This window comes from Scomber scombrus, chromosome 19 (genome assembly GCF_963691925.1).
Source record: "Scomber scombrus chromosome 19, fScoSco1.1, whole genome shotgun sequence".
In the NCBI taxonomy this organism is placed as follows: domain Eukaryota; kingdom Metazoa; phylum Chordata; class Actinopteri; order Scombriformes; family Scombridae; genus Scomber; species Scomber scombrus.
The window spans coordinates 21,528,572-21,652,099 of NC_084988.1; the positions used below are offsets into that span (position 1 = coordinate 21,528,572).

At 40.6% G+C, this 123,528-nt stretch overlaps 14 protein-coding genes across 16 annotated transcripts in view; 5 read left to right on the forward strand and 9 right to left on the reverse strand.

The window, feature by feature from the left end:
- Window positions 1-2,056, forward strand: part of nfkbiab (nuclear factor of kappa light polypeptide gene enhancer in B-cells inhibitor, alpha b) — a 3,759-nt gene extending 1,703 nt beyond the window's left edge. Inside the window, exons 2-6 of the mRNA XM_062439990.1 lie at window positions 206-311; window positions 426-636; window positions 1,222-1,310; window positions 1,433-1,693; window positions 1,790-2,056. Coding sequence (XP_062295974.1) covers window positions 206-311; window positions 426-636; window positions 1,222-1,310; window positions 1,433-1,693; window positions 1,790-1,825 — 703 coding nt within the window. The 3' untranslated portion in view covers window positions 1,826-2,056. The remainder of the gene's footprint in view (window positions 1-205; window positions 312-425; window positions 637-1,221; window positions 1,311-1,432; window positions 1,694-1,789) is intronic.
- A 2,100-nt stretch (window positions 2,057-4,156) lies between these two features.
- psma6a (proteasome 20S subunit alpha 6a) lies at window positions 4,157-9,319 on the reverse strand. The gene is made up of 7 exons (XM_062439989.1): window positions 9,151-9,319; window positions 8,316-8,410; window positions 8,058-8,139; window positions 7,351-7,506; window positions 6,941-7,119; window positions 5,521-5,615; window positions 4,157-4,984 (listed from the first exon to the last, which is right to left on the reverse strand). The coding sequence occupies exons 1-7, from the start codon at window positions 9,224-9,226 to the stop codon at window positions 4,927-4,929; spliced, it is 741 nt and encodes a 246-aa protein (XP_062295973.1). The 5' UTR covers window positions 9,227-9,319; the 3' UTR covers window positions 4,157-4,926.
- A 409-nt stretch (window positions 9,320-9,728) lies between these two features.
- Window positions 9,729-20,210, reverse strand: prorp (protein only RNase P catalytic subunit). Its single transcript, XM_062439729.1, has 10 exons — window positions 19,435-20,210; window positions 19,177-19,315; window positions 18,830-19,064; window positions 18,380-18,684; window positions 17,613-17,660; window positions 17,362-17,494; window positions 12,024-12,134; window positions 10,588-10,736; window positions 10,040-10,238; window positions 9,729-9,948 (listed from the first exon to the last, which is right to left on the reverse strand). The coding sequence occupies exons 1-10, from the start codon at window positions 19,853-19,855 to the stop codon at window positions 9,820-9,822; spliced, it is 1,869 nt and encodes a 622-aa protein (XP_062295713.1). The 5' UTR covers window positions 19,856-20,210; the 3' UTR covers window positions 9,729-9,819.
- Window positions 20,211-20,497: 287 nt separating this feature from the next.
- On the forward strand, window positions 20,498-26,117 carry ppp2r3c (protein phosphatase 2, regulatory subunit B'', gamma). The gene is made up of 13 exons (XM_062439730.1): window positions 20,498-20,693; window positions 20,853-20,977; window positions 22,053-22,157; window positions 22,260-22,372; window positions 22,825-22,922; window positions 23,181-23,251; window positions 23,375-23,507; window positions 23,628-23,683; window positions 24,006-24,081; window positions 24,543-24,679; window positions 24,998-25,135; window positions 25,313-25,372; window positions 25,520-26,117. The coding sequence occupies exons 1-13, from the start codon at window positions 20,627-20,629 to the stop codon at window positions 25,712-25,714; spliced, it is 1,374 nt and encodes a 457-aa protein (XP_062295714.1). The 5' UTR covers window positions 20,498-20,626; the 3' UTR covers window positions 25,715-26,117.
- Window positions 26,118-27,194: 1,077 nt separating this feature from the next.
- Window positions 27,195-30,106, reverse strand: fam177a1 (family with sequence similarity 177 member A1). Its single transcript, XM_062439732.1, has 5 exons — window positions 29,982-30,106; window positions 29,036-29,221; window positions 28,804-28,870; window positions 28,617-28,714; window positions 27,195-28,472 (listed from the first exon to the last, which is right to left on the reverse strand). The coding sequence occupies exons 1-5, from the start codon at window positions 30,048-30,050 to the stop codon at window positions 28,248-28,250; spliced, it is 645 nt and encodes a 214-aa protein (XP_062295716.1). The 5' UTR covers window positions 30,051-30,106; the 3' UTR covers window positions 27,195-28,247.
- A 1,111-nt stretch (window positions 30,107-31,217) lies between these two features.
- Window positions 31,218-54,345, forward strand: ttc7b (tetratricopeptide repeat domain 7B). 2 transcript variants are annotated; one of them, XM_062439734.1, is made up of 23 exons: window positions 31,218-31,356; window positions 33,682-33,836; window positions 34,035-34,110; window positions 34,257-34,349; window positions 34,951-35,114; window positions 35,819-35,940; window positions 36,760-36,838; window positions 37,199-37,374; window positions 37,556-37,619; window positions 38,296-38,433; window positions 38,677-38,865; window positions 39,099-39,216; window positions 39,515-39,572; window positions 40,114-40,186; window positions 40,385-40,545; window positions 40,655-40,771; window positions 41,893-41,990; window positions 42,540-42,869; window positions 45,283-45,330; window positions 48,654-48,794; window positions 50,880-51,082; window positions 51,717-51,790; window positions 52,157-54,345. In XM_062439734.1, exons 1-23 carry the CDS (start codon window positions 31,236-31,238, stop codon window positions 52,302-52,304), a joined length of 2,946 nt encoding a protein of 981 aa, XP_062295718.1. In that variant the 5' UTR covers window positions 31,218-31,235; the 3' UTR covers window positions 52,305-54,345. The 2 variants fall into 2 exon arrangements, with proteins under 2 accessions (XP_062295718.1, XP_062295717.1); XM_062439733.1 differs by lacking the exons at window positions 42,540-42,869; window positions 45,283-45,330.
- Window positions 54,346-57,589: 3,244 nt separating this feature from the next.
- Window positions 57,590-66,329, reverse strand: calm1a (calmodulin 1a). Its single transcript, XM_062439726.1, has 6 exons — window positions 66,217-66,329; window positions 60,537-60,567; window positions 60,263-60,406; window positions 60,058-60,164; window positions 59,725-59,860; window positions 57,590-58,812 (listed from the first exon to the last, which is right to left on the reverse strand). Exons 1-6 carry the CDS (start codon window positions 66,217-66,219, stop codon window positions 58,784-58,786), a joined length of 450 nt encoding a protein of 149 aa, XP_062295710.1. The 5' UTR covers window positions 66,220-66,329; the 3' UTR covers window positions 57,590-58,783.
- Window positions 66,330-69,053: 2,724 nt separating this feature from the next.
- Window positions 69,054-78,362, reverse strand: nrde2 (NRDE-2, necessary for RNA interference, domain containing). Its single transcript, XM_062440246.1, has 19 exons — window positions 78,299-78,362; window positions 76,984-77,083; window positions 76,578-76,757; window positions 76,329-76,469; window positions 75,849-76,117; window positions 75,140-75,366; window positions 74,651-74,875; window positions 74,370-74,559; window positions 74,039-74,172; window positions 73,645-73,765; window positions 73,275-73,447; window positions 73,005-73,170; window positions 72,676-72,896; window positions 72,068-72,557; window positions 70,951-71,357; window positions 70,691-70,830; window positions 70,351-70,492; window positions 69,761-69,832; window positions 69,054-69,639 (listed from the first exon to the last, which is right to left on the reverse strand). Exons 1-19 carry the CDS (start codon window positions 78,360-78,362, stop codon window positions 69,514-69,516), a joined length of 3,588 nt encoding a protein of 1,195 aa, XP_062296230.1. The 3' UTR covers window positions 69,054-69,513.
- A 1,040-nt stretch (window positions 78,363-79,402) lies between these two features.
- Window positions 79,403-83,389, forward strand: LOC134000374 (tubulin beta-4B chain). The gene is made up of 7 exons (XM_062439695.1): window positions 79,403-79,548; window positions 79,698-79,806; window positions 80,998-81,108; window positions 81,350-81,594; window positions 81,687-82,009; window positions 82,094-82,438; window positions 82,554-83,389. Exons 1-7 carry the CDS (start codon window positions 79,492-79,494, stop codon window positions 82,699-82,701), a joined length of 1,338 nt encoding a protein of 445 aa, XP_062295679.1. The 5' UTR covers window positions 79,403-79,491; the 3' UTR covers window positions 82,702-83,389.
- Window positions 83,390-85,053: 1,664 nt separating this feature from the next.
- On the reverse strand, window positions 85,054-85,692 carry LOC134000450 (heat shock protein 30-like). Its single transcript, XM_062439791.1, has one exon. It carries the CDS (start codon window positions 85,690-85,692, stop codon window positions 85,054-85,056), a length of 639 nt encoding a protein of 212 aa, XP_062295775.1.
- Window positions 85,693-86,993: 1,301 nt separating this feature from the next.
- Window positions 86,994-87,632, reverse strand: LOC134001096 (heat shock protein 30-like). Its single transcript, XM_062440652.1, has one exon. It carries the CDS (start codon window positions 87,630-87,632, stop codon window positions 86,994-86,996), a length of 639 nt encoding a protein of 212 aa, XP_062296636.1.
- Window positions 87,633-90,701: 3,069 nt separating this feature from the next.
- si:ch211-266o15.1 (zinc finger MYM-type protein 4) lies at window positions 90,702-109,247 on the reverse strand. 2 transcript variants are annotated; one of them, XM_062440519.1, is made up of 29 exons: window positions 109,162-109,247; window positions 106,550-107,165; window positions 105,892-105,944; window positions 105,420-105,569; window positions 105,202-105,265; window positions 104,846-105,045; window positions 104,546-104,670; window positions 103,771-104,005; window positions 103,442-103,654; window positions 103,090-103,240; window positions 102,806-102,921; window positions 102,328-102,690; window positions 102,098-102,248; window positions 101,741-101,916; window positions 101,448-101,595; window positions 101,100-101,213; window positions 100,586-100,629; window positions 100,300-100,438; window positions 94,953-95,095; window positions 94,734-94,851; window positions 94,351-94,596; window positions 94,127-94,203; window positions 93,715-93,844; window positions 93,463-93,614; window positions 93,249-93,363; window positions 92,518-92,775; window positions 92,146-92,257; window positions 91,974-92,042; window positions 90,702-91,255 (listed from the first exon to the last, which is right to left on the reverse strand). In XM_062440519.1, exons 1-29 carry the CDS (start codon window positions 109,198-109,200, stop codon window positions 91,108-91,110), a joined length of 4,665 nt encoding a protein of 1,554 aa, XP_062296503.1. In that variant the 5' UTR covers window positions 109,201-109,247; the 3' UTR covers window positions 90,702-91,107. The 2 variants fall into 2 exon arrangements, with proteins under 2 accessions (XP_062296503.1, XP_062296502.1); XM_062440518.1 differs by having other exon boundaries at window positions 101,418-101,595.
- Window positions 109,248-111,905: 2,658 nt separating this feature from the next.
- Window positions 111,906-115,689, forward strand: adprs (ADP-ribosylserine hydrolase). The gene is made up of 6 exons (XM_062440365.1): window positions 111,906-112,226; window positions 113,219-113,315; window positions 113,539-113,746; window positions 114,028-114,215; window positions 114,369-114,469; window positions 114,766-115,689. Exons 1-6 carry the CDS (start codon window positions 112,040-112,042, stop codon window positions 115,155-115,157), a joined length of 1,173 nt encoding a protein of 390 aa, XP_062296349.1. The 5' UTR covers window positions 111,906-112,039; the 3' UTR covers window positions 115,158-115,689.
- Window positions 115,690-116,427: 738 nt separating this feature from the next.
- Window positions 116,428-121,285, reverse strand: zmp:0000001267 (b(0,+)-type amino acid transporter 1). The gene is made up of 6 exons (XM_062440479.1): window positions 120,585-121,285; window positions 118,192-118,325; window positions 117,906-118,039; window positions 117,693-117,813; window positions 117,508-117,595; window positions 116,428-117,393 (listed from the first exon to the last, which is right to left on the reverse strand). Exons 1-6 carry the CDS (start codon window positions 121,281-121,283, stop codon window positions 117,163-117,165), a joined length of 1,407 nt encoding a protein of 468 aa, XP_062296463.1. The 5' UTR covers window positions 121,284-121,285; the 3' UTR covers window positions 116,428-117,162.
- Between the last annotated feature and the right edge of the window lie 2,243 nt (window positions 121,286-123,528).

Here is a 123,528-nt window from a genome sequence, read left to right on the forward strand (position 1 = left end):
AAACTTTAATTGATTTCATTGTAGACAGAACATTTATATCATTAAATAAACTTTTTTTTTTTTTTTTAATCTTCCCACACATAGGATTCTTTGAACTAATTGTACAGTTTCACTGATTTCTTGTAGAAATGTTACTACTTGGCTTCTAGATGTGGTTGTGTTTCATATGTATTAATGTAACATCTGTCTTCTTCTGTCTCTGCAGGCTGCTCCACCTGGCCATCATCCACGAGGCCAAGGACTATATCAGAAAAATGATAGAAGTGTCAAAGAACACAGACTTCCTCAACACACAGAATGATCAGAGACAGGTACATGAGATATTTCTGTTTACTTTACCCTAATTAACACAAATATACAATATATCTACCATCATATGCAGAATAATAACAACTCCTTCTCTTCTTCTGTTCGTCCCACTCTAGACTCCTCTTCATTTAGCAGTTATAACAAACCAGGCAGATGTGTGTCAGCGCCTCCTGGCTGGCGGCTGTGACCCCACGCTGGTGGACGACAATGGCGACACACCACTCCACATCGCCTGTCGCCACGGTAACCTACCCTGCTTCAGCGTCATCACACAGAACTGCCAGCTAGAGCATCTACACAGCGTGATGGCCTCCTACAACTATCATGGTAAGACTCACTGTGCACATAGTGAGATTGTTAGCGGTAGGCTAAATTATAATTTTCGAACATTATTAGCATATTACGGTCAATTCTGCAGAGCTGGTGGTGATTTCCATTCTGTGGTGGACCACCCCTGCTGCATGGAAACAGAGCAGACGCTGACCAGTCTCAGATAGTCTTATAACTACTATTTAAAGGAGGAATGATGTGCATGAAAAGAGTAATTTCTGCTGCACGTCATCCTTGAACACTATGGTTAGGAGGAAGGAAATATTTAAGTGAGCAAGGGGAATACCAGTGCCTGTCTTCACACCCATCTATTACATGGAACATAATGGTAGATGCTCAGCCTCCAAATAGAAAGGTGGGAGGTTCTATTTTCAGACACGTGCGTAGACTTTTTAAAACTTTTGCAGCCCATTTTTTCTGGAATAATCTTCATCTGTTTCTCAAAGAGCCTGTAGTCATTTTTTATTAACATGTGACCCACCTTGGGATACTGGACTCTTCCTTAGACTGTCAATTTGACAAATGTGACATGTGTTGCTCTGGTGCCAGTTGTTCAACTGTTTCTTTGGTTGTTTTGTGCAGGTCAGAACTGCCTCCACTTGGCCTCGGTGTATGGTTTCCTCTCGCTGGTGGAGAACCTGGTGGATCTAGGAGCTGACATTAACGCAAAGGTACACAACGGACATACGATCTGTTAAATTATTGAGACATTTTTACACCCGGCCCTTCTTGTTGTCTTTACTCTTCGCCCGCCTTTGCTGATGAAATCTTGTATCTTCTCCCCGTCCTCTAGGAGCAGCGTAACGGTCGCAGTGCGCTGCATCTGGCTGTTGACCAGCAGAACCTCCTGCTGGTCCAACTGCTGCTGAAGAAAGGAGCGGACCCCAACCAGCTCACATCCGGAGGCCACAGTCCCTTCCACCTCACCTACGGCCGCGACAACGGCGACATCAGAATGGAACTGTACTCTCTGACCGATCCCAGCCTGAGGGAGCTGCCCGACAGCGAATCAGAAGACAGCGAGGAGGAGGCGATTGAGGAATCCGATGATGAGGTGCGTGTTGAAAAACATCCAGGAATCTACAAAACTCTAGAAATAAGCTTCTTTGTCAGTGTGTAACCCTTGTTTCTACCCTCCGTGTGTTCGCAGGTTGGTTATGATGATATCCAGTGGAACGGGCATTAGTGGGAAGCGAGAGAGAGAAAGAGAGAGAGGAAGTCGCAGAGGCAGGAGGCTGTGACGAAGACGGTGAAGGAAAACAGAGAACGGCCTCGGCGCGTCTACCACTTCCTCGCGTTGTCCGTCACACGAGCCCGACCGCGTGTCACAGAAGACGCAGCGCAGGGGGGGTGCGGCCCGCCGACAAGAACGACAGACCGCTCACGAGAGGAACAGGCAGCTGCAAAAAAAACAAAACAGAGACTGATGGCCGAATTTTAAAAAGAGTTAGACCGCTCCAGGCTGCAGGAAAGAGAGGAGACATGATGAGATGTGAACACGTGACGCATTACGACGGGATGGGATCGCTTGTATGCTAAAAAAAAAAAAGTGGAATCGCTTTGTATTCTGTGGACGCTGCAAATCATTCTCACAAAAAAAACCATCCATCTGCAACACATGTACCTGCAACAGCTCTGTTGTATGATATTGTAAATGCTGTGTATACAAAGATGTATTTTTTATGGAAGCTGTGAATGTGTACAGTTGAGCAGGTTGTATATGTCAAGACAGCAAACAGTCCAGCACACTCCAGTTAAATTAAAACACTCATATTTAACAGTAAAAAGCTCCTGTGTGGATGTATTTGTGGAGATGGGTGACATGAAGGGGGGGAAACGGATGGTGCGTGATTGGAAAATGGTTCCGGTTGATGTTGTCTATTAGACACAAGGCGATCTTGGTAATATTACAATAAAAAAGATCACACAGAATCCAGCGTATAATAGACAGCGCCTGACAATATTACACAGGAAATTACTTTAACCATGTGGCCTTTCACCGCCGTCAGTCAGTCTATGCTTGTGTAAGCTCAGCTGAGTTTCAGCCACCTTTTTTCTTTTCAATACGATGCATTGTCATACAGGAAAGGACTGATAACCTAACAAATCCATTGCATTGAATGAGGAAGTCGCAGTTCAATTGAAACCTGCAAGGTGAGTTCCTCATGCTGGGTGTGTATAAAGAGATAAAAGGTTTAGGGTTTTTTTTTACGTGTGTGTGTGTGAGGAATGAGGTTCGGTCATTTAAATCAGGAAGTTTTTGAAAGGGTGGGGCTACGAGGGAAGCGACAGGAAATTCCCAGGAACAAGAACACTCAGCTGTTCTCGACATTCCTACTTTGCATCTGCCAAAGAGGGGAATCTCCGGCTGAATAACAGGATGCGTCAGTCAAACTCTGGGAGGTGGGGAGGAAGGGAGTTTTACTTAAATCAATAAATTACCAACGTCAATCTTAAACACACTTATGCAATTCTAGCATTGTGTTGCAGAGTCGTGCTCTAAATTAATTCGTTCACACTGCAAGTTACAACGGAGAATATCTGGATAATAAACATGCAATTTGTGCCTGAATACTCGTGCAGGCACCACAAATAATGTTTCCCCAATTAAACAAACTCTTTACCACAAAAGGTTTAATACTACCCATGGTCAACTATCTTGAGTAAATTAAAAATTTAAATTTAAAAGGCTGCTGATTGCCTTCTTACTAAGAAGTAGTTGGTGGTAAACAACTAAAGTAGATCATTTGGTCAGTTTTACATCACAATATGATACCAGCAGTGCTACCAGAATGATAATTTCAGCTTTGAATCATACTCATATCACACCAGGGTTATCTCACTTTACATACTGTACATACAAGTACAGATGTTAATAATCACTATTTTTATTGACAGAATTCCATAGAATAATATGAGAGATAAGAGTGTCGTGGCAGCCCTGAGTAGAGTTGGTGAGAAAGCACTGTGTTAATACAGTGACTCAAGATGCTACGGGACCACTGACACTGAGTAAGGGGGGATTACGAGGTATCGAGTGCTGTAGTTGTAGTGTGTAGTTAACACACCTCCACCTTCCTGTTTGCTCATGTCACACTCATCAGCTGAAGTGGGCGAAGTTATCAGACATATGTGTCATATCATGCACTGATCTGAATGTCCAGCATGTCTCTCTAGGGTCTGTGAAATGTCCAGGATGTCTCAATGTGATTAGTAAAAGTATGATACAAAACTGTCTTTTAATAATTAGAACATGAAGATAATCCACTATAAGAGAACTATTACCATGATAAATAGTCTAAGCCACTTTGACATTTTGAACTTTAGTTTCATAAACGTGACGGAAATTTCACATCACCCGAGTCACATAAACGATGGCGCTGATAAGTCAAACCGGCTAACATTTCTGTATTACTTCCTACATGGGCACTACCAGCATATATCTGTGTTGAATGCTGTCAGTTTACCGTAAAGGTGGCAATGCGTGCTGGGAAAAGGAAGCAGGGAAACTTCAGTGTTCAATAAAAAAACGTTTAATAGAAGTGCAGTGCAGTTCAGTGATAACAAGAGGATCAAAACCCAACAGGGAGAGGAGGACTCTATAACGAAATGATGGTGACTTCTCATTGACGATGACCTGAGTAGACTTAAACAGGGGTTGTCGCAATTGGGAAAAATCCCACAGCTGTTCCCTGGGTTATCACAGAGGATAAACATCCTGACATTAACGGTTGCCACGGAGAAAGAGAAGAGGACAGGATTTAAGCGGATGAATAATGTGAGATAAGAGTTGTGGTAGCCCTGAGTAGAGAAGGCGAGGAAACACTGTTTAAATACAGTGACTCAAGATGCTAAGGGACCACCGACACTGAGTAAAGGGGGATTACGAGGTATCGAGTGCTGTGGTTGTAGTGTTAACACACCTCCCCCTTCCTGTTGGGTTATGTCACACTCATCAGCTGAAGTGGGCGAAGTTATCAGACATATGTGTCATATCATGCACTGATCTGAATGTCCAGCGTGTCTCTCTTGGGTCTGGGACATGTCGAGGATGTCTCAATGTGATTAAAAGCAAGATGCGAGAAAGGGGTCAATGGAGGGGGAAGGGATTGGGTAACATATTCTCTCCAGCTTGTATGAAATGACCATCTTTTTCTTTGTCTCAGCTTCTTCGTGTTTTACATCTACGTCTCCGTCTTTTCGTGCGAGGGAGGCGGGGCTCCGTGGTGTTACTGTTACTGTTCTTCATCTGCTTGTGACAGCGGCCAACATGGCTGCCAGCTTTCTTCACTCTCGCTCAGACAAAGCCATCAGGTGAACATCGATCTCAGACTCTGACAGAATCCTGGAAGATAAACATAAAAGTTCGGGTTTTTTTGTTCTGGCGGCGTTCGTAGGCCATAGACACACACACACACACACATTCACGTTAACACACCCTTTAGTTACCCTATAACTACTTACTTTGATCTTAACCCCAAGGTTTTAGGGGACTTCCCTTACAAAACGGGTTTCTTTTTCTCATTTTTAATAACTGATGTATTTTCGAGTGCCGACAGATCAGCATGTTTTACTGCTTTAATCTTTTATTTTTTTCTCAGCACAAAAAAACAGCACTTCAAAGGCAGGAACAATCTGATCTGTTCAAGAGCTGCATGTGTTGTTGTGAATGCCAAAGACTTGTTTGCTTCAAAATATATCCGTGAGGTTTGGAGAAGCCTTTGTCATTTTTCAGCAGAAGCCTGCTTCATTTTAAATCTGTCAAAGCCATTTACAGCAGAGGAACCAGACTTCTGCCTGTGGCCAGGATCACATTTCTCACTCGAGGCCATCACAATAGTTTATCAGTTTCTTCCCTCTCCAGCTCAGGAAAATACTCACTTGAATTTCGGTTCTTGGGAAGTGATTACGCCCACCTCCAGTTCCGAGGGCTTGAAGTCGACAGACAGAACGGTCGACAGGCACGAGATGGCCGTCTGTATTGAAAAAGAGGGAGACGTTTAAAGAATTGTGACAGGAAGGAGAGGAAAATAAATTAAATATTGGATCTCTGAAATAGATGCATGTGAAGACAGTTTGGAACTTTATGTATAAATATGAGGGATACTTGAATTTGTTAATGGATTTTCAATTGATATATGAGTGAATGATAATCTGTGTTAATGCTATCAGGGAACAGTAAATCAGTGTGTATATGTGTGTGTGTGTGTGTGTGTGTGTGTGTGTGTGTGTGTGTGTGTGTGTGTGTGTGTGTGTGTGCACATAGTGGAACACATTTAACAATGAACACAATGTTCAAACTTTTAAAGAAAAACGTTTTAAAGAAAAACACTGCAAAATGTCGCTTGTAGCTTTAAATTTAGATCAGGTTACCCTATTCCAGTTGACTTCTAATTCTTTAGGGGAACCAGGTTTAATTTGAAACTGAAACTTAAAAAGGTGCAGTATGTAAGAATAAGAAATTCCTTCTCATTTTTAATATAAGTGGCCGTTACATGAGCTGCAGTTAACATCCTGTTACATGAGCTTGCACTCCGTTAGCATGAGCAACCAACTGTAAATAACAATATACATACACAATAAATAAATATCACACTATATTTGACGTGCTTTGCAGCAATGTTAGCTTACCTGTCCAATAGGAATGAATCCAGCTCTATGGCTCTTAGCTAGTGTTACACCCTGTTAGGGCTGTAGGGGGACGTTAGAGAGGCAAAGCACTTGGGAGCGAACATAAACATCACATCCTTTGGTTTTTCCCACAAAAACCGACCCAAGTCCTTTATATACACATCAGCACACAGGCTGTGACAGGAGAACTGGAAGGTCTGGAAGGTCTTATTTTATTATTTCTTTCACTTTCTGTTGATAATTTTAGTGAATTTTTTAAGGTTTTAAATATAAAATTCTTTCATATTGCACCTTTAATAAATAACATAACTTTACATCTGATCAATATTACGATTTTTAAATAACAAGTGAAACTATTTATGTGATATAAAGTATGAAGCGATAACCCAGGACAGTGACACAGTTGTAAAGCTCCCTGAATGCCCCGTCTAGAAAATACCAACAGAACTCCATGAAATCTCATTAGTAGTGGGAACCCTGCGACGAAACAATGTAATGCAACTTGCTTGACTGAAATACCTCAGTGGGGTTGTTTTAGGGCAAAATTCCAGCATGAGATTATGAATCTGATTACACCGGACTTCTATAATAATCACAGGAAGCTCGGAAATACTCTTGTAGGTTAGTTTTTTTTTTAGTTGTATATAAACAATGTGTGTATGTCCCAAACCTCTATAGTCTGCTTGTAGCTCCAGTCTAGTTTCTTTTTGACTTTCTTTTCCAGGAAGCTGTTGGCCTCAGTCTGCTTGACTCCAGCTGCTGTGGCCTTGAAACCGCAGTAGTATCCAGCTGGATCGCACTTATACAGCTGCATACCCAGCTCCTCATCAACTCCGACTAACATCATACCTGGAGGCAGAAAGCAAAGCGGCGGAACATGAGGGACGGATCAATATGAGTTATGAATATAGAAGATATTTTAATCTGCTATTCAATATCAGTATGATTTGACTATTTTGTGCCTTTGAAGTTTTTTAATGCAACAACATGTATACAATCATGGGATGCTAAACCTTTAAACAAACTTAATATGACATATATATATATATATATATACAAACACATGTTGACACTACTCACAGCATCCCAGCGGCCTCATCTCAGCGTTCTGCGTGTAGACTTGGGAGATGTCAGCCATGCGTTTGCACAGCATGTCCAGAGGGATTTCGTAGCCGTACTTATACTTGAAGTTGGCTGCTTCATACCGCGCCCTCTGCACCTGAGACCTGCCATCAGCTGGGGGGAAGAGGAGAGAGAAAATGTCCTTAACGCAAATTAATAAATGAACTTAAAACCACCAGGTCGACTTAAAATGAATCCATGAGGTGACAGGTGACAGCCACATAAGTCGTATCAGTTTAAATTAATGCTATAAAAAGGTAGATTCCTGGGGGTTTGGCCTTTAATGTTAAAAATGTATTTGACTGCCACCACAATTGCTGAGAAAGTATGAGCTACAGGCTAGTGTGGCTAAATGTAATACTTGGAAACATGACGTATTTGCAGCTCATAATGGGTCATATTTTATCCCTCAATACATCTCTTTCTTAAACTACACTTGTAAAGAAGGACGCATGTAAATTAAAACATGGCAACATGACTGCCTTCCCCATATGTGTGTGCGATTCCTTCTTAAAAACAATTATTGTTGAAAGAAGCTTTTGATATCATTTGATCCCTAATTGGCTCATTTTTGGGTAATTTATGAAACAAATCTCTGCACACCTGAGTAGTGTCAGGTGCAAAGGAGGAAAGTGCGCTGTCAGCTGGGAAAACAAACTGCTTACCGGTCATGCCGGTCATAACACAGCCGATGTCCTCTGTGATTGTGAACATATTGGTGACTGTCAAGGCGTCCAACAGCTTGTCCTGAGGAGAAGAAAAACACAAGACATTGCTAACAGCACACACATGCAACCCCGCAATCCACCAGTGTGACGTAACGACCATCATGACAGCTGGGGAATCTGATCACATGCTCGGTGAAGACACACAAACACACACACAAATGCCTGTGTGTTTATAATGTGTCCATTTATACTGACTGGGACTTTCTTCTGTGTGACGACCACGGCACAATCCTTCCCTCTGACTGCTACAGAGGTCAGTCCTCCCTGGTTGATGGCTTTGAAGGCGTACTCTGAGGACACAGACACAAGAATACAGGAACACACTGCTCATCAACTTGAACTCTTGTTTCTCCACTGGGGCAAACTTTATTGTTTACAAGAAAACAAAGGAGCCTGCTGTTTTAGGGTGTTATTCACTCACATATAAACAGTGGTTTTACATTCATTGTGTCAGTCAGTCTGAGGCTACATAATACTGCTCGGTTATGATAACTTGCGTAAGACCGTAAGAAACAGTATGTAATAAACTTTAAGTCGTTAAATTACTGGTTGCCATGTTTGGGTAAAATGACGACCTTCTGAAAACATTAGCATTGTTAGCACTTTTGTCCTCCTTTGAACAGAAACTACTCTGTTCAGGAGGTTCATATGTTGAATTCCTCGTCCACAAAACTCAGCTTTTTTAAATAAAAACTGTTAACATTAACTTATAGTTTTACTGTTAATATAACCTAATAAAGCTACATAGCAAGTGCAACTAGCGTTTGGTTAGCTAACATTTTAGCAACAATAACGTTAAATGGCTGTGTCCTATATTTAGCGTTTGTGTCGTTGAGTCAAAATGAATGAATCATATAACTGGTTATTCTACCCTGAAGTCATGCTGTTGTGTAATAATTACCTAAGCTTTCCTTTTCTTTTTTTTTTTACTAGCTACACTGAGTGATGAATGGTTGCTAACTTAGTATGACAGAGCAGGTTAAGCTTTCTTCGGGGTTTTTTTGTTGTTGTTTTTTTTCCCACCACTGACCGACTTGGTAGAGTCTTCCCTCCGGGGAGAAGATAGTGATGTGACGGTCAAACCCGGCGCTGGAGCCCCGGGACATGACTGCTGGAAGAAGCTGAGGGACACTGATGGAGACTAAAGCTGGACCTGGAGTGATGAATGAGGCAAAACATGGCAAACATCTGCTGCGGATGTGCTCTGTCCGAGGGAAGGCTTCAGTATCCGGGTCACTGATGACAGATGCCTGTATTATGGATGTATTATAACAACTTATTCTGATTCTCATTGCACACCCAGGGCCCTTACTGAAAGCAGTTAGTTCATCTTTTTTACAGTGAGATGTCAGAGTAAGTGTTTAGAGTGATCATTATTTATTTTAGTTTGTGTGTTTGTTTTTTTGGCCTGGTGTGGGGGGGGGGGGGGGGTGAAATGTTTGGACTGCATTGTTTTGAGCATATACAGTTTGATGAAATGATAAATAATACCAAAAATACTGATCGTTTAAAAAAATATATCATTATGAATGAAAGTCAAACCAAATTTCACTTTATCATAATTCAAAATGAAATAAAACGAAACAAAGTTTTTTATATGTGGTAAATGTTTTATTTACAAGTCCACAGCCATGATAAATGACTCAGAAATTATTCAACATCAAAAATACAATACTAGCACTAATCTACATGTGTGAGCTCAGGGTGTTTTGGTGAGGCAGAGCCATCTCTGAGGTACTTCATGAGTGCTCCTGTCCTCTGTGTCATCGTAGGGGACGTGCCACGAGTCTCCTGAAGTCTGTAGGATGGTGTCATAGCTGGGAATAATCTAAACACACAGACATACACAGTTAATTAATACGCTTCTCCACCCTTTCCTCTCATACCTTTCCTGCCCTTGTGTTTTCTTTCATCCTCACCTGAAATCGAACCCTCCTGCCTGCTGCGACAAATCCGTACACCACCAGCTGGTGCCCTCTCTGCCATTTGAAGAAGAGCCGTCTGGTGGCTCCGTCGGACAGGCAGGCCTTGTGGTCCCTCATCAGGTCCTTGCTCACAAACCGACAGTGGTTTCCAGAATGCAACGAGGCATAGAGCAGGAAGGGGTCGTCCTCCGAACTGATGAACACAATGACAGGCAGATGTGACGTAAACACTTTTAATATGACGTTCTAAATAAACAGAATAACAATGTGCTGAATGCCACATGTGATTTTATACTCCCTTATTCAACTTTATTCTATTAGCCAGCCACCCACGTGCTGCAGCATTGTCATGTGATTACTGCAACAAAACCCTTTGATTTTAATAACAGCTGTAAATAATGCACAATTAAAATTTATTGAATAAAACCATTTCCATGAGATAAGATTCCTTTCTCAGGAAATTTTACTTTAGCTGGCTAAATGTGTTTTATGTGTTTTCCGTGGAGCATTTATCCTTTTTTTTTGTTTTATCAGGTGCTCACATGTTTTCAGTAAAGAAGCAGTGAGCTTTCTGCTGGATAAGTTTCATGTCGTTTTTGTCCCAGGATCTGGAGGGCCGCAGCATGTGTTTCCTCCCCAACACCAGAACACTCAGGCCTTGACGCTCGAGCTCCGACACCACCGCCAACAACTGAAACACACACACACACAGCCCCACATTAAAACTTTTATATATTCTCACATTAAAAAAACAGATCATGAATATCATATGACACCATCGTGTCTGTATGCCGGCTCTATTAACTGTGAACAACCACACCTAACAATGCAAGCAGCAACAGCAGCTTCTACATGATTAATACAAGTCTGAAGTTTACTTGCAGCTACTACTATAACAATGGATGTAAAAATGTGTGTGTGTGTGTGTGTGCGTGCGTGCAGGATAATAAAACACGACTGTTTGTGTGCAAAAGATAAGCAGCAAAGATACAGTCACACAAGTTACAATGATTGTCAGGATTGGCATGACAAATACACACATCAATGTAACAGAGTTACAGACATATGAAACTCGTGTACACCTGCATTTACACACATTTCACACACTACCAGTCATGTTTTTCGATATGCCTCAGGACAGGAAGAACAGTGTTTGTATGTTAATTGACCTGGATGTGACTGGGACAACCCTGGGCTACTAAGACCTGTGAAATGCTACTAATTTCCACATCAAAAACTACTGCTTTTTCACTTTTGCAGCACTTCAGCAACAAATTGCCATAAAGGTATTAGTACTAAATGCTTGTTGCTTATAGTATTGTATTGTTTTCTGGCTTTAAAAGCATTTAAAAATCATAGATTCAGCAAGTGTCATTATAAGCTGTGTTTGTTGGCTTCTGGTTTAATTCATTTTGATCATTTTGACATTTGAATAAAAGTTTTTTTGGCAGTGGTCCTGATGTAAATTTCTAGGACTTTTGCATTCATTTTAATAATTTAATGAACTTTCCCGCAAACCAGATAGGGCGAGATAGGGAAATTGCTCGATCCATCTCTGCGTTTGAACTTTCCTTTGACTTGCAGCCGCAGAACATCTGAGAGGAGATGCGATACGTTTGAGGACACAGAGAGACAGACAGTTACGTTGACGCACGCACTCACATCCTGACAGATAGACAGATGTGGGCAGGCAGACAAGATAGCTAGGTGTTGTTCTAATCAGGTACTGGCCAGTTATAAAAGACACCTCCCACGCACATATGTTCACACACAAAAACACGTCGCGAGGTTAGTCATACCGCGACCGTCAGAAAAGCCCCTGGGTTGGTCCGACATATACGTAGGATGAAACTACTAAGAACTGAACTGTAAAACTGTGTGTGTGCATATGCAAGAGCTGTGAAAAAGTAGTGTTAACCTGGGAGAAGCTGTAAAATGTATAGCTTATCATTGTGCATGTGACTCTGAGTGCTCTCACCGTCTCCGACTGCCTGCATTTGTCCTTGTTGGTGTTTGCTACATTCAGTCCATCTATAACCACGTCAAAAGCCGGTTTCCTCTTCACAAATGCTTTGAACCTCTGCAACTCCTGAACAGAAACACACAGAGAAGACGAAGAAGGTTCACACACTGTTATAAATAGAAAAGGGCAGGTCAGTGGAAGGGAAGATTCTGATAAATGCATGAAGAGATGAATATTTTAACTGTGTACTTTGTCTTCATGTATGTATGATATTAAACTGTGTATATCATGGAGAAAGAAAGAAAACAATGGGTTCTACTTGTTGCCTTTATATTACATCTTCTGATGTCATTTAGGTGCTGCCAGCCAGGAGTTAAACTCCATTTAATTGACACATAAAAAGGAAAAGCACTGAATAATTTTCCACTAATATTTGTTGCTTTTATTGGCACTTAAAGACACTTTTAGGTTTTTATCTTTCTAATATGTTTTCTTTATTTATCCATCTAATAAGACAGTACATGATCTCAAATTTACTCATTTTCCCTTCACGACCATTGAGCCAAATCAGAAATGTGTTCATGTCCATATGTTTGGTTGACCTCATTTGACTGCCTGCTTCTCTGAGAAGTTTAGTGGCTCCCTAAACGGCTGATTAACAGTACTGAAAACTCTCTAATAACAAATTCAGGGGTTTGTTCCTCATTGCAGTCAGGCACAGAGGCTGAACTCAAGCTGTGAGGTGAATGGCCTGATGGTTGGCTGCTTCTCTGCACTGACTGATCAAAGGCCTGCCAGTAAAAATAAAAAAAAGTCTACCTGGCCCTTCCTTCTCGGTATTAACGTGGCAGAGTGCCAGCTAGTAGCCTGACAGGAGTAATCGAAAAAGTTAAAAGTTTATAACATTCATCTTCATGGGGCAAAATACAGCTTGGATACACACTAATATGACAAAATGTAAAGAAGGCAACTCTACATTTGGTCACACTTTATCTGCACAGTCCAGTATTCATACTTCCTATAAAGGGTCTGAGATAATCTGTAACAAAAAAGCTACTGTGGAGAGTCATCTGTAGATGTTCAAGCTTAATTTTAGCATTACCGCCTCGCCTAAAAATGCCACATATAGACATGTTTTGTCATCTGATAGTTGAATATGAACGACACAGTTTTTCTTTTGCACTGCAGGGAATGAGGAGGGTTTCATCAACGTAACACGGGTAGAAATGCTCACTCCAAGTTTCTCACCGTCTCAGACCCCCTTTTTTATTTTTTTTAAACATTCTCAGCCACCTGTGCGTCCCCTTCTAGTCAGTGAAAAAGGACTGTCTCACAACTTTGTACTATACCAGGAAAGTTGTGCAGCAGCTTAGTATAGGCCACCGGCACGGGAACATTGTTAGTACTTTCAATTTTAGATAGCGGCAGTATGGAAATAGGCTTCTGAGAATTCCCCTGGACTCGAAACTTGACTGCGCGCATACTGTCACGAACACTCGATCAAAATGTGACAGTAAAAAATATAAAAAAGGGTTGTAATGTTCCTCCTCTGAAGGAACTGGATTCTATAACTATATACTATATATATATATGTATATACCAATGGACTATATAAATTGCCTGCCAAGCCCTGTTGATGCTACTCTGTATACATTTTGATTGTGTTAGTGTACCTATGGCAAAAACACACTTACGACACTTAATCCACCACAATAATTAATCATCCAAAGAGTGTGCAGTTTCACATTGGATTGGTTGAGATGGGGGAGATGTGTGTGTGTTTGGGTGTGTGGAAAACGGAATGCGAGAAAAATAGCTGATGGATGAGAGACAGATGGAAGTCTGGAAGTGAGGAGAGAGAAAGGTGATGATAGAAGATGGGTGGAAAAAAGAAATAGTCAAAAAGTTGTTTTTTTTTTAAAGAGAGATTAAATTTGCAAAGAAAGAGAGAGTGAGGGCAGGAGAAAGAAGAGGAGAGATGGAGAGAAAGACGGAGAGAAAGTCCAGTATAATTATCCAGGGACTTTCCAGAGCTGATATGTGAAACCAGCTCTTTGTGCTGCTGTGGATAATATGACTGCTTAAAACACACACACACACACGCATGCACGCACACACGCACACACACACACAAAAACCTAGACACATTTGCACTTGCATACATAAGTCTACAGTGCCACTTATGCACCACTATGACACAAAGCGTGGTGGTATTCAGAAAAGCTAGCCCACAGCTGATGGGCTGTATGCATATGGATACTACAAGCTGCAAGCTGTAAGCTACATCTACATCTACATGTACAGTTTTAACCACGGTTTACTGGAAACTTCCTCTTTTCTAGTCCTTATATTGGTTTCACCTTTTTCGGAACCTTTATATGTTGATTTGGTTGTAATTCTATGTTTTCATTGCAAAAGTAGTACAGCTTTTATGATTGATAATGACATAAAAACTACACTGAGAATCCATATTACATATTAAACCTACTGTAGGTTGCATTATTTCACATTTTTGAGCTAATATTTCATCCAAATGGCATTTAATGGAAAATCATTTCTGATAATAGCAGAAACAGCAGATGGTTATATAGTAGCTAATCGTGTATGACTTTCATTTTCTTTTTCACTGCGTCTAACTGTTTTATATATTTATATTTGCCGCTGAAGTGAAACTGTGTCATGAACTGAAATGCCTTAAAGTAAAAAAAAAAAAAAAAACAGTAGTCTATGTCAGGAAAGACAGAGCTAAGAGTGTTTAAAAGTTCAAGTTTTCTGTTCCTGTTTAAATAAGTCTCGTCTTGTTTCGAAGGTTAATTTAGCTCTAAGAGCCTGAACAGAAAATTACAAACTCCCTCCACAATTGAAGCTAACTAGCTAGCTAAATTCTGCATCTTCAAATGTTAGCCATGTCTGTCACTCCCCAGACTAAAATATCTCAACAGCAATTTGACATTAAATTTTATATAGACCCAGACGGCGTATCCTAATAGATAGATAGATAAATACTTTATTAGTCCCTCATGTGCAGCCCCGGACTTTAGCTGTAGCGCCATCATGAGGTTCACATTTATGGTTTGGGGTGAAACGTTGCAACTGTTGAATTGCTATGAAATGAATACAGACATTTATGTTCCCCTCGGATGCATGGACTGTAATAATGTCTTTGTTTACTGTCAAGAATTCAATACTTTAGCAAAAAATAAATAAATCAACTTTCAAAACTAATGGCATTAGCCTCTGCTGTGCTTTGTGCTAAGTGTTAATTAGCAAACGTTAGCATGCTAACACCCTTAACTTAGATGGCATACAAGGTAAACCGGATACCTACAGTCTCAAAAAATGACTATTTTGTTAATTGAAACAAAAGTGAAACCAAGTGGGTTCCTCTAATTTATAATTGCTGTTTATGTCACACATAGCTTTCTGCTTTTCTGGTCACTCGATGCAGTGTGAAAAAAGCACGTCTCCTCTGCTTTGTCACCTTATCTGACTTGATCGCTGTCTACTTTATTCCGTGTCTGTGTATATCTAATATGTGCTTTAAAAATGCATCATGATTTCCTGCTGGCTGTGACTCTACTGATCACCAGACGCAGACAGACGTCAACTCCTTCCTTCTCTTCCTCCGTCTATCTCTGTCCCTCCCTGCATCTGTCGTCTCTCTGTTGTCTGAATAACTCTGTTTGCCCATAAAATGAATTGCCTTAAATGGCAAATTAATAAACTGGAGTGTAGCTACGTGTCTGTCTGCCTTCCTCTCTCTGTCTGCTTGGCGGGAGGTCGCTGTGGTCCAGATTCACATGGTGCTCCACATGGTGGAAATCCCCTCAATTTAACTAACTATTCCACTGACAAACTTCCCCTGACTACAGAAACACACAAAGGGAGACAGCAAATGTTGTCTCTGCTCATAAATTGAATATGACATGTTATTATTTACATATTATTGATGTTGCCAAGCTTCTTTCTGGCACTATTTCTGATAAAAAATTAAGTTTTTTGCCATTATGATACTGATAAATTACAACCAGGGCATTCCAGTCCAGTGAAAATAATTGCACCCTGCATACATACTGTACTCATGCAAGATAAAGTGAAGACCTCCTCCTCTTGGTTTTAAAAAAAAGGAGCATGCAATTTTAAAAATACAATCCTCATTTTGTGTATGCAGCCCTGCTTCAATATCCTGCTTTTCTGTGAGTTGAAATTGTGTCTGTTGAACAGGTGGTGAGAGCTCTGCTTCCTGGAGAGCATTTAACACATGACACATTCACCTTGATTCACTACCCTTGTTTACTGTAACAGCAGGAAAACATACTGAATTGAGTATAAAAGATTCAATCTTACACTTTTTTGGTTTGTGACCCCTTATAAAAAAAGCAGTGTCTGCTTGGCTCCACTTGACACCTTTTCAGATGTCTGAGTTGTTAGCAGTTACGCTCTTCACTTCTCTGACGGTTTCATTTGAATAACTGTCTGAGCCGCAAAGAATATTATACCACAAAAAAAAAAAAAGATCACAGAGGTCTCTCTTTCATTCTTCAGACCCATTTTCTCACCTCACGACCCCCCAGATTTAACTTGTGACCCTAAACCATAAATTGGAAAGCACTGGACTAAACCAGCTAACTGTATATAAGTTAAAATAGTCACACCTCAATCCGCTACAACAGTAAATGCTGCTTACACACTGGTGTATCAGTATTAATAATATCTCCCTACTACCTATCTCACTACTTTTTCTTTTGATACTATTTTGCTGATAACAGTACTTTCACACTGCTGTATTGTTAGTTTATGTAAAAACTGATTACTTCTTACATCACTGTCTGTGATTACATCACTGCTGGTAAACCTTACATTTAAATATGCGGATTAATGACTAAATATCAAACTCAGAGAAATGAATGAGTACAGTCTTGGAGCCAGATGGACAAGAAGTTTCAAATTTCTCTCTTAACTTCTCTTTTTAAAAGGAGGTCTGTTGTTAACCTGTTCTCTTCTCATTCATCTAGATAGTGAAAGCAGCAGTTTGAGCAGCTGCTAATCTGCTTAAACAAACCTCAACAGATCGGAGCTGCATGTGAACCAATGACGCCATCTAGCAGAGGTTAAGGAGCTAGAAAAACTACCGCACTATAATATTTGATAGATAAGCCTCAATAGATATCTGATCTTTGAATTTTTAACACATTTTTTGAAATATTGACTTTCTATTTAGGATTAAAAGTGTCAATTTACAAAGAGAAAAGCTGGCAAAACACCCCATTTCAAACTACTGAAGGTGAAAGTTCACAAACTTTTACTAATTAATAAAAGAAAGAAACCTGGTTAAAATGTAGATCAAACCCACCTCTGGTGTGGTCTTTTTGAAAACATCTCGCCCCTGAATGATGTCTGTCATGACTCTGTCTTTCAGCTGCTGGTACTCCTCCACAGTCAGCTGGATGGACTCCAACTGTGTCCCACAACACCTGCACACACCCCTAAACACACACAAATACACAGTACATACTTATATACTTAAATTACAGGATGTCAACAAAAAACGGAAAAAGCTGTTATTAAGTGTGTTAATGTTGAAGACGAAAGTGGTGTTATTACTTTGGGGTGGCCTTGGTCCAACTTCCAGTCCATTTCTGACCTGTGAGGCTGAAAACATGGAGGAAGATACAGAGAGTGAAGAGGTGGAGACAGAATATCACTTCCTGTTATGCTGTGGAGGTTTAAGGATCTGAGAGAGGGTTTCTTTATAATAATAAAAATATATAAATATATATCCTGAGTTCATCCATCTCCTTTATGTGGAGAGAAAAGTCAATGTTGATATGATTGTTGATATTTGCATATTGTATATGTATTGCTAATCATCTATTAATGTATACATTTTTTCTGTACTGCTTTCACAAAATAGCTTCTGATCTGTCATTCCAATAAACCTTATTTGAACTTATTTGAATTTGAATAGAGAAATGAGAGCGAGGAGTGACGTGAGGTTGTGTATAACAATAGAAGTGAAAGAGATCATGTGAAGTTCGTGCTGACTTTATGATCATCACTGTATTAAATTTGGAGGGAAAAAAAGAGGAAAAAGTTGGATCTGTGCATTCCTATGTGTTTTTAATGAGACCAATATTAATCTTATTTTAATTAATCATAAAAGAGAGGAGAGAAAATCATCTAATATTTATTTAGAAGTCATATCTTTGGAAAAAAAGTTTGAGTTGAGTATTTCTTCTCATGTTTATTTATAGGTAAATAAACATATTGACAGACTTTGACACAGTTCGGAGAAGTGATGCTTCTGAGTTTAGGAAATCTTGTAACCTGCCTCCCATCTAACCCTCATTATCTTCCTGGTTCTCTTGTACCTCTCAAACCAGGTCTTGATGGTGCTGGTGAGGCTTTGCTGGGGGTAGATCTGGTTATTCCTCATGTAGAGCAGAATCCCCAGCAGCCTCTCCTGGTGCTCGGTGTCAGACGTGACCTCTGCTCCCTGCTCCTCTTCCTCCTTACTATTCGTCACTCTCTTAAACAGAGCGTCCCAGGTTTCCTGGTGTGGGCTCAATCCGTTTTCCATTAACTCGTCATAAAGGGCCCAGGCGGTGGTCGCGTCACCGTTTAGCATCGCTGCCGTGATGATGTCACCGTAGTTACGAGGTGATGGGGTAAAGACCTGTTGGGATGCAAGTAAAAACAGCTGACGATAGAGCTCCACCTCCAGTATGACAGGGATGTGATAACAGGGGTGAAAAGCTGAATAATAACACTACTTTTTAAATGAGGCGTCACTTTAATGAACTTTTTAAAACAATAATCACCTTCTTAACTTCCTGCAGTATGCCGATAGCCTCCCTCCACCTCACTGTCTGGCTGAAGGACTTGATAAAAAGGCTGGAGGCCCCTGTGTCCAGAGAGGGGAAGCTTCCCCGCATGATGTCATAGACGTCAAAGACCTCTGCTTCGTGGCCGCCTCTTACACAAAGAGTCAAGTACCGTAGTAGCAGCTCATAGGATAGCGTTCCTGTTTCCATGGCTACAAAAGTCAGCAAGGACCTGTGGCGGAAGAGGTACATGTTGATTTATGACCTTTAAAGTGGATGCAAAACAATCTGCAAGAGTTTCAAACGTCAGAGACACACAAACACCCTCTTCCTCCTCCTCTTACTTGGCAGTATCCAGCTGGGCCCCAGAGGAGAACAGTGCATTCATCATCCTGATGTCAAAACGTTGCATATTTCCATGAGACTCCTTCAGCTTCCTCCACTCAGCAGGAGACAGCGGGCGCTCGGGAGGCTGCAACTTCCCTAATAAACCATCAAACAAAAATATGCAATTTGTTTCCTAAAATTTTGTTGTATTTGCACAAAAAGCTCTGACAGTAAAAGTGGATAAAAGCCTTGTTGCCAGTTGCAGTTTCCCCTACCTGCTTCTCTGCTCTCCCTCCTGACAGGCTCCTCATTCTCATCCTCATGGGCCATGGGTGCTTTCCTCTTCAGCATCTCTGCCGTCCTCTTCGCCGTCCCAGCAGCGAACACAGATTTAGGGAAGGACTGCTCCTTTTTACCTCTTCTCTCCACTGCACCATCCCACAATTCCTCCTCCACCCATCTGTTAGTGCCATGTTTCCCTCCAGCCTGTCTGTTGGTCTGTCTGTTGTTCCTGTCTGTCTCTCTGCTGCGGGCAGGGTTAAAGTTTGTGTTTCTGGTGCACAGAAAGCGTGCTGTGGGAGACACCACTAATGACACAGGAGTCTTTATGGTGAGAAAAGCTGAAGTTCCTTGGTGAAAGAAAGGCTGTAGTGGCTTCAGGCATATTCTGACTTTTAAAATCAAGGTGGAGCCCATGTTAGGATGTGTTATACTGTACCTCTGCGCTTGATAGAATTTAGTATAAATTATTTATTACTACTTCACATCAGTTATACATCCTGATCTTTCATATCATACACAAACTGTATTAACCAATTATCTCCCTGTTTGTTACATGAATGAATAACCTGAAGGTGAGACGAGCCAGCTAGTAGTTACTGAAACACATCTTTCACTCTCTCGTTGGTTCTGTATATACACCATTCAAACCCCTTTAAACGACATTCACTCTTTAACCTGAAAGACGTCTTCAGCTATTGATCAGCCTCTGAACTTCAGGGAGAAAAACACACATATGTACAGGCATGAGTCCGGTCGCACACTTTTAAACGTCATCAAAGTATGACAGCTCTCCGTTTTGTGAGCTGCGTCAAGTTTAGAACATAACAACAAAAACCATACACATACCGGAATCAGAGAACTGCTTTCAGAATAAAGGTTCAAAACGGGCGTAAAATGATCAGTTAAAAGAAATAGGAAAATATGTCATCGTCATGTCATGTATTTTGATGCTTCTTTGTGTACCTTCTGAAAAAGGGGTTGGAATTGTTTTAGTAACCCTAAACTCCCCCAAAAAGAGCAATTACTGTGACAATAACTCTGACCGGAAGCCCTATTCCTGTTTTGTGAGCTAACTTGACGTCAGTTTAGCGTCGCTTAGCTACTTTGCTCAACTTTACGCAGTTTTTGACTTTTGAGATAGAAAACCTTACACTCATGACAGTTTAGGGCTACTTCTTAGCAAGCATGGCTAAAGAGAAAGAGCCTCACTGGTCGGACGTTTTGAAAAGGAGGTTAGCAAACTCCCAGAAAGGTGAGAAATACTGTAAAGTGACGTTTGCTAACGTGAGCTAACTCACTGAGAATTGAACGTACCGAGTTAAAGATGAGTGAACATGAACAGTAATGTGTGTTGTTTGGTTTGTTTACTGACCCCGAGTGTTTTCCTGCAATGTCTGTGTTTCTGTAAAAGAAGAAAGAAGCGAAGAAGAAAATAAAGCAGAAGAAACTGAGCTGTTCACCAAATATTACACAGAGTGGAGGGGAGGAGGCGACAGAGACAAGTCCTACAAGAACATCCCTCGGTTCTACTACAGGGTAACATAAACATACCTTACATTTATAAGCCCAGTGAAAACTGCTGTCACTCACAAGTTAACTGTATTATGGTACAAGACAGTGCTAAACTCCCCAGCATTTGCCAATTAAACGTGTTTCTGTTTACAAGAATTGTTCAACTTTGTATTAGCAAGAATAGAAACAAGATATGTCATATAGGTCTCTGTATGCTAATAATAATACAACTACAAGATTATATTACAGGTGTTATGCCACTGTATGGCAGGACACCCTGACAGGTGTTTACTGCTGGTATGATGAGCTGAAGGAGTCCACGATATTGTCAGGATCACATCATTTAGCTTTACTATTAAACAATGATAATGTTAAATCATATTCATACATTATATAATGACTGTGTGTTGTTGTTGTTTTTGTTTTAAACCCTTGAAACACTTTTAACCCTTGAAATGATGAAGGCACTTGAAAATGACAGGATAATACAAAATGTAAACCATACTCTGGTGTTTCATTTGACTTCTGTAAAGTGTGTCCAGTGTGTAGGATTTAGTGGCATCTAGTGGCGAGGTTGCAGATTACAACAAACTCAATATCCCTGCCCTTTAAAACATATAGGAAAACTACAGCGGGTGTGAAACTCACAAAAAACACCAAAGATCCTCTTTAGACCCAGTGTTTAGTCTGTTCTGGGTTACTGTAGAAACATTGTGTTACAATACGATGGCCTCAATGGAAGAGGACCCCCTATGTAGTTACGGTTCTTATTTTCAGGTGATTATACACTAATGAAAACATGCTTAAGCATAAAATGTTCAGTTTCCACCAAGTTCATTCCACTTGATGCCATTAATTGCACACACTGCACCTTTAAGATTTCATTAAAGTCTTATAACCTTTAACTGAAATCAGGTTTGGATTCAAATAAAATACTGTCACTAAGTTTGTTTACTAAATATTCAGTCAATCCTGATCGATATAAGGAACCATAAAGTAATCTTTGGATGGATGGGAAAAACAACACTGAATGTAAATGTTATTAACTCATGTATCGAGGTGAAGAAGGGAAAATTAGTCTGATGATGTTGTTTTGCAGCTACCAGCAGAGGATGAAGTTTTACTCCAGAAGCTGAGAGAGGAATCCAGAGCAGTCTTCCTCCAGAGGAAGAGCAGAGAACTGCTGGATAATGAAGAACTCCAGGTATAAAACTTAAAAATAGTCAGTCATAGAACTTACTACTGCAGTAATGACTACATTATTTTTTATTATTTTATTCTATATTCTTTGCCTGTGTGTCTGTAGAATCTGTGGTTTCTGCTCGATAAGCACCAGGTGCCTCCTGTGAGTGGAGAGGAGGCCATGATCAGCTATGAAGCCTACCTGCAGGTGGGGGGAAAGGCTGGACCCAAGTGCGCGTAAGTTAAAGGAAGTTTAACGGCAACAGTGGGTAAACCCCCTGTGCGTACTTTGTTGTTTCCTTCACGGATCAAAGGTTGACTGTGGGAAATACCCATGTTACCTTAAACTCTACATCCTCCTGTCCTGGCGTCTGGGATCTGATCACCTGAGCTAACCCATGAAGGTGGAGGCGGTGATAAAAAATGAACTTTAGTGCACACATTGAACCAGGAAAAGGACATGAATTACGCAGATGGTGTTCACTGCAAGTTGAACATGGTTTAAGTTTCCCAAAAGGAAGTAATGTGTTGACTTGTGGCAATAGAAAGATATATTTGTCTTTACAGTCTGTAACAGAAACTACTTGGAAAAATAAAACCCAATTAAAAAGACTTATTTTCTAGAAGACATGGGGTGTGTTTTAATGAAAAGTAACAATCACTCCTCTTCTCTCCTCTTTTTCCTTCAGAAAATTCTTCACAGCCAGAGTGTATGCCAAGCTGCTCCACAATGACCCTTACGGCAGGATCTCTATCATGCAGTTCTTTAACTACGTCATGAGGAAAGGTCAGCACCTTCATCTGGCTTTCTCCTCTACTATGACTCCCACAGTTTGAGCAGCTAAAATCTGTAAAGATAAACAAATGTATCTTGAACTGAGCAGGTAGAAGAAAAGCAAACAGATGCAGGTCTTAAAGGCTTCCTGCTGTCAACCAATACAACAAATGTACCATATCATATATATATATCATCATATTTGGTTTTGTCGGTATCTCCCAGCCTTGTTCACCTGTTTCTTTTTTTCTTTTCTCTCTGTGGATCCAGTGTGGCTGCATCAGACCCGGATAGGTCTGAGTCTGTATGATGTGGCAGGACAGGGTTACCTCAGGGAGTCGGTAAGCGTTTCCATCTGATTCTATCACTGATTTCATGTGGCGTACAAAGTTTTCACTCTTCATAGTAATGAGCCAGACAGTAACAGATTAGTAGACATTTCAAATGCTTGTTATTCTTTACAGGATCTGGAGAACTACATCCTGGAGCTGATCCCCACTCTGCCTCAGCTGGACGGATTGGAGAAGTCCTTCTACTCCTTTTACGTCTGCACTGCCGTCCGCAAGTTTTTCTTCTTCCTCGACCCCCTCCGTACCGGTGAGACTGAACCCTGCATTACTAAACACCATGAATATAAACCAATAAACAAGAATAATTTTCAAAGTCAGCAACAACTTTTTCTTTACTGAAGATGTTTGTATGTCTCCTTTTTTTCAGGAAAGATTAAAATCCAGGATATCCTGGCCTGCAGTTTTCTGGATGACTTACTGGAGGTAGGCTGTGTTTTCTTTGCAGTTGATTGTGTCGATGAATGTTCAGACCAAAGTTTCACAATGAGAAGTAACCCCTTAAAAACACTGTAGGGAAAAGCTACAGCGGTGTGAACGGGCCCTCCTCAACACCTCCAACACCTCTTTTAACAGCCAATCAGCTTGTAGCGATATCAGCTGGTTTCACCAATACTAGAAATGCAATTGTAGCAAATAACTCACTATCACTATCCTCATTCATATTTTAAGATGCTACAAATTATGCCTTACTTATTTATTACCTCTCTTATACACTCTCTCTCTCTTTCCCTCTCTGTGTTTCCAGTTAAGAGACGAGGAGCTGTCTAAAGAGAGCCAGGAGTCCAACTGGTTCTCGGCCCCCTCGGCTCTGCGAGTCTACGGTGAGAGGACACCTGTGTGTGTGTGTGTGTGTGAACTGCTCAGTTTCACAGTCTCACATCTAATGTTCATGTTGCTGAATGATCAGGAATAAAGCAGGTGTCAGGCACTCAGGCAGTACTGTTTTTTAGCATTCTTTAGTGTCAATACTGCACAATATGTTATCATATCGTCCAGTTTAATTAGAAGACTTTGGTGGAAATATTGGAGTTTTGCTATGAGACAGTTTTCAGCCTTTTTCTTGTGCTGCTAAGGAACTCCAATTCAGTGATTGTCAAATTTTCAAACCTAGAAGCCAAAACTTTGGTACGTAGCTGAAATATTTAAATTATGGAATTATAAATGACAGTGTATCTATTTAGTATGGGTATTATTAGCTATTAATATCTATATCAATTCTTGCTTCTGTTTTTGCAGCTTTCTGATTTATTTATTTTTCATTTTCATCTCTTTCTCTCTACAGGCCAGTACCTCAACCTGGACAAGGACCACAACGGCATGTTGAGCAAAGAGGAGCTGTCACGCTACGGCACAGCCACCCTCACCTCAGTCTTCCTGGACAGAGTGTTCCAGGAGTGCCTCACCTACGATGGAGAAATGGTACGACAGAGAGCAAGGACCAGGAGGGGCGCTGACACCATATTAAACAACAGCTTTGAAGCCTCTTAACATAGATTCTCATGTCCTTTGTGGAAGCATTCATTAAGTTTCTTCACTCATTTATTCAGGCTTTTGTCTGTAGTTTGTCACCTGTGTGTATGTTAATGTTCAACTTCAAACAACCCTCTCCCATGCCGTTAATCTTCAGCTGTACAGTGTGTTCTCTCTGGCAGGAAAATGACAGGGTATTGGTGTTAAGTGGTTTGTTCTATTCAAATAACACATAACACATTTGCTTTTCTGTTTATTTTCTTCCAGGATTATAAGACGTACTTAGACTTTGTGTTGGCCTTGGAGAACAGGAAGGAGCCGGCAGCGCTGCAGTATATTTTTAAACTTTTAGACATGGAGAATCAGGGATACCTCAACGTCTTCTCCCTCAACTACTTCTTCAGGGTATCAACTACACACCCCTCACACAAGCACACTAAACAAGGCATTGAGTCAAACAAGGTGTCATCCAAGCACTTTAGTCATTAGTCACAACATTTTCACCTTAACTGCTGACTCTAATTTACATTCACACTCACTTTGTTGTTACGTGTTTCATGATGTTCTCTTGATGTTTTTCAGGCCATTCAAGAACAGATGAAACTCCACAGTCAAGAGCTTGTCTCCTTCCAGGATGTCAAAGTAAACACACACACACACACACACACACACTCACTCACACACACATTTGTTTCTCTGTATTTGTTAGAACCCTCATACAAAAAAATAAAATGGACCAAAATGTCCTCCCTGTGGTTTAAAACTGAAAGTGGTCCTCTCTCTCCTCAGGATGAGATCTTTGACATGGTGAAGCCTAAAGATCCCTACAAGATCACACTCCAGGATTTGGTCAACAGTTGCCAGGGCGACACGGTCACCAGCATCCTGATCGACCTCAACGGCTTCTGGACCTACGAGAACAGAGAAGTGCTGGTCGCCAACGACAACGACGGCAGCAACACAGCCGACCTCGACGACACCTAAAGACAATTACCAACAAACAAAATCACGTCTGTTAATGTTTCATTCAGCAGGACACTGAACCCTGACCTGCTGACTCATGTTAAGTTTCAGCAGAACAGGAAAGAAATGAATGAGCTGGATGGAAGGAAGAAAATCAGGCATGGTGCTTTGTGTAAATATCGTTCTGTTATTTATATTGTAAAGAAGACCTAATATACATGTTGTCATTGACCTTTTTAAAATAAATGTTTCATTTTCTGACCATGCCTGTATGTTTATGTTTCCATCTGCCTCAGCTTTCATGTTTTATGCAGGCACCTCATCATTCACATCCACTGGAATTAAACAGCCCACACACATGATAAACAATATATAGATACTGTATGAATCAGTGTTTACTGAAGGGAATCAACTTGTGGAAAAACTGCATTGGACTGTTTTTGTAAAGTTAAAATATATTACATAATCGCCTTAATGATGTTTTATTAAATGTAAGTAATATAAAAGATTTGTTATTATATAATGAACAACTGAGCTTCACTTGTTGAAATGTAAGTTTTTGGCATTATTATGTGCGACAACTCAAGATTCACTTACTGTTTAGTTTTTTTCTTTAGTTTTAACCATATCTCACAGTTTGTCAGTGATTTGACATAATTTTTTACTTTGTGAAGATGATAATGTTAAAACATCACAATTATATCAACAGAAATTCTTTCAGAAAATGTTTTAATCATAAGTGGTGATATACAGAACATACCCACAGATTGATCAGCCTTGAGTTTTAAATGTTATTTTGATGTTGAGGGTAAACAGGCACCATATTTCGACATTGCATGATTTATAAATGGATAAATCAGAATGAGAGAAGTTTATGGAATAAGAGGGATGGGATTATTTAACATTACATACTATGAATGAAGCAGTTTTCTAGGCAGAAGAAATGGTAGTATAAAATACTCAATACCTCTATAACAGTGGAATACTGTCATTAACAACTTTACATATACAATAAAACAACAAAAGTCAACTCTTTAAACTTATCAAGGTTTTTATTAATGCATTGAAAATATAAATATGTATATACAGAGTCATTACAATTTAAGATGCCAGTTAAAAGAACATTTTTTGCATATGCTGGCCCTTCATTTTACTAAAGCGAGTCACCGAGCAACTAACTTTAAAATCTCTTCTTGAAATGGATCATTCTGAAAGGAGGTGTGTGTCATTTTTTAGTCATTTCTGTGTTAGCAAGAGAAACCTCAAGGCCACAGCGTCTGTGTATCTTCTACTCCTGACTAAACCCTTGTGCTCTGCTCTCTAAGGACGTCTGTAATTACACCCCGCAGCCACATCAGTGGATTGAAATAATGAATAAGAAGCTTATAACAGTTTAGCCACAGCAGCTCCCCTGCGCTGCAGCTGAACAACCAGGAAACATTTCCACAAGGACACTTAAAGAAAGAACATTCGACGCACACATGAAAGTCGAAGATCATCAGACTTTTTAAAGATTTAAACCAGACTAGTTTTATTATTTAAAATTGAAAAAATGAAAATTTGCACTTCGTACAAAAAATAAATCAGTAACAACCTTCATGTGACTTGTTTTGTTTTAACCAGCCCTTATTCTGACCCTGCAACAGTAATATAAGGTAGATGCCTCTGCATGTATTGGACCTATTCATACATCAGCATGGAGGTGATGAGTATTGGAAACCAGAGATAGCAGAGTTTTCATATTTGATGAAGCTGAAACTCAAAACTGATCTGTCATGTGTTGTTTCTCTAAGTAGATGTTTTAGACACCTGATCTTATCAACTTAGAAAATGGTTAAAAACAAAAAAATACATACAGTTTATTCCCCTTTCCAATGTTTAAAACTTTAAGGCCTTATTTTATATTTCTTAATGACAGAGATGACTGTATGGCAATGAGAGGCTGAGCTGCAGAGGAGAATACAATCCCAGTGTAAACTATCAATACACTAGCTCTGACTACTGAGTCAATCACTTCCTGCTAACTATCTTTTATACCTTACAAATGCACACACCAGGTCTGGACAACAGTATCAGAGACAAGAAGCACAGAAAGAGACTGAGAGCAGAAATGATGAGGCAGCGCCATTATCAAATCTGGTTAAATTAATGACACTACTTACTTTGCATAAATATGTATATATATTTATAGATTAGGAGGATCAACAGCGTTTGTGCTTAGCTTATGAATTCAGCCAACTGACTCAACAGATGTCAGTTTAAAGTGAGTTGAGTCCAGTTATTGTTGTCCTCGTCCTACAATTAGTTAAATGATATGCGTCAGTCTTGCATATAATTATACGCTATAAACAAATGTACATTCAGGTAAAGGTAAGGCCAATGCAGCCACATGCACAGCCCTTATCAGTTTTCCCTGCGCTGAATACTAAGACCTCTTTTGACAAAATAAAAATATAGAAAAATAACAATATTGTTAATCTATACAACTAAGTTAATTAAGGTTTTGTCAACGGATAGAAATGTGTGAATGTTGAGAGGGTTTGTGTCTGAGATTTCAGGAAGGGAGTGGAGAAGGGACTTTGTTGCCGTCTGGAGTGTTGAGAGGAGATTCTGGTTGGAGCTCAAAGCTAATGTTTACAAAGGAGGCTCCGACTGCTTCTGGCTGCTCCACGGTAGCAGGGTGAGGAGCAGAGGGATCGTCCTGCTCGCCCCTCCGCTGCTCCACAAACCGACGCTCCGCCTCCTCGGCCAGACGGTCCTCCTCCTCTTCCTCCTCCTCCTGCAGGAAGACGACAGCATGAGCACACTTGTTAACAGTTAAGGTTTGTGCTCTTGCTCCTGCCTTTGTGTAAACAGATTTTTTTAGGCGTGACTTTGTTCAGGTTAACATGGGAGATTCATTTATACAGCTGGATGTATGTACCTCTTTCTTCATGCGGTAGTACTCATCAATGGCGTACTGGTATTTAGGAGTGGTGATGCCGAACAAAGAGGCCAGTCTCTCTCCCATGTAGTCACACACTGCAGGACACACATACACACAGTAAATTAAGGTAACTTCTAAAACTTGACATAAAAAACAACTTTAACTGTATACAGTAGTATTTTACCTGTGATAGTGGAGGTGGCCATTCTCCACATGTGGAACCACAAATACGGCCCCCAGGTCAGTTTGGACTGGAACACATAAAAAGAGAGACAAGACATGTTAACCACACGTCCATTGTTGAAAAATGAAAATTAATAATTAATAATGTAATATGACATCTCGAATGACTTTTTTCTTGTAAGTCCTATTCAGTAATAAGGAACAGTCCTTCAAATTTTCTGATATCAGCCTACCGAATCTACTTGAATGATGTCTTTTTTCACGTGTTCCTCTTCTTCCTCCTCTTCATCAGTGCTGTACTCCTCCATGGTCTCTCCACTGGCAAAGTAGACGATCTTACGCGGAACTTTCACCCCCTCCTTCCTGCCTGCAGAGTCACCCATCTCCACTGTCTCAAAGTCTGTCCCCCCTCCTGGACTCTGACAAAATTAAAGAATCAAATCAATATATTTAACAAACATTAAGCTTTATGTTGTTAAATTTTTCTTAAATGATCTTCAAATGTGCTGGGTATCGCCCCACTGCAAATGAGGCTGAAGTCAACTTCTGATTTGAGGACATTTAGGGGAAAAGTTAAAGCATATAACACATAAATATGACACTTACAAAACTAATATACTTACATGGGTCAAATCTGGATTCTAGAGACTTGTTAAAACACATTTTCAGATTTTTAAAACCTTTAATATATTTGTAAAAACTGAAATAACCTGGCCTAATGTGGTTTGCATGGAGAAATATAAATTGAATAAAGGTTTCAAAAATCAGAAACTGTACTAAAATGAAAGTCTGGAGTCCAGATTTGACAAGTCTGTATATAATAGTACAGAAGTTTTTGACCCAAACCTGGTTTTATGTGGATGGCCAAAAAGCAATGATATCGCTTTTTCTGTTTTCAAAAGCAAAACAAAGGTTTGTTAAACCTGACAGTGGGTTTAAACAGCGTTAAGGCTTTTGTTACGATGCCTAACACTTTTTCACAAGTGTAAGTGGTTCAAAAGCGGAGAGTCAGCCTCTAAATGATATATCATTGGTTCCCAAGTTAGCTCACTGTAGCTACTTTGTGTCTGTTGACTGATAGCTCGTCAGCTAAGGAAGTCATTCGCTATAAATCTAACAAGTCTTTGTTTTATCATTCACGTACACGAAAATACACAGAGTTGTTTCGCACGGACTAACCTTTTCAGTTTCCATAGTTTGCCCCAAGGAAACGTTGACATTAGTTAAATACAGCGACAAATCTGACATCTTAGTCGCTCCTTCTCTCTAACGACCAGCTTGTTGTTCTGACGACGCTTCCTGTCTGAGTTTTTCAGAATAAAAGCTTTTTGTAGTTTAATATTATAATATGCAGTGTGTGTGTGTGTGTGTGTGTGTGTGTGTGTGTGTGTGTGTGTGTGTGTGTGTGTGTGTGTGTGTGTGTGTGTGTGTGTGTGTGTGTTTGTGTGTGTGTGTGTGTGTGTGTGTGTGTTTGTGTGTGGTCACTGCACCTCATAATATAAATTCACGTCTGTTATAATATTCAGTTGCGTGGTCAATGCATTGCATATTAATAAAAACTCAGTTCTATCATGATATATGGGGTGCAGTCACTGCACTGCATTGGTTTACCCTGATATTTTTTACCTTGCCCTCAACCTATCTCAGCCCTCATGCCTAAACCTAACTAACCCAACCAACACAAGGCGATACCAGTTAGTGGAAGAGTAGTGTGGGTCGTGACTTTGCCTTCGGGAGGGGGACAAAGTCACGACAATATATTTATTGTATAAATGTGCAATGGGCAGTGAGATGGTTAGGGTTAGGGTTAGATGTCGTGTGATACAGATGTTGATGCTATGTAGACTTTTGTTTTACCGGTTTTAGACTGTTATTCAGTCAGCTCATGTGAGGCAATGGTGCCATCTGCTGGTATAGCTAGAAACACACACACACACACACACACACACACACACACACACACACACACACACACACACACACACACACACACACACACACACACACACACACACACACACACACATCCTACATTTGCCACCTGAATATGATCTTATACAAAATAATAATAATAATAATAATAATGCTGTCATTATAATTAATTGCCCACTGAATATACTGTTTACTATATTGTATATTGATAATTGTATAATTCTTTCTTCTCGGATATAATTTAGGATTAGTTAATTCTGTGTATTTTTGAAAGTTATGCAGTACAACAACAACAACAACAACAACAGCAACAACAACAATAACAAGTCAGACTCGTCATATTTGTAAATATATTTGTTCAATAAAGATGATTATGATAATAATAATTAAAGCTTTATTTCTAAAGTTGTGACCGGAAGCTGTGTCTGTCGTCTGCGTCAGCTTGACGCTGCTACGTAGTGGACTGTGAGGGATCCTCTCCTGAGGTGTTTTGGTCCCAAAATGACAGCGAGGAAGTCTGGCTCACGTCTGGAGACGGAGATAGAGCGGTGCCGTTCAGAGTGCCAGTGGGATAAGATACCGGAGTTAGTGCGGCAGCTTTCGGCTAAACTAATATCAAACGGTAAGAAAGATGTGCGTTCATTCAGTGTGTTACTGGGCCTCCTCCCCGGTGTGAGCCTCGGTGTTTCCTGACAGAGGCAGTCGGTGTGGGGAGCTCCACAACACAGCGCCAGTTATCTAAGAAAGGTCGAGAGAGAACCTTGTGTTTTTTCACCGTGGGTATTACCACTTTTTGGGCTGTTTTGGCGTGTATGTACTGAGATACTCTGATGATAAGACATGGCGAACTCACTCTATCTGTAGTTCCTCTCTGACAGCTCTCTCTCTCTCTCTCTCTCTCTCTCTCTCTCTCTCTCTCTCTCTCTCTCTCTCTCTCTCTCTCTCTCTCTCTCTCTCTCTCTCCCCTTTCACAAATCTGTCATTATACATTATACAAGCGTTGTCTTGATTTGACTTGTACTACAAGTTTCGCTCATCGTTGACATACAACAACAAACACATTGGTTCACCTCTTTGGCCACCACCATCTAATTTACCAATGGAGGGCAAATAACAACACGTCTATTTAATGCAATTAAAAACAGCCTCTATTGGATTTTATTGATGCCGAATTTACCAGAACAATCTAGATCTTAATATGCATTAACATTTGTTCCATGATGCGCACACGTTTGGCAAAGCAGCAGCACATTTAAAACTGGCCGATTTCTTACTGTGGTTTGGTGTAGCAGGTCGCTTCGTGACTGCTGCTTGTTATCTGTCAAAGTCTCTGCTGATGCTGAACGATTAAAATGAAAAAATGCTGTCAGCCACAAGGTCATCAATCTGAAAGTGAAGCCATGTTCTATTTGTTATCTGTGTTTCATTATGATGCCTACTTGTTTCCTGTTGTTGTATTATTGGCACACATGTTGTTAGTCTTTCTATAAATATAGTTATGTATTACTATAGTTATGTAAAACATAAAAGGGATGACAAGGAGAGACATACAAGCAGCAAATACAGACTTGTGTATTCAACAGGAGATCAATAATGGAACACAGAGAAATTAAACTATAAGAGATTAAATGTATTGATTACTGAAAGCAAAGAGACAAAAATCAAACAAAACTAATAATCAAAGTTTGTAGCACTTTTCTCCTCTGCTGCTGGTGTGTATGCACTCCATCTTCCCACCGCTGCAAATAGCTGAGGAGGGGTTGGGTAATGCATTTCATTACCATAAAGACTTTCAGTGTGATCGATCTGCCGTGTGGCAGTGTAATGCAGTTATTAAAGGTAAGCTTCAGCAGCCAAACACCAGTTGCAGAGACATTACTTCAGAAAGCAGAGGCCAAACATTAAAAGCTCTATCTCATTGGAGACAAACACAAAGGTGAAAGTGAGTAACTGTAGCCGATTGCTCCTGTTCCATCGAGTATATGCTTGATGATGCCAGTTACTTCAAAGACTTCTGTGAGTGAAAGACCTTTGTCTTTAACTTAGATCAACGTCTGCTGATATTCAGTGGAAACATTTCAGACAAATTTGACAATATTTCTGGTTTTATATCCTGACCTTCATGTTTGGATTGAATAAATGTGATTATTGTAATAGAATAAATATAAATAATTTAGTATTTTCTTTAGTTATGTATCTTACTCTTTCAGTCCATTTCTAAAGGCTCTGAGAAAAGCTGCTAGTATGGAATGTAATTTGGCTCTGGTCAGGATTACTGGTCGTTTCACCTTTTGAACCTATAAGAACACACACAATTTAGAAGATTGTTAAGGCTATACATAATTCTAGCTGGTATGTTAATAAGCACAGCAGGGGCAGTGTTTCATTGTCAGTTTTAGACCTCAGAAGTGATGTAGATTGATCGTAGATTTGCGTTAGTGGTATGTGCAACTACTCATATTGCCCTTAGATTTAATTATAATTTTCCTTAGATTGGTTGTAGATTGGTTGTTTTAAACTGTCCAATTGATCCAAGCCTGTTAAATGGCTGTGGACCAATAGGTTTGCTGTAGATTAGAACCCAATGAATAGCTCATTGCACAGATATCAGTATTGGAGAGTTTTGTCAGCCAATTAATGACAGGAAATTGAAGTATAGAATAACCAAAAACGTGCTGAAACAGTGTCTATTATCTATTCTATAGACAGTTCAACAGAGACTCGTGTCAAGTTCATTTTTCTACTGTAAAATGTCCTGTTCTATACATTTCTTGGTTGCTGTCACAAAAAACACACCAAAATTGTTCATTCATGTTATCGTTATTAGATTTTTTAAAACTCTCATGTATCAATATTTGTATCAGCGTCAGAAATCCTATATTGGTCAGGCTATACTGTAGATTCATGATTATTGTTCTTATCATATTCTTTGTGTGTGTGTGTGTAGATGACCTCGGGGAGCTGTTGTTGGGGGAATGCAAGCTTCAGACGTACCTCAAGGAGAATCCAATCAAGCAGGGATCCAGTCCAAGGGGCCAGCGACCTAAACTGGTGGAGGTCAGGAAACACCTGACTGCTGCTCTGGACAGAGGAAACCTCAAGGTAACTACAGATGGAGGGATGAACTGAATACCTGACTTGGTTTTATAGACACTTTGTAAAGTATTATCACAAACTGATATCTGTTCCTATCAGATCATTTGGTGCCAAAGAACAGTGACCCATGCAAGCTTTTCATAATCAAATTAGTTTTTGTTTTTACCATTTTGACCTTTCAAACCTATGTGTCCTGTCTTCTAGGCTGACTACATCCAGGAAGCGAGTCTGCTCATGGCCAAACTCTCCTATGTGGAGGGAGAATACAGAGACGCTTTAGGTAGCACACACTCCCCTGCTTTATTAATATTTTATTTATACTTTACTGTGTGATTTTATTAATTAAAAAAGTGCAGCTGATTGTATGTGTAAAATATTAGAGTATCAATTGAAATATTCATTGATCCATAACTGATATATTGACAGGTCACTACAGTAGGGTGAACATGGACGACATGCAGCTGGGCGGAGCTCCTGTGTACAGGCTGTCTATGATAGCAGAGGCTTACGCTACTAAAGGTAAAAACACACAAACACACACAAAACCCAATCATCATTTTATGTTTCATGCCCTTCTTAACCTGACCTCACCTGCCAGCAATCCAGTCTGCTCTAATCTTCTCTGCAGTACTGCTTTGCACCACATGGTGGCAGTACAGTGTCACTGCTGATCAACAGTGGTGGGATAAACAGCAATAACTAAGCAAAAATGCCCTCATACACACATCAAACATCTCTGTTTGTCTTTAAATAATTTATATTTAGGTGGCATTATCCTTTATTATTGTCATTCTTCTATATTTTGTGTGACAGAGTAGAATTTCTCTGGCCAGTTGAACTCAACTAAATGCAACCAGTCATTTTATGATTGATAAAATATCAATGTGCTGCCTATAAATGATTGATTATGTTTTGAATTGACCTGGTTTGCTTGATATCATCTACAATGGGTATAAACAAAATTAGAAAAAAGTTAGAATAGAAGATGATCTTTCCACAGTGTACAAAAACTGCACAGACAATTGTACCAAAAATATGAAACTCTGTATTTCTTCATCCTCGGTCACACTCTCTTTTCCTCCGTCAACCTAATTGCTCTCTCTCCCTCTTTCTCCCTCAGGTCTATGTCTAGAGAAAGTCCCGACTGCCTCTCCATCTCTGTCCAATAAGAACACTGGCTCTCCTTCGTCCAACAGGAGCACAACGGGTCGAGACCAGGAAATCATCACCTGCTATGAGAAATCTGGAGACATCGCTCTGCTGTACCTACAGGAGGCTGAGAAGGTGTGTGTGTGTGTGTGTGTGTGTGTGTGACTGTTTCAGTGCATTAAATTGACACAGTTGTCTGATAATTACTTAGTGCAGTGTTTGCCAAATATCTCATCAGCGTGTGAACTCCCATGTGCTGTGCAATCCCTGTGGGCGTGCGATGAATTTTCTGCTGACAGTTTGCTAGTCTGACTAATGCATCACCGCCCATGATGGCCAACTGACAAACAAATCTCTTCCTCTTTATTGAAGAACGTCTGTCAGGGTGACTGAGCTGACAAGAATAAACTGCATAAATAATGAACAAATAAATAGTTTAAGGAGCCTGTTTGAATCTTGTGAATTCTTACATTTATAAAAGGATATCAGGGACAGTTTTTCCTGTGGGGAATTTATCCTCAAGAATTGTACACACAAGCACAAATTTGATCAGTCTGAAGGCTGACAGTTCTCATCATAGCACCGGCAATCTGAGAGACATTACTGTTATTAATAATTAATAAAAACATAGCTGGTAGACAGATTAAAACTGAGGTAAGCTTGTTATTTTTAGTTAGTTTTGTTTCAGTCTTTATGCAGCAGCTGTGCATCAAAGATGAAAACCAACCATTTGCATTGCTATTTAAACATACTGTAACCACAGTGACATAATTGACAGGTCTGTGACCGTTCCTTGCCTTTTGATTTCTTACTTTATCTCTGTATGTCTGTCTCTGCAGGCGTTATCAGCTGGAATTCAGAACCGCAGCCCAAAGCCCGGCCCAGCGGCCCAGGACCAGGAACTGGGCTATTTCCTGGAGACGGGCCTACAGAGAGCCCACGTCATTCACTTCAAGAATGGGTAAGAGAGAGCAAGACAGGTGATGATGGTGAGATACAGGCAGTGGATGAGGGAGAGAAACGAAAAGACATGGAGTGACCAGATAATCAAATATCAGTCATAACAAAGCCACAAAAAAAGACCAAATTCGGATAAAAAACTATTATTTTTGTATTTATATCCACTGTCCTTAAATATTGAACTGTTTTGAAGTTAAGAGCTGTGTGTCCAAACAGAAATCAAGAACAACTCTCTCTCCGGAGGACACTTTCCACCCACTTCACAGTTACAGTATGACAAAACTGCTGACACGTTGATAAAATCAGAAAAGTGTGAACACGTAAGTCATGTACAGAGTAGAGTTGTTGTTTTTCAAACAGCAGAGATGGTTCCAGGGCCATATCAGCTCTTTGTGGTCTTTCCCCCAATAGAAGCTCATTGGGTTTTTTTTGTTTTGTTTTGTGTTTCTCAGTGTCAGAGGTAGGAAAGAGAGGAAACTTAAAAAATCCCTATTCATTGTTATGGTGTCGGTTAATCACACAGGAAGTGATTAATTCAGACTTTGAATTGATTTCACCCACATCACATAACAACTTTTAAAGATCATTTGGAGCAGCCTGTATTCTAAATTTCCTAGCACAGCCTGAGATATCTAAAATAAATACAAATAATGATCAAAGTCCGTCATATTAAGACAGATTTTTGCTGTGTCATCTTTGAAACTGGTACAAAGAAACGCTACACACACTTTCTCATTCACGTAAATGGGAAGTACTTTACACATGCTACAGACTCTGACATGGGTTTTTTCACTCCTGTTTTCTGTCTTAATTGCCATAGCAACCTGACACATGGTGTGGGCCGATTTCGAGAGATTCTTCGGGCTATTGAGACGAGAACCACCCAGAACCTGCGCATGGTGAGAGCTTACTTAAACATGATGGTGTTACCCCTCTAATACCCAATTATTTAGATAATGTCTCAATCTGTACAATGTTAATATTTCCAAATTGTTAAAAAAAACAAAAACAAAACCTTTAACGAATATTAAGGGAAAACCTAAATCTTAAAAAAACATTTATAAAGACAATTTCTACCACTGTATAGACTATAATCTGGACTCTTTATTCATCATGTACAAACAAGATCAAATATTAATCCTAAATACTGTATAATAGAAGCAAAGTAGGCCCCAAGTAAACAGACTGCGCTGTTGATGCCAGATTATATTTGCCAAATGTGTATATGTGTGTGTGTGTGTGCGTGTGTGTGCTTGTAGACCATTGCCAGACAGCTTGCAGAGATCTTGCTCAGAGGAATGTGCGAACAGAGTTACTGGTCTCCTCTGGAAGACCCGCCCACCGTGTCACCATTGGATGATCACACACGGCAAGGACACACTCACAGCAAGAACTACAGCCTAAGTCGACGCCCACGGATGTACTCGGGAGAGAAGTAAGTGATAATGTGTGTTTGTTGATGCTTCACTGCGAATAGAATGGAACATGGCCAACAAGGCTCCAAAAGTATGTCGTTGCCAGTGTACTTTCTCCATCTTCTCTCTGTCACCATATATTTTTTTCTATTTCTATTTCTCTTTCCAACTCCATCTTTGACGCAATTTTTCCTCTCTCAGTCTGTTTTGTCCTCAGGAGAACACAGAAGAAGCTTTGCTGCTGCTCCTCATCAGTGAGTCCATGGTAAGACCCAACACTCAGTGGAAAATATTTCACACTAGGGCTGTGTGATATGACATAAAATCACATATCCGGTCATTTTATATCCCGATAAGGATACGTAGATAACGATATAGCACATTTTCTGTATATTTAATCAATGAATAGTTTCTGGTCCGTGTCCTTGTGTACTCTTCTTGGAATATTTCTCACAAAGCCTTTATTTCACTTACAGTAACAAAACAAGTGTAGTGTAGGAGTACTTTACCCTTTACAATCTCTCCTCTGCTCCGCTGTGTGCTGCACACACAGGACTCAGCCCCGCCTGCAGTGAAACACAGAGAGCAGAGGAGAGTAGTGCCACCGGAAACAACAGCAAAACGTAGTAGAGACTCTCACAGAGCTGTAATGAAACAAGTGCACATATATTAGGTAAATAACATAAATAAACATAGTCTCTACTGCGTTTTGCTGTCATTTATGGTCGTGCTACTCTCCTCTGCACTCTGTGTTTCAACATGGGCACAGCGGAGCAGAGGAGAGACAGTGAACCAGGTGAAACACTCAAGTTGACCACAGCTACACTTGTAATGTTACCGTAAGTGCAGTAAAAGTTTCATGTTTAATAAGCCAAGAAGAGTTAGTTTTGGAACTGAGAGTTGCTTCCATATTAATATCTTTTGATTGTGTGTTTTTTCAGGCTAACCGTGACGCTGTCCTCAGCAGGATCCCTGAACACAATAACGATCGTATCATCAGCCTGCAGTCTGCCTCTGTGGTGTACGACCTGCTGACTATAGCTCTGGGCAGGAGAGGGCAGTACGAGATGCTGTCAGAGGTCAGTGTAACCTCAGTGGACTACATGGTCACAGTCATGGTTCTGAATACATAATAAAGCAATAATAGTGACTGTGAAAAGTGATAAAGCTGTTGTACACGCACATGGGATTAATGTACACTTAAGTTCTTTATCACATCCCCGAACAAATAAACTTTTTATTACAATATAATCTGCTCTACAACCAGATGAAGTTTACAGGTACTTTAATAACACTAATAAAATGTGTCCTAATATCTCCAGTGTTTGGAGAGGGCTATGAAGTTTGCCTTTGAGGAGTTCCATCTTTGGTACCAGCTCGCCCTGTCGCTAATGGCAGCAGGGAAATCAGCCCGAGCCGTTAAAGTTCTTAAGGAGTGCATTCGTCTAAAGCCTGATGACCCCACCATCCCACTGCTGGCTGTTAAACTGTGTATCGGACCCCTGCACTGGGTAAGAGCCACCATGTAGCTTTTAATTCAAACACAGCTTGATGTGTGTCGATATGCCTAAATCACAGATGGAGTTTTGGTGAGGTTGGCTTCTGTGCATATACACTGTCAGATAAATCAGTTTTATCTGGTAAAGCCCAACTGGTCACCTTTGTATTCTTATGTTATACCTTCATTATATCCTATATCTTTTTCTCCATTCTATCTCTTTATGCGTCTTTCTACTCAATCCAGTTGGATGAGGGGGAGTGCTTCGCAAAGGTGGTGGTTGACATGGGGGAGAAAGCTGCTGAGTTCAGAGCCAAAGGCTTCTTGGCTATTGGACTAGTTTACAGCCTCAAAGCCACTGATGGTAAGTGTGTATTTGTGTGTTGAGCCTTACAAGACACATAATGATAATCCCTGATTGGGACCCTTTGTTGTTTCTCACTTAGAAAGTGTTGTGTTAAAGTAGAAGATTTGAGCTTGTCCAACCTAGTGTGAATGATCTCTATCCAATGTTGTCACATGCAGATACATCAAGACTTGAATGACTCCCTTAAATATAGTTTTATTATTCACTGATTGTTGTGCCTCTTGTACTAATACAAAGTGTAGCTGACTGCGTTCTATCTGTGTCTTTTTGTCTCTGCCTCTTCGCGCCTCTTCAGCATCATTGCGAAGCACACAGGAGGACTACCAGAGGAAAGCTTTGGGAGCCTTCCAAAGGTTGGAACTGAGCCATCCTTCTCTCCGTTTTCTCTTTTACACCCCTCTTTCCCTCAATCTGATTGTCACAGCACAAACTCCTTTTTTGCAGTCTAAAAAAATAAGTAATGTTTTAAAGCTACCACCCTACCAGGCTATTCATTTGGCCTTACGTCTGCCTGTACAGCTTGTCATCTGTGCACACAGTATTTAACTTGGCACTAATTTCTGTCCTCAGGCAACCTCCCTCTATAAACATGTTCCAATAGTGATGGTTATATTAGAACAAGACTGTAATGCACATATACTTAGAACATAAGAACTGTTTGTGTACATGCGGTTGTACTTTATCACATGGTAAATATGTCCTGTCATGCTGCTCACACTTTCTTTTCATTGATATGGTGTTATAGTTGTTACTTGTGTCTACATGTTTAAATATCCTGTGGTTACTATTACTTTTCTTTTATGGGTTTTGATACTGCAATTTCCCATACAGGACTCTTTTTTTGATATTCAGCTTGTCTGATCATAAACCCTCTCTTTCTCTGTCTCTCTGTAGAGCTCAGAGTCTGTCTCCTACTGACCATCTAGCAGCCTTCTACTTGGCACTGCAGCTGGCTGTGTCCAGACAGGTAACACAACATATAATCACCATAATCACTATGCACATGTCAAAACCACGGAAGCTTGAGGTGTGAATACCAGACGGTGAAAGTCAGCAACTATCGAGGAATTATACATCTGTCACTTTCGCATGGTGCTTTTTATCCCAACTGTAGTGAAAACCTGTAGTTTTTTTTATATGTGTGTGTTTGTATCTGTGTGTGTAGATTCCCGAGGCACTAGGCTATGTCCGACAGGCGTTGCAACTTCAAGGGGATGATGTTCACTCCCTTCATCTGCTGGCCCTGCTGCTCTCGGCACAGAAACACTACCACGACGGTCTCAATATTATAGAGATGGCCTTGTCCGAGTACCCCGAGAACTTCAAGTAAGACACAGCAACACTTGATTTAAAGCACATACATACAAAGAGTCCTTTTTTTCTGTTTCACTGCATTGAGATCAGCTGACTGTGTGTGTGTGTTATTGTGTTCTAGTCTGCTGTATACAAAGGTGAAGTTGGAGACAATGTGCAGAAGCCCAGAGGAAGCTCTGCTTACCTGTAAACACATGCTGCAGATATGGAAGAGCTTTTACAACCTCACCAACCCCAGGTACACACACACTCCCCAAATGCAAATACCAACCCGGATGTTTGTGTTGGTTTAATCTTAATCCATCGTTAGTTTATGTAAAAAGCTCTTAGTAACTACTTGCTAGATTTACTGAATCTGATTGCACCATTGAAACTTGAGGAATGTCTTAGCTAGTAAAGTAAAGTAAATCGGTTGCTAGGAAACATCCGTAGAGCTGTCCAAAGATAAATATGGTTTTCAGTATTAAAAGTGTTCATGCAGTTTAGAATTAGGGGGAATATCCAATTATACTAACCTAATTAATGCTATTTAATCATTCAGTCTCATGTTATTGGATTAACTTTTTGTTATTCAATTTATACTTATTATTACACAACAATTGGATGTTTTATAATAGCATTTAAACAAGTACATTATCAAGCTTAGTCCTGTATGATAGTTTGTTCAATTAGCTATGTAGTGGTTACTCCTTGCAGTTACTGGGTGTAAATACTCAACTCTGTATAAGAACTAGCTTGTGTGGTGTCACCTGTGTTCATGTACTTATGTGTAAATGTCCACTTGCTTACTGGTGCTCGCCTTAAATGTAATTTTAACATGTGCACCTATAAGCATGAAATATGACATCACAAGTTTAGAGCCAATCGTGGTTCATTATATAACTTACACAAGTGTGATGTAGAAACATGAAGCCTCCAGTGCACATGCACAGAAAACCGACTTTACAGTGAAGTAATAGATATCTTTTTTCAAAAATGTAAAATAAACCCTAACATTCTGGATTATTCTATAAGGGGGGAAAGTAGCTGTAATCTTAAGGGTTTCAATGAGGTGAATAAATGTATTGGTGTAAAAGCCATATCAGATGTAAATGATTATGCCACACAGAGTATCTTTATATATTTTAAAAGATGTCTGGAGGGGATCTTTCATCTAATACTGTTCTTACAGACTGTAAGAAAACAAAAGGGTAACAAAGAAACAATGTAATGCTATTAGGTCTCTCTTTTGGCAACCATGTTTGCTTTGCAGCCCGAGCAATACAAAAACAATCGAGCACAGGGATTGTTTTGTCTGCGTGTGTGTGTATCTGTGCCCGTGTGTACATACGTGTGTGTGTGTGTGTGTTTCTGTGGCAGCGATTCGGGGCGTGGCAGCAGTTTGTTGGATAGAGCCATAGCAGACAGAAGACAGCTCAATGCCATGACTCTGCCTGACTTCAGTGACCCTGATACTGGTAGGCACACACATACACACACACTCATATACAAGGTTTCCGCCCCCACCTACTCCTCAGGGACCCTCAGCACCCATCCAGTGAGACTAATCCAGTTGTGCTAATCTTTTTTCAGTAAACATACGTTCACACACTGATTATTTTCTCTCATGTATCATGTGTCTTTTTAGGGGAAGTCACTTATTGTCAATGATGTTTTAAGGGCATCAAAACAGAGAGATTGCTTTCTCTTTATTCTTTCCATTTGGAGCCAGTCTTTTTGGTAACTACAGGTATCAAAGCAAAATGTGCCTACCTCTCTGCCCTAATTTGCCTTTTCTTTTGTTTAGTGATTTCTGGTCCAACCTTGTTTTTCTATCTTGATTTAGTTTGTCTGATTTGACAGGTTGTTCCATTACTGTATCTATCAGTTACTATGTTATTAGCCATTACAGTCACAAAAGATGGACAACAAGCGACTTATGTTTCTTTCCTTTCTTTATTCCTTGATTAATGTCACTTATTTGTGTTTTCCTGTTTTTGTTGTTGTTGTTGTTGTTGTTTTTTTAGCCTCAGGTTCTTCCTCTTCTTACTCTGGTTCTGAACCCATCTCCCCGTCCACCATATCCACCTTCTCCTCCCTGTTCTCCTCCCCTTCCTGCCCTTCCTCCCCCTACTCCTCTTCCTCCCCCTACTCCCCATACTCCCCCTACTCCCCCTACTCCCTTTCCTCCACTCTCTTCGTCTTTCAACCTCCTCCTCTCCCTCCTCCCAAAAACCCTTCCTCCCACCCTCCTTCCCCTCCTACCATTTCTCCTCCTCCTTCTCCTGCTGCGCCCACCAAGACCAGGACTCACTCCTTTTGCAGCCACTCCACTCTGCGCCAGCTCTCCTCCAATTGTAATCTGCCACTGCGTCCACTCGGCCTGTAGCATGGTGTGGAGAGTGACCTAAAAGAACACAATGAGTTTATGGGAGATTGGCTTATTTTCTTAACTTGGATGTTATGTAAAGAGAACATTCCTGGCATACGTGCTTCTTTGTTGATCATAGATATTTATTCACTGGCAATATCAAAAGCAGGAAGATAAACCTTTCATAATGGAGTCAAAACTGAAAAATAAACCCATCCACTTGCTGAGCAACTTGGTTTAGAAGTAGGACTTTTTAGCTTTAAACTCTTTAGTCCAAACCACAACAGAAGTTATCTCAAGGGACTTTGTTACATGGAGCAGGTCTAGACTGAACTCTTTATTTACAGAGAGCCAACATTCCCCCAATGAGCAGCATTTGGAGGAGAAACTCCCCTTTAAGGAAGAAACCTTGAGCTCTGGGTGAGCGGCCTTCTGCCTTCCGGTTGGGTTGAGAGAGAAGGATGGAAAGGAGATAGAGACACAGAGAAGCACAGCGACAACATCAATAATAACAATAACAACAAGCTGTTGTTAAGTCCGCTGTTGCCTTGAGTACAGCCTTTACTTCGTGTGGAAATTGTGACAAAGTGATCTCACATGAACTATACAAACAGTATAGCCCACCATGTTATTGTCTTGTCATAGGACTGGGAGCGTCTGTTGTTAGGTAAACCTGTCAGTGGTTGGTGTGTTAAGTTTCATAGCTTCTGTCTCTGATTGTGTCTCGAGTACAAGTTCAGTACCTCAGTGTGTGAGTCTGCTGGACGAATCAGAGCCTTCAGTCTTTTGAGACCAGGATTCTCAAATACTACCTCACAGATCATGGTAGTGCAACTAAGACTGTCTGTAACTTTTGCTTGAATAGTGGCTAGAAGTTGCAGCTTTTAGTTTAATGTTTAGCTAGATTTTAAACTAATGGAAAAGAGCCATAAAGTATGTGAAGTAACTTATTAATGTGAGTTTTTACAGCAGTATTTGTGCAAATGTTGGTAAATATTTGCCAAACAAAGCTACTGGTCATATCAAATCAAGCAAGTCAGCAACGACAAAACCTTCCTTAGTGTATAGAACTGAGTTGAATTGAGAGTTTGTGAGTTTCATTTCTTATGAATTCTACTTTTCATTTGTAAGAGGAAGAATCTACCAGGGACACGTGGATCATTCTTGTAATTTTCTCATTACTCAGCAAGTAAGACGAGCAACGAGCTGATGTCCCAAAAACTCAATATGACCAACCAGATTGTAGACAAGGTGAATCGTGACGTTTGAATGGTTTAAACCTCACAAGCATGTTTCCAACTACGCTCACTAACCTTTATGTGATGAGTTTTGGATGTGCTTCGTAGTCACACATAGTTATCTAGAAGTAGATCATCTGTGCATGTACACGTGTATAAACTGATGCTTCGGTTGTGGATCAGAGTGCACTTGTGCTGCAGTGGCTTTTCTGAATTACTCAGGTGAACGTGCACCTGTGACCCCCTGCTCACTTCAACAACACTTCAAATAATCACTCACAATGCAGACAGAATTTAGAGATCAATGAGGATCCTTTTTTTCCCCTTATTAAAACAAATAATTTTTCACTTAATAATGCATCACTGTCTCCTCAGATCTATCTCCCCGTCTCTCGGCCATTTGTCTCTTGTTATTTGTCCTACTTTGCATCTTCCTCTCTCTCTCTCTCTCACTCTCTCTCTTTGTCTCTATGAGGTTTTTTCACTTCAGCCAACTTTCATTTGTCTTGATTCCCAGTTCCAACCTTATGTTGTCTTTCCTTGTTGCCATCTATTCCACTAATGATGTTTGCACTGAATAATAACGGTTGTTATTCAGTTAAATAATTTAGCTCCTTTCTTTCTTTCTTTTTTTTTTTGTTTCTTCTCCAGAACACGATTTTTCTCTGCCAGCTGGACATTGTTTAAATTTGTGATTACAAGTCCAGCAAAACTGTGAATAATACTGAAAATAACTGGACTGTTTCTTGGTGTAATTAATAGATAAATCAGTCTAGTTTAAGCTCCATATCGAATGTGTGGTGTTACCGAGGCTGGTCATAAAAATCAAAGAAACTGCACATCTCATTAGGTATAATGTACAAAATGATGAACCTCTCACATATTTCTTCTTTATTAAGCTTTATGGTATTTATTTCCCATAAAGATGCAGATTGTTTACTTGGTTTAAAAAGTATAAGTGGAAGCATCTCTTTTGATGTGGTCTAAGAATAAATTCTCCTTGTGCTCTACACTTCTTCTTTTGGGAATCTTATGTTCTTCTTTTTTTAATCATAAGGCTTTTGGATATCTATCTTCTTTCTCAGTCTTCTTCCTCTCTGTCACTCATTAACGATCGTCTTTCTTTTTTTTTTTCCTCCTTATCCCTTCGTTTTTTTCAAGGCGGCCTTCAGGACGCCAATCTTGGTTTTTCCTCCATGTTTTCTGTTTGTAAGTAGCCATCTAACCTCCATCTGATCTTACTTTTTTTTTTCCCATCCATCGCTCCGTCCATCCATCGGGTCCCTGTCGGCCTGTTTTTTCTCTCGACGAGGTTCGGATATATGTACGATATCTGGGCGATGAAGAAAATATGTACATACATCCTTTGCTTTTACTTGAAGTCGGCAAGCCAGTTACCAGGAGAATTGTACCAATTTTTTCTTGCTGGTTGTTTATGATTTAAAGGAATACAGTGACTAAGATGAACACACAAGAATACACACTCATTGCATTTTGTCTCATAAGAAATGATCACAGAAAGCCACAAAGCAGAATATTGCTGGGGTAATATTGTTCAATCAGTGATACATATAGCAGCTTTCTTATGGCCCATTACACTGAACGCTGTTAGATCTGTTAGATTGCTTTATAACAAAAGAAGAAGTGGTGATAATGCTGCTTTTTCCTGCACAATAGGAGGTACAGTAAAAGGCAGAGGAAACACTTCCAACATCTTTCTCAGTGAACGGAGGAGAGATAATGTGACACCAGAAAGGCAGACGAGAAGCTGCTTCCTACATGTGACACTGATCATCTGAGATGTGCGGTCATAATATTGACACAAATACTGCCTGATCTCAATTTTCACGCTGCCGTCATAATTAGTTAGCCATGATAGATTGATATGTAACAAGCCATTGTGGAATGCTTGTACGGAAGAATTAAATAAATGCATGTGTTTTTAAGATTTAGTCAGTTTACCTACATTCAAGCATATTGTACATACTCTATGAATATAAGATTAACTGTCAATCATTTGGCAACTGTAGGAATGTGCATTATACGTACTGGAAACTCCCACTAACCAGCTTAAGGTGTGGTGATTAGCTGCATTCATTTCTATAAGTCAGTGTATTCCTTTAATTCAGTCAGCAGCTTTCGTGCATGTGTTGCTTGAATCGTCAAACAATTTAAGAACAAGTCCCAATTTTTAGATGTCACAGAGTGAAACTTTGAGGGATTGACTTGCATATTGTTAGGGGCACAAAATGGCAAAAGTGAAAGCAATCCATATGAAAATGCCACTTCTCTACCTCTCTCTCTCTCTGTCTGAGTAATGGCTGACTGTTCAGCAGAGTCGCACTTTCTCTCTTAGTCTTAAAGAGATGCACCTCAGTGTTTATGTGAGGATTGTAATTCAGAAAGAAAACAGAGGATGAATGGAAACTGAAAATGCAGCTGAAACATCTGTAAGTGTAATTCATTTTGGAATTTTCAACCTGAATGTCTTTGTATGTGCTGTAATAGACTGAGCTGCTGCAGCTACATTACTCCTCACAAAGTGCCCTTCAAAGCAGGCTACTCAACTTTAAATGCGTGTGTGTGTGTGTGTGTGAGAGAGAGAGAGAGAGAGAGAGAGAGAGAGAGAGAGAGAGAGAGAGAGAGAGAGAGAGAGAGAGAGAGAGAGAGAGAGAGAGAGAGAGAGAGAGAGAGAGAAGAGAGAGAGAGAGAGAGAGAGAGAGAGAGAGAGAGAGAGAGAGAGAGAGAGAGAGAGAGACGAGAGAGAGAGAGAGAGAGAGAGAGAGATTATCCTCTTGTCATTTTCCTAAATCCACTTATTAGGAACACACCACTCTTCTTCCTCTCTTGCTCGCTCGCTCACACACACACACACACACACACACACACATAGCTTGAATATTCAAATCTTTTCTCTTTAGCTCACGTATCTAATACACATGGGCCATTTTCTGTTCCTTAATACACACACACGCACACACACACAGACACAGACACACACACACACACACACACACACACACACACACACACACATTACTGTTATATCAATGTAGAGGAAGGAGAGAGAGTATTTGGGGGTTTAGACCACGCCATGGGAAACCAGACTAATTATGAAAAGAGGACAGGAAATCTTCTTTTTATTAGAGTAAAGATTTGATTCCAGCTAGCTGCAACCTCCAGTCATTTTTAATGGTAGTATGTAATACGTAGGATATAGACAGCATATCCTCAGGTTATCTAATCTCTACGTTGTAACTAAGGAGACAGAATTAAGTCTAGCACTGCCTTTAGATCAGAAGTTATTGTTTACTCATCTTCTTAAGAAAGTGCAGCTGCAGGTATGTGCAAAAATGCTACTTAATAGAGAGAGATGTTTTTTTGAGAAGAAAACATATATATAAATATATATTCTTTAATATTAATCACAATTAAATTTGCACACACAGAACAGACCATAGTGGATTAAAAAAAGAATAATTATTTATTATTAACAGAACCTTTACAGGCAGTTTTGATTGATTATTTATATTATGTCAATGAACTTCAAACATCTTGTATATTGCCATTGTTTTGAATCTTTAGTGGAAAAAAATCCAGCGTTTCAGTCAGAATGTGTGATGACAATATGGGGGGGAAAAATGCACTACTTTAAAGAGATATTACACCTAAATTTGATCCTTAGAGTATACAGCACTTGCCCCTTAAAGGTGCTTCTAAAAACTTTGGCTTCTCTTCTGTCCATCTGTATGCTCAGCATGTTCTAAACACTCTTTATATTGGAAAATGTGGCTAAACAGTCTGAAGTCTCTGGCAACATACCATATTTAGCCGTGTTTTGGCTAAACAATGAGAGTTTGGACCATGCTGAGCATATGGAGGAACAGCAGAGAAGAGGATTATGCTTCAGGTTTGAAGTTTCGTTGAGGAAGTTTTGGTCATTATTTAGTTATACGCAGGACATTACTTCGACGGATGTGAAAAATTGTGGAAAACAAGAAGGGAGTTGATACAATGTTTTGCTTTCACAGACCTGCAGCGTGCATCTGCAGCTCCAGCGCAATGGCCATTTTGCGTCCCCTCAACAACCCGAAAGTCATTTCAACGAGACCAAATCAGAGCGACGCCTCTTTCAATCACTAATCAGCAGAGTGCAGAGTGATGCAGTGTTCATGCATGGTGGTGCAGAGATTAATTCATGTTAACCTGGTTAATCCAGGGTCATAACTCTGTGTGTGGAATGGTGTGGACTGATTAAAGGCTTTAACGCAGGAACAGAATACTCAACGCCATGGTGCGCCGACAGTCTCGAGCTTTTTATTTCACCCAGACAGCACCGATGTCACTCACGGGTTCTTCTTTTTTCTCGCTGAAGTTGAGGTCAGTGAGTGAAATGATTTGCTGTGGTGTTTGGTTGGAATAAAAGCGAGCACTGTGGCACATGGCTGCATAACGCTGCTTCAGTGATAAGACCGTCTCTTACGTCCAGGAGACGCTGCGTAGGCCTGACTGTTTGTTTCTGCTCCTTTCAGGTTCAGTGCACGCTACATCTATAGCAGCCAGTCGTGTGGAGCAAGCTCTGTCTGAGGTAGCCTCCTCCCTGCAGAGCAGCGCCCCCAAACATGGACCCATGCATCCCTGGATGACGTTGGCTCAGATCTGGCTGCACGCAGGTATGAGCGCTCACATCAAATGCACATATCAGTATCAGTCAGACTCTCTCTCTCTATATATATATATATATACATATATATACGTATATATATATATATATATATACGTATATATATAGCTTCACAGCTGATTGACAAGCTGATAATAAGACACAGCAATTGTAGAGCAAAGATTACATAAAGAAAAGGAACAAAAACAATAAAGGAACAAAAATGAAGAACAAATTACAAAGAAATAATTGAGGCCCATGCACGCAAGAGAAAATAACAATGATAAAAAAGTAAAAACAAACCTGAAAAAAGTAACATAAATAAGAAAAATAAAAGGTCAGATTGAATATGAATAACATAAAATAAAGTAGAACAAACATTTAAAACATCGACACAAATCAAATAAAAATAGAATAAAAAAAGACTTCTTAACAATTCTTAATCAAAAGCCAGGTTGAACAGGAAGTTTTGAGTTAACTTGTAAACATTTTGACACTTTTGCTTTATTTTTGTGATCTTTAACAGGTTGTAGAGAGGGGGAATATACATGGTATTTCCTGTCTGCAGCCACCATTTTGATTCTGATGATACTTCAGAAGAGAATTTATTTTTATTTTTATTTTTGTGAAAAAAATGTGAGCATCACCTTCATGTGACTCTGTGGTTTTGATAAGCATCACCTCCAGGCAGCTGCAAGCCACATGTTGGTAACTTTACAAAAACTCACCTGCTACATGCCCTATGTTCATCTAGACTTTTTTTTAATGCCTCAGCTTGAAAATCTGTTGAGGTTCATGTGCCTGCATCAGGCAACACACACTGTAACCAACTGTAAACGGTAACATGTAGGTCATGTAATACTTAATTGACTCTATTAGTTAAAAATAACTAGCTAAAATTTGATGTTGATCAGTGTTTCTGATTGATGTTTCTGAAGCTATATCAGTTTTTTGTAGCTTTTGATACTTTCAGAGTGGTAAAAATGTGTTAAATCATTCTCTCTACAGTATATTTAATTGACAGATGACATTTTGTTGACGAGGCTTATAGAAAAATACCTTTCCCTATAGAAAAATGCAAAATAAAATGTTTGCTGGTAGTAACTAAAAAGCTGTATTTGCATTTTCGTTATGAATACTCCTGTTACTCCTAAACCACCAAATACCAAAATGTAACATCCTGATTAACCGGTCAGCTGTCGTTTGTGGTTATTGTGTAACTTGTTTTGTCTCCTCTCATTGTGACACACATGATCTTCCTCCTAGTCATAGTTGGATGTTCTCTCATTAGCTTGCAGGAGCGGTTTGACGAGATTTTACATGCACACCAGATTTTATTTCCTTTAGGAAAACTTAAGCCCTGATTCTCATTTCTGCGTGGACAGCAGACACTCGTAGATGCAAACATAAGCAGACTGAATGAAGAGTGTACATAAACAGATGCAGACACTTTGCACATACATACACACACACACACACACACACACACAAACATAGACGGAGGTTGTTTGTGCTTCTGTTTATCTATCCAGCTGCTTCCTGTCAGAGGGGGTCATTTCCAGCTCGGCGACGCAGCTAATGTAATCATCCAATCACAGGACAGACAGGCAGACAGTTCGAACTCGTTTCCTCTCTCCGCCTCAGTCTCTCTGTTTGTCATTCTGTCTTCATCCCAGCAACACACTGAATGCTTTAATTGACCGTATTAAAGATAATCTCTGAGGATGAACATCTTATTTATGTTATTAGAGGAAAGACATTTGAAAACAAATGTGCTCCTCTCTACTCTTTTTCTGCTTGTCTCTCTTTTGCACTTTTAAATGATTTCTCCATCAATCATGCTTTCTGTTTGCTGCTCTTTAATCATTTTAATTAAACTCAAATCACAAAAGAAAGGATGGATGATAGCCGCGATGGGTTTACAGGAAATGCAGCCTTACATTTATCAGATAGAAGTTACTGACGTTATCTCACTCGTTTACAGCAAAAACTGCATATTTTAATCAAACAAAAAGGAAAACCTGTTGCACTGGTTTAGTTTGTTCATCTCAGAGTCAAACACTAACATTCTGGCTTATCCTCGTCTCTCCTGCAGCTGAGGTGTACATTGGCATGTCCAAGCCCGCCGAGGCCTCGGCCTGCACGCAGGAGGCCTCCAACCTCTTCCCCACATCCCACAATGTGCTGTACATGAAGGGCCAGATAGCCGAGCTGAGGGGCAACATAGACGAGGCCAAGCGCTGGTACGAGGAAGCCCTGTCCATCAACCCGACGCACGTCAAGACCATGCAGAGACTGGTAACCCACAAAAACACTGATGATCTCCTTCTTGCTCTGTCCTTGTGTTTTGTCTCCTGGGAACATTACAGATCTTCTATCTGCCCGCAGTGTCTGCAGCGCCTGAGGCTTTGTGTGTTTTTTTTTTTCTGTATTTAGCCATAATCCTGTGAGACTTTCTGTCTCTTTCTCTCTCTCTTTCTATACACTCCTCTATGTCTCTCATACTGGCTCTCTGCCGCTGTTTGCACATCCACTTGAAGGTGTCACCATTAACCAGGACTGTCCTGTCCCAGTTAGCGTGTAGAAGTGACTTTTAAAACCCTCAGAGTCACAGTGCTGAATTTCCAAATACATAAATAAAAGTGCACGTACAAAATCACAAAATAAGTAGTACATTTTAAACCACTATTGTATCCCTACATTCATTTAACTTGCCTTGTACCCATATTCTTACATCTAGTTGGTTTCACTGATTCAATGCTGAAGTACAATATATATTATTTAGCAAGAAATACAAAAAGAAATGAGGGAAAAGTGAGCTGTAATAACTTAGTAATTCCCATGAAGTTAGTTTCTAGTGTCTGAAATAAAGTGAATTTGAATGCACAGGAATACATAAACGTATTATTAACAGTCTTGTTTTTCTCCACAGGGTCTGATTCTCCACCAGCTGCAGCGCTACAGTCTGTCTGAAAAAGTCCTGAGGGATGCTGTTCAGGTCAACAGGTAGGTGTGTGTGTCCGTGTCCGTGTGTGTTTGTGCCAGTTTAATGTTCTTTTTTTGGTCATTTTTGTACATTTAATTGTAATATTTCCTTCTTTTGCTTATCCTCTTTTATCTCCTTTCCTGTTTCCTCCTTTCCTTACCTCTCTTGTTTTTCTCTTCTTCTTCCTCCCCTCCTTTCCTCTTCTAATTTCCTCCCTTCTCCACTTATTTCACCTCTCCTCTACTTTCTTTCCATCTCCTCTTCTTCACTCCCCATCTTATCTCCTTTCCTGTCCTTGCTTATTTTTTTTTCTCTTTCCTCTCCTCCCCACCCTTTTTCTGTCCTCTTCATTCACCTCTCCTCTGTTTCTCTCTCTCTCTCCTCAGTACGGCTCATGATGTGTGGAACAGCCTTGGAGAGGTGTTGCAGGCTCAGGGCAACGCTGCCGCTGCCACAGAGTGTTTCCTCACTGCCTTGGAGCTGGAGGCCAGCAGCCCCATTCTGCCGTTCACCATCATACCCAGAGCACTATGAGACACACACTCACTCATTCACACACACACACAAACACACACACACACGCACACAAATATAGCCTAAGTACTGTAGCACAGTGGCACGAATGATGGACCTGCAAGCTGCACACACCCCATACACACACACACACACACACAGCATGTCTGCATGCCACTTGCACAACGTTTAACTGCCATACCCTCAGACACACACTCACACACACTATATACAAATACATATGATACAAATAAACATTCATACATACTTCACCACCCGCCCACCCGCCCAACCTTCCCACAATTCTTTGCTGTGCCCCCAACCTCATTATGATGCTGCAGCTGAAGTTGAAATGATGCACCCTCGGCATGTCTGTTGCCATTCTGCTGTGTGTGTGTGTGTGTGTATGTGCTCGCGTGTGTTGAGCTGCACTTTTCGTGTGCCTGTTTTGTGTCCGTGCATGTACACCCATAGCTGTGTATGTGTGCCAACATGTGGCCTGTGCATACTTGTGTCTACTCGTATGTGATTTGTAGAAAGATGTATGTGTTTTGTCCCATTTTAATGATGTAAATAAGATCCAATTTAAGTTACTGCTCTGGCAATGGTTTACATTTTGTTTACATGTTACTTCCTCCAAAAACTCACTCAAACACACACACAAACACTCACGCATGCACACACAGTTTATTTTCACTAAGGGTAAATCCAACAACATAATGATCATGGGCAGGTAAACGGTTTTCTTTAGAAGCCAGACAGTACTGATAATCTTCATTCAGTCAAACAAAAACCTCACACACACACACACACACGTTCACTTGTTGCTGTTTATATAGAGAGGATCACAGTTACTGTACGGCTGCCTCAGGACGGCCAGTTCCTAGGAATTTACTGGAGCACTGACAGACATGATCAACAGATTACTGAAGAATAAATCAATTTGTAAAGTCTAATGCCAAAACGTGGGCTGCATTTATACAGGAGAAAGCTTTTCCTGGAGTTTTAAATTAAAGGACATTTTATCTTCCATGCAAAGCCTTGACAAGCTCCTTTGTGTTTTATATTTCCATGGCATTCTAGGATTATACAAAGTCTTTCAATTTCCCCTTAGGAATCATTTAAAGTTTAAGGAATAACTTTCTTTTCTTATTTGCCAAGAGTGAGAGAGGACAAGCTACAGCCAGCAGCTAGTTAGCTTAGCACCAAGGCGGGAGTAAGGGAAACTAGCCCAATTCTGTCCAAAGGTTAAAAAAAAATACACTTAGTAGCTAAGTAAAGTTAATTTATACAAAAAAAAAAACCAGACCGGTCAAACAAACACAATAAAATGTGTTAGGTAGTGAGCTTTACAGCTGCTAGTAGGGAGCAGCTTTTGTTATCTTCAGATCCATGCTAGCTGTTTCCCCTAGCCTTTATGCTAGGCTAAGCTAACTAGCTGCTGGCTGTAGCTTCATATTTTGCATACAGACATAAGATTTTCTTTTCTCTTGTCAAGAAAGAGAATAAGCATATTTCATTAAATGTTGAATGATAACTTTAAAACAAATCCCCTCTCTGAAGCATGAGCAGCAGTAGCCAAACAAACAAGTGCCACTGACAAAAACTCGGAACAGAAACCCAATAATTTTGAGTTTCATGTAAAATGATGGAACTCCTCTGTATTATTCATATTAAAAACTGTAATTATGGACAAGAGTAAAACCAGACTCCCTGTTGTGTGTAAATGCAACCGCAGTGATAGTTGTCTTTATGTCCTGTCACAGTCATGTTAAATACTAGATGAATATAGTTATTTTTTCTTTTTTGAGTATATAAATACAAAATGATTTATTGTTGTATATTTGATTGTTCCATGTGTATTATTATTATTGTTATAATTTTAGAAAGTAAATTATACTTCTATTTTCTGGAAAGCGATGTTACAGAGACACTGTAGGAGGAATGAGAGGTGGATGTGAGCTCAGCTGGTGAGTCCTTTGTGCTGTAAATGAATGCCTGAAATTAGGATGATAATGATGATGATGATGATGATGAGGATAATAAAAGTGGACAAAATCAAGCATATATTACTCATGTGTTTGTTCTTTTCAACATATAAACCTTTGTTTCAGCCATCATACAGTATTTGTGTGTGTGTGTGTGTGTGTGTGTGTGTGTGTGTGTGTGTGTGTGTGTGTGTGTGTGTGTGTGTGTGTGTGCGTGCGCGCGCGCGTGCGTGCGTGCGTGCGTGCGTGTGCGTTGTTCCCCCCGGCTGTGACCTCAGGGCCAGAGGTGTGTGTTACTTTCTCAGGTGTGTCGTCCTTTGTGTGTGTGTTTTATCAGGATTACAGCGCTGACAGGCTTTATCCTGGAGTGTCAGGAAGCCACTGATCAGTCTTTCACACACACACACACACACACTAGACACCACAGCCCCCCCACTACTGAGTTCCCTGCTGGATTCTTGGGTATCAGTGACAGTCAGTTCTCTTTTAAAGGTCATGGCCTAGTCCCAAACATGTACTCTACATGGGGGCCAATATTGGTATTTGATTACAAACTGATCATACAACTTGTGAGTATTAAGCTGAGGACTCTGGACATCTGTTTAAAATGCACTGGACTCCAGTTAGATTTTAAATCACTGATAGTGTCCTTCACTATATATATTTTATGAGACTTTACAGGGAAATATTTGTACTCTTTGCTAATCTGTTATATTTTAAAAGACTACATAAGATAAACTCAACTGAATATTTATGTATAATTGTATTATTTATATTAATTCTTGTGTCTCTGCTTTTATTTTAGCTCAACGTGCATGACTAAGATTATTTCAACCTGTAGACCAAACAATGTTATTCTGGAAGCAGCAAAACTTGTAATACAAAGTGTTGACTCAACAGTGACAATATGATGCAGACCTGCAGTTAAAATTATTCAAGTAATTGATTAATTGCTTCCCAAAAATTAATTGGAAACTTTTTTTAATAACTGATAAATTATTCTCTGCTGCTTTTCTTTATCTTACACTGAATATCTTTAGATTTTGGTGCATCGCAGAAGGATACAACTTTTTTAATGAATAATAATAAACATAAATCCTTAATCCAGCTTTCTATAATAAATGATAGTGTATTATTTGCCCACTGGACATCTCAAGAGCCCTGCTGTCAGTGATAATAGTAGATGTTTAATATTCACAAACTGAATAAAAAGGAAATATTTCTATTTTATCTCTGTAAACAACACCAAGACACACACCAGGGGTTTTAAAGGGTGAGTGTGAAGGCTGATGTTGTATTATTTAATAGTTAAAACTTTGACTTTTTCATGCCGGCAGAGTCAATGTTGCCTCTCAAATAACATTTTATGGTGGACACAGTAAAGTTTTCTGTTGAAATCCATCAATTTATACTCTGTGCAGCTGTTGGTTTTATGATTGTCTGTCAAATGATGTTGCTTACATGAGACAGACACTCATAAAGATTTAAGAAGTAAAATAAAAAACTTATATTTTTGAGACACTTCCAAATACTTCTGCTGTAATGATTGGAGAATTAAACAGTTGATTCTCATGAAGTATGAGGAAACAGTTTTGGAAGAGAGAGAATGAAAGTCTGCTAAGAAGTACTAAGTATAACGTTATGTCCAACACTAACACACACTCCATTCTTCTGGCTGTCAGGTGATAAACTGAAATATTTATGTGGGTGAAAGCTGGAGCGTGGAGTGGGGGATTGTGTGTGTGTGTGTGTGTGTATGAACCCACAAGAGAGGAAGAAAGTGTGTGGCTAATAAGTGGATTTAAGGAAATGACTAAAGGGTGTTGTCCCTCTTACTTTCTCACACACACACACACACACACACACACACACACACACACACACACACACACACACACACACACACACACACACACACACACACACACACACACACACACACACACACACACACACACACACACACACACACACACACACATTTAAAGTTGAGTAGCCTGGTTTGAAGGGCACTTTGTAAAGAGTAATGTATTAAATGCGGCAGTATGAGCCAGCATAAGTAAGCGTGTCAATCTAGTGCAGTCACAGTGTGTAAATTGAGACGAGTTTGAGGCAAATGTGAGAACGAATCTTCTGGATTGGAAAGCTTGTTAATAAGGGTGGCATAATAATAAGTGGCAGCTCGCTACAGCAAGCAGTGAGCTGCAAGATGTATTAATACGCCTCAGACGGTTACATAACTACAACTGCGTGTGTGTGTGTGTGTGTGTTTGTGTGTGATACATGGATAAATCTAACACCTCCCACACTTCCCCATCTCTGTCTTTCCTCTCTTCCTCTCTATTTGTCTGTCTCTAAATGAATGCAACAATTATAACCACCAAGTGATGTTTTATATATTGTAGCATCAGTGTAAGAAGCAGCTGTATAAATACATGCTGCTTACTGACGTACCTCTCTAGTAAACAGTGTCTTTGTTAGAGCTAAAACATCCATAAAAAAAAAAGCTTTTGGATCACAGGGAGGTGAGGAGAGATTATATGGTTTTAAGATGCACTGTGAATCCGTTTTAATGTCTTTTCATCCCTCGCTCTCTTCCTCTCCCTCCAAGTCCTGAGTTTCTATTATTGTCTTTCAGCCTCTTCATCCCCCTCCTCCTCCTCGTCTCCTCTCTTGCTCCATCCTCAAACTCCCACGGTTTTCTGCTCCCTCTTTCCCTTCCACCCATCCTATGCCTGGTTCTGTTGCCTAGCAACACCTCCTCATCTGCAGACAGACATTTCTGGACGATTTGAGTCCTTGTGACACATCTCCGTACACACACACACACTGCACTGTAACGTTACACTAATGAGGGTGTGTTGGTGACCATAATCATGTTTGTCCCAGGGTTTAAAAACCCTCCTTTAACACAACTTGGCCCTCATATGAAGACGGTGATACTGAGATGAAACTGTAATTATGTGTGTGTGGGGGGGGGGGGTGTTATGGGCAATTATTTAGTGTCCCCTTTCACTTCGCTGCTATTCACAGACTAGGGGGATGGTTGCAACCTTTAGTAGCAGTTTTCTCTTCTAGTCTTGTGTACTAAAACAAACTGTCAGATCCTGCTTTGGTAACATTGATCTCAGCGTGCAGAAGCAGACCAACACCCCACTAAAAATGTTTTTCTTTACGTGGGCATTAACGTCTGTGCTTACACTTAACTCTCAATAAGACATTGCATGCGATAAGTAGCAGATGAGTCACTTGAAAGCAGCACTTCCCCCACAGGAGCCAGAGAACTGGAAGAGAAATAAAACGAGTCGCTACAACATCTTAGTTCATGATATTTTATTGGAAAAACAAAATGTAAAGACTAGCATGTACAACTTGGAATGCAGATCAACTGAACTGAACAGTTGGACTGGGCCGGGCCTCGCCGCACCCACACACGCGCACGCACTTACACACGCAAACTCACACACAAACACTAGATAGAAATGCCGCAAAGCACCGACCCCGTCCCCACTAAACCGAAATACCCCCGGAGTGTCATGATACGTGTGTAACGTTTGAGGCAAAATGCTGCGCTGAGTGTGCTTCAGTGACGAATGACAATGTTCACTACTGATGTATGAACTTCATCAATGTCTGCAAATCAACTCAGCAAAAACTGACACTCACAGCATTGATTTTGCCCCAAAAATTGCTTGTGTATCATTGCCTTTAAAGCCCACCCAACCCCTCCAAATAGTCTAGGAGACACCCGCTGCCTGAGGGGCTCAAATCTACGCCCCACCCAGGCTTCACCCTCAAAAAACAAAAAACAAAAAGGTAAACACACAAAAGGATAAAGCGATTATCCTGACATGCCAGAAACACAGAATCTAAAATGAGTTCTTATTTATTCCATTTTAATATTTTTCTTAAAAATATCTCTGTCGTCACTGACTTCATTTAGGTAAGCAAACTGCAAAGGTTCTGCTGGTTCACTCGCTCCCATCCATCTGTCACCTAACCCCCTCCCTCCTCCCTGTGGGGTCCCAGGCCGCCCGAGGCCCGACAGCAGCCCTCTGCCACTGGGCTCTCAACAGTAACCCGTCTAAAGCTGCATGCATGAAGAACAGGAAAAAAAAGAAGAAGAAAAAACAGGAAGTCATAGAAGAAAAAAGGCGATTGGCCAGCCCAAATAATCGTCATGACATCAGGCAGATGGAACCAGGAAGCAGAGGAGCAGTGGCCAAACCAGCCAGCTGCAACAGAGGATCTGATTGGGCAGCTCAGTGCTGGAGGGGGGGGAGGGGTGGAGGAGAAGGGGCGGGAAATACAAGCCAGTACATGCAGATTCATTTAGGTTTTTTTTCCTTTTTGTCTTTTACCTTTTTTGAGCTTGTTTATATGGACAGATTTTCAGTTTTCCAACATTCAGCTTAAGTTGTCTATACAGAACAGTATGAATATATGTAGATTTTTGCAATAAGAGGTAAGTGAAACATTTGACTGATTGTTTGTCTTTAACGTGAGCCCTGTTCATTTGGCGGTCATCATCTGAACGAATTCTGTGGAGGAAACAAAGAAAAAAAAAAAACACATCAGAAACTGTTTTTAACTCATTTACTCACACAGTCAAATACATGACTGATCAGCAGACCCAAACACAATCTGCAGTTTCTTTTAGAGTTTTCAGCGGTGACCCACAATGAAAATGTGCGGAATGTTTTTTGCTTTTAATGTGATAATATTAATTTAAGATAAGAAAGTAATACATTTTTCAGCGAATTAGAGCTCAGCCACATTGATCTGAGAATCAAGAAGTTTTTCCCACTGATATCAAAACACATATCTCTTCCTGTCTTTGTTCACATTTCTCTGTTAGCTATGACTCACAAATAGCGACGTGCGGTTTTACTCGTCCAGTGTTCAGCTACTTACACAAAGTCACGTTTGATTGAGTGAACTTTTGTAAATGCCTTTGACACATTATGAGCAATCATTTGAAAATATTTTAAAGGAAAAGACGTGATAATGTAAAAATACTGAGTTTATGACATACTTGGCATATAATAAGAGATACATAAGGAATTAACACAAGGGACACAGGATTAAAGGTAGGAACAAGTCTTTTTGATTTCACTGGGCCTTAACATTTTGAGTTTTACAAGTTGCATCTTTACTGGTGGAAAATCTGTGGAATACTGCGGGTGCAGATTCGGTGTGGGCCTGCTGATCAGACAGTAGGAAAAAAGCAGCTATTAGACACTCCGACACATGAAATGACCACCGCGCTTCTGTCAGTGTTTGTCAGCTTATATAACTGGCTCTGGCTCCACAAACAGGAATGAATCATAATACTGATGATGGAGGAGAGGTGGTGAGTGTGTGTGTGTGTGTGTGTGTGTGTGTGTGTGTGTGTCTCTGTATCAGTGTCGTTGGGTTTTTAAATATCCAGATAGACTTGGCTCTCCTTGTACCTTCGTAGTTGACCTGTCCGTCTCCGTCGATGTCGGCTTCTCTGATCATCTCGTCTACTTCCTCGTCTGTCAGCTTCTCTCCCAGGTTAGTCATCACATGGCGCAACTCTGCTGCGCTAATGTAACCGTTGCCGTCCTACAGCCAAGAGAAAAATGGATCATTAGCACACACACACACAGTCACACAGTCTTTTATCAAGCATCAGTGTCTGCCAGGCCAGACAGCAGCACATAGACCTTAGGAAGCTTTGACTGTTTTGTGCAGTGGTGAATGTACGAAGTGATGATTGTTTCTGCATCATTTTTACACCACATAACAAAACTCCGACCTACCTTATCAAAGACCCTGAATGCCTCTCTGATCTCCTCCTCACTGTCAGTGTCCTTCATCTTCCTCGCCATCATTGTCAGGAACTCGGGGAAGTCAATGGTCCCGTTGCCTAGAGGAGAGAAGGTCAAAGTTAATATTAAAAAAGGATCTACAAACACAGGTTTAACAAATTAATTGTTGTCCGTGTTGAGGGGGGAACCAGCGTACCATCAGCATCCACCTCATTGATCATGTCCTGCAGTTCAGCCTCAGTTGGGTTTTGACCCAATGACCTCATGACTGTACCCAGCTCCTTTGTGGTGATGGTACCATCTCCGTCCTTATCGAACAGGGAGAAGGCCTCCTTGAATTCTGGACAAGGAAAATGACAAAATGTTAGAAACAACAACACTGCGATTCCAGCTGATAAAATACAGATATGTACTGATGTGTTTAATGCTTAAGATGTTAAAAGAAACGTTTTTTCGTAAAGTCAACTTACCAGCAATCTGCTCTTCTGTTAGTTGGTCAGCCTGAAAAACAGAAGCAAAGACATTTAGGAGAGATGGAAGCTAAAGAAAATAGTACAATTTGGGGCTCAAATAATGACAAGTTTTCATCAACTTGTGTCCAAAATGAAGACTATATATATATTATTTACTTCCAACATGGTAAAAATCGATTTCGACATATCAGCAACAGTGTGTATGAACTACATCAATAACACACATCATTGGATTAAAACCTGGTGTGAACCACGCTTCAAGTTTAAGTAAGAGTGACGCAACAATGACGTTTCTTTTTCTTACACTTGTGGGAGCGACTCCCCTCACACACAGCTGTACTAACATCTGCTCACAACACAAATATCTCTCTAGTATGAACCACACACCAAACAGCAGGAGTTTAGAGCTATTCCCAGCTACACCACCCAGCGGCCCTCTTCATGTCCCTGTGTTTATGCATCTGTGAACAACCTTGATCCCCTCAAAGTGGATATCTGTGAGGTCCGCCACCAGCTTCACTGCTTTCGGCTCTGTTTTTTTCGCCTCCCCGCCTCTGCTTCCGCCTCCTCGTCTTCCTCCGTCCAGCCTTAATCCGCCGCCTCCTCTGCGCTGCTTCAGATCCATACCACCTCCTCCTCCTCCTCCTCCTGTGCATCCCCCGATTGCTCCCGTTTTCATGGTGAGGCCGTCCAGCGCCCCCCGCACCATCACCAAGCCCTCGGCCATGCACTCGGCCCTCTTGGTGTTCTGCACGGCTTGTTTTTTGACTTCGGCCAGCTCTGCTTTGGTCCTCTGCAGGCAGCTCCTCAGGTCCTGCATCTCCCTGACCAGGCCGTCCGTGCGGCTGGACGACGTGTCCATCAGCATCTGCAGGAAGGCTCTGTAGCTCCTCTCCTGCTGCTGGATCAGCTCCTTGTAGAAGTGCTGCTGCTCGTCCAGGAGGTCGTAGACGGTGGACAGGCTCACCAGCTCGTCCTCTGCTTGGTACAGAGCCACTTTCTTCGGCATCATGGTGAGAGAGGGGTGGCAGGAAGGGCACGAGTGATGTCTGAGGACGGGAGGAACGGCTGGGTGGAAGAAATGATGAGCAGACATCTATTGGTTCCTCCTGATTGGTGAAAGAGACGGAAGGAGAGACTGATGGACGGTGGATTTTGCCATCTCTCTGAAAAAGTCACATAACTGAAGACGAAGAAAAACTTTGAGTCTTGATTTGAGTAGATTGATTAAAATTGATGGATTTCTTCAGTCCTTCAGTTTGGGTAAATGCTTGAATGGAAATCAGATGACTGGATAATTGCAGGACTTGTTTTCAATCCTTCAGGAGTAGACAAAAGATAGATGACAGAAGTCTTCACGGTCCCTTTGGAGTGGCACCGACCTGACAGGCAATGTCTCCCTTTTCCACCAGCTGGACGATGAGTTGATGGAATAGTTGGTTGATGTTTTCCTGGTTACTCGTCCGTCCGTCTATCCGTCTCTCAATAAATCTGTCTGTCTGTCCTTGTGTCTCGCTTCACTGTGAGCGTGTGTGACCGCACACTGTCCTCTCCTGGCTGCATCGGACTCCCGTGTGGGTGAGACTTTGGAGAGACCTGCTCCCTGAGCCTCCATGTCAGCGAGTGAGTGTGTGTGTGTCATCTGTCCGTCCATCTCTCCAATAGATGTAAAGTAAAGATGAAGTGTCCACCTCCTGCAGCAGCTCAACAGATGAAGAGCCTTCAACAGTTGACCAGAGAAAGAGAATATGTGTGTGTGTTTGTAGGCCAGGCCAGAGGAGGTCACCCAAATGTGTCAAGGAAAGTGATGTAAGGTGTGTGTGTGTGTGTGTGTGTGTGTGTGTGTGTGTGTGTGTGTGTGTGTGTGTGTGTGTGTGAGAGAGAGAGAGTAACAGTGTCCAGCCTAGGGGACGTCACAGAGGTTTTGTGTGTGTGTGTGTTAATCTGTGGCCTGTCATCTCACTGCTACGGTTGCAGCTCCTAGGGAGGATCGGTTGGCTGGTCATCTGACCTCCCAAACAGCATCATGGGTCAAACCAAACGGCCCCCACTGGCAGGGCCCCTATGAGTGACATGCTCAATTCCCCCCTGAATCCTGCATTTACAGCTTTATGTGATTAAGAAACAGGTTTGTTGAAATAAATGAGCCAAAAATGCTAAAACTCCAGTCCAGACTGTCAGAAATATTAACACACTGCAGATGTTCAGAGGATGATGTCTTCTACAAATTACTTCTCATTTATTTCCTTTCTACAAATCACAAGTATCTTCTTAAAGCACATAAAGATTGTCTGACAGCACACCAAAAAAAAAGGGATAACATATTTGAGGTTCCTCATTAAATTGTCATCATTTTTGAGTTAAAATACACATGAAGCTCATTTTCTCCCGCATAATTTGCTGTACAACGCTGTCAGTTGTTAACACAGACTGTCTGCTAGAGGCAAACGTCTCTGGTGTGGTTTCCAGATTGAGATCGCTGCTGCAAACTCTTCCTCGAGGCAGTTTATAAAAGGTGTTTATACAGCAACACTCTGCTTGAATCAAAGATGACAAGTTGTGAATCTGAGTTTATCAAATCTTTGTCAAAAGGTTCCTAGAAATCCAGATTACATCTTATATATTCATATTTTATTGATGTCGTATTACAAGACTGGATATTGAGTATCTTCATATTGTGCTATGGTATAAGAGTTTCCTTTTCCTGGTTTTAAAGGCTAGACTACAATAAAATGATGTAATTTTCTAAACTTACCATAACTATTATCTCCCTTTACTCACTCACTCATTATACGCACATTAACGATGATTATTTATGAAAAACTTCAACCAAGTCATCCCTACAATACTGTCACAATATAGACATCCAGGTCAAAACTATCGTGATATTTGATTTTTCCGCGTGTCGTCCAGCCATGCAACAAAGTTTTAATACAGTTAAGCGTTATGAACGAGGCTTTTCGAGTTTAGCCGGTGAGAATGACAGCGATGGCGTGCGTCTGTGTCCATGCATGTGTGTGCACGCTGTGGCGATAGTTAACAAGCTGCTAACCCCTGTAATATTCAGGCCAAATTCCTGTCAAGGTTCTGTAATTCCTGGCAAGACAGAGCACATTCCTGTTAGATAACAACATGTAAAGCCCTGTGATTTCATCTTAAGGCAGCCTGGACACTATTTAGAAGAGTTTGTAACGCTGCTATCAGATCATCAAGAATGATTACCGACTCCAGATGTTCATTGTTCTGAGCAGCAAATGTAGAAGTGTAAAATAAGAATACATGACGATCATTACATCTGTTTTGTGTCCAGTGTATTATCACTTCCAGCACGTCTGAGTCACACCCAGATGCCAGAAAACACTAACAAGTCCCTTTTTCTCTGCTTTAAAAACAAACCAAACTAATATAAAAGGAACTGTGACTACATCTCACGGACTACTTCCTCCTTCCTGTGTCAAACGTAGTCAGCCGCGTGGTAATGGTAACCGCAAAAACCTGACCACAGTTCCCATGGTAACTAATCCAACGGAAGATAATGTGACCGTGGCCTGTGAGGGACAGAAGATCCATTTTCAAAAATCACATTAAAATCTAGACGCAGTGGGAAGATGAGCCTTAAAGATGTTCAAGACATGACTTCAACACAGATTATACTACTAGTTATTTTAAAAGAAACTTGTCAGGCTGGTTTAAATGAAAAATCTCAACACTCAGACCATTTAGTGTGGTTTTAAACTTAAATTACCACTTGACTTTGTTTTTAAGGCTAATTTAACTTGCATAAAATACTTTAACTATAGAAATAAATTCAAAAAACACAGTTACTTCATCCATTCTGCCATGTTTTACACATACAGGTGGTGATTCAACTTGCTGCTTGTTTAAAAGGTGCTGTAGTTTGTGGTGCTGTTGAATTATAATCACTGTTTTTTCTACTTATTGAAATAAAAAGGGAGTGGATGAAAGATTAAAAAACATCTGTCTGTGTAAAAGGAATACAATTTGACAGTTACTGACCATAAAGCTGAATTAACACCATGAGAAATAAGTTCAACAGGTCAGCTGTTGTGTTAGACTGTATTAGTTTTGGCTAATCAGGGAATGTTTTACACATAACGCAGATTATATTATTCTACTGTAATTAATGACCTGACAGAACGGAAAACCAAAAGTACTTGAGATACGCTGCAAGAGACACGTCAGGCAAGACTTGCCTGTAGAAGGAAGAAGGAAGTGTGTAATCACCTGAAAATAAGACTCATAGTGTTTTCATTACCTTAAAATGAGCCCTTTATATCGGCGCCATGTTTCTACAGTAGCCCAGAATGGACAAACCAAACACTGGCTCTAAAGAGTGTCAGTGGGTGTATTTTGCGAGTTTCACAGCCACCGTAGCTTCTCAGGTGAGGGGGGAAGGGTGTTTGGTTGGGTGCAATATGCCACCTCACCACTAGATGCCACTAAATCTTATGCACTGCTCCTTTAAAAATGTGACACATTCAGAGAAAAATAACTAAAAGCATAATTTTATGTGACACGTTGCCGCACGGTTTGTTAAATGTATTTACACAACTGATTACAGAAGTAGAGGGCTTTTCCTGGAGCCTGTCGCCTACAATGCGTTACATATAGCCTGAAGAAAAGGTCTACTATACCATATAATCACATTTTAACACATGGGAACAGAGCACCGTATGTGTGTCAATGGAAACAACACTCCCTCCAGAAGCTTTAAACTACATGATGGGTGTATGATTCTACCACTCCCTGAGGACTGATCCTGGGACACTGAAAAAGACGCTGACATTGTGCATTTATGGACAAGCTACGTTGAGATACATAAGATAAAGCAGACTTCATCCAGACATTTCCTCTTGCATCATCTGTCAGTCCCAAAAAAAAGAAAAAGAAAGAAAGAAAAAAAAAGTCTACATGTTCAAACTCGGTTTATGGGCTGCTAACTATATATCTGCTTTCTTTCCTTGTGAGCATATACGTGTTACAGCATATTTTATGACCCAGTTAGACCTATCATACTTACCTCTGCGGGGTTTTTTTTATACATGCTGCATTCAAGATAGCTGCTATCAAACAAGATATGTAACCCTTCTTCTGCTATTGAGACGGTAAATGACAGCTGCATTGGCAAAAACTGGTAACACAAGTGCACATCTGTCCGTCACACACATCAGCCTTTCTTTTCGTGGCGGGGTTTTAACACCGACATAACATATCCTGTGTTTAACACTGCCGACTGCGTTTCCAACATCCATCCACACACAGCCTCTCCTCTCAGATGTTACACACAATCACTCTTGGGCGATGTTAACATTAGCTGTGATGCTAACGCGGGCGAGTCAAACCGAACTGACACAACTATTAACCACTTACGCGGTTGCTCTTGTAAAAAATGTTTTTTTAAAAAGCTCCGTAAATATTAACTCAATAAAATGATGCATTCAATGGCAGGTAGTAAGTTGCGCGCCTGTGATGTGACCGTAAGCCTCTCTCGCTCTCCACCGTTAGTCTAACATTAGTGTTCACAGCTACTTCGATAGTTAACTCTACACAACTAATGAGTCTCCTCCACTCGCTCTCTGTCTCTGCAAGTGGAGGATATTTCAATTAAGTGACCACACAGGAGAGAGAATGTATTACAATAGATAGAAATACTCACCATGTTGTTTAAGTTAGAAACGCTGGTCTGCTAGCGCTACAGGGAGAGAGGAAATGGACGGTTGCTGCTACTGAGCAGGGCAGGCTGGAGGCGGGCCGAACTACCGCTGTACGGCTCACTGTATTCCTCCGCACTGTCAGATAAACTCGCCCAGTCAGTGAGGCGTCTCTGCACACATACATACACACACACACACACACACACACACACATCAGACTCAGGGGTATGTCATGTTTATCACAGGAATGTTATTCTGAACTTTTTCTGAGTTGAAACACATTTAAGAAAGGGAAGTGAAAAGGACTGTAGTTTCAATTATCTTTAAGATGTGAAAAAGCCCATGTTAGGGACTACTGACTCAACATCTAATGACCTGTGTGTATCTAATCTGTTGATGCCACTTTCTCATTAAGTCCAGAGCAACCATTGCTTGAATCAAGGGAGAATGTAAGACCTCAAAAAGCGGGCCCCAGACCCCCAGGCTCTCCAAAAGCTCCAAGTTCACTACGTGTCTGGGCGCCTTGGCAGTTTCTTTCTTCCCCTACTAATTTGTAGTTAATCAAATTACCAAAACCAACTCAAATGCAGTGAATGTGGGGCTTTTGGGGCCCATCAGGATCTGCATGATTTTTCCAGTAGGTAATCTATCCTTGATGCTGTTTAAATCATTAACCTACATAGATTGATGTGTAATATTACTATCACTATTCCAAAATGAAGCCCACTTCTCTGTTATTGAACACATGTGGTCCAAAATCTGACACAATTTAGCAGCATTGCAGATAATTAAATGACTCTGTCCTTTTCAAATCCACCTCTACTTACCGCACCTGTAGAGAGTGGAGAAAATGGGTATGTTTGCTTTAAACTTTTGTGCTTGGTTTATTATCGCAAATTCAAATATCCGTGCAGATTAGAATAACCTTGGATCCTGGAAATAATTGTGTTTATATAGCTTCAAATGAGAGCTAAAGAGGGACGATACCACAGTTACCTCATGTGACTTTCAAGAAAAAATTAAAAAAGAAGCAAGCTGACTTCATATAAATCACATTTTGGGTGTAATCTAACAGTAATGGGATGCATCAGTCAGTAATATTGAGCTGCAAACCCATGTGTAGTACTACTTGAATGAGGGCAGTGGAGACAGTCAATTTTTGATGAAATAGCATTAAATGAATGAATCAAACAAGAAATGATGTAAACTATCACACATTCTCAAACAAGTTCATCTATTTGCATTAGTCATGTCTCTGAAGCTGAACAAGGAGAATTTTCTTGGCACTCTCCCTAACTAAAACAAAGAGAGACAGTCAACACGGGTGTGGGTGTGTTTCAAAATCAGATTTTGGGTGTGGAAGACTGTCTCGTAAATATTAATTGGCCTTTCTCAGATAAAATATAGTGCAGATTTAGTGGCTTTCCTTGTCAAATTGACTTTCATATATTTTCCAGTATCTGTCTGCTGTCAGACAGTGATTGCATTATCCTCTGTGTGGCTGCATGTCCCATCCGCCTTGCACCACTCATGAAGTCTGTGCCAAAGGCTGCCATTACACCGTCAGACAATGTTAGTGTAATGATACCCTAAATAATGACTGCCATCTGAGCGGATAAATGTGAGTGATCCTTATTACACAACAACCTAAAAACACACATTTCAGGTTAAAAAATACCCATGCTATTCGCTGACCCATTTTACATAACATCTGTAGTGAACTTTATTTTTGACATAAAATATATTGACATGTAGAGGAGGATTATTTTGTCTAGGGAAAAAAGAAAAGAAGCTTCTATTTAAATAATTTAGTTGTTCATAAGAGTGGCTGTTTGACAAGAAGATTAAACAAAGAGGAGTCAAATATCACTTTCAATTAACTTCCGCGCATCTGCGATTCAATCCCTCGTATTTATCAGCACGTACCAATTTGATAGTGCAGCCAAACAGAAAGTGGAGGACTATTTTCTGTTGCACAGAGTTTTATAGAGGCGGAAGGATACGCTCTATAAACCGCGGCTGACAGCACTGGAGAAGTTGCAGTTTTGTTTTTGAGAGGCACGTTTTGATTGGTCAGAGAAGACCCGCAATATTGTGCACGCTGTACAGAGGCCGCTGATTGGCCAGGGCGGATCTGCAATGCGTCAAACCACGGCGCGGTAAAGGAGGCAGGAGGGAGCGACTCCACCGCTACTCTCTCTCTCTCTGTGTGTGTGTGTGTGTGTGTGTGTGTGTGTGTGTGTGTGTGTGTGTGTGTGTGTGTGTGTGTGTGTGTGTGTGTGTGTGTGTGTACACAGCGGGCCCATAGACTGTATATGAAGATATATTTATTTATATACAGTCTGTGAGTGTGTCCCGTGCTGTGCTTGATTAGAACAGAGAAAACTTTCAGGTCATTCACTCAGGTGCGTTACCAAATAGAGATGATGAAAACGAGGCTGCGTTACTTAAGTTTAAAATGCAATTCTTAAAATTAGAAGCGGAATTACATTTAAAATATTGCATCGTATACGCAACAAGTGACAGATTTGACACTGATTCAATTTAACAATACATAAAGTATTTAGTGACCAAAAAAAAAAAAAACTGTGAAAAAAAGTCTGATCTGCCTTTTACTGTCTTGGTTGTCAGGATAATATATAATTCAACCTCCTTATCATCAGGAGTTTCTTAACCCTGAGGTGTCCAAAGAGTGATGAAGAAGTTGAAGCATTTGCATTCTAACATTCAAAGTTAAGATTTAATAATGATAACATTATTACTACTGTAGAAAAATAGATCTTTATTATCATAATGATGAAGAAGTGTAATGTTAAATTTTCCATGTTTTTCATTTGTATTTGTTTACATTTCTTTTATTTGACTCAAATGTTGACGTGCTCTTTGCAATCACATTTCATAGAGATATTGTTTACAACACAGGTGTCCAACCTCAGTTTGTATGTTCATCAGATTATGTATAAACACAACTGTAGCACTTATATGAATATTAGATTTTTATTGACAAAATGATCTAGTAAAAACACAGTCATAATGGTTTGCTTTGAAAATAAAGTATCTTCAGACATATAAAAAATGGCCCATTGCTCATCTGTGGATCAGATCACTGCAACTTCACTGTTGAATACTGCAGCTATGTGTGTGTAACCATCTGAGTTTGTGTGTGTGTCCTGCTGTTGCCATCAAAGTGTGCCAATATGTGGGTGGGCATGTTGCCAGTGAAGCAAACTCAAACTGAGCTCTACAGCAAGGTGTGTGTGTGTGTGTGTGTGTGTGTGTGTGTGTGTGTGTGTGTGTGTTCAGTCCTCCAGTAGTATATCCAGTTCTTCTAAAGGCAGTCTGACTCGTAGTTCTTTCTCTGTCATCAGATCTACAAACTCCTGCAGTTGGTCAGGGAACAGCTGCACTGCATCCATGTACAAACCCTGGTCAAACACACACACATGAAAAAATGCAAACTTATATTCATGCGTGCATTCATACACATAAAGAAAGAACAGACAATTGAATTAAAAATAAATGGCACAGATGTTCCCTGTGTCTCACCTTAGACCAGGGAATATTCTGTAAAGCCCTGTAGAAGATCCCATTGGCTTTATCCACCTTCCCTTCTGACACCTACAAATACACATTACATACAAACACATTACATACATGTACTACAGATATAAGACTTTCAGTCAATATTTGTATCTCCAAATGTGCAGTTACACAAAGTAAGTCTGTATGAGCTGATCTTAGTGTGTCTTAGTTCATGTGCTCATGTCTCTAAGTCAATATTTGGGAAAACATGAAAAAAAATGGCCTTGTAAAGTCAGAGATTAATAAGCACAACAACATATAGAACAAGAGTACTTTTCCCATGATTACTGAGAGGCACTTTTTAAAATATTCCTACCATCTTTTGTTTGTTTATTTGCTACTTTTTACCATCATATATCCATCATCAGCTGATGGACTATAAAAATTGAGTCTGATTGGGTTAAAAGTTGAATGGGATTATGAATTTTGGGTGCTTTTTCTTTATAAAACCTCCACGCCAGACTAGTCTAGGATAGAAAATGAGTACAAAGTGATGCGGTACCCTCACAGGAGCAGTGAATGTGTGTGAGCTTGTGAGTTATTTGCCATCTCACCAGGAAGTGCATGTACATCCTCCAAAGTAAAGAACAGTGAGCACCCATCTCTGTTGCTATGGAGCTTTCAAACAGTCCACGGATACGGTTGCTAAGGCCATTCTCTGGCAGGATGGGCAAGGCGGCGTCATTGCAACAAGACCTGTAGTGACCATAAGAAGTATATTTAGTTTACAATAAGTTGCTATTTATTCAGTTATTAATATTTAATGTAGGTGTGTATAAGAAGCATTTTCGAGGTTTTTCTTGTTGTATCTGTGATCAGAGCATTAGGTTGTTACAGTGCTTATTCCTTTACAACATGGGTGCAGGAAAAACCAGCACCTATCATCATCCTTACCTCTGAGCAGCGTCCACCAGCTGCTTTCTTTGTTGTTCAGCAACAATGGCAAAGAGGCGTGGCACAACACTGCTGTTGTCCTTGGAAACAGAGTGAAAAAAGCGACGCGCCCGGCCAGCGCTATGGTAACGGTTCTCCACCTGAGGGATGAGGGGGGGTAGGTCACATTGGGGTTATTAAGACAAGTAAAGGTAAGAAGAGAAGAGGAACAAGTGACTGTTACTGAAGCTTATTTTAAATGACTGATTTACATGGCTCACCTGTACATATATGCTCCAGAGAGGGGCGCTGCTGGACCAAGTTGAAAGGGCAGAGGTCAGCGTCTGTCTCAGCGTTGCCAGTGGAAACACGCTGACACTGTTGTGGTGCTTGAGCAATGATGCGTGCTGCACTGCTAATGTCTCACACTCAGAAGCTAGTTTTTTAACACGGTGCCGGCTCGTAGGGCTGGAAGCAGCTGCAGAGTGACTGGCATCAGTGCTGACATGGTTGGTTTCCTCATTACTGCTGTCAAGTGTTAGCGTGCGGTGCAGTTCCTCCATCCTCCCTCTTGCCTGAATGTAGACAGCGTGAGCCGCTTGGATGCCCACTGTGAGGTACTGGAACAGAGCGTAGCAGCCTACCAAACCTCTCAAACTCAGCTTGTCTTCTAGTACGTCCTCTTGACCTGGTGGTGGAAATGATGAGAGAAAATGAATAGAAGTTTCAATGTTAAAATGAAAGGCTTCTTTAGAGGAAGTACACAATGTGAAATGCAATGTACTGTAGAATCAAGGGCAACCATCTGTTTGGCAATGCTTGTGTTTATTAAAAGTCATTGTATTAATATCTGGATTACTAATGAAGTACACACTCAAGCTGATCAGGTGGATCAGTATTGACAATTTGGCACAGACACTGATTTGGTATGTGGATTATTGGCCAAATGAGACTGATCCACAATATATACAGTTTTATAATTAGCATCATGATAACTTTCAGTACTTCAGTTACATGTACTCAAAACTGGCTGATGACTCATTATAACAGTAACCTCTATCCTCATGTTACATGCAGTGAGGTTTGAAATTTAGGACAAAGAGCTTTCCTCTTCTATTGGATCAATACTCACTATTATATCCCGGAATTAGTATTTGGGCAAGACTATTTGGATTGGTGCATAACTGATTGTAATGACTTATAATTGAAGGTTAATGTACCACTGTTTTCCAAAGACGACAATGGTGTTTGGATTGATTGACAAAGTATAAAGGCAACTAAATTTTCATGAGATTGCATATTTTACACAAGTTTCAAGTCCCTGCAGGTAGTTTTCATGCCACACTGAAAGCACTTCCGTTTTAAATGAAACACAGACAACTTGCTGAGAAAATGAACCTTTTTTGTTGGCCTGAGGGTTGTGGAGGTCTTGGTCCAGTGCTGACAAGCTGGCAGTCAGAGCTTGTTCGTATGACTTTCTGGCCTTCAGGATGGAAACCGGAGTGAGGGACTGGGAGGATGATGAGGAGGAGGTTCCTTCTGCTAGCCTGGTTAGTACACACACAGCCGGGGATGCGGTTACATCACTTAGTCCCCCTCCACGCACACTTGCTCCGTCCTCCGTCTCCAGCTGGGCCCACAGCAGACACAACTCACAGAGGGTGGGGCTGCTCAGTCCTTTGGTTCCCCCTATCGCCGTTGCCGTGGAGAACACTTTGCGAGCTTCATCAAGGTTGCCCAGCATCCACTCCAGGTGGGCGTACTCCCTCCACAGCACCAACGATGAGCGGTTGTCGGTTTCTTTGAGCAGTCGTTTGGCGACCCGCTTGCTGCTCTTGCCCTGAGAGCGGAGACGTTTCTTGTTGCTGCAGCGCAGGCAACGTAAGACCTGACACACACAATACAAACAAGTAAATTAGTGCTAAGGTCGGACACTTTTTTGATTTGAAATCTAGTTTGTAGTTCCATTTTAAATCAAACTTAGAATCAGATAAACTGGCTCCTACCTTGAGTTTCTCGTACTGCATCCAGCTGAGGGATAGGACAGCTCTGTGGTTGGCAGGAAGGACAGGCTGAACCATACTGAACACATTGGTGATGAACAACTCGCCGTGCTTTCCAAGCCCCGCCTGCTTCCTGGTTCCCTGAAGAGTGGTCATGTGACCGACAGAGTTAACCCCGGGGCCAGGTAGGTCGTGGGAGGTCAGGGGACGCCGGGGATCGTTACCTAGGAGGAGACATGTGAGTCTCATCTAAGTTATATGCTTCAAGGTGATTGTTAATTTTTAAAAAGTAATATGTTTTTTATTATTGTGATTGATGGTGTAGTTTTTACCCTGAGTGAATAGTGAAAGGTCCTCCAGCAGCACGGCAAGCTGCTGACAGGGGGCAGCAGAGTTCACAGGAAGCCCCAGGAATGACAAGAAATTGAGGAGAAGACGGAGCCGGAGCTCTGGTGAAGACAGATGAATTAGGGATGAACCGATGTCATCGAACAACACCTAGAGATGGAGAGAAAGAGAAAAAGAGAGAGGGAGGAATTAGTTAAATTAATTCCAAACATAATTCTTGGATGGAGAACTATATGCCATCCGGCTGTTGGTACCTGTCTGTCTGGGTCGTCACAATCCTCTTCTGATTGGCCCTTGGTTTTATCAGGTCTCCAAGGTAACCAGTCAGCTGCTTCGCGAGACGACTCCACATCCAGCCAGACTGTCCATCTGGGCTGGCTCGGATCCTTCACCTCCTCTCCATCTTCTTCCTCCTCCTCTTCTTCTTCTGTGGACACACACACACACACATAGAAACATGAAGCTCAGTTATTTTTGTTTTCATTATTCTAGCACAGAAATCAATTACTAAATTATTCCAGTATTTATAACAATACAAATTTGCATTAAAGCATGACTCACTTTGCTTAAAGGACGTCTCTCTCTCTGTGTGTGTGTGTGTGTGTGTGTGTGTGTGTATTTTACCTGCACTGGGCTGTAGCCACCCTCCTCTTTCTTGTTGGAGCATCCAGGCTTTCCAGCCTCTGGCCCCCAACTCCCCAACCCTCGCCTCCCCGCTGTCCCAAAACGGCTCGAAGAACTCAATCTGTAAACACACACACACACACACACACACACACACACACACACACACACACACACACACACACACACACACAAGATCGTTAGTTCCGCTTAGCATAAAGACTGGAAACAGGATGTCATTGGACCAGGCCAAGAAAGCAAATAAGTCTGTTCCCCAAACTGTCAAACTATTCCTTCGAGGTGTTTATATTTCTGAGCATACAGTTCAATATGAGTATAAAGTTTATTGTCCTGTGTAGAATTAGTGTTTTAGTTCAGGTGTGTGTGTTTGCACCTGCTGCTTGGTGGACATCTTTTGTACGCTTTCAGGTTTGTAGAAAGTGAAGTCTATCATGGCCTGAAACAGAGAAATCGCCTTCTCTGAGTGGCCACACTGACGCAGGAAGTGACACTGCTGGGTGAAGATATCTGAACAGAAAGACCAAATGAAACAATGACTTTTTAATAAGCACTGAGCATATAAATAAAAATGAGAACTGTATTCAAATAAATGAGAGATTTATGTATCACATTAACATATCAGGTTTCTGTGCAGTGACAGAATCAGCTGATAACGCTGGGCTGCTACAACTGGAGAGGCAACAGTTTAACAACATTCCTGTTACCTAACATATCCTCCTCGATCCCGGGCAGAGCCGGGTGAGAGACCATGCTGCCGTCCCGCACGACGCTGAGCGTGCTCAGACACTTCCCGTAAGCAGAGTTGACTTTTGCCACAGTGAAGTTGCTGAAGTAGCTCTGTGTGAACATCAGATACTCCCTCCAAAATGGGGAACTGTTAGGGTGGAGGAACACCTACAATACAACAGGTAAAGCATAAGTTACATACATGTGAGCATACATTACATGTGAGTTGTACAGATGCACTCAAACTCTGTAGACTGACCAGTTTCTTCCATTCTTTAGCCAGAGCTGATGGCTCCCACAGCTCTTGGCAGATCTTGAGCCTCTCCAGCTGGAGAGCGATGCAGCCCGGGTTGGTTGCCACGGCGCGCTCTGCGATGCTAAGCTTTTTCTCCAGGATGGCTCGGTAAGAAGACTTCCTGCGTTCAGCTGAATCTGCACCCTGCTGCTCCTCCTCGCCTGTGAACGCTGTTGCGCTGAGCTCATCCTAAAGAGAAAGTGATGATAAAGATTTAAAGTCAAGCTGCATAGATTTTTAGGTGAATCAGACTGAAATTATATCATTTATAGCTGATAAGGCAGCAACAAAAATGTACCCCCAAGTTTTACATTACCTAGATTTTAAAAAACATTGCACTATTTGCAAGTTAGAGTGTAGAGAGCCTAAAATCATTTCTAGTGATTCAACAACTTGTGGTCAGTTGACAGTTTTACATGATAAACCAAGCCAGCCGGGCAAACGTCTCCCTACCTGGTATCGTATAAATTGTATCCACAGCTGTGTATCTCCCGGCTCTTCTCTGAGCCTCCTGTTAAACTCTTCGGTCCTCCCGGCCAAAAGCTTAGCGCCCTGTTCCGTCTGTTTGTCCTGCTTGTCGTGCTCCGTCTGGTTCTGCTGTCCCTTCCCCTGCAGCCACAGAGCCGTGGAGGAGTCGTACACACCGAGGGGATTTACTAAGGACGTGTGCACTCTTCCACCTGGATGGACGCGTTGAAAGTTTGTAGTTAGATGTGAGGAATAAAATGAAAATATGAAAGTATGTGGCAGGGATGTCTGACATTAAAAAAGGGTGCTCAAATACAAAAATTGTCCTTTCTTGTAAATCTTTGTAAGCTGAGGACCCATTTGACACTTTATAGGTCAAATACAGCTATTATTTTAAATCAGGTCAGCTTTATTTTGTATATTAGTGCCAGTAAACTGCTAGAAATGTGAAGGTTTAATCTAATTTCCTTGTTATTATTAGGACCACTGAATAAACTCATATTGTTGATGCTTCTGACTAAGATATGTGTCAGTTTGGATGGTTGTGAGGTGTTTAAACTCTTTAAAATACAAGTCTGCCTGTCTAAAATCAGTAAACGCCAATTCCAGCCATGCAGTGTGTTAACTTTGTATTCAGCGATTCTCATATTCAAATAACTTCTGCTTGATTTTAAAGCAGCTTCCTCTTTGTTACCTGTCTCTCCTCCTTTGTTCTCCCCCTCGTCATCACCCAGGGGGATGAACGAGGTGGGGCTGGTGACATCGCCGCATTCGGGAATTGTCGGTAATGTAGGAATGGGGTGCTGGGACCTGACCAGCTGGCGGCTGACTGTAGAGAAGTATCTGTCTGCGTTTTTTTTCTTGTCGCCACCTTTCTGTTTCTTATTGGACTCCGACTCCTCCCAGCTGACTTCCTGTCTGCGCGAGTCCAGACCTAAAGACGACCTGCCTTTCCTCCTATACCTGGAACACACAAAGTTTTAAAAACACTGTTAAAATCATAACTTAAAACACTTTAATATGAGTAAATAATAGTAAATGATGAGATGTTTTCCATGCTCATGTGTTGTATTGGTTTGTAATAAACAGCAGAAGCAGGTGGTTCATCCAGTGAAAGGAGACAATTGTCCCAGGATTGCCCACATGATGCATAGTGCTTGTGTGTATGTGTTACCTCGCTACGTCTCCTCTGTACAGAGACTTGTACGTCCAGTTAGCAGCGTCTGGTTTACTGTCCACACAGAACGGCTGCAGTGTGGGAGACTGGAGGTCATCCAACCAGGAGAAACGACTGGATAACGGAGCATCTTTGGGCCTGAACACACACACAACCACAAAACATGACAACCTGTTAGTGGAACTCTGATTCAAGTATTTACAGAGTGTGTGACGTAAACATGTTTGTGTGTGTGTGTGTGTGTACCTATCTGCCTCTTGTTCCTTTTTGAGGTCACTGGGAAAAATGATTTCTGAGTCCGACCCGCTGCAATCGGAATACCTCCCGCTCTTCTTTTTGTGTTTTTTCTTCTTTTTTCTGTGCTTTTCACTCTTTTTTTTCTTCTTCTTGGGTGGCACGTCACTTTCTTCCACATCTCTGTCTACACTGAGGATTAATAATGTTAATACAACGTTAATAGGAGTCAGAAACACAAAGAACATGTATAAACTGTACACCTGCCTTAAGCAAAACCAAATACTCATTTTACTAATATTCAACATTTTATCTCGAGTACTTCTTACTGGAAATGTGACATAATAATGACAATTATTTAGCAGATTTTTAAACAAGAAGAATACATTCAAAGATTTGAAAAAGAGAGTGTCAGTACCTTGAGTCCTTCTCGTTCAGTGTCTCATCTGTTTTCTCTAAAAAGCGACTGTGAAGAGAGAGTGCATCCCTGCTCTGAAAACTCTTATTTTTCAGCCAGTCTAAAAGGAGACAGTAAACCAAAAACTTCTTCTTAATAAAGAAGATTGAGGAATCATGGCGGTTAGTATGATTCACTGAGTATGTTATCATGCAGTGGAGTATTACAGTCATATCCTGGGAATGCAAAGGGATACAATTATCTTGTCTTCCATTACTGAAGAAGCTAAATCCAGCAGAGTTGTGGATGAATCAAAGACATGACTGCACTTCCACAGATGATCCAGTTTGAATGCGTGTATCATTTAAAGTCCCAAATATGATCAAAACCAGGATTAGAGTGGAAAAACAGGATACTCGACTGCATGTTAATACACTCATTACACTGATGTAACAGTGATGACAACAGAACAATGTCTTTGCCCTTAAAACAAAAAAATATCACGAAATCTAGAAAAATAATCACCAGTAGACAACACAGAGGTATATTTGACTGAGCCATTAAAGTGACTCTGAATAAGAATATGTTTTTCTTGTTGTTCTTTCAGTTGGATGTTTGAGCTTTGACACTAGAAGACTATTTTCACATTCATCTGCTGAAAGTGAGCATTTTCTCTAACTTATTAAAAATCCAATTCTAAGGTGCGGGCTTATAAGCGTCTGACACCAATTCTCATCCAATATACAATTTATACAAGTGTGATGTGAACACTTGAGGCCTCCAGTGATCATACACTGAAATAAGAGACATCTTGTGACCAGCTGTTAAACTTGACATATTCATAGATTCTGGATTTTTAATGAGGGAGGAGTAGATGGCATTTGAAGGATTTTAATGTCGTAATTATACTTTTTCTAGAAAAATTATACAAGACATTATTAACTGTTTCTCAACAATGGGGCTCAAGCGTAACTTATTATAGCACATGTCAATAAATGCCTCGGTTATTATTAAAAGCAGTCGTTGTTTTCTGCCTGGTATGTATAGGCTATTTGCTAATGCTCTCAGTATAAAGCTCATACATGATACTGGTGTCATGTATGAGGCAAACAGAGAGACAGACGGTATACTGGCTGTCTCCAGAAACTCTGTAACGACACACAAACGTGTTGCTAGGAAATCAGTCTGTCATTCAGAGAGCTACTATTAATCTGCTAATGTTAATGTCAGCTAGTTTCCTGCTTCAGCCGGTTTATCTCCTCAAGACAACGACAGAAGACTCATGAGAAGAAAAGCCGCAGAGATTAAGACAAGCGTTGAATGAAGGAGTGGTCACCTTTAGACGAATCTTCAACTTTAGTGTCGTCTGAAACTCCTGCAAAAGCTGGAAACAGCGCCATGTTGCTATGTCGCACATAAACAGTCGCGGGAAGATGACGTCACTTGACAAGCTGTTCTTTCAAGCTTTCAGGATGTTTCCCCCCCTCTACTGTAATGAAGCTGGTTTTAAGACAAAAATAAAACATAAAAACTTGCGTGGATATTTTCCCTCCACAGTTTATTTCTTTTCTCAGCAAAGTGGGGTGAAAGAGTATTTTCTGTGATAGAAACCCATCAGATATAATTTCCCCTAATCAGTTGAATTCAAGTGGACAATACAGCCATCTTGTGGCCAAATCATGCAATTGCATTCTTAAAACTACAACATTCTACACAGTGAAGTAAAAAGTAAGTAGGTCTAAATAAAGTATGTTTAAGACTTGCATGATAAGCCATTGTGCATTTTTAAAATAATCATATAATTATTTTGGTTATAAAAATCACATGTATGTGTACATTTCTTTCAAAACAAAGCATACAGAACAAGTCAGTTTTGAATATTCATATTGAAAATATCTTCTCATAAAGCACCCACGAAAGGATTTAATGATGAAAGTAACAGTAACTGGCTGTATTGACAAATACATCATAACCTGCAATAAAAACAGGTTTGGTAATTTATTTTCAACATATAACTTGACAGGCATGATCATTTGCCTTTAATTTAACATACAGGTAAACGGAGAATTCGCTACTAAATAGTTTTTGACTGTGTATTTGACATGTATTCTGCACAATATCAAAATTATAAGTACTTATAAGTCGTATAAATAAAGTTTTATGGGAGAAAAAACTAATTACAATGAATCCTTTTTATCTTTCTTTTTTTTCTTTTTTTTTTTTTAGAAAAAAGAAAACAATTAATCCATCGTCGCTGTGGAAAAGTTGTGTATTCAATTCAATGTTGTGTTACCATGGCAACGGAACCTCGGAGAATTATCCAATCAAAAAACAGGACAAAAATTATTTCGACCAATGAAACGCGTGGTATTTTGACTGACGTGTGGTTTCACCAATCGGATACACGTGCCCTGTTAGTAGTTGCCAACGCTGCCACCTTCTCAGGTTAGTCCGTTTGCAGGAGCGCTTGGAGCGGTCATAACTTTGTCTTTAGTCCTTGTTCAGAAGTGTTTTTTTATTTCCACCAAAATGAGGGAAATTGTGCATCTGCAGGCAGGCCAGTGTGGTAACCAAATCGGCGCCAAGGTGAGTTCTAACTTTGGTATAAACGTGAAGTCTGAACTCACTGATAGTTTCCGTTTGGGCGGGCTGTTAAATGAGCTTACTTAGCTTTGGGGTTTTGCGTCGCCAGCTAATCACACCGTTGTCCTTTTATTGTCTCAATCTGTTTCCAGTTCTGGGAGGTGATCAGTGACGAACACGGCATTGACCCGTCCGGGACATATCATGGAGACAGTGACCTGCAGCTGGAGCGGATCAACGTGTATTACAATGAAGCAACAGGTTTGTTAGATTATCCAGTCATTTGTAAGGGAGCTAAGGTAATTCAACACCGCACGGAAGGCTTGTTAGTACCGCAGACATCCAGCAGGAGGTCCTCCCAATCCCGGTGGAAATCTCTCTGGAGGCCCCTGACTGTCCCCTCCTAGTTACTGTCGCTCAGTTTCCATGATACAGCTTATCAACAAACCTCCAGCCAACAGCACTGTCTTCAATGCATTGTAATATTTTGAGACCCCACATAGAAGCGTCTTACTTTGAAATGGCATGATATGTTATTAATAATTTAAACATGTGTGTTACATAAAAGGAACGAAGTTTGCTTGGGGTAATAAGATATAGGAAAACAAAAAACGTCAATGTTGCACAACTATAGAATAAATACTTAAATATACCAGTCAATAATAAAGAATACTATTATAATAAAAAGTCTAAACATTAAAAGTATTAAGTCTTAAATTTAAGATAACAACTTGTGATGCTATGAGACATTTAAATGTAAATGAATGAGTTTATGACCTAATAATTATTATAAATAGTTCATACACCCACATTTTCATCTGCTATGAACACACCTGTCTTGACTTGCCATCTAATGTTTCATAATTGATGTGAAACCGGTTTTTCAAAAAAGTTAAAACCGTAGATTATAGCTGTAGTTTCACTCAGCTAATAAAGTGAATGAAATCATTAGGAAAAGGTCACCACAACTTGGCGGGCCTGAAAGTATGAATTAACCAGGTACTTAAATTAATCAACATGCAAGACAAGTCAAAGTGCATTAAGACATTTAAAAGACAATAAAAAATAGAAACTGCATTAAATTGAATTTAAAAGACAAAAGATTAAAAAGAAATTGCCTATTTAATTTATTCGAAAGCCGCAGTAAGAAATAATGTTTTAAGCCCAGATTTTAATGAGTTGACAGTTTTAGCAGACATTAGGTATATCAGGAGCATATAATCTAACCCCTCACCCTGCTTGGTTTTGATCCTGGGTAAACCTGTATCAGATGACCTGAGGAGTCTGGGTGCTTTGTAATGTACAAGCAACTTAAAGATGTATTTGTATGTGCAAATAAAGTATTTGATGCATGGCACTAAAAACAGAAGTGAAAAAGCTCTTGCTTAAGAAGTTGTTTCTGCACTACTTGTTTGAATTGTTCACATTGCAATAAATCACCTGCATCACCAGGTGGCAAATATGTCCCTCGTGCTGTGCTGGTGGACCTGGAACCTGGCACAATGGACTCGGTGAGGTCTGGTCCCTTTGGGCAGATCTTCAGACCAGACAACTTCGTCTTTGGTGAGAATTTAAATGTGTTAATATGATAATTTGGCATTCTGTGGTCAAGCATCTACACTCACTCTGATTTTAAAGCTGTTAATCAGTAGTTTTCCACAGTCTTTCAATGCTAAAGAATCCAGTATCTTTCAATGTATGCACTAAAGTTTGTTTAGATTTATTTCGTCTTTCAAATAAAATAAGACAGAGGAGACTCTGACACCACAGCTGTGAAAGATTTCTGTATTTGTTTGTAACACAGGCCAGAGCGGAGCAGGTAATAACTGGGCTAAAGGCCACTACACTGAGGGAGCTGAGCTGGTGGACTCAGTCCTGGATGTGGTGAGGAAGGAGGCGGAGAGCTGCGACTGCCTCCAGGGCTTCCAGCTCACCCACTCCCTGGGTGGAGGCACCGGCTCCGGCATGGGCACACTGCTCATCAGCAAAATCCGAGAGGAGTATCCCGACCGCATAATGAACACTTTCAGCGTGGTGCCTTCCCCTAAGGTGCAATTAATACACTATGATATCATAAGTTAAGTATTTATCTCTCCGCCCACTCACCTGTGCTCCTCTTTGTCTTCACCCTCCCCCTCCAGGTGTCAGACACTGTGGTGGAGCCATACAATGCCACCCTCTCTGTCCACCAGCTGGTGGAAAACACAGATGAGACCTACTGCATTGATAATGAGGCCCTGTACGACATCTGCTTCCGCACGCTCAAACTCACCACGCCCACCTACGGCGACCTCAACCACCTCGTCTCCGCCACCATGAGCGGGGTGACCACCTGTCTGCGCTTCCCCGGCCAGCTCAATGCCGATCTGAGGAAACTGGCTGTCAACATGGTGCCCTTCCCCAGGCTGCACTTCTTCATGCCAGGCTTCGCCCCCCTGACCAGCCGGGGCAGCCAGCAGTACAGGTAGAGACCGAACCAACCCTTCAAGCTGTAATTCACTCATTTATCACTTGAAATAAAAACTAATTGAACTCTTTCTTTTTCCAGGGCTCTGACAGTTCCCGAACTCACCCAGCAAATGTTCGACGCCAAGAACATGATGGCCGCCTGCGACCCACGCCACGGCCGCTACCTCACCGTCGCCGCCATCTTCCGAGGCCGCATGTCCATGAAGGAGGTGGACGAGCAGATGTTGAACGTGCAGAACAAGAACAGCAGCTACTTTGTCGAGTGGATCCCCAACAACGTCAAGACGGCCGTCTGCGACATTCCTCCCCGCGGCCTCAAGATGGCAGCAACCTTCATCGGCAACAGCACGGCCATTCAGGAGCTGTTCAAACGAATCTCAGAGCAGTTCACTGCCATGTTCCGCCGCAAGGCTTTCCTCCACTGGTGAGTTGTTCACTGACATACCTGTGCTGTTTTTCGCAACTAACACAACTCATTTTCACCTCTAGACTTGAGTTTATTTGTTCAAGTATTTACTTTACTGTGTTTGGTGTTTCAGGTACACAGGAGAGGGCATGGATGAGATGGAGTTCACAGAGGCCGAGAGCAACATGAACGACCTGGTGTCCGAGTACCAGCAGTACCAGGACGCCACCGCAGAGGAGGAGGGCGAGTTTGAGGAAGAGGGCGAGGAGGACATGGCCTAAACACCCACCATGACCTCTTTCTTACTATGCAACAGTTAGAAGGGCTGTGCGATACAGTTCACATCATTATCGCATCATATTAATTGGCTTAAAATTTGAAGAAAGAAAAATCAGTCAGGCAGGAGAGCAAAGGATTCCTAAAGCTTTGGTTTTTCACATGTCTGTCGTCCTTTTCACACGTATTTGCTGTCCTCTTCTTCCCTTTTTAATATAAATGTTTTTACTCTGTCCTGTTTTTCCACTTACAGATGGTATCACCTAAACCTTGGAACATACTGTTGAAGCTCTGTTGAGCAATAGGTTGGACAGTTAACGGTTAACATTACTGTCTTGTTGTGGAGCTACCTGTTCACCTCTGTACCTCTGTCCAATCTTCTTCAAGCTGCAGGTTTGAAATGTATTTGTCATGTAAGACAATGTATCACTGACCTCTTCAAGGCACTCTTCACTGAATTTGACACATACCTCGTTTAATAATGTTTAATATGGAATGTAACTTTTTTTTTTTTTTTAAACATACCAGAATGTATCATTTCATTTATAAAAAAAAAAAAACCTAAGAAAATGCACTGAGAGCTTAAAAGAGTGTCAGGAACTGGTCACTGGTAACATTGCTGTTAGTGTGCTTGCTCTGTGATAATGGCGTTAACAGTTTAGAAGGGTTTTAATAAAGAGATCATGAATTGTTGCTTGTTGTTTTGTTCTTTCTTGTTACCAGTAAATGTGATCATGGCTGGGTGTGTGTATCTGTGCAGAGGTCTTATCAGCCAGTGGAAGGGAAAACACCTGTGTGAGTGCATGTTACATCCTTGTCCAGTCACTGCTGTCATTTGACTCATAGTTAATAAGAACTAATTGAGTGCATTGGTCAACAGTTCAATGGTAGACGCCTGTTATTTTGACTCCAATGCCGAGCAAGTTCAAATGCACAAAAAGCCCAAAGGTGTGGTCCACATTCTGATGACGCTCATATCTTTTAGATCTGTGAAGGATATGCACATGATGATGATAATAAATCATATCTGCGTATGCAAAATCAGCTATGAAAGCAGTGTTTTTGGAGTCTGTCCATTAGATCAGAGGAAGAACAGGCTACAGATCTGATAGCATCCAACATCCTTATCAAAATACTCTTACTTAACCAGTCTTTTCTTTAAACATGATTATAGTAGACACGTTCAGGATTGTCTCACACGTGCCATAAATCAATGTTACCTAAAGAACAGCAGCTTGAGTGGAATGATACGTTGCAAAAGAGTATGAGGAAGAACATATAGCTAGATGATCGTTCTGAAAATGTGTATTTAAAAACATAGTTTATCCTTGTGATGCATTCATGAATTTGAAATCATAAAAGATCCACCTTTTATCATAAGTGAAAGTTTTTAGTGAATAAATACATGTAGCCATATATTAAAGATACACTGATGAATCGTGCACACATAAAGTCTAACCATGACCGGTTAACTGCGGCAGAAAGGGAAAGATTCCTGAGTATTTGAATGACAGATAACACAGAACTCAGCTTCCTTTTCCTATTTCCTTTGTTCACATGGAGGCAGAAATGATCAGAGAAAGATATGTATTGTATAGATTTTGGTTTGGAGAATTGGTTTTATCATATCACTTGAACATGGTTACAGTTCAAATGTAAAATGATAGTTACTGGTGAAAAAGTTGATTTCAGCCTTCATGAATAGTTGGATATTTATTATGATTTATGATTTTGAAGCTTTTTGTGTTTACAACATCATGTAATTAATTAAATAGTAATAACTACAGACAATTTCATTTGAAATCTTACCTCAAAATCATAAGCACATTGAGCAAAATGGTAAATGTGACAGATGTGAGCTTAAGTAAGTAAAATGTCTTCATCATGTCGATTCAAATTCTAAATTGTATTTCTTTCTTTCTAGTAAAATAAAATAAAAATTTCAAATACAAGCTTTATATGTAATTGATTTTTTAAAATTACAAACAAGAAATGCACATATGATCATCATAAATTCATGCTTTATTAAAACATTTATGTTGTGGATATTTAAAACAAAAACATTGTATTATATGATGCGAGCTGAATATTGTAGTCCAGTAACAGTCAATAAAAATAGAAGTCCTATGAGATCAGTGGATCTGATGTTGATTCAATATTCGAGAGCCAAAAACTACAAAATGGTCTTTCTTTCTATCTTTTCAAGTTTTTTCATTTCTGACTAAATAACACATTTTTTAAATGAAAGAAACATTGTTCAGCTGTTAATATATTTGCTTATTGATATGTATACAAAAGCACATATGATCATCTTCATTTAACACTTTTGAATGTACATTGTCAAAACATTGTAGAAATCAGTCCATGTTTGCAGGTTTGTCCTGTGTGCTATCGTCTGTCTCTGTGCTCATGTCTTCTGTGTGTGAACACACACTCTGCTGTGGTTTCTCCTCTGAGCTCGTCTCAATAGGCAGCTCTCTCTCAGCCTCGTCCACACACAGAGCTTTGGCATCCTGGATGTGGAGCTTCCCATCTGGAGCCAGGTAGCAGGTGATGGCTTCAGGGTTCAGCTCTTCAGGCAGATCAAACTCCTGTCTGAACTCCTGGCATCTGTAAGAGTAGCAGCCTTTCCCATCCTCCTGCTTCTTCTCTGTCTTCCCGCTGACTCTCAGCTTCCTGCCCACCTGCCTGACAGACAGGTCCTCTGGGGAAAAGCCCTGAGTGTCCAAGGTCAGGCCAAAGTGCTCTGCCTCTTTCTTCAGATGGCAGGAGACTGGTTGCACGGCTGCAGCAGTTTGGAAAGGCTCCGTCTCCTCCAGGATCTTGTGCTGAAGTTTGTCCATCATCTCCAGACTGCTGCGCAGCTCCTGGAGGTTTCTCTGCAACTGATCCTGCTGGTAGAGCAGAGGTTTGACGTCTGGCCACAGACTGCGTACAGGCCAGTAGAAGTCCATGAATGGACTGAGAGTAGACTGGAGTCCATGAGAGCACAGCATCTTCAGTGTGTTGAGTCCTCTTGTTGTGAGATGAAAGACTGTGAAAGTGTCTGTTCTCCTCTGTGTTGGTTGTGTTGCTTTCTGTCTCAGCAGTAGGACTGTCCCAGCTTTTATATTCTAATTGGAGAAGGACCAGAGTCTTCAGGAACTTTCTGGTCATTACCACAACTGTCCACTGGGAGGAGCTGTTTCCCAGGAAATGATGACATCACTTGATGAGTTCACTACCTAAATATATTTAATGTTAAATTTCATCATCGCTGCAGATAATTAGTGATCCCATGAAACTTTTATTTAATAGCCATGACTGTGATCATTAGTAGCAATTACAGGATAACACAAACTGTTAGAACATATTGGTACACTGGCACAAGTGGAGAAGAGTCATGAAGTCAACAAGTTAATAAAATACTGTGAGTTACCTTGCGATAACTATTTATAGTTTTCTAACAACAGCCACCATAATTATTGCTACATTAGCTTTTCTGTGGGATTGGACCAGACGGGCTAGCCTGTATTCCCCATGTGCATCAATGAGCTTTAGACACTCGTGACCCTGTTGCAGGTTCACCAGTTGTCATTCCATACCGGGAACACTCCACAAGATCTGCAGTTTTGGATATAATCTGACTTAGTCATCCAGCCATCATAATTTGAACCTTGTCAAAGTCACTCAAATCCTTACGCTTACCTATTTTTCTGCTCCAAACACATCAATTTCAAGAACTGACTCTTCACTTACTGCCTAATATATGTCAGCAGTTCACATGTGCCGTTAATATGATAGAATTCATGTAATTTACTTCACATGTAAGTGGTTTTAATTTGGTGTCTAATTGGTGGCTGATATAAGTTATTATAACTTATGTTGAGATTAAATTGAAAGTCTCTTTTTCAGACATTTTCCTCCTCAGTCTTGAAGTAAAATTTCACATTTCAATAATTAAAGGGTTTTGGTGAAGAAATGTTAATTCAAAGTTGATTTTTTACTAGATTAACTGACAAATATATAACATTGAAAATACATAAATCATCTTATATTTTTTAAGCATCAAGTTTAAAAGAGGAGAAATCTTTGTGTCATAAAATATATTTTCAGGGTCACAAACTACAAGGTGAACTTTCTTTCTATCTTTTCAAATTTTATAATTTCTGGCAAAATAAGACATTTTAAAAGGGAGGAGACATTGTTCAGCTGTCAAGATATTAATTTATTTACAAGTATACAAAAGCACATATGAACATCTTCATTTAACACCTTAATAAAACATTGACTGTACATTGTCAAAACATTGTACAAATCAGTTCATGTTTGTAGGTTTTTCCTGTGTGCTATCATCTGTCTCTGTGCTGCTGTCTTCTGTGTGTGAACACACACTCTGCTGTGGTTTCTCTTCTGAGCTCTTCTCGATAGGCAGCTCTCTCTCAGCCTCCTCCACACACAGAGCTTCGGCTTCCTGGATGTGGAGCTTCCCATCTGGAGCCAGGTAGCAGGTGATGGCTTCAGGGTTCAGCTCTTCAGGCAGATCAAACTCCTGTCTGAACTCCTGGCATCTGTAAGAGTAGCAGCCTTTCCCATCCTCCTGCTTCTTCTCTGTCTTTCCGTTTACTCTCAGCTTCCTGCCCACCTGCCTGACAGACAGCTCCTCTGGGGAAAAGCCCTGGGTGTCCAGGGTCAGGCCAAAGTGCTCTCCCTCTTTCTTCAGATGGCAAGAGACAGGTTGCATGTCTGCAGCGGTTTGGAAAGGCTCCATCTCCTCCAGGATCTTGTGCTGAAGTTTGTCCATCATCTCCAGACTGCTGCGCAGCTCCTGGAGGTTTCTCTGCAACAGATCCTGCTGGTAGAGCAGAGGTTTGACGTCTGGCCACAGACTGCGTACAGGCCAGTAGAAGTCCATGAATGGACTGAGAGTAGACTGGAGTCCATGAGAGCACAGCATCTTCAATGTGTTGAGTCCTCTTGTTGTGAGATGAAAGACTGTGAAAGTGTCTGTTCTCCTCTGTGTTGGTTGTGTTGCTTTCTGTCTCAGCAGTAGGACTGTCCCAGCTTTTATATTCTAACTGGAGAATGTCCAGAGTCTTCAGGAACATTCCGGTCATTACCACAACTGTCCACTGGGAGGAGCTGTTTCCCATGAAGTGATGACATCACTTGATGAGTTCACTAACTAAATATATTTAATGTTAAATTTCATCATCGCTGCAGATAGTCAGTGATCCCATGAAACTTTTATTTAATAGCCATGACTGTGGTCATTAGTAGCAATTACAGGATAACACAAACTGTGTCTTTAGTTTGTTCGCATTTCTTGGTTTTAGAATAAGTTATTGTAGTTATATCATTTGTGTTCATACAGTATTTAAGGTAAATTTTTATATACAGTAAATACCCTTTTGAATATATAAAAACTCACTTCATCATATGTGGTCATTGTTGACTTCATTCCCATCCAAACAGACCCATCTTCATGACAACAAGGAGAAAATAGAGGACCCCGCGATTGAAGAAAGTGAGACACACAGATAAACTGATACCAGTCAAGCACACAAAGACTTTAAACATTTTATGAATCAATGTTTCAAAACTGCACAAACTTCAAGTACACTCTCAACATCACATTTCATTTCCATCATGCTTTCGATATAAATGCTTTGTTTTGAAACCAAGGAAAATATGAAATCAGATGAATTTTTAATACTCGATGGCAATATAGCAGTTTGTGTACAATGATTAAAAAACAAACATCTGCCTGTCTTCGGCCATTTCCTCCTAAACAATCTTAAAATGGGAGTTTCAGACAGCAGTGATATATTCAGATAGTAACATTTCACTGGCACCAGCAGCGGTGACAACGAGTATTGAGTCCTGAATTCTGAGACCATCATTGTCAGTCAATACTAAAGGTTTAAATCTTCACAGGGAGTGATGGAAGGATGGATCACTTCAACGCCAGCGTTTGGGCTAGTCTGATTTGTAGATTGTGTAACTCATTTACATTGTACAATACATTTCATATATGAACAGGGCATGAAGGCAGAAGCAAAGGCACGTTGGCCTCCATGGCAGGATGAAATAAAAGCTAAAACAACAAAAACCGATGCAAGCATTATCAAAGCACCAGCATCCTGCTGCCACACATGGTGTTGTGGACAGTAGAGTATTTATTACCACAAAACAAAATAATACTATAAAGTTTCTACATAGCAACATGTGTTTTATACTTTTTTTTTGGTCAACTGCCTGAATTCTGACATGCTCATTTCTTTTTTTCAGAAGATCTTAAAGCAATTTAATGTTTGGCGATAATGATGAGAATTGCTCATCTTGTGTGTCAATGATATACAATCCAAATTTTATTAAATTGCATCTTCAATGGATGTATAGGTATAAGCGTTTGGAGATGTTCAAACATATTTGGGCCAAGTATAACATCTCTGACAAGTGCTGTGCTGTGTTTGAACTTTAGATACTATATGGTGTGAGTCACCACAATGATCTATATCCCAAATTAAGAGAAGTTCATACTGCAATGCTAAATCTAAGGTCTCTCTCTCTAGAAACTTATTGATTACCACTGCTGACTCAGTGGTTAATATCTTAGGCACGCTGTAATACAGTAATACTTGTTTTTTGATTGTATGTATGGTCAATGAAAGACATGCTATAACATAAACCATACATATCTTTAGTCATGATACAGAAAACCTCAGAAAAAAGTAGTCTCTCAGAACTGAGTTGTCTTCTGCTAACTCAAATTCTTCAAACTCCATTCCTGAAATTTGGGAACAAAGAAATAGGCAAAGGAAGGGGGGAAACAAAAAGGGAACAAATAATAACACTGTTAGGAAGAAAAAGAAATAAAAGCGTATGAAGGATGACAAATATAAAGGATTACATACATTACCTCCAGAGGTAATAATTGGATGGTGTGCAGGGCAAAGGGGGCTTACAGAATGAAAGAGGGAGGCAGGAGAGTTGTTGGGGAGGAAATAAGGCCTCACAGCATCAAGAATATAAAAGGGGAACAACATAACATCAGATAACTAGATAGTAATAAAAGCAAAACAATAAAGAGGCACCATGAGTCTCCTCTAATATTATATGGGTTACATCGATACATACTTTTTTTGATGACATATTATATCCAATATTGGCTTTAATCAAATGCCATCCACCTCTGATTTAATGAATATACTGCATAGTTTTCTTATTGTCAACAAATCCCATAAAAAGACCAAAAAGAAAAGATCTATCCTACCAACAAATATTGTGTTATGTACCTTTATTACCATGAACACACGCATTGTAGTTTATTTTGAGTATTTTGATGCTAAACACATAATTCTTCCAAAAGATATTCCCTCATTTGGTGTTTGATGATGGTGGTAGAGAGTGCACTCTAACATGTCAGTCCAAAATCTCCCATAGGTGTTCAGTTGGGTTGAGATCTAGTTACTGTGAAGGCCATAGCATATGATTTGCAGTGATCCTTCCCTCTAAAGTGACAAATGGACCCAAACCATGCCAGCAAAATGTCCCCCACGGCATAACAGAACCCCTGGACCCCCTCACTGTAGGGGTCAATTAGGCCTGTATAAATCAAACAAGTCAAACAAAGTGTTGTTTTTGGTCTTTTCATGGGATTTGGTGACAATAATAAAAATATAGAATATTGTCAAACTTATCCTTTAACTACATGTGTTGTCATTTATCAACACTACACTGGCTGCGTTTAGCGCGGCTATGCATGGACGCACCACACAGCCAAATAACAATACCTCTTCAAAACATAATTCTTTTAGGGTTTCGTTGAAATTGAAAAGAACATGATATCTTCTTGTGGCAGCATTGACCGTAAAATACCAGCACTGATCAATGCAATCCATGATAAAAAAAGTACTGATAACAAACAGACATCACTGTTCTCACAAGCAGCTTGATGCTTACACCACTCTAATATTGTGAAGTTCATAGGAGAGGCTTTTACTGGTAGTAAATAAACCCGCCACGTGTCATAAATGATAACTGTGGTGTGACGAAAGAATATGGGGTTAACAATTTACTCTTTTAACGCTCCCTTTTTCATATCTAACAGTATCAGATATTTGTAAACTCATTGTGCATTAATGTGAGGAGGGGGTGGCCACTGAAGTAACTTAATACCATAATCCCACACTTACAAAGTCCTTTAAATGTGTCTCTCTGTGACAAAGTCTCCTTTTTTACTATCTCTCTGTGTTGTGTCTTTGACGGCTTGGTGGTCGGCGTCCTTACATTAACTCCCCATTTCAGAGACCTGCCAGTCTCATTCTGAAATGACCAATGAGTGTAAATACAGCTGCAATTCACTGTGAACTGTTCAGCATCAGAGAAGGTCTCTGTTGCAGAGAGGGTGATGGATAAGCAGCTTCTTATCACTGTAAGCTGTCATCATTGGTGGCAACTGAGGACTTCAATTGGGCTGCTTGGTGCTCCTGGTGAAACTCTCTGACAGCCAGGATGCGTGTGAGCATGCTCTGTAGAGTGGTGTGCTCCAATGGTTGACAAGTATACCAGTGGGAACTGTGGAGGTCAGAAATGCAAATTAAAAAAATAAAAATAAAAATAAAAATTTCCTCTTAATAGTTATAACATAAAGAGAAAACTTTGCATGTTAGCGGCTTCAAAAGAAGGAGGAAATGTTTGAATTTTCTTATCTTCATCACCCTGATTTTTTTTAGTTGCTTTGTTTACATCTTATATCATTTCTTGCTTAAATTGCATTTTAAAATTGGAAGACTAAATAGAAAATCTGAATACGTATGCTGACAATTCTTGACCATTCATATGCACACGATATTTGTTTTCCTCGTCATTGGATATGACAGCAGTTATATTCCTCTGATATGTCTGGGTTTTTTTAAATACTATTCACTAAAAGTAAAAGTTTGACACTTTGGGGAAATACGCGTAATAGCTTTCAAAAGAGAAGATTGATCCTACTCTCATATCTTTCTGTTGGACAAATATGAAGCTAGAGCCAGTAGCTGGTTAGCCTGGCTCAGACACAGCTTGCATGGTCAAAGGTCAAAAACTGCCTACCAGCATCTCTAAAGCTCCTACAAAACCAAAGTCCTACATTACTACAACTGTTTTTCAAACATGACTCTACATTTAAAGGTAAACACGCTGCACTGACACACTATCTCAAAGTAGTCTTGTTCTTATATGCTTGTAATAAGTGACAGTTAAGAGAGAAATATTTGGATATTGCAAGGTTTTTATTAAATGTGATTCTGACCTGTGTGTGTGGACATTCTGTTCAGGCTGGAGGAAAAACATGTCAGTTCTCTTCTTCACTGTCTCTGGGCTGTTGGAGAACAAGTTGGGTTTTATTAGTTGTGGTAATGCAGATATACGATTGTAATTGCTGTTGTACCTGTAGCCTTGCTTTGTGTGTTTATGTATCTCACCATCTTGAGAGGTAGAACTCGTACAGTCTGACCGGACAGTGCAGAGGGTTGGTAATGTTTTCTAGCATCTCCAGGTCTCCTGCTTCCTTTTCCTGTCTTTTTCTGGATCGTTCTAAAAACAACACAAAGTACCAACAGTCAATTAATCAATATTTCTTAGCATACTTTACTTTTTGAGAATGTCAATTTATGAATCTGGCTCGCATACTTAGAAAAAGGGTGAAAGCAGATACATGACACAAAATTGTTGATGGTCTGATAATCCCAAATATGGGAGATGTTGGAAAAATTTGATCAGTTTGAAAATGGCTCAGGCTGCTTAAGAGGTACACTACTTCTAAAAAAATACATGTATTGTTCTCTGACACCCACCTGTCACCTCTCGGCTCGTTGTGGCAGCGCGGCTTCTCTGGTAGTGGAGGTAGTGGATTTTGCCAGTCCGGCTGCAGGGTTTTGAGCGCAGAGTGAAGTTGGAAAAAGAGAGGCTTCGGTGTTGCGCCAGCGTGGTGAAGTGAAAATATTTGGTGCAGAAGAAGAGCAGCGTGTTGAGCAGCACTATGGGAGAGTAGGCGCCCAGCTGCTTACACTCCCACAGGTATGCCTCCTCGACACGGGAGTAAACAACACCACCTGGAGGAGGAAATAGGTAGTAGGGGGGAAAAACTGATTGAATGACCTACTGCTAAAAGGAGTGTAATGTGTTTGTCTCTGCTGTTTTTTTAAATTGAGGTTTATAGGGTTAATCTGATATTTAAAAGGTAATTTTAAAGTTTTAGAGTTAATTCATTGTTTGGCCACTTGGGGGCAGCAGAACAAGCTGTAAACACGAAATATCTTAGCTGCTAAATGCTCCACTATGTTCACCAATTGCCAACTTTATCTGTTAGTACAGGCAGGTAGTGCACAGTGGAAAGAAAAAACAAAAACAGCTGCCTACTGCAGTTAGAAATTATGCTGATGATGAGAGTTGTGAGAGTGAATCAAAACATTAAAACTGAAGGGTGTGAAATCCAAAACAATCAGCTGAGAGACTGTAAACTCATTGTATTCTTTTGATCCAATAACATAAAAATACTGATTAGTGCAGCTTTCAATTATCATACCACTAGGTAGCAGTTTAGGTCTCCAGAGTTGCAGCATCCCAGTGATCTCGGTGGCAAACTGATTGTACAGCTCGTCAGTGAAGATGTTCTCTATGCGGCCCTTCATGAACAGATACTGTCCACAGAGAGGGAGATAGAAAACAATGAGTTGAAAAGAAGAGGAAAAGAGAAACACACAACAAGAAGCAAGACGTGCAACATCCTGTTTGTGCACCTGCTGTAACCCAAGACAGAGGTAGAAGATGCTGTCTGGGCTGTAGGGGTCTCCGTTGGGCCGTCGTACTTCTTTGATAAAGCGAGACAGAGCAAAGCTCAGCTCTGCAGAGTCACACTGAAGGATATCCTCTTTGATATCCCCTGGACTGGCTACAGGGGGGCAGAAACCACACAGTACAGCTAGTATTAAGACCAGTCAGTGGATTAGAGGAAGAGATGACAGAAAATAAGAAAGAGAATGAAGGCTTACGTTCTTGGGGTTGCTTGTTGTGTTGTTGGACCCAGCACTTCCAGGCTTTAACCCCATACAGGTGGTTCAGTTTGGAGGGGGCTGGAGGCGCCGCTGCACTGCGGTTCACAGAACTGATTCGCCTTCGACCCTGGATGGACAGAAAAAAGATGAATACTGGGCAGTATCAAAAAATATTGACACTGCCGAAATGTTGCACTTTTTGGCCAAAACTGGGTGTCTTTGAAAACTTGTTGGTTCTATAAATACATGAAACATTGAAGAATGTCCTAACATCCAAGATCAGGGAGTAACCCTTGGTTTGAGAGGTTTCTGGAATCGAAACAAACTGCCTACAAAATTAAGTCTGAAGAATAAATACGAATCTGAGTTTACCCAAACACTGCTGATCTATCAGGGTTGTCAGTCATACCCGTTTCCGGCCGGAGGAACCTTCTCTGGCTCTTTTCACTCCTCGACGTGGAGCGGATGGCTTCTGATCCAACGATTCTGCAATAAAACACACACACAAAAGACCTGGAGGTTAGAGTCACATTGTTTGCATGCTGTCGAGTATGTTTACCATCAGCACTCACTATTTATTAAACCTCATCACAATTTTCTGACAGATTGACTTAGCTTCAAATCATATCTCACCAGGAGGGAAGTCATTCTCCAAATCCATCATCGGAGAAGAGGGAGGTTGATCCTCGGCACTGGTGGTAGGTGGGTCACTTGTCGTCGTACTCCCCTCTGGCTGGGTAATAAGCTGGGGATGAGCTGACTCTGTGCTCCCCTCTGAACTTACAGTAAGTGGCAGGTGGGCTTGCATTGCTTTTGGAGTTTCCTCATCTTTGTGGATTATGGGAAGGACCCCCTCTGACTTTACATCTCCACTATGGCCTATAAATGACACACATGCACAAACATACAATATGTAGAGAAAAACTGAACAGAGACATTGTTAATGTAGTCAAAATATCTCAAGTGTGTAGAATTACATCTGATCTAAATGTTTTTAAGTCAGGATAAGACCTCACCTGCCCTGGAGACATGCCTGTCATTTTGATTTTCATCCTCCACAGCCAAAGAATAAGATTGGACAGCTGCGTCTTTTACACCCTTATTCTGAGATGGTACTAAAATGGGCACTGGAACCTGGAAAATATAAGAGAAAATACTTAATATTTGTTTTGCTGCTGTAAAGACAGCAGGTCTTTGAATCATCAAAATTTCATAGAACATGTAATGGGACGTACCGGCATGGGCATGGCCATAGGAAAAGGTGTGTGCTGGGAATACATGTTCATAGGCACTGGAATGAAGACTGGTACTGGGATTGGTACCATTAATACCTTCACATTGTCATCTGCTGAGCAGCTGCTTGAGGGCAGAGACAGAACTGATGGACGGAGGGAAGAAAAAATGACAGGAAGAAAGATTAAGTAGAGGAAGCTAATGATGAAAACAAATTAATTAGGTCACAATTAAATGGTAATTTAGTAACTATTTTTATACTAAAAAGTGAAGTGAAAAAAAAAATATTTTCAAGATGTACACGACATTCACCATCATACTGTTGTCAAGGCAACTTTGACATACATCTTAAATTATGCACAGTACATAAAATATTTTTTATGAGATTTTGGTTGATCTTATGTGAGTGGTCCTGTTAATGCATGTTTCAATAATATAAGACAACTTTTCCAGATAAACCCTTGCAGTCCTTTTTCAAATGTCTCAAAAATAGAAAAAACAAACTGAATTTATACTTATGAAAACATATGAAGGAAATATTCATTCAGATGCATCAGTAGTCTTAATGTTTCGGGGAACTTTTCACAACTTTATATCAGTAAATTAAAATCTTTTCACAACTTACTACCAGTATCAAACTGACTTTATCACCTGCAGCGGGTGTATTTATAAAACTTCAAATCTGCTTTAGCCATGATCGGTCATCAGTGAATAAATCTTCCCTTTTAATCTGTCAGTTGACCTATTTCACACAGTTATGTAGAAGTTTGTTAATGTCATGTATCAGGGATGGAACTCAAAAAGTCAAACAACAAACACTGCTGATGTATGACGTGAGAAAAATGTCAGAAAATCATCTCACCTCAGTAAACCCTCACAGAGTCTGACAGCAGCGTATCAGTAACTTCACTGCCCTGAGCATCGAGGAGCAGCACGGACACAGAATCACATTTCTTGTTCTTACAGAAAAACTGAATGAAATCCTGTTCACACTGGTTAATGACCATCATTAGTCCTGGCTCGTTTGGAAATGACACAGTATCTCACATTAGACACGTGGTGTTCTTCTGGCTTCATTAGCTATATTTACAACCTCTTCTCTTTAGCTTTTTGAAAGTCATCTTTAATATTCATTGATTCTCTGTTATATAGAAACCTACAGTATACATCTTGTTTCCTTGTATTTTCTATTCATAATTATCTATTTTAATGTTTTGTATTTATTGATCTGTATCATTATTTTCATGCACTTCTGACTGTAATTTTCTACTTATAAAGCACTCTGGTCTAATCTGATATTCTGTTTTTAAATGTATTTGAAGTAAACTCACTTAAAATGAGAGTAGCCATCTGTAAAATGGAAACAAACTATTTAGCAACTACATGATAGATACTTCACAGTTCTGTTTATACTGATGTGTTAATGTTTCTCATGTGTGGGCACATCATGCCCACACCCACACCTCATACTGATTATTATAATCTGAAGATGCTCTATTTATTTAATCAGGAATTACACTTATTTTTATACTGATGGAGGTCATTTGTAAATGACAAGGCAGGTCAAATCTAAGAAATACATTTCACCACAAAGTCTTACTCTAAAATTAAATTTATTGACATTTCTTTGCATTTAACCAACAGTTTTTTTTTCTTCAGGTGTTGACACAATTTGTTTAGAACAAGCAAAAAGAAGAAATGCAACATGATTTCACAATCTGATACATGTCAACTGAATTATTTTTAAAAAAACGAAAAGAAAAAAAACATGCAGTTACAGCAAATAAGTATTAAAAACTTCCAACATACATACATCGTAGGTCGTTAAAAAAAGTAAACGGAGATGTAATACAGGGCTGAAACCAACTGAAGCAGCAGATGGATGAACTGAAATCAGTCTTGGTTTGCATGACTGCATCAGTAGTGAGGTACAGCAAAGAATTTAACCATTAACTTTCATACATGACACACACACACACACAGTAAACGGAATATTAAAATGTAGCTTAACAGTACAAGTAAGTGAACTGAATATCCAAATGAATGTTTTTATTTCACTCACACTTAAAAAATTCAAGTGATTACAGATTGTAGCCTCATTTATACCTGTTAGTGCATTTTGAAGTTTTAAGCGTAACTGACTGGAAGTTTCATCCTTATTTATCAAAAACGACCCACCTCCATCTCCATGTTTGATTCAGCCATCCACTGGTAATGTTGGCAGTAACAGTGCAGCCCCAAGACACCCACCTTTAACCTTTTTTTAAATTCAAACATACCCACCACTGAGTCTGGAGTACAGTACATTTGTGCAACAACTTGACAGCTGTTGTTGAACACCTTGGTGTTATCTACATCATTTAATATGAATTACAGGCAATTGTATGGAATCTAATTTCAATGAGCAGCATTAAAATGATAAGAAACCATTGCCATGAACATGAACCTTTATCTACTGCTATTTTGGCACACAAACTGCACTGTGCTGGTTTTTGTATGATATCCATTTTACTTACGTTTTCTCTTTCCATGTTGAAGCTTCTATTACTGTGTTTTTCCTTTTTTTGTTGTCAGCTGGATTATGAAAACTCTGGAGATAGACAATGATATCCAGTACTGTGCCCGGTCTAAAGAGGTAAGATACTGAGTTTATCGCAGCTGAATGAAGATTCATGAAAAATGAGTGCCAGCTTTACAAGGAATTACAATGAAACAAACCATTTAATACTTACTCAGTACTCAATTTTTACACACAAAGTTAAAAAAAAATCACATTATCAGCATGGTTGTCTGGATCCAGCCCTGTGAATCTGCATTACTGCCTTACAGAGTTTAACATCCTGGCATTTGGCATTAGTTTAGCAGCTGCTTCCTAAAAACACGTGAACAAACAACACAACGGTGCGTTTGCTTATTGAGGACCAATGAATGGTAACCAACTTAAATGCTAACAGATTCTGTGGGCTACACCTCGGGAGGCAGTTAGGCACAAGTGACCTTAATAAATATAAGAACCAGGTTACAGACTGTATGACAGGTGTAATGAAATATGGGACATGTGTGCGCCATAACAGACCATTTCCTGAGGCAGCGGACACACATCACTGAATGGAACATTAGATTTATGACTTTAAGACACTTGACAAATGTGCCTTAAATGGAAGAAACTTTAAAAGGAGTTCTATAATGAGGTGTATTGTGACACTAATGAATAAATAAGGTCAATCTTATTTTTCCTACCATTTTACAATACTTTGTAAATATTTCAACCCTGTCATCACTGTCAGCCCATGTGTTAGACCGCTTACAATACCGCTTACAATACCCCCATACTAAATAAATACCCTCATAGGAAGCAGACACAGACATGACAATCTGTTTCTGCAGAATGTATCGTAAGTACTGCCATCTTTCGTTAATCATAAAACACAGAAACACTGCTTTAAAACGCAAATCACTGTACTACTAGTTCACAATGATGTAACCGATGAGAAGTAACGGTGGTCCGTGCAGCAGTTCCAGTTGCATTTGCTGTCAATGAAGTTTTTAAAACCACAGAAACAAAAGTTACTAAAGTAGTGTAGGTGTGAACACAACCGGTTAACCCTGTAGATGTTTAAAATCTTTGTCCAGGGTCAGGGTGGAAGATAACTCCTCATGTCAGCAGATCAGGAGGCTGTGGAGAGAAAAACTCGGGTGACACACTCGACCCTCTTAAGTCAGTTGAAATAGCTTTAAAAAAGCATAAATCTCCAAAGGTCGTGTCACTACGTCATAGTAGTTATTCTGATAGAAGTTACATTAAAATAGTTCTGGTTATCATGATTTAGACACACAAACAAAAAGATAGGACACCCTGGATACAGTATAAAACAGTACCTTTTTTCTTTTACTAATTGATATTATATATTAAGGGTAAAACTGCAATCAATTATCTGTGTTATTCAGAAGGCTCACCTTGGTCTTCCAGTTCAGGAGCTGTTTTGTAGATGAGTCTGGTGTGATAGAGTTCAAAACAGGGCACAGGACAGAGGCTGGGCTGTCCTGAACACGTTTTACAGTAAAACGACGTCTGCCTCCGCACTGTCCCGCTACTGTGCTCGCAATCCTTCATTTCAGAGTGCTCCGACTCTTTACTCTCCCCACCCTTCTCATCAACTGAGTTCAGTCCCTTTGCTTTCTCTGCCTCCTCCTCTTTTATGATCTCTGGCTCCTTCTCCACCTCCTCCGTCTTCGGCTTCTTCCTCTCGTCCTGTTCTTCCTCTACTCTCTTCCTCTTGTAGTGTGAGCAGACCTTACAGTCAGAGTCGGTCTCCCTCTTGCCCAGGAAATGGCGTCCGGTTAAGCGTGCTGGCACGCCGCTACTTGGCTGAGTTTCTCCCTGAGGTTTGGGTGACGGTGCCGGAGACGTGGATGCATCAGCCGTCGGGTGGTCAACTTGCGAGGAGCTATCTATCAAAGCTGGTGCAATTATTGAAACAGCTAGTCGTGAGCAACAAATCAACGAATTCTTGAAAAAATTTGTAAATGAATGAATGAATAAATAAATAAATAGATCAAGTTTGTGACAGCCTACAGAAAGGTCAGACCAGCAATCATTCTGGGAGAGCGTAGTTACATAAGTGCCACTAAAACTAGCTTTAATTTTACTGTCATTTATTGCCTACATCTTATTCTTAATAGATCATTAATATTAACCCAACATATCAGTTTAATCCTTGTGTGGATAGCATGCTCAAATATAATATGCCTCAAAGCATTTAGTGACATATTCTCATTGCTACAATGAAATTTGAACTACATTATTATGCATCCAGAAAATATTTTCCACTTTTACTGTATGCTACGGTACACATCCACCCACTCCAATTTTCGCAGGTTATGCCATAAGAAAATTGCATCTCCATCAAAGTGAGAAATGGCTAAACTAAAATAATGGAACATTTTTGAGCATTTTAACCTATTTACAAAAGTGGACTATTTGTACTCGTCAATGTCAAAATTATTGAAGTTTTGGGTGAAAATGTGTGAATGTGTAAAATGCACTCTGGAGAGATTTTACTGAAGAGTAGGCACATTCACAGTGTGTACAGTATACAGAAAGTCATCAGTGGGAAAAGTTTAAAATTGTCACAACATTATGTTTATAAAAAAACTGAAGTGCATAATGTTGTGATATATATGTAAACTATGTACAAGAAGCTCAATATATGGTATTTGTACTTCCTGTAGTGTTTTAGCTGTTGTACAGCATGTAGCCACCATAATTGCTGCTGTGTAACTGCTCTGTGTTCTGTGTGAAAGACTTCTAACAAAACTGAACTGCTCAAGTGTTTTTTTTATAGTTACCTGGTGACTCAGTGGAAGGTGCGGGCAGCTGGCACATGCTCTCTTGGTCCATGGTGAACGGCCGGCAAAGAACTGACTTGTTCTTCATTTGACGGCGACGGGACACAGGCACCCGCATGGCTTCAGTCTGAGTGCTGGCCTGGACACACATGAACAAAGAAGCCCCACATAATTATGCTGCAGCAGACAGGAGCTCAAATATTAATACTATTCTTTTTAACAATTTGTCAATAATTAAACATTCTTCAGTGAGGACCTGACAGAGTAACACACACAAATTACGTACATGATCCAGGTTCTTGCCGTCTACGTTGGAGGTTGGAAGTGCTCCTGCAAAAGAACAACACTGCATTAAACCCATGCTTCCAACTAATGTGACTCTATAATCCTACTGTAAATTTTAGTCTGAGCTTGTGGATCAAGTCATGTGGGCACTGAATCATCATCATGCCAGCCAAAAGTAAAGAAGCCAGTGGGGACAGTGAGGAATGTAAAGTCTCAAATTCTTGTTTTATGCCACTGCAAGCCCTACAATTTGTGTTATAAATAATGTTTAGTTTTTATTTGCAGGTGGATGTTTTAAGGCTACAAAAAAAGCCAATGTAAGACTGAGTTTATAAAACGGAAAACTTAAATGTAATCGAGCAATGCTTGGCATGGTTGACTGTGAGGAGACCCCAGGCTAGAACTGGGCGAAGCCTGAGGTATATAGTAGAAGCTGGAGGAAGTAGATGGCCAAGTGGCTCAAAAATAGAGTGATGAACTTAGAGAGCCACCCAGGTCTATGTGTATGAACTAACCAGTCAGAGCCGTATCTGCTGACACACTGGGCTGAGTGGCAGAGCCATTGGCCAATGAGACGACATCAGCTATGACAGGATTCATCTTTGAGGAGTGGTGTGGCTGTGTCGGAGCTGGAAGAAGAGAAAGAGTGGATCGATCACACCTGACATGCATGTGATTAGTTTGATTGTGGGGCCTATTTTCCTTAAACTGACCCAAAAAAAACCCCCACGTTGTCGCAACACAATAACACTGCAATGGGAACTGTCCACATCTAGTTTTCTATTATACACCGTTCTAAATGTCAAACACTGATATAACACAACACAATTTACCATGTGGCGCTTGTGGGGCCGTTCCAGTACCATTACTGCTGGTGTGTTGGCTTGTCTCAAAATGCATGTAGCAGTACTGCAGCAGGCAGGGCAGGTTGCAGAAGTTACGGACTGATCCCAAACACTGCAGCTTCTCGGTCAAGTAGCCCTGTTTCCTACAACTGTCACATCGACCCATCTGGGCAACAGCAAAGAAGAAGAAAGAGAAGTTGGGGGGGGGGGGGGGACAAATAAGAACGTAAATCAAAAACACAGCCACACTGAACTCTGCTTGGTGCAACGGCATACAATTTGAAGTGTGCTGGTAGAACTATTTTCTTTACCCCGTAATAGAGTACAGTGTACTGGGACATGCAGTGGGGTTTGCAGAACTCCTCCATCTTGCCTCCGTAATGGCTGTGCAGCATCTTCTGGCCAATGCTGGAGCAGTAGCTGCAGGAACGCCAGGGGAGATCCTTGTTACGGGATGTCATCTCATGTTTGAAGAGAACTTTACAGTCTGAAACACAACGAGACGGGTACAGATCAGACACGTATAAGCTTACAGGCCCAGTGACACGGATCATATTAAGGATTTAGAACTTAGTGAGATCCCTGCTCGTGTTACGGATGGATGTTTCTGTTTATGAAGTTAAAAATAATGCACAGGAGAGGGAACAGGAAAAATTGCACTAACTCACTTTCACTGCAGAAGAAGAGGTCTTCTTGGTTGTAGCTCACGGTGTCAAAGTGCACCTTCTCCTGTTTACAGCCCTCACACAGCGCCAGGATATTTTTCTGTTTTTTATACTGCTCACCGCACGTCTCACTGCAGAACATAGAGATACGACCCTGCAGGCAAAAATGATGATTAGTATTAGTTGATGAGGTTGGAAGAGGTTAGTGTTTATGTATATCCTGAGTGTCTTACTTGGTAACTGAATAGCAGCGGTTTGATATTGAACTGTTTGATGCAATGATGGCAGGTCAGTTTGGAGGCTTCACTGGGTCCACCCTCTGCTGGTTTCTGGGGCTGACTAGAGGGTGCTCTTGCCTGGGCTTGCCCCGGGACAGAGGGGGAGGACATGGCTGAGTAGGGAGGCACCAGTGGGGGCACTGAGGTATTACTGGGGTGATGGCCTGGGTAGGGGACTGAAGATGGGTAGTCCTGAGGGATGGGAGGGACTGAGCTGGCTCCGGCAGACGGCCCCGGTCTGGGGGCATCTCTTAGAGAGGGGTCCCTGGGAGAGGCGGTTCCGTTAGTTATGTCTGCCTGAGAGGCGTGACCGGATTTCTGTAACAGATGGAGGGAAAATAACAGCGTGGTCAACTCTACGAGGTTTAAACATACAGATAATCCATCATCAGTCTTTTTTCAGACATTAAATAAAAAGTTTCAATGCCCTTACCCTGTATATAGAAACACAGTCATAGGAGCAGAAGTTACGAATAGTGCCATCCACCATGGCCAGATGATACTGAGGAACAGCTGGAATCTTGCACAGGCTGCATGGGAATGGAGTACCTAGATGGAGAATAGTAACATATAACAACCTACCTGCTAGTATGTGAACATTCAGTCATGTATATTAATAAATAATCAAACATGCTTTCCCTTTAATTGTGATACTAGTCCTGCATATACCAATTAACTCCAGCATGTAAGTGTGTGTGTTTCTGTCGTGTGTCCTACCGGTTAGAGTGTGTCGGGGTGGTCGACTCTGTTCCACACAATGAGGTGTACAGTAAAGCTGAACTTTGCCCTTTTGGTCTCGTTCCATGATGGTGGACAACACTATGACCGTCTTGTGACAGCAGGCGCACTCCACCGTTTTTCTGCACGTCTGAATGAAAACACAGGTAAGGATTGTAGAGTTTAACACTTGGCAACCTTCACATGATTGCTTGCTTTACAACCAAGTGGGTGTGATGTTGTTTGTTTAGATCTTACATGATTTCCGGGTGCTGAAGCTGAAATGTTTGAGTTAACCCGTATGTATGTATATGTAGTTACCAACATGCAAAGTTTTTTTTTTTTTACATACCTGTTTGTAAGTCCCAATGCAGGTGGGACCACAGAAGTTGAGCTTAGATCTTTCAATCACGAGCGTCTGGCAGGAGCCTGAGTTGCTATTACAGTAAAGTCCGCAGCCTTCGCAGCAGTTCATGGCTAATTGTCGGATCTTGCGCCACGTTACGAAGCAAGCATCGCTACAGAGCCTGTGCAGACGGCCTTGATGGCTGACCTCGTGCTCAATCTGATGGAGACATTATCACAGTCAAACACACACAGAGACAAGACACGGAGCAAAGACAGCAAGTTAACCCAAAATCTGTCTGTCATTAAAGCTTGTTTCAAATTTGTGGTTCTTACCCTGTTGGCGATTTTACACACGCTGCAGAAAATTTTGTCCGGCTGTTTGTCGGCCAGTTTCTCCTGCGGCTTCTCGGGCTTCTTCTCGGCTCGTTTGTCGGCCCATTTGTCGACGACTTTGTCAGTATGTTTCCTTTTGTGTCTAAAGACAGACAGACAGAACTGGCCACAAAAGTGCATTAAGGTGCTGTCGTCTGCTGGAATCGTGATCATGTCCCTGGGCTGAAGAATCTCCCTGTGAATGAAATACAAAGCAGTAAAAGATGAGGGTGGGTTAGAGGGTGGATGTAATAAACAAAACCTGTCAAATACACACAATTTAAAGTTCTGGATAAAAGTCTGGATACACCCTCCCATTTAACTGAATGAGAATGTGTAGCCAAACTCATGAGTGGTTCTATATACATGTGTTATACAGGTAACTGGAGTGAATGCAAGCTCCTCTGCTTTGGTTCCAAGCTCCAAACCAGTGGATAATTGTAATTATTTAAAAGGAGTAATACTTGAAAAGTACTTAGATTATCTTATATAATGTCAAAATTCAGTCAAATGACTATAAAAAAAATAGTAATTCTGTATTCAAACTTAAATGTTTTAAAAGAAACAGGACCTTCATATTTATTATCTGGACAAAAGGTGAGGAATAATTATGAAATGTTTTATTTCTAGTCATGTACACGACTGTATTATTAAAAGTATAAGACTAAGTATGGCAGCCTGACCTAGATGAAATCCCAGTACAAAGTTAATTCTAGGAACAGGAACAGGAAAGTACCTGTTGCACTGGAAACAGGATCGGTTTTTGTTGGCTGGAGGCAGATGGCCAGTCAAACAGACTGTGGAGCAGAAGAGCTGCGTCGAGCCTTTTCTTTGGAATGCCGTTTGGCCTTTTAGCAGAACCTAGAACCATTTACAGAAGCATGAAACACAGAAATGGAATACATGGATTCATTACTTTGTGTAAAACACAGCTGGTTTTTAACATTCTTATCTCATAAACACTTCATGCAGCAACTTTTTCTAGATTATTTTGTCTTTTTGTTTAAATGTCAGCAGCGCAGAGCTGCGTTGGTACCTTAGAGCAGCCGCTGCAGCGAACACTACCAGGGATGGGGGGCTGAGGTGGGCGTGGGGGCATTGGTGTCAGAGATGCGAGGGAAGTTGGGATTGGACCTGGTGGTCTGACAGGAAGGGAAGCCATGGCTTGTAGGACAGCTCCTCTACCTGGGATAAAAATGGCCGTTGGAGGGGGAGCTGGGACTGGGACTGCTGGTACTTAAAGTGAAAAAGAAGAGAAAGGTTGATAAAGCCAAGAAATCAGGTTTTTGAATAAGCAGCCATTGTGTAACAGTAACATGTCTGAATGTCTGCTGTTAAAAAAAACTTGAATGACAGAATACATGCCATAAAAAAACAAACCTATCAACTCACCTGTAGGGGACACAAAGGTGTTCCCTCCACCTACAGAGTAAACGGAGCTGATCCTCAGCTCTTCCTGAAATAAGCAAACAAGAAGACAGGTTTTTATCATTTTTCTATTGTTATAAAAGTGTATAATTTTAGTGGCATCAATCAGAATCACATAAAATAGGGTGTGGACAGCTTGAGCTGAACACAATAATAATACCGTTCTCTCCCTCCACACCTACCTCCTGATGCTCCAGCTCCTCTTTGATCTGTCTGATGGAGCTCTGAGGCAGTAAAGCAGCGTCGTAGCCCTCATCAATGGGCTCATCTTTAATGTTGATGCTGGGAGAAATCGGGGGATTACTGTCCTCTGTCGGAGCTGCCTCTGACCTCTGAAATAAGAATAAAAGAAGTATTCTAAAATATTGATTTTTAAATGCAGTTACTTGACAATCGTTCACTTGTATTCATTACACATCTCGCTGTCATTTCTAATATTTTCTGAATGCTGAAAAACATTTATTATATCATTTAGAAATCTCTGATCACTGATTTTAGTCCGACCTCGGCTTTTCATCCACAAGATGGCAGATCATTTTTTAAGGGGGTAGATCACTTTGCGAGCAGAGACTCAGAGACGCAGTGAACCTGCTTCAGGGCAGCTTATGTTAAACCTGTGAATGTTAAGTTTCCAGCAATATAAACTTCCCCCACCTCTCCTTGCTGGCTGTCTTCCGTCTCCTCTGTCTGGTTCAGGACCCCTCCGTCTGAAAGAAAAGTAGAAAAAGAAAAGATCAACCAGAAGCTTTAAATTGAACAAGCTTGTGCCAATAAACACCAGAAACTAATGGACAATGCACACATACAATTTCATGCGTATAAACTATATTTCAAAGAACTTTGGCTAGTTTTTCTTTTTTTCCATGGAAAAGAGTATTAGCACACATTGAATTTGTTAAGACAAATAAAAGCTGTTGCCAATCATCAGGGCAAGTCACACCAAGCCCAGACACACCCAGCTGACCTCAGAGAAAAAGACTCAACTATTGTCAACAAAACTTGTCAGTATTTGTACTCTAAAGAACATTAGGAGAGACAAAAAACCCCAACTAATATGCCCAGAATACTAAATGAGCATGTGTCATATAAAAAATGGCAACTGGCTCTATTAAGTTCTGCTTGGTTTTTCATTGTAGGCATAGGCCCAACCAAAACCAACAGCGCCGACACACCCAACTAACCAGAGGCGATTACTGATCACAGACTGGCTGTCTTGGTGTGTCGGGGCCTTAAGGAGACACAGTGATGGAACACAGCAGACAGATCCTTTTAAAACAGCATTGAGTGAATGTGTGCGCCTATGTGGCTTTACCTCGGCTGTTCTCGGGCGTGTGGTCCTGAGAGGAGTGGGAGGTGTTGGCGGACCCACTGCTTCCTTCCCTCTCTCGGTCCTCCTCCTCTTCCTCCCCCTCCCCCTCCTCCTCCTCTCTGGGTTCACTTTGAGTTTTGTTGTTCCCCTGTTGTGGCGGTCGCTTAACGTTTCTGTTCGCCTTGCTCATGTCGACGTCCTCCAGCGTGCCCATGGGCAGGGCAAAGTGCCAGTCTTCATCGTCTTCCTCCGGCCCAAACACAGGAAGACCATCCAGCGCATCATCAAACGCTGCCCCTCCGCTTGCTCCTCCTCCTCCTCCTCCTCCTCCACTTCCTCCTCCTCCTTCGCTGGTTCCCATGGTAAAAGAGGAACGTCGCTCAGAGGGAGGGGAGGCATTGCAAGGAGGGGATGACTCTTCCACCTCCTTGTCCGTCTTTTCCTCTTGTCTTCTGCCGTTGCTGTCCCCTTCTTCTACCTGTTGGGGTTGTGCTGACGTTTCGTCCGCTCCCTTCGTCTCATCCTGATCTCCGCTAGAGGCAAAGGAATCCATGGAGGACTCTGCAAAGTCTCCCAGCCCCATCACTTCATCAAATACTCTAGACAGGCGTTCCTCGTGCTGTAATGGGGAAAAGGATTGTTGTAATTCATATCAGTGACAGACACTTCACTCCTTTATACATGAAAGTCAATGTTTGACAGATCAGATCTGTTTTTGTAGCATCAACAACAAAATGTTCATTACCGCAAAGTGTGTGTTACAAAAGGTGTTTTACTCTTCGCCACAGATGCAGCCTTAATGATGAGGTAAAGCCTGTCACAGATGCAAAATTGTGTGCCTTAATCATCTGTCCTTCTCTATTAGAAAAGTTCAAGATGTCATTCAGACAAAAATGTTCATGTTTCATATCGCATGCAAGGAAAGCACAAAAGTAAGATTAACAATGTCTCTTCTCCACTGAAACGTCCCACTATGTCAAGCCAGTGACACAGCAGGCACAACATCAGGGACGTGGAGGAGGGGCGCCTAAATGGAGCACAGCCGTCATCATTAATGTTAAATACATCTGCGCATTTCTTTATTTAAATGTCAAAATGCCTGCTGTGAAAAAATGTCTGATGGTCCAACTGCTGCACACAAATATTTTCTCCCACTATACACATGGCTGTTGTAAATTCATCTGACCAGCAGATGCCCCTACTGTACAAATCCTGCCTCCAGCAGTGGACCCATTTTTAACATAACTGACTGGAAACCCCAAAATGTTCCCTTTACTAACACTGAGTAACATAATAATAACAGAATAATAACACAGTAGTGACAGCCTATGGCTAATTACAACTAACAAATTATTTGAACATAGAGATCTTATTACACCATCAGGTCCTAGTTCACTGGATAACCTCTTTATGCCAGTGTTTTAGTAACCAGCTAAGTGAGCCTTACTGTTATCATGTTATTTATGTCAGTGGCTCTCAAACCTTTTCACATCAAGGATCCCTAACCTGACACAAATAAGACCACGACCCCCCATCCCCCCTCCGCCACTTGATAACATTTTTCCCAAGGGTCCCACATCTGATAAGATCTTGGCTTTTAATGGTTTATGACAGAGAGAGTGTGAAACCCATGACCAAAAATGAGTCATGCATTCAGTCATTGTGTTACTAATGGATTAAATGATGAAAATAAATGATTTCCTTTTTGCTGGGGACCCCGTGGAATCCCTGAAGCACCCCTGGGGATCCCAGGAGCCCACTTTGAGTATCACTAGCTTTTGTTGCCTACTACATATATAAACTAATATCTTTTTTTTACCATTAAATATTTATCTCTAATTCTCTATATATATCTATATCTTTCTCATCACTGCTTTTCACTATCTGTATCCTGTTTACAGCTCACAGAAGCAGCTTGACATGAACACAGTCACTCCCTAAGTATCCTTCTGAAGGTTGTTGTGTTGTTATTTTGTACAAGGGTACTGAGAGCAGAGTCAGATCGCTTGTATGTGTGAACATACGTGTGGCCATTAAAGATGATTGTGATCACTGTCTTGCTATTATAGATGATAATGGCTACAGGCCTCATGCTGCTCAATCATTTGCAAAGAGGGGGCGTCCCACCAAAGTCCCGTGAAAAATTAGGTATATTGCTTTGTGGCATTTTTGTAAATCTATACAGACACACAGCAAACAACACAAATAAGACATTGTAGCTGTTGCTTCTACTGACTCGCATGGGAACATTTGACTTTAACTAAATATCCACTTTGTATTGTTCGCAGCAGCCCTGCACGATGCAAAGGAGGCTTTGTGCAGTCAGCTGCCACACAAAGTGTCAGTGCTGAATTAATAATGGCTCTTGTGATTCACAGAGGGGTTGTATTTCATCAAGTAGCGTCGTTTTGCTAATGATAAAATAACCAGGCTGCATCATTGCTAAACAAGCAGCGAGCTAGCGTTATAAATGGCTGGAAGCTAAACTGGCTAATGTTAGCTTATATATGTACACATCTCGACCAGGAGGTAGTCAGTGGAAACGTAATGTCATAGTATGAGGCTGGTATACGGTGAATGTTGATATACTTACATATCAGGCCTGTATTCCTTACCTTTAAACATTTGAGTCTAAATTCCTCCGATTCCGCCATGTTTTAATTATGCTGCAGACGCCGCGCTTCAAACACCCACCAGCTTCCACCACGATGAAGTCAGCTTCCCGTTGGAAGTAAAGGGAAAAGTTAAGGGAAACATAAATCATGATATTTAGTGGCTGGTTCTGCTCTTTTTTGCACCACTTACACTTGTGAAAAAGTTATCTTAGCCTTATCTCTGTTTAATCCCCATTTCAAATCCGAAAAACATTTATTTCACTGCTTTCCCCCATGCAGATAAAAAAAAAACGCTATACTTTTCTGAGTCTTTGGAGACTCATTGAAAATCTCGTCCAGATTTGATGGGTCTAAGTATTGTGTTTTTTTATATGAACAACAAACAGAATAAAGGTTTCACAAATCTGAAACTGTGTTTTAATGAGAGTTTGGGGTATCCTTATTGATCAAGTCCAGATTTGACAAGTCTAATTCCAGTGGGTTTTCATCTGGACCTGGTCTACTGTGGTCATATGAGGCAAAACAAAAATATTCACAAATACAATAGTGTATTTAAATAGCTCTACAATACCTAAAGTGCGTATATAGTCTATATAGTAGTATATTGTGAACATATAAATCCACGGATAGTATTTTTGTTTCCCTTAACTTTCCTCTTAACTCCGAATCGAAAGCTCACTTCAGTGTAGTCCTGGTTGTGTATGCAAGCAGGATGCTGCTGGAAAACATGTATGAACAGCCAGTTGTAACGTTTATAAATTAACTGTCATAACTGTATGCAAAAGACAGCACCCACAAATGAAACACCTGCTTTCGACTTCCTATTAAATTAAGAAATCCTTTAAACCGACTAAATAAATACAAAGGAGAACAAGTGAAAGAAGGAATACTGTAGCCTGGTTACCGTAATTTCTGGTGATGGGTTTTCTATATTTTCATCCAGATAGTGAGAGCAGTTGACAACTAATGGTAGCTTTTTCTAACACAATGATACTTTTATTTATTATTATTAAGTGCAAGCTATTGTTGTACATGCATTACATGTTCTTATAGTCCTCACATGTAACATCTCATGGCTTTTTGAAATGTTCAAACATCTTCGTGTCACTACGGTAAAAGCTGACAGAAATGTTTGCAGAGAAATGAAAGCCAACTATTGTGTTATTACATAGACTATATAAAGATGTCTCTATATACAGCCTATGCTTTATGGTTATACTTTTGTTTGCTCATCTTGACGTCAAAAAGCCTAAATCATAAAAGATTAAGATCTCTAAATGGTTTAAATCTTTTTGCAGTGATTGATTTTTTTTGCAGGTTATGATATCACCAACTCAAAGTAATGGTTTATCATTATTATTATTACTAGTTCTGTTCAATACTGTCTATGGCTATAAGGGGCACCACAAAAGTGTTTCTATCTATCTGAATGGGTTCAAGGCGTGATCTATAAAATGTGTAGGCCCCCACATTTTTCACAAAAAAATAAAAAAGTTAAAAATAGGCCCAATTACTCACCTGAGGGTTAACTTGATAGCATTAATCACATAATTGTAATGGGCTATATATGTTTTGTATCACTGTTAGTGTAAGAAATAAGAAAAGATACAGCCTACAGTCATATATTGATTGATTTATTCTTGATTTGTCACACTGTTCTTAAATCTGTGCACTGAAAAGCAAATTGCACAACTAATGCACAATTAAGAGTAAGATCGATAACCAACGGAGGGAAGACACTGTTCTTTAAATTTTACTAAGTTTTAGTATTATAAATCAGTTATCTTTTTTGATAATTTACTGTTAAATCAGATTCACTTCTCGTCAGTTTCAGAGCTCCTGTCCAGCAGAGGGCGAGCTTCACAAGTGTATGGCTGTACCGTATACCGTAAGACTAAATGTATGCGCGCAAAATACAATTGTTCAAACGACACGGGGAGAGTGAGCTCATGATTGGAAAGTACCACATTTAACTTTTTTTTTTAGTATGTCCAAAAATTTCCATTAAGCCATTGAGGAACGTGTATCGTAACCCACCCAGAACATCTCTGAGTTAGGATAATGCAATTATAGCGTAAAACAGTACATTATTATCATTATTTTTTGTTTTCTTTTAAAAACGTTTCTGTTTGGAGTATGTCTGCAGTTTTATGTGTCAGTGCTGTTTTAATTTGAGTATTTGGAATTGTTTTGCTAAAGAAAAAAGGTGAGCTCCTCGACAAGACAAAAAAAAGCTAATTGGGCACATCTTATGTGTCCCTGTTTAAATCTTTTAATATCAAAGTTTTAACACTGTTTGTCTTAAAACAACAAAAAATGGAAAAAAAAGTGTTCAAATCTGTAATCACTCATCCTGTACTGGCTATTAAAACAGAAGGATGACATTGAATGTTGCCCCCCTTGCATTGTAAGTGCATTATCAAGGGATCTTCTAATTGTCACACAGTATGAACAGGGGGAATGATTACAGCAAAAAAAAAAAATCTGTTTCAATGTTGATCTGGGCTCCTGAATGTTGCTTTAAGAAATACTTAAAAAAGTATGAACCTGTCCTTTAAAGAGTAATTTCTGTTTCGCATTTATTGTATCCACTTCGGTATCCAACTCAAAGCCTTGTATAGACGTACAAACCCTAGAACAGACTGCAGCATGCTTTTTAATCAAAGCTCAGTCTATTAATCAGCATTTCTATGTGCCACGACCTAAACAGGTCAAACAAGCGTCAAATGGTTTTCAGGAAGCAGTAGAGAGGGACAGCAGAGCGGACATTAGTTGTTGTTGTTGTCACTTGTGCTGTATCCTTTCTCTGGCAGTCTGGTCAGCGGACCAGCGGAGTGTTTTCTCGGTGTAGTTCACAGTCTTGTTCTCCGGCGGATGAATGGCAATGGCGGCAGTGAGAGCGGCGGCAGCGGGGGGCCCGGCGTCTTTGTCCCGGTTCAGGGGTGCGCTGGTGGCGGCTGTGCTGGGAGACTGTGTCGGCGGAGAGTTTGAGGGAGCGGAGGAGGTTCCCATGGAGAGTGTGCTGCAGCATCTTAGCAGCCTGGACGATGAGACGAAGGGAAACGGTCAGTGGAAGCATGTCAACTCAGTATAGAAAGTGAAACACCTGGTTGCAACATACTGGTTCCTCTGTCTATAATCTATCCACACACACACACACACACACACACACACACACACACACACACACACACACACACACACACACACACACACACACACACACACACACACACTGCTTTACACTTCAGCTATGCTAAACTGTGCTGCAGAGGTGCTTGAAAAGTACGAGAGGCTGTTAATGCTTTGCAAGCCTGCACCAGTCAGACATATGATACTAAACTGGGGCGTTAATCTAGGTCAATACAGTGTTATATAGGCGGTTTAACACTTTTGTAATCATGCATTTATTCTGAATAGCTCATCCTAATTTAATCTACTATAACTGACTGCAAAATATGAAAACAATAGGAAAATAACAGAAGCCAAAGTGATGTTAGAAAAAAAGCAGCATTTCACATCTGACAAACTCAGTATCATCTAACATTTTATTAATTGGCAAATGGTGAAAAGGAAATATTAGTTTATTACAATTGGAATAATAATGATGATGATGATAATAATAATAATAAACATTGTTTAACACATTTTACATGTGCTGTACAACATGAATGCAGTAGCAGTATTGATGCTTTAGAGCAAAAAGGCAAAAAAAAAAAGAGAAGGACCTCAGGTTATGTGAATGTTCTTTGTGGATCTAACAGTTCACAGATTGGTGTATGGTCATGTAATTCATTTAATATGTGTAAAGAAATAAAACAGGTGTAATAATGTAATCTCATCTTGTAGTACTAAGTTCAAACATTGCAGTTTTAGTTTTGTCCAAACTGTAGCCTGTTGAAGACTTTATGATTGAGGAAGTTGAAAAGTGCATCTGCAAAAGAATTGGTTAACTTCTGTCAATGCAGTAATGATTTCAGCATTGCATAGATGCTTATATAGGGTTTCTCTCTCTTCTGTGTGTGTGTGCGTGTGTGCGTGTGTGTGTGTGTCATAGGTATCCTCGAGTACAGTGATGACACTGCAATGGCACGTTGTGTGATCCAGTCTTTACTCGCCCGGGCCGGCTTTGATGAGCAGGACATGGCTCGCAGGTCTACAAATGCACACCGCTGACACTTTTCTGTATTGTGGAGAAAATATTGTTTCAAAGGCTTAAACAGTAAACTGAAAGCAGTGCTTACACACACACACACACACACACACACACACACACACACACACACACACACACACACACACACACACACACACACACACACACACACACACACACACACACAGAGAGAGTGAACCCCTGATGTCTCGCCCCTCTAGGTTCGCTAAGGAGTACAGCACATCTCCAGGTCGTGGTTATGGCTCTGGGGTGATCCAGGTTTTGAAGAAGCTGTCCTCCCCTCAGCTCAATGACGTATACCAGCCGGCCAGGGACCAGTTTAATGGTCGAGGATCTTTTGGGAACGGGGGGGCCATGAGGGCGGCCCCCTTCGCTCTGGCTTTCCCTTCTCTGGCTGATGTTAAAAGAGTGAGTAGTGGGCATCTTTGTAGGCTAAGCCACATCCTTGCTGACGTACACATTTCCATGAATTATAATGTTTGTCATTTCATCACCAGCCACTTCATTAGTAACACCTGTGCAATCTAATAATACAACAGCTCTGCCATAAATTCAACTTTAATGAAGCTTATACATTTTCAGTTTTTGTTGACATTGTCAGGAAGGTGATAATTCTACTTTATGTTTATTATTGAGGTCGCAGTGGTGGTTCTTTTATTTCTTTATTCATTTTTCTCTTTTCTTTCCAGTTTGCCCGTCTTGGCGCCATGCTGACACACTCCTGCTCTCTGGGCTACAACGGGGCGGTGCTGCAAGCATTAGCTGTCCACCTGTCCCTGCAGGGGGCGCTAGACCTGCCTCAGCAGTTCATCAGCAGGCTAATCACAGAGATGGAGGAAGTTGAGGATGACAAGGCATCACAAAATGATGCTAGGATGTAAGTGCTACATTCAAAAGGAGGCTTCAGCACAGATCTGATAGAGTCTAGTTGTGTCTGTCTGCAGAGGTTTAAAATATAGTTTTAAGGCCCAAAATGACCAATTCAAGCTGGACTAGGAGTGTTGTCCTTTAACATGATGTGTCTGTTCAGCCTGAAGGAAGCAGAGAAGCCGTTTTGTGAGCGCCTTCACAGAATCAGAGACCTGATGAGCAGGAGCAAGGTCAGCATAGAGGAAGTCATCTCTGAACTGGGTCAGTATCTGTCTCCGATCTTTGTGACTGTCTGTTTGATCCTGTGTGAAAAAATATGTCCAATCGTCCTTTTCTGTCCCTCCATTTCCTGCATACTACCTCTATATTCTTACACATATTTTTTATACTGGTGTATCCAAGGCTACAACTAACAACTATTTAAATAATTGATTAAATCAGGAGAATCTTGATTTACTTTCTTGATTAATAATTGTCAGAATTCATTGCTAGATTAATTTCTGCAACTCATATTCTAGTTTTTCACATCACTCAACATTTCCTACCTTTCCATCCAGGTAACGGCATTGCAGCACTCCATTCAGTCCCTACTGCAATCTTCTGCGTCCTCCACTGCCTGCAGCCCCGGGAAAGCCTCCCAGAGAACTACTGTGGCGTGGAGAGGACAATAGCGTACAGCCTGGCTCTGGGAGGGGACACAGACACCATAGCCTGCATGGCGGGGGCCATCGCCGGGGCCCACTACGGCATCGAGACCATTCCTCAGCCCTGGATAAAGTGCTGCGAGGGGGCGGAGGACGCAGACATGGACGCAGAGCGACTTCACATGCTGTATCACAAGTCATCACAGGTGGACGGGAGCGAGGCAGGGGGACGGAGCCGTGAAGACGCATCTGAAAAGCAGTCAAAAACTTCTAACGGCACAGAGAAGAAGAAAGGATCAGAGTGATGAGTCATATGAATTTTGACAAAAGGACACACACATACAAATTAAACACTTACACTTTTTGGACTGAACTGTGTTGGTTAACTGAGAACCTGTGATTAAGGGCAAACTACTCCATCACTTACTTATTTTACTCAGAAAACAGCTTTTTTTTTTTTCCTTTTCCTAATTGGATCAGCAGGTATTGAACAAAAATACTGAGAGGCTATTTTTTCATGAAATGAAAAATATAAAAGTGTCAGATTATTTAAAAAAATGTGGTCTGCATGTGCATACACATTACATTATACACACACACACACACACACACACACACACACACACACACACACACACACACACACACACACACACACACACACACACACACACACACACACACACACACACACACACACACACACACCTCTCCCATACCTGCTCTACCCTGTTTTGTGATGAACAATCCTTTGTCAAGTGAAAGTTGCACAGTGAATTGGCCATGTCTTGTTTATCCTTCCAGTGTATAACAATTATTTAATAAAGTTTTTTTTTAAATTCACAGAATCTCTTTCGTTTGTTTTTATTTGAAATTTAAGAACCCAACAATTATTTATACAACAGGTCAACAGAATTTCATGTTTTATGTGAAATCTTGTAGCCCAATAAAACTGCTCCTGAATTTCAGTAGACGTTGTCAGTAGCAAAATAATGGCATATTAATATTGAGTCATAGCAAATTATGAATCATGTGCTGATATCTCTCTACTAAAGGAAGGACTCCGTCTGTCTGTATGTCCTTTCTGTATCTCTTGAATTGTTCATCTGATCGACTCCACACTTCGTGCGTTTATGGCTGGGGACCCAAAGGAGCACAGTGACGAAATGGGTGCAATTTGGACATTACGATACGTTTAAAATTAATGAACTTTGAATATGACAGTGATCAGTGAGCCTCTCTGCTCTGTGCAGGGGCAAGACAGAGCTTCTTCTGCTGACTGACTCCTGTATGTCAGGGAGGTCTGACACGAGTGAAAGAAAAGTGCTCCAAAAGAGAGAAAAGAAGACGGCGACAACAGAGCCCCATGTGTATAATAAGTGTGTATAATATAAGTTACTTAGTTAGTTTCAGTTTCACATGTTCTACGTGTTGAGGTTGCAGCCGGAGGCCAAACAATCGTCCTGTTCTTAAAAGACATTTTGAGCAAAAAACACAAACCTTTTCCTTTTATACACTATTCCAGATGCATCATTTTATTGAAATAACAAGTAGCGTACATGTAACACATAATATTCAAAACACTGTAATAACAAAGTAGTTTCTTTTTTCTTTCTTTTCTTTTAATTTTTGCTTCATGAACCTTGGAAGAGCTCCAATATTGTGACTTTTTCCCCCTTGTTGCTACAAAGGAGAGCATTTAACTTTTGGTGCTTTTTCTCACTCTAGTATCAGTGCAAAAGTTTGGAGACAGTGAGAACTATCTTTAGTTTTTAAATATTGTGCAGGAACAGAGGGAGTAAAGATAACTCTTATTGCTCCTCCAAAATCTCTCTCTCTATATATATGGTGAGTTTTTTGTTGTTAAATTTGTGCAGACTACTTTTTTATGGATCTTTGGTCTGAAACATTAACACAAAACTGAAACAGAAATCAATCAAATTCATGACAGCAGAAATTCACATCTGTTAAAGTGCAGGTTCTGCTAAGCCGCATGAGATAAATTGTTGCACATGCAATAACATTTTTATTTCTTATTCTGAAACATTTATTTCTTTTCAAATATGCTGTCCAGTTCTTCAGGAAGACTGCCAGCACAGAGGAGAAAAACTAAGTGCACTTGTGCAAAAAAACAATATTTCAGATTGATTCTAAGTCAGTCCAATGTAGATATTAAAATGTGTGTGCGCATGGTAGTATAGAGAAACGGGAGGAAATATTTAGTGGCAACTGAATGTAAACTGCAATGTTTCATGAGTGTCATAACAAACAAAAACTGCAAAAACTGAACAAACGTGTTTTCCGTCTGGATCACAGGTTTTTCTCGGCCGGGGCGACCTCTAAGAACAGCTGCAGGAACACTGTCAACTTGTCCAAAAGGCCTGGGCAGACTTTGTAATGAATGAAGGGTATGTAGACTATGACTCCACTCAAAATAAATAAAGTCACATAGAGGTATTCAATCTGAGGATCGTCTACGATGGGTGCCAGCACAAGGAATACTGCTGCAATGAGGACCAATATGGGCAGAATAATGGGAACCTGTTGAGAGAGGGAGAGACAACAAGAGCACACAAGCTGATTCTCATCTGCTGTTCAAGAAATTTAGTGTTTGTTTACGATGATGAGTTTTGAGAGCAGATGTGTGATACTGACCCTGTATGGCCTTGGCAGCTCTGGCTTCTTAATCTTGAGATATATAAGTCCAGACAGGGTGATGGCATAGAAGATCCAGGCAGTGAAACTGACAAAAGCAATGAAGAGAAATGTCAGACAAATACTGTGGGGTTGGTTTTTTTTTTCTCAAAGAAAGTAAGAATAAATGCAGAGCCAGCCTTCACCTGAAGAAGTTGACAATACTCTGGAAGTCTCCAGGGATGAGCACCAGCAGGGAGACGGCTGTGGTGAAGATCAATGCTGGAGATGGAGTCAGTCTGCGAACGTGAGCCATGGCCAGAATATCTGGCTAGAAAACAAACACGAGACTGGGTGAAACTCTGTTGCAGCAATCTCATTTTAAAACAATGATGCACATTTTCATAAGGCAGAAAGACTCACCATGTGTCCCTCCCTGGCAGCAACAAAGCACACACGGCCGCCGCTGAAGAACGTCCCGTTCAGTGAACCAAAAGCAGACAAAGCTGCAGCTACTGACATGATCCACCCCCAGCTTCCTAACACCTTATTCCTGTGGAAAAGGATTTAAAGTTCTCACAAAAGCTTAACAGAATAAAACCCCTTTAATATTAAGCAATTTAAACATAAGAAACAGCAAGCTAAACTGTCAATCTGTGCCTGTCTACATCGATCTGTCAACATCAACATCAGCTGCTGTCTTACCCCCACGTAACCGCCACTGCATTGGAGGACATGAGCTCTTTAGGCGTCATTACTGTCATGTAGCTCACATTCACCAGCAGATATAAGCCAGTCACCAGGGAAATGGCTATCATGACAGCTCTGGGAAGATTCACCTAAAACAAAAAGAGTTGAAAATGTGCTGTATGGAGACTGATTTTGTTCTTTCCCCCCCGAAATGTTTACTTTTTACAAGTATGGCTGGTTCGTTTTTCTCCAGGTTAGTTGATTTACAAGGTTTGTGGGCCAAGCAGAAAAAATGGTTAAAATCTGGTTAAAAACCTCTGTATCACACCTTCTCTTGTATACAAAAGAAATGCAGATTTGTGTTATGTCTGACATGGTTAGAGCTTTCAAAGTAGATGAATAACACAACTTGAACACTTGAATGTGAAGTCTGTGTAGTCTGTGCAGTCACAACATTTTTTTACCCTTTCGTATGAAAGTGCTTTAAGCATTCAGCTCAAGTGGCTGATTGTGGGTTCTTCTTGACCTGCCTTGAACATTAAATGTTATCTCTCAGAGGGTTTAACCATTGTCAATAAACTGAAAATGATTTACATTACAAGGCCTAGATTCCCACAACAAGGTTCACATTTACATCATACTAGACTTTTACTTATTCTAAAGTATTTTCTGAACTAATACAATCATAAACTACCTATTGTGTGAGAAAAGTTAGCAAAAACTAGAGTGGTGAAGGAAATTCTTTCATGACATAAATAATGTTTTTTATTGTTGAATAAAAAGTTCAGTTTACCCCTTTTTCTCTTGTTGCTGTATGTTTCTACTTTATATCAATTGCACCAATACACATGCTAACATCACCTTTGTTACAGGTAGATAAGACTGCAATTGCACCCATAAAAAAAGTTGTTTTTTACAATCACACTCACAATGCCCATATGTAATGTATTACTAACACCTCTAACAGTTTAGTTTCAGTCTATAAAGAACATTTCAAGCATTTTATCTGAAGAACTAGATTGACAAATGATTGTGGAATAAGCTTATGAAAAGGAGGACGTTAGAACATAACACTGTTCATCTTCATATTTAGATAGCCATCCTGTTGTACTCATGATTCATTCGCTGAATCATGCATGCACAATCCAGTTTTCGCAGTTTTACCTCTGGTCTTTTCATTTCCTCAGTGACATAGTTCAAGTTGTACCAGCCGGCATAAGACCAGAGTCCTTGATAACAAGCCATTCCCAGAGTACTCAAAGAATACTGAGTGCCTTTAAATGCATTCTCAACTTTTAAATTCTCCACAATGACACTGCTGCTCTGTATGACCTCAACAATCCCTCCAATTACGATGAATGTTAACGTCAGCACCTTGGCCACCAAGAAGACCACCTGGATTCTGATGGCAATGCGAACATTCAAGATGTTGACTGTCGCAACAATCAGTATGGCCACAGCAGCAACACACTTTACCACCAGCAGCGGAGGGTTGCAGCCCTCATAAAATGGTGCCAGCGCATACTCTGCAATGCTGAAAGACATTGCTGCAATGCTGGATGGCTTCACAATGAGGATAAAAGTGATCGCTGCAAAGAAAGCAGGAAATGAACCGTAGATCCGCAGTATGTAGATGAAATCCCCACCAGATTCAACAATGATTGTCCCAAGCTCGGTATAGCAAAGCGCTGCACACATAGCTACAACTCCAGAGAGAGCCCAGATCACCAAACTGGCTCCAGGGCTTCCCACATAGGCCAATACAAACTGTGGGGACATGAATATACCAGATCCGATCATGGTTCCCGAAACAAATGCTATTCCCCCAATTAATCCAATTTCCCGCTTCATTTTCAGGGCTTCAAGTTCTTTGTCAGCCATGGCCACAAATATTAGAGAGCAAAAGTTACTGTAGTTGCTTACAGAGCAGACGCCCGCACCTAAAGACTGTGCCAATCTGGACAGACAAAAACAGGCAAAACATTACAGCTCAAGGGGCACTAAACCTGTTCAAGGCCGGTTAGTTTAATGTAACATTAACTACATTGTATCCCTAGCTATTTTATGAAGCAATCCCTTATCTGGATATGAATTTCCTTGTATTGGATTGGCGGCTCAGTTCTGTTAATTAAATACTAACCTCAGCATATCCACACATTATATAATTTACTGTCAATCCATTTACTGGAAGCTTCGAAGATAAAAGGTTGAATAATAAAATGCATAATCTTAAAAAACAAGGGGATTGGGTGCTCCTGGGTAACGTAAATTGTTCAATGGCAGACAGGTTGTCCAGCAAAATCAATGAACACTGAATGAGAAAAAAAGAATAGAGTTTAGCATGGTTGATTGCACAAAAAAATCATTTAATCTCTCAATTCAATTTAATAATACTGTGAAACTCTTACTTCTGGATGTTTCAACTCCTCAGTTAAATAATTCAAAGTGTTCCAGCCATCATAGGACCACAAGCCCTGATAGAAAGCAATGCCAATGGAGCTGACACCAACATTTGTTCCCTCAAATGAGTTATCAAAGTTCCCAGTGTTGCCCTGGAAAAGCATCACAACACCTCCCAAGATGATCACTGCCAGTGCCATCATTTTGACTACCATGGAGACCACCTGGATGAATGTGGCCAAGCGGGCACTCAGACAGTTTATTATGGCCAGCACCATGATTACTCCTGCAGCTACGCACTTCAACACCAGCTGTGGAGGGGTACAGCCATTGTAAAAGGGGGCCACAACATATTCAGCAAAGCTCAGAGCGATTCCTGTGGCACTGGCAGGCCTCATGACAATGATGAAGCTGAAGACAAAATTGAAGGCTACCACTTTCCCGAATGTCCGAAGAATGTAGATAAACTCTCCTCCAGACTCTGGAATGACTGTTCCCAGCTCAGCATAGCAGAGCCCACCCAGCATGGCTATCAAACCACAGCAGGCCCATATGATCAGACTGGCCCCAGGGCTGCCAATAGTGGATAGCACATATTGGGGAGATATGAAGATCCCAGATCCCATCATGGTCCCAGCAATGAAAGACACAGCTCCAATAATCCCAACATCCCTCTTTAGATTGAGTGTCTGCTTGTCACCCTCCATTGTTTGAGTGCTGTTGCTTCCTTAAAGGCATTCACAGAGTACACTTGACATGCCCACAACAGGCTGTAGATTATACGCAAACTGTTGAGTAACATTACGACCATGTCAACAAAAGTTGTCTACAGCCACTAAACCAAAGTGCGTCATGACTATTTGTCTTCGACTTTGATCATTTCTACCAGTTGCCCTCTATAAATAGACTTAGCACTCTTTCCATTTTTACAGCAAATATTGTTTGATACTTATCATGTTTGTGTCAAAATCAGTTGTAGTAACATTAAGTGTAAATTGGTATGCCGTGTCTGTCTGCTAAACGGATGCAAAAAAATCAGTAAGATACTGCTGCTTGCTCATGCTACAGAATTCTTGTTCGTTCTGAGGTTATTGCTCTGCCTCACAGTAACATTTTCAAGGCCAACTCCGAGATTTTACTGCTTGACTGATTAAGTATTAATAGGGCAACATTGGCAAGTTTTCCCTGTCCTGATAGTAATAGGAATGGTCACACAAACTCAACAACAACCATACATTTAATGCATATTCTAAATCTAAATCTAAATCTATTCTTGTATGTTTCTCTTCATGCTAGTTTGTGTAAAGGATACTTTAATGCCTACATTTTGAACAGCAACTTGGTTCCACCATGGTCTCCTAATAGGTGCTGATTCTTATTCTCCATACTGCAATTCTTCCCGCTGTGCACTGGAGATCATGACTTGATGAAGCCAGCTGAACTACATCATCTGCAAAAAGAAGAAATGCAATACTAAGGTCACCATGATGGGCACTCCACCCCTCAGCTGTGCCAAGATAAATCTGTCCCTGAAAATAACAACCAGAAGCAGTAATAAGAATGCACTTGACTTCTTCCCAATAACATAGAAACAGATCTCACTCCAGTTATACCAGGACCAGATGACATCCAGCAATATCGCTGGCACTCAATATTCTTTCAGTACCCCCTACAAGACGCCCAAAAGAACACAGCTGTAGACCATCTCCACAAAGCACACAAGTAGACTGGATGGGTAACCTCCCAGGAAGTTTCCAGTATACTTGCAAGAATAAAGAGCTGGTCTATTGATCTACCACAGACAGAATCAGCATTGCTCCTCCAGAATCTGAGGCTTTACAAATAGTTTGAAGCCTCTGTTAAAGCTGCTGGAATAAGCTTTCTTGTGCCGGCTGAGCAGAGTGATGCCTCCATTATTAGAGCACACCCTCCAGCCCCCTTTTTAAAAATGGTAAGCATTAACCTTGCTTTATAGTCCCCAGGTATTTACGAGGGGTGCCATCCAACACAATGACATACTACTCAGCAAGTCAGAGTGAAAGTTATCCACTTCTAGCACCTGTTCCCCCAAGTCTTTTTTGTTATGCAATACAATGCAAAATGAAATTGCTGCAATACTGGATGGCTTCACAACAAGGATAAAAGTGATTGCTGCAAAGAAAGCAGGGCGTGAACCGTAGACCCACAGTATGTAGATGAAATCCCCACCAGATTCGGAAATGATTGCCAGGGACATGGGTAAGGCTTCATCAAACTCTGCCTCCTTGGTTGGGTTCAGGAGTTCATTGAAGTGTTTCTTACTCTGCCTGACAAACCATGCTTAACAGTCTTCTTACCCTTTAAAACACTTTGTGGGAAAGGTTTTGCCTAAGCGTCATGCCTAATCTGACTGGATATGTGAGGCAGGCCTCATGACCATGATGAAGCTGATGACAAACATAAAGGCAACCACTTTCCCAAATGTCTGCAAAATGTAGATAAACTCTACAGACTCTGGAATAATTATTCCCAGTTCAGCATAGCAGAGCCCACCCAGCCCCAGTGCTCCCAATAGATGACAGCACATACTGGGGGGATATGACCATCTAAAATTCCTATAACAGTGCCAGCAAACTCCTATAACCCTAACGTCCCTCTTCAGATTAAGTCTGTTTGTCAATCCCTATTGATTGAGTTCTGCTGCTTTCACAAAGGCATTCAAAGGATACACTTGACACACACAGAACAGGCTGTAGATTATAAGCTTACTGTCATGTCACCATATGACAAGAAATTACCCTTTCAAATAACACTAAAGCAAGACAAAGCCCATCACAGGAAGACATGCTTTGACATCACCAGGACTAAAAATAGCTTTTTATGCTCTGTAGAAGATATTGTGTTGTAAAACTGTTCTGCAGATATCCTCTTAGCCTTTCCAGCGAAGCAGGCTGAATTAGTGATGGCAGCGGA

Excerpts from the sequence above, each read along its gene's own strand:
- prorp (XM_062439729.1), bottom strand. The coding sequence starts at position 19,855 with ATGGGCTCCACCTTGATTTTAAAAGTCAGAATATGCCTGAAGCCACTA. Across the intron at positions 18,685-18,829 it reads TACTGCAGGAAGTTAAGAAG|GTCTTTACCCCATCACCTCG; the intron begins GTGATTATTGTT and ends GCATCCCAACAG. Across the intron at positions 12,135-17,361 it reads TCAAAAAGACCACACCAGAG|GAGTTGCAGAGGTTCAAAGC; the intron begins GTGGGTTTGATC and ends GTTTCTGTTCAG.
- LOC134000374 (XM_062439695.1), top strand. The coding sequence starts at position 79,492 with ATGAGGGAAATTGTGCATCTGCAGGCAGGCCAGTGTGGTAACCAAATC. Across the intron at positions 79,549-79,697 it reads GTAACCAAATCGGCGCCAAG|TTCTGGGAGGTGATCAGTGA; the intron begins GTGAGTTCTAAC and ends ATCTGTTTCCAG. Across the intron at positions 81,109-81,349 it reads ACCAGACAACTTCGTCTTTG|GCCAGAGCGGAGCAGGTAAT; the intron begins GTGAGAATTTAA and ends TTTGTAACACAG.
- nrde2 (XM_062440246.1), bottom strand. The coding sequence starts at position 78,362 with ATGGCGCTGTTTCCAGCTTTTGCAGGAGTTTCAGACGACACTAAAGTT. Across the intron at positions 73,448-73,644 it reads GTGGCTACAGCCCAGTGCAG|AAGAAGAAGAGGAGGAGGAA; the intron begins GTAAAATACACA and ends GTGTGTCCACAG. Across the intron at positions 72,897-73,004 it reads CCTTTCACTATTCACTCAGG|GTAACGATCCCCGGCGTCCC; the intron begins GTAAAAACTACA and ends GTCTCCTCCTAG.
- ttc7b (XM_062439734.1), top strand. The coding sequence starts at position 31,236 with ATGACAGCGAGGAAGTCTGGCTCACGTCTGGAGACGGAGATAGAGCGG. Across the intron at positions 35,115-35,818 it reads ACCTACAGGAGGCTGAGAAG|GCGTTATCAGCTGGAATTCA; the intron begins GTGTGTGTGTGT and ends CTGTCTCTGCAG. Across the intron at positions 40,187-40,384 it reads AGCTGGCTGTGTCCAGACAG|ATTCCCGAGGCACTAGGCTA; the intron begins GTAACACAACAT and ends CTGTGTGTGTAG.
- psma6a (XM_062439989.1), bottom strand. The coding sequence starts at position 9,226 with ATGTCCCGGGGCTCCAGCGCCGGGTTTGACCGTCACATCACTATCTTC. Across the intron at positions 8,411-9,150 it reads GGGAAGACTCTACCAAGTCG|AGTACGCCTTCAAAGCCATC; the intron begins GTCAGTGGTGGG and ends CTGTGTCCTCAG. Across the intron at positions 7,507-8,057 it reads TGTTATGACCGGCATGACCG|CTGATGGCAGGTCTCAGGTG; the intron begins GTAAGCAGTTTG and ends TCTTCCCCCCAG.
- LOC134001096 (XM_062440652.1), bottom strand. The coding sequence starts at position 87,632 with ATGCTGTGCTCTCATGGACTCCAGTCTACTCTCAGTCCATTCATGGAC.
- si:ch211-266o15.1 (XM_062440518.1), bottom strand. The coding sequence starts at position 109,200 with ATGGCGGAATCGGAGGAATTTAGACTCAAATGTTTAAAG. Across the intron at positions 104,006-104,545 it reads TCCTGTTTCCAGTGCAACAG|GGAGATTCTTCAGCCCAGGG; the intron begins GTACTTTCCTGT and ends TTTCATTCACAG. Across the intron at positions 94,852-94,952 it reads CTATGGCCATGCCCATGCCG|GTTCCAGTGCCCATTTTAGT; the intron begins GTACGTCCCATT and ends TATATTTTCCAG.
- adprs (XM_062440365.1), top strand. The coding sequence starts at position 112,040 with ATGGCAATGGCGGCAGTGAGAGCGGCGGCAGCGGGGGGCCCGGCGTCT. Across the intron at positions 112,227-113,218 it reads CGATGAGACGAAGGGAAACG|GTATCCTCGAGTACAGTGAT; the intron begins GTCAGTGGAAGC and ends TGTGTGTCATAG. Across the intron at positions 114,216-114,368 it reads TCACAAAATGATGCTAGGAT|CCTGAAGGAAGCAGAGAAGC; the intron begins GTAAGTGCTACA and ends GTGTCTGTTCAG.
- LOC134000450 (XM_062439791.1), bottom strand. The coding sequence starts at position 85,692 with ATGCTGTGCTCTCATGGACTCCAGTCTACTCTCAGTCCATTCATGGAC.
- fam177a1 (XM_062439732.1), bottom strand. The coding sequence starts at position 30,050 with ATGTCAGATTTGTCGCTGTATTTAACTAATGTCAACGTTTCCTTGGGG. Across the intron at positions 28,715-28,803 it reads GGCCACCTCCACTATCACAG|TGTGTGACTACATGGGAGAG; the intron begins GTAAAATACTAC and ends TGTGTCCTGCAG. Across the intron at positions 28,473-28,616 it reads ACTACCGCATGAAGAAAGAG|GAGGAGGAGGAAGAGGAGGA; the intron begins GTACATACATCC and ends GTCTTCCTGCAG.
- calm1a (XM_062439726.1), bottom strand. Across the intron at positions 59,861-60,057 it reads CATTCAGGGTCTTTGATAAG|GACGGCAACGGTTACATTAG; the intron begins GTAGGTCGGAGT and ends TCTTGGCTGTAG. Across the intron at positions 58,813-59,724 it reads CGGACAGGTCAACTACGAAG|AATTCGTTCAGATGATGACC; the intron begins GTACAAGGAGAG and ends TTTCCTCCACAG.
- ppp2r3c (XM_062439730.1), top strand. The coding sequence starts at position 20,627 with ATGGCTAAAGAGAAAGAGCCTCACTGGTCGGACGTTTTGAAAAGGAGG. Across the intron at positions 24,082-24,542 it reads CTCGGCTCTGCGAGTCTACG|GCCAGTACCTCAACCTGGAC; the intron begins GTGAGAGGACAC and ends TTCTCTCTACAG. Across the intron at positions 24,680-24,997 it reads TCACCTACGATGGAGAAATG|GATTATAAGACGTACTTAGA; the intron begins GTACGACAGAGA and ends ATTTTCTTCCAG.
- zmp:0000001267 (XM_062440479.1), bottom strand. The coding sequence starts at position 121,283 with ATGGAGGGTGACAAGCAGACACTCAATCTAAAGAGGGATGTTGGGATT. Across the intron at positions 118,326-120,584 it reads AGGAGTTGAAACATCCAGAA|GTGAATCTTCCCAGAGCTGT; the intron begins GTAAGAGTTTCA and ends TTTTTGTTTTAG. Across the intron at positions 118,040-118,191 it reads GCAGTGGCGGTTACGTGGGG|GAATAAGGTGTTAGGAAGCT; the intron begins GTAAGACAGCAG and ends CCTTTTCCACAG.